This window comes from Chelon labrosus, assembly GCF_963514085.1.
Source record: "Chelon labrosus genome assembly, chromosome: 8".
Taxonomy (NCBI): domain Eukaryota; kingdom Metazoa; phylum Chordata; class Actinopteri; order Mugiliformes; family Mugilidae; genus Chelon; species Chelon labrosus.
In genome coordinates this window covers 1,309,789-1,446,787 of record NC_140358.1, presented here as the reverse complement: position 1 = coordinate 1,446,787, position 136,999 = coordinate 1,309,789, and the positions used below count along the sequence as shown (strand labels likewise).

Genomic DNA, 136,999 nt, shown 5'->3' with positions numbered 1-136,999 from the left:
TTGTGAGGAATCAAAGAACACAAGAACATGGTAGACATGCTGTCTTTTTCCCATATTGAACTATGAACATTTCTCAGCTGTAATAACAAGTTTTGAGTCTCTTGGGCTACATTGCATTCAATGTACAGTATATAAAACAAGTGTTTATACTGCATATTATCATATTTTCTCATAACAATAGTGGGTATAAACAGGCATTATCTTGTATTTATTTTGAACTGAATTGAACTGAATTCAGTTCAGCTCATATAGAGGGACCCATCTTCCTGAGGCCAGCCAGGTAGAGACAGAAAAAGAGGGAGAAGAGAGCAGCAGGAGGAACGGATAAACGTAAGTCTGTCATAGATACATGCATCTGACGTAGACATACATGTATAATCTCATCGTGATACAAATACAACTGATGCATGTTACATTACAGTTTGATGATGAATATAAATAAAGCTGCTATATTCAATGATTGAATATAAGCAGTATCATAGGCGTGCTGGAGAATTGTTCATTCAGGTGGGAAAGGATAACTGCAGGCCATGAAGACTGGGCAGGTTGATGGAAACAGGACCACAGATGAATAGTATGGAGCTCCACAGGTCAGACCCATACAGCTCCAGGCCAGAGACACTCCAACAAGAGACACTCCATCCTCCAAGAAGATGGAGGAGGAGGGGACGGGAGGGAAATCTTATTTTGCCATTTCTCTTTAAATTAGGTTGGAAACTGTGCTACATTTATATGATTATATGATCAATCTAAAGATTAGGGGCAAGAGGTTGTGAGTGACTATAAAAAATTAATGTTAAACTTGCCCTGATACTATCTGGTTTGACTCGTTGACATGCTACAGATACTGTAGGCCAAGTGCTGCGCAAATTATAATTAACTTTAATTTATAAATGTATACAATATGAGTACAAGGCTACCAAATGGTGTAACCATCTTGGGGTTCCATGGCAGAAATGTTGAATGCTCTACTGAATGTAGTTTTGTCTCTGGGAACCCTGCCAAACCATCATGAATAACTAAAAATGTAACCAGGTCCAGGATAATACACACTTCCAGATGTAGCTGCTGGCACTAGAATAAAACTCTAATTTTAGATGAAAGAAATTCTCCATTTTAAATTAATTAGTCTGTGTTCACCTCTCATATCCAACCTATTTTCCTGTAGCCGCATGTACTAGATCCTGCTTTTAATTATTTATTCATTTTCATTTTTGTTAAATATTTCAAAATAAGTATTATGTTTCATTGTGTCTACTTTATCAAGCCTTAGAAAAAAAACTACTATCGTCCCCAGCTGTATTTAAAGCATGACATTCGATGGGGTGATATGTGATTGTGAAAAATCAATAGTAACATGAAAACTGATCTGTCTGTTGGTTTCTTGGTACACTGGTTGCCCACAACTGCATACCTTATTCCCACCTGTGGTGCTCCGGAGCTCCATAGTGCCCTGTTGGTCCTGGCCCCCAATGCTCCCGTAATCTCTGGCCTCATACACAGGTGTATATAAGTGTGATGCCAATGCCAGTACAAATTTCAAAACTAGTTTCACTTCTTTCCACTGAAAAAGACTGGTTCCAGCGACAAATACACAGGATTTTATTTTTTAACCTTAAAACTAAATTAATGATTAATTTATGCCTTCAACGAGTAATGTGAAGTCAATCAAGAATCGAGAAGTTAATAAAAGAAGTTCTTTGGTAGGGTTTTTTTTTTTTTTTTTTTTTTTTCAAAATTAAGGATTTACTCCTTAAGACCTAGGCTATAATTTGGCTATGAAAAACAATTCCCCAAATGAAGTCACAACACACAACACAGGACCACTCTACACCTCTACTGCTCCGCCTGTCCGCAGACTCAGATTCACCATTAACCTCCCAACAACATCAGGTGAAGAGAGAGCCTGGAAGGATTAAGCCCGAGACAGTTCCAGGTCCGGATGGCATCAGTGCCAGGCTCATCTACCTCCTGGAAGGAGCTCTCTCTCACTGTCATACTGAGGGACAAGGTGGTGCACACAGGAGTGGACCACCACCTCACATCCTGGATATTGGACTACCTGACCAATAGAGGACAGTATGTGAGAACACGGGACTATGTGTCTGAGGTGGTCGTCTGCAGCAGGTGCAACAGTTCCCCTCAGGGAACTGTCCTGGCTCCCTTCCTCTTCTCCCTCTACACTGCTGATTTTAGTCACCTGTCATCTGCAGAAATTTTCGTAAAATTCTCTCAGTCTGGGTTGGGGGAGCTGTGGAGTAGTGGTTAGAGGTGCAGCAAATTGCTGCCCGGGCGCGGCCATTAGAGGCTGCAGCACACTGCTCCGACTGTAAACACTACTGTGTGTGAACGACTGGATGGGTCAAAATGCAGGGAGATCATTTCCCCTTGTGGGATCAATACAGTATCCACAAAAAAAAAAAAAAACAACAAAAAAAAAAAACAAGGAGCTGGTGGTGGATTTACACAGGGACAAAAACACACTACACACATTGGTGAACATCCAGGGAATGGACATAGATATAGAGGACTCTTATAAGTACCTGGGTGTTAACTTGAACAAAAAACTGGACTAGACTGACCACACTAGGGCACTTTATAAAAAAGGCTAGCAGACTCTACCTTATAAGGACACCGAGGTCCTTCACAGTGCAGGGAGTACTCCTGAGGTCCTTTTACAATTCTGTGGTGGCATCAGCCATTCTCTATAGAGTGGTCTGCTGATCTCAGCAGCAGACAAAAAGAGACTGAGCAGACTGGTGAAGAAGGCTGGCTCTGTTCTGGGCTGTCCTCTTGAGTCTGTGGAGGAGGATGGAAGCAGAGCTGTCATCCCTGATGGAAAATTAATCCCATCACCGCCATGGCTCTATAACAGCACTGGGCAGTGCCTTCAGGAGCTGACTGCTTCACCCGCACTGTGTGAAGAAGTGTTACCGGAGGTTCTTCGATCCGGCTGCTGTGAGGCTGTACAACCAAGCCTGCTCTCAGTAGACAACATACATATAACTACTGTTGTATATAATTTGTTATTTTTTGTATTTATTTAATGTTAGCTTTTCATTCCCTTGTGTGCACTGTCCTTAAAATTACAGTGCCTGGCCAAAAAAAAGTTGCCACCTGGATTTAACTAGCCTCCTATTGGATAATTACTGCATGATTATCTTTCAGCTGGCAACACTTTATTCAACCCCAACTGATGCAATGGGTAAATTCTCATTTCTTAAACAACCATGTCTAAAGAGACATCCCGTGGTCGTGGAAAAGATGTTAGTCTGTTTGAGAAGGGTCAAATCATTGGCATGCATCAAGCAGAGAAAACATCTAAGGAGATTGCAGATACTACTAAAATTGGGTTAAGAACTGTCCAACACATTATTAAAAACTGGAAGGATAGTGGAGAACTATTGTCTTCAAGGAAGAAACAATAGAACAGTAGAACTCTATGTTTAATAGTGAAAGTAAGAGCATTTCCACACGTACAATGTGAAGGAAACTCAAGAGATTGGGACTGAACAGCTGTGTAGCCTTAAGAAAACCACTAATCAATGAGGCTAAATGGAAAAAAGGCTTCAATTTGCTAGGGAGCATAAAGATTGGACTCTGGAGCAATGGAAGAAGGGCATGTGGTCTGATGAGTCCAGATTTACCCTGTTCCAGAGTGATGGGGGCATCAGGGTAAGAAGAGAGGCAGATGTAGTGATGCACCCATCATGCCTAGTGCCTACTGTACAAGCCTGTGGGGGCAGTGCTATGATCTGGGGTTGCTGCTGTTGGTCAGGTCTAGGTTCAGCAACTTTATGTGCCCAAAGAATAAGGTCATCTGACTACCTGAACATCTTATATATATCATATTCTTCCCTGATGGCATTGGCATATTCCAAGATGACAATGCCAGGATTCATCGGTAGCATGAGACATCATTTTCACACATGGACTGGCAACCACAGAATCCAGACCCCATTGAGAATCTTTGGGATTTCCTGGAGAAGGCTTTGCGCAGTGGTCAGACTCTCCCATCATTAATACAAGATCTTGGTGAAAAACTAATGCAACACTTAATAGAAATAAATCTTGTGATATTGCAAAGGCTTATTGAAACCCACAGCGAATGTGTGCTGTAATCAAAGCTAAAGGCAGTCCAACAAAATATTAGAGTGTGTGACCTTTGGTGGCGACTTTTTTTTTGGTCAGGCAGTGTATATGCTGCTGTAACTCTGCAGACTTTGGTCACTATAGGCTAAAATTAAGGATTATCTTATTTTATGTAATTTCTAAACGTGTCCCCATTATCAGGGCAGAGAGACATTTGAAAAACATATTACCTTAAACACTATTTTTATTTCCTCCTCTTTGAAACTGAAAATTAAAGGAAATAGCAGCCTTATTATAATGAGTCAGTCAGTTGGATGTTTCCCAAATGCAGCAGATCTGACGCCACAACAAGCATAACAATGCAGCACCAATTTTAGTCAGACAGTATTAGTACCAGGAAGACTCTTTGATGAATTCTCCACACTGGCAACCTTTGAAAAATGACATACAGCATGGTGCTGGTGCAGGGACCTCGAGTATGGAAAGGGTTACTTTGCAGCACTGCAGTGAGTGAATAAGCATCCTTTAAAATACAATATAAGCTGGATACAAATATACTGTAGCTCCTGCACAGATGCAGTATGTATATGTGAAGCTTGTGTTTCATCCCTGTCTACCCCTCTCTCTCTCACAGAGGGTGATCAGTCTGACAGACGGAGGCTAATTCACCCAGGTGATAAGGCGTGTCATTGGCTCTTTGTGCTCTGCGACCGTCGCTACTGTGCTTAATTTGACCTGCTGCATGTCGCCGAGTGCACTCCTGGTCAATATTAGCTCTGCAGCCGCTGACTCAAAAGGACATGTTTGTTCACCCTGTACCTCCCCCGCTCCATCACAAAAAACAAACACACTTCCAGCACACACTCACATCCAAGCACACACACAGGGTGATGATAGCTCAGATAGTAGTATGGAACAGTCAGTCACCGCAGCCCAGGGCCAACAGCAAAAAAAACAGTAACAGCAGATGTTTGATAAAGGAAATGTACCCTGTGTGTTGGAGCTGGGGTGTCATATTTTCTTATGTAATTATTTTGTTCATACTTTTTACTTTGCCAAGAACTAAACACGTGTTACTGCATCCTTTCTCAGATCTGAAATCCTGTAAAACAGCATACACACACCAAGTAGGACAAGGGTAAACAAACAACACATTTCAAGTTCTTCAGCATTAGTATTAATTATACTACAGAACAAGTAACATAATTCTCTCTCAGAGGAAATTTTCAATGGAAGTATTATTTTAATCCCAAACTGTATGATTAACTCTCAGAGGAGTTAGTTGTGAAATTCTTCTAATATAGGTTTGACAGTAACATTGAAGAAATGAATTCCAGGCAGGGCAGCTGTCTAAAAGTATAACAAATAAATAAATGTGCTCCTAAACTAATGGCAAAGTCATCATTTATATCATACTCTGCTGTGCAGTCTTTTTCTTTATTTTTATTATTTTCTATTAAAACTTCCACTAAATTTCATGTAAGAAATGTAGCGTACAAAACAAAAAAGAGTAATAAAGCCAGATACTTTTCAGATGTTGCAACTGACAACAGCTTTGCGCACTCTTCACTTGCTCTACTGGGTTGGTTAGCTTAAAACCAGCACTGGATTTTAACATGTTGAAACACTTATATTTTCATGCTCAAGAAGCAAGATTGATTTAATGATTTCAAAAGTATTATATGTAAGGTTGAATACACTGCAGTAATGGCTGCCGGTCTAACCCTTCCCACTGTCCCTTTACAATCTCATTGCAATGTAAAAAGACATTGTTTGTTTGTTGTTACACAGCTCTTGTGTGTGTTTAAGTGTCCAAATCCTATATGGGGATTTATGGTGGGCGGGCGGGGGCGAACTACGTGAGTGTTTCAGCTCATATCCTTTTTGTTTAGACTCTGCAGCTCTATGAGGGCAGCAAGGTAGCGGCTCACTGGGTTTAGATTGTTTGTCATTTGGCATTTCAAGTGGAACTAACAAGCCTATAAAATGGTAACGAGAGGAAGACAGGAGGAGGCTGAGGGTGAGGAGAGAGAGTCACTCAAGGGAGAGAGGAAGAGAGAGAGAGTGAGAGACGAAAGAGGAGGAGGAGAGGTGACGAGAGATAGATGGGTAGAGACAGGGTCTGAGAGAAAATGAGAGGTGTAGGTAAGAGATATAAGAAGAGACTGAGTGGGAGAAATCTCATGTGAAATTGTTTGTGAGATTTAGTAACAGTATCTGGTTATTTCATGCTTGCGTGGATTTGCAACCTCTACGCACACTGCTGTGGTTGTTTTGACTTTTTTCACCCAAGTATCAGTGACAGAATGGAGTTGCTGTGTTGAACCCAAAGCTGAGAAGATCAGTGGCGTTTCACTGTCAAACAAGTACGAGAGAAAGAAAAAAATAAGAGACTGCAGCCATGACATAGCTGTGTGGATCACAAGTTCAACCAAATACTAAATCCATCGTCATCAAGTATGAAACAAAATCAAATGCCACTGAGCAGTTGCTGGATGTTAACGAAGGTAAACTGTGTAATAAGTGGTCAAACTAAAAAGTGCAATACTCACAAATATCCAAAAAAGCTGAAACAGGGTGGAGCTTTTTTGGATATATGATGACCAAAACCCCACAGTGGCCAAGGAAGGAGGACAACCATACCGCCAATTAATGGTGTACCACACCTCGTTTTTCATTCACAGATCGGCATATTAGCCTCTACCTTTGGTGAGCTGCTCAACAACAACATAAAACAATGTCACCACTTTGTGGCACAAAAAGATCATCCTGTGTACAGACAGCAATGTCTGTTTCACGCGGCTAGCTTTCAGCAGCGCTAGCTCTCACAAATTTTCTTACAACTCTTCAATCATTTACATCACACACACATTGCACACAATGCAGCTTCCCTTAAAGGTAAAAGGCTCAGGCGATAACACAGAAGTACTTCCAGACAACAGACACGTGCAAGGTTGTTTATGGTTAAGGGCTGCTTTAGCCTTCCACAACCTCATTTCCAATGTGAATTCTCCTCCATGTTATTGTTGATCCATGTTTCTTTTTCAGGCGTGGCAGCAATGCGCTTCCATAAGAGAGAGCTCAATGCACTGCAACTTGAGAAAACACATGGGAAGAAAACATTTTCATCCTTTTGACAACAGGTGCACTGCAATACTTACAACACAACCGAAAAACAGAAACGTGCCACACACAACACCAGCAAACTCTCACAACACCTGCAAACACACAAACGTAGTGAAAAAGCACAAACAACAACAGAATCGTTCCCAGGATCCTATGAAGTGATGAACTGCCTGGGACAAGACAGACTTGTTGTTCAAACCTTTATAACTTTTGGAGTTGTTGATGAGAAACACAAGTTGTTTTTGTGCTTATTATTATAATTTTAAATACTCAATTCTTAATAAGCATTTTGCTTAATGTCTTGTCTATTCTCAGGCAGTTGATTGCCACCTAGGGTCCTGGGAACAATTCCGTTGTCGTTTGCATTTCTTACAGTGCTATATTTGCAGGTGTTGTGAGTTTTTGCAGCATGTTTTTGTGTTTGCTGTTTACGGTTGTGTTGTGAGTATCTGAAGTGCAGCTGTTGTCAAATGGATAAAGATGTTTTCTTAATTTGCTTGTGTTTTGTCTAGTTGCTGTATGTTCTAGTTGCTCTCTCGGCCACCGTATTAATACCTTATGGATCAATTAAGAAAAAAAAACATTATTTTTCACCATTTCTCAGTGTTTGTACTGCAATTCATTTTTTAATTTTTATATTTGTAATGTGATCAATGGACTGCAGTGGATTTTCTGCTGCAAAATCAAAAGTGGCCACTGGAACAAATTGCCAGAGATGAGTAGGGGTGCTGTGCCACTGAGTCTGAGACTGGACTGAGAGAGGGCATTTAGAGCCACTAAGAGAAAAAAAATGTGTTTTAAATTGTAATTTATGCCAAAACATGCCAGTTATGTCTCAGAATAATAATACTGACCTGGAGGGTGGGATATGTCCCCTTTAAGATTTTGATGGGATGGAGATGGTGGATAATAACAGAAGAATACAGTAACTGTATGGTGGGTGCTTGCCTTTATGGAACATGTGTCATAACCATCTCTAATATCACCAACATATTAAATCCAAAGCATCCAGTCCATTTCCAGATCATCACATCCAAAGCGTTAGGAGTGAGACAAGGGGTCTTGGGACCTTCAGAGACCACACCCCTTCACAGATGTTTTATTACAACATGAAAATAAATACTCTAACTCCACACTACACTCACCACTCAGATGTTAATTAGGCTTGCTTTACCATCTGTTTGCCTACCAGGAAATGGAGTAAGACTGTAATGTCTGTGAGCAGGCTCAAAATGATGAATTTTACCTTCTCAACATTGCATTTTTTTCTCCTCATAATGACGACTTTATCCTTATAAGCCCACACTGTAAACATAGCTTAGACACTGCACAAATGCAAATAAAGTGGAGAGGAATGCATTTTTGTAATGTCTCAATATCCAGTATTGGTTGAGAACAAGACACATGAAGGTAAAAAGTTTACTTTGTTTAGTGTTTAGTATGTCAAAAGAGTTCCCTTTACTTACTTCTTACTTTAATTAGCAGTACTGTTGTCTACAGTCTTGTTGCTGTCTACAGTTCCAGTTATTTTAAATGATGACAATAAAGATCTATTCTATTCTTTTCTATTCTGTTCCATTGCTCTGTTGACAATATCTACAATTTCTAATGCCTTGGCAGTTGATCTGAGGAAAAAAGCCAAAAGCAAATGACAATGTCAAACAGCATGCATCACACGGATAAAAAATACAGACAAAACACAGAAAAGTTACAAGCAGCCTCTACAGCAGTTTCGGACGATATGTCAAGCCGTGTACACACAGACACAATTAGAACCTGTCTACCCACTGAGCAATTTTGAGTTATGGCCCACTTGCTGTTTGTGTCTCTGACCTGAGGTGACTGAACTAAAAGAAATTTCAAAGCATATAGGCACTACAATACCAAGCTGTCTCATACTGTGTATCAAGAAGAAGTCATTATTGTACTTAATGCATTCAGAGCGCAAGGTGTTAGCTTAACGTGCCATGATCATCTGTGGTTTCTGGTTGTGATCTATATAACAAATCATGTTGTCTACAGATCACTCCACAAAACACTTGGTCTCACAACTGTGGAATTCAGGTAAGGATGGACTACATTACTACAAGAAGTTCTTTGTTTTTACCCAAGAGTTGTGAAGTTTTGCAGTGAACAATATTGTGGCGCTGAGTGTTAGTGGTTCCATCCCTGAAAGACACTGAACCCCCAGTTGCTCCCAGTGCCATGCACTGGTGTGTGAATATGTGAGCGAATAGGTAGCTGTGTCTGTGACACAAGAAGATATTGTGGGTAGAATGGGTAGATGTGTCTGTGACGGTAAAGCGCTTTGAGCACCGATAGGTAGAAAGGTGCTATATAAAAACACGGACGTTTGAGATAGGATCTAGAGACTTTATGCCAGGTCTGAACACGTGTATTGATCACATGGGATCGGATAGCCCAGACTGGATCTTGATGCAAGGTCTGAGCAGAACCTCCTGAGCTAAGGATCAGAGTGGAGGAATAATGGGAGGCCATCCTAACTGACCGTGGAAGAAGTCATTTATCCAAAGGGTGCTTGAAATAGCAGAATTTTAACTCAATGGTTACATAACTTGTCTTTTACAGAGGTGAATTGTTACTGATTCAGATTTTCCCCATCAGCCTTCTTGAGTGACAGGGGCAATACAAACCTGGTATTTCAATGCAATGATCCAATCCAGTTAACTGGTTGAAAATACTGTGTCCACATCTGACATTTTAAATGCATCACCAAATGTGTTCCGAGGTGCAACCATACTTTTGCACTCTGTATGCAAATAAACATTGACGTCACTGCTGTATCAAAACTGTGAACAGCTAGCTGGTTGTTGTATGTTTGGGTAATGACATGAAGACTTGGGGAGGTGAGATACATTTTGGAACAAGCTGTGAAGTTTCTCATAGATTTGATTTTCTTTTCTTTTTTCAGGTGAACATTTATAATAGTGGTTGAGCGCTTTCTTTTGAATGAATGAGGCAAAACTGTACTTATACAAGAGAACTCCTGCTGAGTAAGCAGTTTTTAATGTGACCCAGGACAATTGTATGTTCACTCTTCCAAAGGAATGCCATCAAATGTGTCCCAGATGTAGACTGCATAAAAATATGGACAGTACATCCCCACTTCCTTGCACTGGTCAAACTGACACTAGTATCCTGGGGATATTTGTGCCACCATCTTGCGAGTTTGAGGCCAGAATTTGTGCTGTTCCATCATCCATCTTTATTCAGGCTATACTTCCAGGCCACTTCCAAATGTGGTCTGACATTGGATCACTCACCTATACTTGGTGGTCACTTGTGATCACATTACTCAAATAACTAGATCAACAAGTCAGTCAGATCATCACATGGTTAACATATAAATAATTTCGCTACTGTTCACTACAGCATTATATTAACCTACCTTAAATGACAGAAATCATCCTTGAAAAAATCTAATTTGGCCAGTCACCAGGGGGAGCTCTATTTGCCTTGGCCTTCAATGACAGGCAGAAGCATTCAAGATGTCAAATGACTTTTAAGTGTTTAAAGGAACAATGTAGCCTTCATGATGTACACATGAGAAATAAAGTCCAGCTGGCCAAAAATAAAAGGAAGCTGACATTGCCTCATTTAAAATGACTTAATTAAAAGCTGAACCTGCAATTTTTAAAAACTGCAAACTAATGGTCTGTAGACAAGTACTTAAGTTAATTCATTTATTCAGCTTCCTCTGGTGACTCTGTTTCAAGGGTACAATAAACCAATATAACAAGGATTATTAGCAGGGTTATCCCTGCTACATTTACACTGTTTTCATATATTTCATATTTAAAACTTTATATTGAGAATATAATATACTGTATATATTTTTATATGGACTATAAGTACAGTATGGTCTGGTGTCAAGAACTTTATTATTGTATCTTCACTTGAAATTTTACCTTTATTTGATCGATGTTTCAGTCAATTACAAACAATGGAGAAGATCAAATAGGGAAACCAGGAATATGCAACATTAATTGCAGAACACAAATCAAAATACCAAAGTTGTGTGAACTGTTCTGCTCTGTTGCTCAGGCACAGGAGTACTTTGACCCAATGTCAACATGCTAACTGCTCTCGAAAACAATGCTAAAATGCATGCTTAGTCTACTTTGACCAACAGACTAAACAAAGGAGAGCTGAGGCTGATGGGAATCATTAATTTCGTCATAAACAAAAGTATTGGACAAATTTAAAAGGTGCGTGGTCCTAAGGAAAACATGAACATGTGCACCAAACTTAATGGAAATCAGTAGGATCCATCCTCTGGAAACCACGACTATTATTGCAAAGTATCATCTAATCACTGTTTCAGACTAGCCTGGCTGACGCGACTGCACATCTCAATGAGATGCTGGTCTGGAAACTACGTGTTTATTTTCTCGTATTTGAGGCGTGGTTTTACAAATGCCTAGAGCCGTTTATTGGGCGCTACGAATGTCTATCAAATGCGCCTGGTAATTCCCATGCTGCCTTGCGCGCGATTCATAGCCAAAGCCTGTTGGTAGCAGAGCAAACACATCCTTCTTGGCAATGAAGTCTTTCAACGCCAAACGTTGCTCTTTTTTTAAAATAAACTTGCGTTCTAAGCTACTTAAAACACTGTCTAAGGCTGCATTGAACGGTAACGTTAGGTCCGCTGCCATGTTGGATTAACACACTACAAGCTTCGGTGTCGCGCATAGACGTCGTCATCGTCTTGCTGCCCCCCCCGTTCTGTGATTGGTTCCCTATCTCAGGCGCAAATATGGGCGATGGTTTCCAGACTGCTTTTGCAGCGAGAATGAAATCGCGCGCAAAGCAGTATGGGAACACCCAGGCTAGTTTCAGACCATTTCAGTCAGACATTTATGATGTTTGTTTGTGTTTTTTATTCAGACATGCCAAGACAGGGACATGCAACACAAGAGACTTCTGCATGGTCAGCCTTGGACCATCTTAATATTTTTAGCTTGTTTAAAGTCCATTCCAAAATGATTTCTCTTTCTGAATGACTTCTGGGATAAGACACTTCCGTCCAAGTCTGATGTTGTGATTCTTCTGCATGCTATAAAATAAAATGTCTTATACTTGGGGCTGTGGCTCAGTAGGTAGAACAGGTTGTCCACGAACCAGAGGGTTAGCGGTTCGATCCCCGGAATGTGCCACATGCCGAAGTGTCCTTGAGCAAGACACTGAACCCCCAGTTGCTCCCAGTGCGTGGCACTGGTGTGTGAATGTGTGAGCGAATGGGTAGATGTGTCTGTGACTGTAAAGCGCTTTGAGTACCAATAGGTAGAAAAGCACTATATAAAAGCAAGACCATTTACCATTTACCGGAATGCCTTAATCTTGTATGCACCAATCTATAAATGTGAATGCACTCATTCTGATTTGAGGTGAAAGCGAAATGGAAAGGCTGCTCTTTTCATATGTAAGACAACATGAAGCCTTTGACTAGAACTACACCAATAGCGTTGCTAACAGTTTATATGTCACAAATAATGTGACATAGAATACAGTAGTGATGCAATGTTGTGGAGCTGTCAGTTAAGCTATGGATGGTTACACTGTTGTGTGTAAAATTACTTTAAATGACTATGACTGTCGCACGCACTATTACATCTGGCTAGTTGTATATACAGACCTTACAGGCAGCAGATCTCCAAGGTGGGGCCAGATGTGATCACAAGGAGATTTACGATGCCTCGGCAGAGCCTCTATTGTCATGTCACAATGGTTATTTGTTGTAATGTCGCAGAGTTGATCACCATATGCCTATCCCTGGAGAGGGAAGGCTCTTCACTGATTAGCTGAACAGCTTGTAGCCCAACAGGCCATGAGGTTGAATGACCTCTGGGGGTGAACACGGAGGCATGTAATTTGCTTGATGGGGCAAAGTTGGAACACTGTGTGTGTGTGTGTGTGTCTATGCACATATCACACTAAAAAGGTTTCTCAAATTACAGTTGTTTGTTAGTGAAGCTGAAATGATGTCAATACACGAACAGAGGCAATGTACTGGCCTAACTTGCTTTGCTGTCTGTGGTGCTCACTGATCCCATGCTTATGATTCTGTGCAAATCAAAACCAGATAGTTTGGTTCAAATTCTATTATCTTGTTCCTCCTGCTGTCAGTGAGACTAATCTGTGCAGATGCTTTTAAATAAGACCTCGGTGCCATCTCAGCTGCTTCCATCACCAATTATAGGAATTGCTTGTGAGGAAATTTAAGCACACACGATGGCAGTGCAGTGTGCATGTGTCTTCATGTGTGTTGGGTATATGTAAGAGTGTGCCTCTGTGAAACGGCTATTTACGGTTGGCCTGCCATAAAAGTGTCTCCTCCAGCTCCTCTCTCCTCCATTTACACAATCATCCAGTCCAGCAGTGCACCTAACTGCTTGCACCGCAGCACAGCCACAGCGCTCCACACCTGCTCTGCACCAAATCACAGGCACTGTCTACACCTGCAGCTCTGACACCAGTGGAGAACAAAAAGCACAAAGCTGCAAGCTGTGAGCTACTAAAGTCTTTCAAAACATCTTAAAATGAATTTAAATGTACAAATGAAATTACACAGACTGTGCGTCTGTGTAATTTAGAGACTACTTCTCCAAAATTGACTGTTGCATATTCTAAATAATACAGTATTTTCTATGTGCTAGCTTATAGAATAGTGAACATACATTGTATTGTTCACACATAGATTTGCAGTATGTATAACAATACCTGCTGTTGAATAATTGCACGTGAATTTCTACTGCAGAACTAGTTTTCGTTGTTACTCTCAAGCTGAATGAAGATGAATTAGTAAAGAAAGGAAATTTATGTGGTTGAATTTCATTTCTATGGGTCTTAGCCTCCTGGAGGTGGATGGTTCTGACTCCTCGCTGCCGGTCAAACCCTGATCTGATATGATGACCATAAAAAAACGTCACAAGGAATATTTAAAATGCATTTCATATATATGATAAATGGAGGGGGCACTTTATCCTGTTGTAGCTGGCGTCAGAAACTTCGGCAATGATCCTGAAGGAAGATAAAGTCAAGTGATATGGTCTGTGAAACTTATAGCAGTAAAATGTTAATACAGTCAATTTAAAATGTTTTCACTTTGTGGAATTTTGCATTCATCATTGTTTATTACTTACATTTCATTTGATGGGGACATTGTCATTTAACGTAGTTCCAGTACAGAGGATAAAAACTGTGCTGCAGCCTACACCGTGGCAAGTTAGGTTTACACATTTACAGTGTAATGAAAATATACAGCTTCCACTGGTGGCGTGCACACTAGACATGGCCATGGACAACAGAGCTGTCTCCCACCCATAGTTCAAGTTAGACTGTCAGCATTCAGTTAGCTATTTAGTGTCATTATTAGTCATCATTATCCGCTTCACTTCACACTGTCATGCTTTATCCTCCTCCTTTTTCTTTCTTTCTTTCACTCCCAAAGTGATAACACCTCTTCATTTTGAATTGGGTACTGTTGCCAAACTTAACTGTTCTAAAGAGCCCTGCACTTGTCATTTAACGACACTGAGTGTGCAGAATTGTGTAAGGCGAGGGCCCCATTGAAACACACCACAGCCTGGGGCCCCAAGCAGTTGCCTGTTCACATGCAGCACCTCTTGAGTGTCTGTTACAATTACTAAATCCAGACACAATGATAGAAGTGTGTCTGGCTTATCAGACAGAAGTGTGTCTGTCTGGCCTATCTGTCACAGTAACACGATGGAAGTATGGCTGTGGACAGCTTGTTGGATGCTGTGGAAAAGAGGAGCCACGAGACATTCCTGTTCTTAACTGCTTCACTGTAAAACCTGGTAGGTAATCATGTCTCAACCCTTGAATCTGAGATTTACAATCAACTAATTCCCATTCCTCACCGTCTCACAGTTATCAACGTGTTCCAACTTGGAGCTTTTATGAAGCTGCACCTTTTCTTCCTTCCTCATATTTTGCTTTTGAGACCCACTTTTATTAATTGGAATTCAAATCCAAGACTCGCCAACATTCAACTTGACATACTTGGCATCTTAGAAAACCCTGGAACATTCTTGTCCTTTTTAGATGTCATACCAAGATGGCAGTATTTGGCATGGTGGGTGCATAAAAGGTGCAGTAATCATTATATATGGAGAATCATATGTCAGGATCAGACTTCTGGCTGCAACCTTCAGCTTGAAGATTGTTCACTTACAAATATGTTTAGTGAATTATTTGCCTTTTAACTTCACAAGAACTTCACAAGAGACCTGCAGGTATTAACAATGTAGCAGCATTTTCCTGCTGCAGGCAGTGAGAGTCAGTCTTTTATGGCTCTATTGTGGTCTTACAGTATGTGCAAATGAAATGAAGGTATCGCTACAGTGGTTTAAAAGGTGGACCCCCCACCCCCACCCCCCCCAGCCCTCAAAATGATCCTACTTTGTAATCCACTGCTTTACACAGAAAAACACGCTGAGGCTCACAAAGCTGTGTGTGAGGGAGAGTAGCCTATTATTGTGATATTGCATAATCCCCCCAAATGTGTGTCCGTTTATAGTTTCTGCCTCACTCTTGTTACCCTATGTAATAGAAATCATTCTAAATTTCTACATTGTACTGTGGGCTTTTTCAGTGTACTTTTTAATGATATTGCCACGGAGATTTATAATATGTCTCAGTACTCACTGAAAAAGTGAACTAAATAATTTGTTAAATGATGTACATTTAAAACACGATTACAATACACACAGATACATGAAGTTTAAGATTATACAAAATAACACAAAAGAAAGGCATTGCAAGAGATCAAGCTTGGTCTGATTAAATCCAGGTGACTTACTATTCTAACACTGAAAAGCTGGTTACATTGTCTATATATTTAGGCTTGTCCTGCTGAATGACAAAATGTTGTCCAATGAGTTTGGATGCACATGTCTTAATATGAGAATGCAAAATGACTATTGCATTTGAGTTGCTTCTATTGGCTGTGAAATCATGAAGACACTTATGTGTGCCACTTCAACTTGCAATTATGCATACAAGTCAGAACTAAAGCACCACATGTTGTTAACCTAATTTAATTTTTAATTTATTTATTTTTTAAGGTTCTTTGGGGCTCTACACACAGGAAAAAGCACAGACATCACTCAAACCTGAGCCGCTGTATTGAGGCCCACCAGCTATATTTGACACCCCTCTAGTATACTTTGGCATGTATTTTGATCTTCATTGTTATCTTCTTCTCTTGTATGGTCTACCTTTTCTCCCCCTTGTTGACTGTACTGCAGCTTTAAAATAATAACTTTATGTTGGAACATTATACTTATTAAATCACAGCCAGTTAATATATATTAATATATGTTGCATTATTACAGCTGCATATGTCCAGTTTACTTGCATGTAACTCAAGCCTCCTCCCAGAAATGTGACGGATATACGTATGTTTTCTAGTAATTTAAGTATTTTGCAAATTACAAATACGTTGCTATGAACGCTGAAGTTCACGCCACAAAATAAATAGTTTTCTGTTGAAATGTCTGGTCTTGTAGTACATTACTATTTGTAGTTACTGCAGCATTATTAAACATAAATGTAACAGTCGCATTTAGGTTGACCACATGGTGGTCAAATTCACAGTGGCTGGAGATGCAAGCTGTGTTTACATTTAACTAAAAGCACCACATTACCATACCAGTCTGAATGGAAACATATATATATATTTTCTGGAGAGTTAGGAGCTTTATATGCCCACAATCTACCCAAACCATCTCCACTAGTGGAGTTGTGATTCAGCAAATACATTTATCCATATGAGGTGATTATGAAAACAGTTTGCTGAAAATAGTTTCTAAAAGAAAATAATATCTAGAAAACATTGCCCTCTAACCAAAAAATACTGAAAGCAAAACCTATATCATCCCCAGCGTAGCATTGATTGTGTGTTGCATGATCCGTCTTGTATATAGAAACTATTGTTTTTCTCCTTCTGATGCATAAGAAGGAGCCTGCTACTAACCTGCTATCCCTTGAGAAAATCACTTTAACCTTTGTGTTTAATGGTAAAATGCAATTAATACCAATATAAACTATAAATATTTAAACTAATGTTGTTCTTGCATGCAGATTCCCAAATCCACTTGGAATAACATTAAATTTTTTAAGGGGGGTTTTTGGGGGTCACAAAACAACAGATGTAACGAAAGAGGTAACTTACAATTTGACTACTCCATTATAATGAAGGGCTGTGCATAAAGGGCTATTTTCATCCGACTGTCCCTAAAGGATGGTGATTATGATGAAGAAAATCTAACAGGGAGGAGGAGGGAGATGAGGAGGAGGGCTATCACCATTTAATAACCCCAGCCTACCCTGACTGTCAGCGTCATGATCGCAGAATGCACCGGGACCCCTTCACTAACGGATCCCTGTCGTGATGACTGTCTGGGGGCAGAGCTGCAGCCCGGTGACGCCTGACATTTCGTCCTTCCAGTAGTCAATATCTCAGACCAGCGCCGTGTCAAAGCTGGAGCTTGGCACAAATAAACATACTCTCACTGCTAGAGGCTGCCTGCCCTGCGCGTACTTCCCTCCGACACATTATTCCGAGCCTTCTCCTTCCTTCCATCTGGGGACTGGAAACTTGAGGGACTTTACCGTCGCAAGCACATAACAAAAGGTGGACACACGGATAGTGTCGGCGCGGTGAATGTAGTGGCGGGCTGGGGAGTCTTTCTGCGGGGCGCACAGCGGACCAGCCGAGGACGCACCAAGTCCCGTCCCACATCCCCGTTTTACTCCCCGCCGAGTGTCCCGAACACGGCAAACATGATTCTCTTCGGGATTTCGCTTGCTCTTTTCTTCTCAGGTACGTTCACTTGTGTGCTTTCCGTAAGAAAAGAGGGAAATATTTACTGAAACAGCTGAACAGAAGAGCACAGTCTTTGTCTAGATGATTTCTGACTCGCAAGTTAGACGGAGACGGGGATGGAGAGTGGAAAGTCTCACTTCATTAGCAGCCTCACTGTTTACATCTGCGTAAAGAGATATTTCTGCCTCTTTTTTATTTTCTACTTTCATTATTCTTAGGAGCAGCTTTTTGGTCAATTTCACGGTTTTGGTGCCTTCGGGATGAATTTTCCCTCCCGACTTTTCAGCAAAGTAAAAATGTGTTCTAAGGATGTTACTGACTTTATCCTCAATAATATTTTTATTTATTTATTTATTTTGACCTTAAAACTCATTTTGACTTGGTTCAGTGCCCCTAGCTCTGTGCTCTAAGCAAGACAACTAAGCTCTAGGTTATTTTGCATCAAAAAACGCCACTAGGCTACGCTCTTCATCTCCAAGACCTGAATTAAAACTTTACATGATGAATGAACCAGAAAGTAATGATATCGCAACTGACATGTATCAAATCTGCAGTAAGACATGACAGCTGCATTTTATCGTTCAGATCCCAGCAGTACAGCATAAACTATATCACAGCAGTATGACGATATAGCTCGATGATATAGATCCTCTGATTCATAATCATTTTGCATATAAAACATTTTAATTTTCAATTTTTAAACCACTTACTAGTTTTAGGAATATTGTGATTAAATAATCCCCCATTTGTAGTGACACAGGTTATACGAACTGAAATATTTAAGGTTTAAGAAATGTACATTTTAAGCGGCAGTATATTCATGATAATTATAAAATAGGCACACAGAAAAGGAACAGTAGAATGTGGTTCAAGAGGAATGTAAATAAGTTACTCTAATGGGATGAAATATCAAAAGTTAAAAAACAGATTTGAGTTCTGCACCCCAAAGCTCTAATTTTATCCCATCAGTTTGCTTTAATGATTAAGGTACATTTAAGCATTTCACCCTCCTGCGATCAAAGATTGCGGAATTAAATTATTGATTCATGTTCTTGCACACACTAAGTGAAAATCGAGGAACTGTGTATTAACATCAACAGATAATTTTCTCATTGTGCCTGCAGTTTTATACACCTTTACTGATCTCTACAGCATTTTTTCTTTTTGATAGTTATGGCAAATAAATGAGCTTTTGGGTTAATACAGAGCGACTCCAGACTTTGTTTAGGATCTAAAATTAACCTTTGTAATATTTGCATATATTTTCCTTTTGTTTCCTTATTCAGTTCTAGTTTTGACCCTGACATTCGTGAATATTTTTGATGTCACAAAGACACAGAACCTGTGTCATATGGGGTTGTCTAAAAAATAATCTTGATCTCACAAACAGCTGAATTTTGACACACGCAGAAACACTTCCTGAACAGTTCAAAATCATTTTTCAGTATTTGTGGTTTTCGCTCACTAATCCTTGGATTATTTATTGATAACCAGTTTGTTATAATTAACTTGCTGCTGGATGTGAATGTGACACAGTCATGAAAATTACCTTGTTAAATTTATTCTTTTTCTCTGTGTGTCGCTGCCTGCGCGCTAAAATCTAGTAAATAAACACAAAACAAGAAGAAAAAATGTCCATACTGCTTATCTCACCATAGTGGGTTTTTGTCAAGCATTAGACAACGATTTTATGATATAATGGTATAGAGGTCTGAGTCCAGCCTGTGCCATTTCCTGCAAGCATGTGCAAAAAATCCAGGACAAGTGTAGATGATGGGTTGAACATGGATTTAAATGGGAGGCTCAAGACAAGGTCAGAATGTCCATGGTTCTGCTACATTGTAACATAGCCTACACTACATTACAGAAGCATGAAAAAAAATTGTTAAATACTAGTTTGTGTAAATAGTGAATATAAAGGAAACATTGAAGGGACCAGGTTAGGAGGCAAATATCCTTTCTTGTCATTTACAATAAATGCGTTATGCACATCCTTTTAAGGCCAGCAGATTGGATAAGAGCAGTTGTTCTTAAATGCTGAATATATGTGAGTATAAGACAACAGAAGAGATTTGTATTGACAAAACAAAATTTGTGAGATTCAGAGGGTGTCAGAGATCACTTTCCGACAATGTCTCGGCAGGACACGCCCATGTTTGACAGCCACATGGTTTTCACATGGTATTACTTTAGGATGAGACAAAAGCAGGCAGCGCAACCTTGGAAATCTAAACTTCAATTTAGATTTTATATGCCCAAACTGCATCGATAAATGAAATTAAATCGAAAAGGTTGATATGCTTAAGTAATCATGAAGTACTAATCTTCTCACACTGCATCAGTTGCATCTATGTTGCTACTGATTATTATATATATATATATATATATATATTTTTTTTTTTTCAGTTTTAAAAAATATGTTTGTGTAAGGTAATAGTAACTGTTGCGTAGTTTCCAACTTTTTTTTGTCTGACAAACCCTCACAGCACTACGAGATAGACTCCCTACTCAGTCATGTTTGGATGAGATGACAGTATTTCACTGGAATGGTTGTGGCTAATTTGAACTGAACAAGATTCCAGCCATTAGTTGATTTTTGTCTCTTTGTTTCAATATAACTGCTAATGTATTTCATTGTGCATACGCATAGCACATTGAAATACTATTGTTTTGTTAACTTACTTTTTGCGGGTACAGTACATGATCAAATCACAGTTTCTACATTTTCCATTTTTAAAATGCCTGAGCTTCACCAGTCATTCCAGGTACCAACACTAATGAAATTTCCCTGAAGTCGCTTATATGTGAGCATGGTCCGTCTGCAGCAGGACCCTGCTGTGTTTATTAGCTGTGTTAATGATTGTCCAGCTTGTAGTGATGTTGTAATGTTGAGTGGCAGACTAATATATCGCCCTGTCTCTCCGCCTCAGGTTCAATCCTCCCCCTTCTTTCCTTCCCTCAAAGCTTTCAGGTTGTGTCTGATTTTTCTCTTTTTTTCAATATCAATCTAAATTCCCCCTCGGATTCGGCTGCGCGTCAGAATAAATTGTTCAAGTCGTTCAATGAGGAAGTGCAGTCAACCGACGCCGGTGTGCAAACACATTTGGAGCGGCGATGGTTGACGTCTTATCGGTGCACAGACAGGTGTGCATGTTTGTGTGTATTTTTAGGGGTGGGAGGGTGTGTGACAGAGCTCATTTTTACATAGACACCACTAGTGGTTTTTGGAAGACCTATACTGATATTGATACTTTAGGAATGGGAGCTGTCAAAAGAAATCTGTAGTGTATAGTATCTGGATCATTTTAAAGAATGTTCCTTGTCTTGGTTCCTTGTAAAGGCCCTAAAATATTTTTTTCTCTCTGAGCTATTTTCACTTTTATTTTCACTATTAGGGAAGGTTTGAGTGACATTAGACTGTGTTTTACCTGCTATTTTTGAGCTATATATTATTTTATGACTCTAATTAATAATAAAGAAAACTGGGTCTTGGTGCAGATTTAAAACAAGTCTATTCCACACTTTGTCACACAGACAGTATGTATATTCTGTTTAGTACTGTGTATTCTTCATTGTTGCAACATTCCATCAAATTGAATATTACATGTTTGTGCATCATGTACACATATTTTCCAGCAAACATCAAATGCATGTGTCCTCAGTGAGGCAATGAATCTATTATTGATTCGTTAAATTGACATAAATGTTATCTACTACTACTTTGATAACCAAACTGTAGTTTTATTTATTTTTCTACTCAAAATACTAAAGCTTTGCACATTTTCAAACGCTTTTCTTTGTTACACATAACACCGATGAGAAAATCTTTGGAAAGAAGAAACAGCCCTAGGCTGTGCACGATGAGTCAGTTAGTCAAGGTTAAGATTAATACAATAGTGCGAATGTTAATTATGTTGTCTGCTTTCCACTGTAACCCTCATATATATATATATATATATATATATATATATATATATATGTATATATATGAATGATAACTGCCTCAGACATTAAATAACAGTGCTGTACAATTTTAGTTATTGCTCTGTAATGCTCTGTATCTTAAGGAGGTTAAGATACGCTGCTGCTTTTTCTTGTACAGTTGTTCCGAAGAGGCTCTCAAAGCCCAGTTTTCAAGTTTGGTTTTAGAGTACTTTTGACGTTTCTTGAATTATTGAATTTTCACCTTTCTGTCACATTTTAATTAAAAATGTGTCAGTGTAGATCAGAATGTAGAAGAGGTTAGCTTTCTGGCTTTATATATCATTAAAGGTCACAGCATGTATGAACTTTAGACTTAAGTTCGTAAACTCCCACACAGCTGCACGTTACACATTTATGGCATTACGGCATCCATGATAGAGTAAACTAACCTTTATGTCAATAATTAATGGAACTTCCTTTCAATTAAAAGGAAAATGTTTCCAAACTAATGTAATGATACATATACATGTAACGTAATGGTTGTTCGTAACATTAGACATTACCTCATCTAAACAGAGCACCCTCACGTAGAGTGCATAAAACACACAAGCCCACATACACTCATGTGCCAGGGGTTTTTCAGTGTAGGCTATAGACTCACTGACTAACGTCTCACTATGCTAACACACTACTGATGATTCCAAATCACTGCAGGGTTGTGTGCTCTGAATAACAGGAGTTCTTCCGGTAGGTAGAGAGCGAGAGAGAGAATGCCTTATCTTTATTGATCTCCAGTGACAGACGATGACGTCTATGAAGAGCAATGAGGCCAGAGAAATGAGCATCATAAACCTGCTTTGATGATAAGTGTAAAAAAGCTGTGGCTGGAGCAGGAAGGAGAGGTGATCATCCTAGGTCTGAGGAGAGAGACGGAGGTGGAGGGGAAAGAGGAAGAGGATTAGAAGTGTGCGAGGTGAATGAACCTGGTGAAAGAAGTGAGGGAATCTATCTTCTTCCTCTGTTGCATTTAATGAAAAATGAGCAACTTACCTGGTCTCCAACCACCTGGTTTCATCTGATCTGGGTGCAGAGGTGTGTGTCTGTGTGTGTGTGTGTGTGTGTGTGTGTGATGTGTGCATGCATGACTGTGTGTGTGTTCTTCTCAAAGGGAATGGTGTATGCAAGGGGGTAGTTTGGAGGTCTTCTGTGTGTTTTGTTGATAACTGGGATTTGGAAGTCAAACACAGGGACGGCAGATGGTGTGTTGGCTTCTGCTTACTTGGCTGTGTGTGTATCAAGTGTGTGAACAAGCGGTAGATTGAGTGCTGTATTTGTATGTACACATATGTGTGTGTCCTTACCCAAACTCAGTGTCAGACACGAGTCAGTGCTCCCTGAAGGTACCACTGCTCTCTGTGGTCAGAGCCTGGGCTGATCCCAGGTCAGCTATGGCCTGACCTCAGACCCATCTGCTATCATGATGACAGATGTGTCAGATACTAGCTTCATATCTGTGGCTGGACTCACAACTCCCAGTTAGTCCCTCTGACAGGAAGATCTCTGCCAGCCATTTAGTTTGGTTTTTCAAATTCTATATGTGATGGGAAACACTATGATCAGCTTCAGCATCTTCCTTGTGATGTTATGAATGATTTAAAGGTAATTAAGCCCAAAGTAATGCATATGACTTGTCGGTTTGATTTGGTTGGGCGCATGTGAAGACAGTTGTCATTCTCAATCACAAACCAAAAAAAGAAAACACACCAAGACCCTTGAGAAGAGGTTGTCTCGGTCTGGTCCACTCTGGTTTGGTTCCATATGAACTCTGGAGTAGGAATGTGATCTTATCTCAACCCAGTCCAGCTATCACGTGTACTCTACAAGCCGTTAGCTCTCTTGTTCTGAAGAGACAAAGTCACCTTATTATTCTGCTGGTATATATTGATTGACCAGATAATTATCACGGTTATGAGCAAATGTCAACTCTGCTGTTGCTTCATGTTAAATTTAATGGCAATTGCATGTTTATCTCCCAGATGCATGCAGTGGTCCAGAATATAGGCCATTTATCCTTTATTACTTTCGTGCTTCCACCCCAGACACTTCTGACCAGTAAGCAGAGGGAACATTGTTATGTCATTTGTAGTGGCCCTTTTTCGTTGGACTAGTTGCATTTTAGTTGCTAGGATGTTTCATTATGTGAAAAGAAACCAAACCTAGGGTCCAAACACAAACACATCCACTGACCCTGATGGTATTAAGCTATATTAAGCTGTATTTAGCTGTATTATTGTTGAATTAATCTCTATTATTTTCTCATGTTGTCATCATACCATTGCATAACATGGCATTAATGAGGTTTGTTTCCAGGCACTGCTTATCCCAGTATCTCCCATGTGTCAGAAGATATTTGATTCTTTATCAACTTTTTGTGTGTTGTCTTGAATCTCTGAGCATTGCTGGGCATTGGCAAAACTGGCATCCTGTCATGTTTCTGCAATATGGGTTTGAATGTGTGAACTGATTTAATGTCTCACTTCAAGTCTGACATTGTAACCTCAAAACATTTATCCTGTAGGCCTCAAGTGGTTCATGCTTTCCTAGACTTTTTCTTGTGAAACCCACAACCCTCAACAATTCCACTATTCCTAAACAATAGTACTGCAAGCAATAGGTTCTTTAGTACACAGCAACACAGCAGGACGTCTTTCGCAGAGTGTAAAGAAAAATGGGACCCATTCATTACTGTCTGGGACCTTTACAACCATTCAGGCATTATCCATTTTTTGCTCTTTGATCATAATTACACTAATTACAGCTCCACTATTACCTCCTTTCTTCATAATCAAGGAAGTGACGGAAAATAATTTCTGAGTGTGAAATGGGATTAGAAATGTGCAGGTGACACACTGACTTCTGTACAAATTATTCTGGTTAATTTAGAACAGGGAGAGTGCTGTGTTGCAGTCATAAACTGCTAGAGCAGGGAATCAAAGCTCAGCTCATGTTACTGATTTTCAGCAAACTGCTCCACATGCTGTTGCTCCTACAATTTTTATTATTAGATTGGTTGACCCACACTGGCACTGCAAAACTAATTTTACCAATATGATGAGTTTCTTTGACTGCTAAAAGGTCACTCAGACTCCAATTATTGGCTCTCTGTTAAAGCACTCTGTAAGGAAGAACAGAGTAGTGAGCCGAAGTCCACTTAGTGAGTCCAACTTTGTCAGTGTTTCAAATAATCAGGTTCAAATGACAGAAAGCTAAAGTAATGTATTTACAAAGGAATTCCTGACCTTGTGAACAATGCATTAGTTGCTTTCGGATGGTCGAGCAAAGTTGGTAAGGGGACCTTGAATTAATCCCCGACTACTTACCCCTAACTGTTCAATCTCCTCATTGAATGTACCCTGCTTTGCAACCTTCAACAAATAGTCTTTTAAATAACAGAGCTTGGTTTTGGTTCAGACACCTCTGCTAGGGTAACCTAATCCTGAAAAGTACTGAAATTGAAGTTTTATTTATTTGAAGTGTATCTACTGCTTCATTCAGAGTCACAGCTCAGTCACTGGCAAAAGGAGTTTAGTGAATCCCATTGATTCTGGAGCTGACTTGCAAACACACCGTGCCACTGTTTTACATGAGGTTAACACAGCGATGCAAGTAAGCAAACCAAAGACTGGTGGGTATTTTAGTGAGGACTCCTGCTGCTTTGACATATGCCTCCCCTTCACTGTTCTGCAAGGTCTTGATGGTCTGTAACATTTCCTCATAGCGTCATGACATTGGCACAACTGTGATGACCCATGGAGTTGGGCACAGAGCAAACAGGCTCATCAAATCTCCACATTCAAATAGAGACTTGAGCAAGGCCATTCTTTTTGTGGAACCACTAATGGTTCCTCTCACATGAATTCCAGTACACCAGTACTTCTCTTGTCACTTCTTGCAACCCTAAATCCAATGTAAGGACAAGTGTTCTTTAGCCTAGCCCATACAACCTTGACTTGCTTCTATTTTAAAAGCATGACAGCAAAAGTATGACACTCCAGGTTGTCATCTGCAAATTGTATATTGTTTGTATGAGAAGAGAACAGATTTATTTGTGTTTCTGGTAATTTTGTGTGTTACAGTTCCAATTGTCTTTCCTTTTCAGCCAATTATTTTCCGTCCACACCCTTTCCATACTCCGCTGCCAAAACCCCCCAGTCCAGTTAGTTGCCACTCTTGCTGGGAGTCCCTCACTGCTGAAAAAGGAGCTCCAGATTCCAGAGGATGCTTTGTTATTTTCCTTATATTTTCTATTGCTTTTCTCCAGTTTCTCCAATTGGGAAAGCCCTTTCCCAATTGGAAGAGGCTCTCCCGCTTTTGACACCAACATGCTCTTGACAGCTGACACAACACACAATGCTGTCAGTGTCTGCAGTGTATTCTAGCCACTGCCACTCTTTGAACCAGGTGGCTCTGCAGGAGGGAGTGCAACTCTCCTTGTTGAATTTTCAAACAGGATATGCATAATTCTCTTGAAGTCTGAGGGATACTGCCCATGCCTTCAGAGTAACCACATGAGGCATGGAAGGAAGACTAGTAGAGAGTGGGGCTAATCACTCCTTCCCATGTTGCTGATGGCCTACTGGCACAGATATGGCAGCAACAGTGTTGCTTATGCAAATAACAAGTGGCCTACATCATTTACAGTGCTGTAGAATGTTGTGTGAAACTTTAATGTATTACTATCTGCTGCTGATTCTAAACTATCAACAGTGCTGTCTATTCTATATGCACGTTACATTATGAGTTGTGGCATTTCTCTCACTCACTGAAAGTGCAAACATTAAGATATTGTTTATTTATTGCACTTACGCAGTAAAACAGTGCAAACTGCACAGTAATCTTGCTGCACTGTTTGCAGCAGGGAAAGAAAAATCTCCTGTAATAAAGGTAAATAAAGACAGTGGTCATTACTGAGAAAATACCTAACTTAACTCCACATGGCTGCTTTGCATACATCATCATATGGCACATACCAGTACCCATGATGGAATTATACATAGCTTCCTCATATTCAATAATCTGTTGATTGCTTTCTATATTGATTCATTTTTGATTTAGTTTACAGCAACGTGGGTAACATATTTTAAAAGGCTCTTCTTTCTAATGAACAGACAACACTTCTTGCCTTTTCTAGCAAACTTGATAAAACTTATAGTTATTGCTGAACTGAACCATCCTTTAGTTATGCTGCAAATGTAATTTCTTATCTAATTTCTTCTCTATTACTAAAATGATTCTGTGTTATGAGTTGATATATGAATCAGAAATCAAAACTCCATTTGTGCAGAGGACATCAGCTGAGTACGTGGTCACAAGTGGCCCACGACACCTCCAAATGTCAGACCACATTTGGAGATGTCGTGGGCCAAATGAGTCTTCAGTGCATCCAGTGTTTGGTATAAGTGTAGGTTTTGTGTGCACCTGTACTTGGGTGTGCTGAACTGGCCACTTCAATCATATTACTCGGGTCAGATGTTAATATGGCCTGAACAGGGCCTCAGACACTTTAGTAAAACTGACTGCAGCTGAAATAATGCATGTAATCCTCCAATGTCGGTTTGTGCACATTCAAAAAATACCTAGGAACCCTTTGCAAGCACTAGTTTCTCGTAGGACCGGTCGGAGTGGTAAGCAAAAACACAAGTAATTTCTTTATATAAGGGGTTAAACCCTGCTAACCAGGTCAATGTGAATATGCATCAAAGGATCTTTGTCATAATGGCTCAGTCACTTCCTTGAGCTTCCTCACTTCATTTAGTTATATATATAAAAAAAAATGTGTTGTTGTAAAGGGAAGTGGCATTTGGTCTCTGCAGAGGTAGAAGCTGTGATATGATGAGTGTATACTTTGGGATATGATTTTTAATGAATTTGACAGATCAAATATTTAATTATTTCCAAAATGAAATAGAAAGTTGGCTGCTCTGGAAGTGAAGCAACGTGTCACCAATAAATGGACAGATTGATATTTGGTGGTGTAACTTTATCAGCATAGTACAGTAAAATGATAAAGATGATAAAATAAAATTTTGTAGGATTTAATTCAGTTTTATTTATATAGGGTCAATAACAATACAGATTGTCTCAAGACAATCGAACCCCAGAGCAAGCATGTAGGCAACAGTAGCAAGGAAAAGCGCCTTTTTTTTTTATTTACAAGGTTTTACTTTGAGCAGAACCCAGCTCATATGGAGGGACCCATCTGCTTAAGGTCAGCCGGGTACAGACAGAAAAGGAGAGAGAAGAGGAGGAGAAGAGAAAAAAACACATCTGTCATAGCTACATCTGCATACATGTAGAATCTGGTGTTGACTAAGGGCTGGACACACTGATACATAGTGGTAGGAGCAGAACTGGAGTCCCTGACATCAGTGGCAGAGGCAAGGACCAAACTCCTGTCCATCATGAACAATGTCCACCACCCTCTACACAACATCATAGTCAGGCAGAGAAACTCGTTCAGTGACAGGCTGCTGTCTCTATCCTGCTCCACGGACTGGTTGAGGAGGTTGTTTGCCCTTCAGGCCATAAGACTGTACAACGACTCTCAGTAAGGAACCAACTGGACTGTGATTATTATTATTATTATTATTATTATTATTATTATTATTGATAACAATAATAATAATAATAATAATAACTATTATTATTACACTGTCTGGCCCAAAAAAAAAAAAAGGTCACACTCAAATATTTCATTGGACCACCTTTAGCTTTTACAGCACGCATTCTCTGTGGCATTGTTTTGATAAGCTTCTGCAATGTCACAGAGTTATTTCCATTCAGTGTTGCATGAATTTCTCACCAAGATCTTGTATTGATGATGGGAGAGTCTGACCACTGCACAAACCCTTCTCCAGCACATCCCAAAGATTCTCAGTTAGCCTCACTGATTAGTCAGTTCCAATCCCTTGAGTTCCCTTGAGTTTCATTGTACTTGTGGAAATACTCTTACTTTCACTATTAAACATAGCCCTGAGTTCTACTGTTGTTTTTCTTCAATTTGATTTCACCAAATGTTTAAGTGATCGCCGATCATGATTAATCAGAATTTTTTTCCAATCACATTTCTTCCTCAAAGATGATGGTTCCCCACTATCCTTCCAGTTTTTAATAATGCGTTGGACAGTTCTTAACCCAATTTTAGTAGTTTCTACAATCTCCTTAGATGTTTTCTCTGATTGATGCATGCCAGTGATTTGACCCTTCTCAAACAGACTAACATCTTTTCCATGACTATGGGATGTGTCTATCGACATGGTTGTTTAAGAAATGAGAAGCTACTCATTGCATCAGCTGGGGTTAAATAACATCCATATCTGTTTTTTATGGGATGAAGCTATTGGACACTGAATTTTCTTCAGGATAAATAAAGTATCCAGACTGGCAGATTGCAATTCACACCCCTGACCACTTGGTAGCGAGTGACGTTATTAATCGGCTCTTTTCTCTAATTGCAGTTTGCATTCCAAACATCGTGGAACTTAAGTTAGTGCACGATTTCCTGGTACACCGGAAGGCAAATTTTATTAAAAAAAAAAACAAAAAAAACTACCTGATGGTAGCCTTGATAAAAGCGGGGTTTTGTGCAAATAGTGCAAAAAAAAAAAAAAGTTTATACCACCGAAGCACTTCAATCCTACGGTGCCATCTAAGAGCTGTTAGCGCTAGCAGTCCCGGTCCAAGTAGGTACAAGACGTGTCGGCAGCCCAAACCTTTTTTTTTCTTTCTTTTTTTTTAACCATTTAAAATCAATACTGTCCTACAGACTTTAGGTCTGTTCAATTTTGGCCAGGGATATTTTCTTTCTTTTTCTACTGTTTTGAATTGAAATTGAATCAAGATTAATTAATTACAAAGCCTCTAATTAATTAGATTCATTTTTTTAATTGAGGCCCATCCCTAATTTTAGTTAAATCGTTTAATTTCATTGTTCATATGTAGCTACTGGTTTTTGTCACTGTGGGGAAAAAGTTAGCCTACATACAGTATATTCATCTGCTTGATGTGTGTATCCACGGTGTGGATTCTCTGTCCAGCTTGTTTGGACTGAATATTAATTAAAAATGAATGAAAATTAAATGCTAATGAATATGTCATTATTATTTTAAAAAATTACAGGTGACAGGTAAAAATATTTTTCATATTTTTATGACCCCGTCAGTCAAAATGACAGACAACAAAGAAGTCTAGCGCAACCTCTGCTATCTATCTAGCTATGATGAGGACCAGGACCACAGTTAACATGCTATGCAGTAGTACCAGAGAATTGCATGAGAAGTAATAGAGTAATAGAGAAGAAATTAGATAAGAAATTACAATTGCAGCATAACTAAGGGATGGTTCAGTCCAGCCTTAACTATAAGTTTTATCAAAAAGGAAAGTCTTAAGTCTGACCTTAAAAGTAGAGAGCGTGTCTGCCTCCCGAACCCAGGATTGTGACCTTAATATTTATGCCAAGCATTGCTATCTCCATACATCTTTATTTTCCTACGAACACTGTGGTAAAAACTGACTTGTCTTTTAAATGTAATATTTTTTCTTGGATGTTCGGTTGAAGTTTGGGTATTTATTGACAGCTATCCTTTGATTTTTCATTCAGCTGTGGTTGTCATCGATTCTCATTCTAACCAGCCACTTACTCCTCTCTTTGTTCCAAACAAACCCTAAATGTGAAACACATCACTTCCACTTCTCATCACAGTGGTGGGAATACTTTCACCCACAGAAACAAAACACACTCTCACCCTCCCAGTTTCCCTGCCACAGTCTGTGGGCTGATTATGAGGAAGATTGCACTGCAAGAAAGAGCTCAGCTGATAAGCACATGATGACAACCAGTATACAGTATAATCTGAGCAGGTAAAACAGTGAGACTGTACTGGCAATAATAGAAATGGAATCATGTTGTGGATTCAATGGACTCTGGCCTTGCTTTGTACTAATCTAGCGTCTTTTGTGGGTGCCACACAATGTAAAACTGAGTGTAAAGGTCAGGAGCAGCTCCAGTTTATTCACTGTAATTATATTAACATCATAGAATTACACACTAATGATCTGTTGATGAGGGACGGACTAGTGCTTGAGCTTCAACCTTCAACCTTCATTCATCATTCCTTCTATCAGACTGCTCAGAAAATCACAGCAACAGTTGGGAAAATTGATTTTCAAAATTAGAAAAATACAGGGCACTTCTGTGCAATTGACAAATTTGTTGTGTCTTTAAGAATTTGAGGTTGAATGACTTCAGATTTTTAAAATTCGACTAATATGTGGTGAGTTAATTAGTCGCAGATGACGTCATTAATAAAAACACAGTAGAAAGTAATGCTTTGCAACAATGAAAGCTATATTCTTGACCTGAATACATATTGTTGCATCTCACATAAGCTACTAAGGCTTTTCTCTCAACTCTACCGTTAACTTCTACCGGCAAACTCTCAACTCTACCATAACTTCCATCTGTCGCATAATGCATTCACTGACATCAAGGACAAAAATAACACACTTAACAACCACAGCAACAATGTCAATTAATAGAATACAACAGAACCGAACATTAACACATGAGCTTATCAGTACTGTCCGCTGCAGATATGTTTAGCCTATATAAATGAGCACTGTCAATAGCATTTAATTGTACTCCACATCATGTGGTAAGATGGCACAGTGCGGCCGGGTTAGAAAAAATGCGGTATTTCTCTGAAGACTTTTCGATGTACCGCAGATAAAGGTCTGGTCTTTGATAATGAAATTCACCATCAAATTGTTGATGTGCAGCCTCCTTCTCTCTTTTATCACAAGGCGTTTAGTGAAGTTGTTATATGTAAATATTTGGAATAAACCACTATATTTGAACATCAGCCAAGCCTGCCTCTTGTCTTCAGTAATATGGGGCTTTACATTTGTCTTTCCATCCAGCAGATGTGCAGTTTGAATAGAACACCTTGCCTGGACTGCCACACTAAATTTTACATTGGTTTTTACAGACACATAAACCACTCACATGCATTTCCTTCACCCGTTGCCGTGTTGTATACGCAGTCAGTGCCTGTTTAAGCCACCTCGTTCATGATGTAACTGAGCGTTTGACAAACACTCCAATGGCAACAATGTTGCTGGCAACACTGACACAGTTGTAGCTTTTGTTGCTCATAGTGTGATTGCATCATCACACTGTAAGTGTTTTTACAGTGTACTTTATAACACTGCTAAGACATTTCCACAAGTAATTTACTTTCTGTGTGGATTTAATTTTATGTGGAAATGACTTTGGGCTGTATCTGTGCCAATACGTGGATCGCAACAAACCAGTAGATCTTGTGCCATTCAAAAAAAAGTTTTAGATTATAGCTTCATTGGACAAAGACCTCTTGCTGGGGGGATTCGCAGCCGAGTGTGAAGCAGCTGGGATGGAGATCAGCACCTCCAAGTCTGAGGCAATGGTCCCCAGTCGGAAAAGGGTGGAGGAGGTCCTGCCTCAAGTGGAGGAGTTCAAGTATCTCGGGGTCTTGTTCACGAGTACGGATAGGATGGAGCGGGAGATTGACAAGCAGATTGGAGCGGCATCTGTAGTGATGCGGGCGCTTAACCTGTCTGTCTTGGTAAAGAGAGCGTTAAACCGAAAGGCAAAGGTCTCAATTTACCGATCTACGTTCCAACCCTCACCTATGGTCATGAACTCTGAGTAATGACCGAAAGAATGAGATCACAAATACAAGCGGCCAAAATTAGTTTCCTTCGCAGGGTGGCCGGGCTCAGCCGTAGAGACGTGCTGCTTCTCCACGTGGAGACGAGTTAGTTGAGGTGGCTAGGGCATCTGGTAAGGATGCCTCCCGGATGCCCGGGAGAGGTGTTCTGCGCATGTCCCACCGGAAGGAGGCCCCAGGGATGGACACGCCTGGCCTGGGAACAGCTGGGGATTCCTCCGGAGGAGCTAGTGGAAGTGGCTGGGGAGAGGGTTGTCTGGACTTCCCTGCTGAGGCTGCTGCCCCCGCGTCCCGGTCCCGGATAAGCGTGAAAAGACGAAGACGAAGATACCTATACCTACTATGGCATTTGACACTTGGCTGACGTACAATACAATAATGGATTGGCCAGTCTGAGATCTCTGCAGTCAAACCTGTGAGCTGCTGCAAAACTCTAGCACACTCTAGCACTCCAGTACTCTAACTACTAGCTGAGTAGTTAGCCTTCCAATTCATATTGACTAAAGAAGAGCTGTTTTTTATAATGTAGGTAGATCATTTTGACTTGGTCATTGTAAAAGCAGTCTGCAAGCCAAAAACATGGATCATTTGCTGAGAAACGCGACCTGCTGGATTGACCAAATGTTAAACAAATGAGCTTAGTGGAAATGAGGTATTTCTAGAAACAGCCGATCAGACTCTTCTGTGCGTTGTTGTGCAGCAGATGGCATCCTGGATGTCCTTTCAATAGGAACACAGTCATAAACTCTACTAGCACTGATGGAAGTGCTGCTGACCACCTGCAGACACAGTTCGGCAACAAAAGGTTTTCCCTGACAGAGAGGTTTTGGAAATTCTTCAAAACTGAAGCATGTACATTGACTTCTAACTCACTACTAAATACTTACAGTAATTATGTATTTCGTGTTCTGTTCCACTCATGATACATTAGTGAAGAGCTTTCCGTTTCTGACCGAACATTTTTGACAGAAAAATCTGGCATTTTACATAATGTGGCTTGGAGTTCCTGAGGTGAATTAGACACTCACATGGGATTGGTGTGTGGTTGGTGGAAGGGGAGGGGTGCCATCCCAGAAAGTGGAGTTGTAAAACAATAAAGTTAGTTGTTGCACTCATTGACACGTTACACTGTGGTGGCTGGTACAATTTGTGAAACATGCAAAGCAGGTAGAATTCAAGGCAGTGTAGGGGTAATTTGCATCTTACTTCACCAGAGATGGAGAAGTTGGAGAATTCACTGAAATTTGAACTTTTGGTATTTGTAATGCTAATTAATGTGCCCACTTAGTGTGGTCTTGTTTACTCCATTTGTCTGTTAAATAAAGCTTAAGTATTTAAACAATAGTTACCAAAGTACAATTTTTTCCACTTAAGCCCAAGGCTACTTTCATAAAACATCCACCTGAAAATGCACTTCCAAATTCAGTCAGTAACAGTTAAAGTTGAAAGAAAATGAATGCCAGTACTGCCTTTATTCACCTGGTGGTCTGCATAGTGGGCAGTCACTGACCATGTTTACATAGTCATAAGTATCCCGTTTTTGTGTTTGTCCATGTAAACACCATATCCCGAATTCAGAAATACAATATATATACAATCAACATGGCGGCAGCAAGAACTTCTCACTTTTGGAGCGACAAAGAGACTGAATTTTACCTTAAAATAATGAAAGAACTCAACATAACTACGTGTTTAGATGGCAGAAAACACAGAAATGCAGACATATTCAAGTCTGTTGCGGAAAAGCTACGTGACGCTGGTTTTCCACCTCGCACTGTTGAACAAGTTAGGTCACGTTGGAAAACACTGAAAAAGACGTAAAACACGCATGTGCAGATAGGATGCAGCGATCAGAAAACGGGTTTTTGGTATTTATCATGTATACGGGGATATGAATAACCGGGTTTCTCTGTGTTCCATGTAAACACCATATCCTGGATATGCTCAAAGCCGAGATAAGCCTCAAAACCGGGATACTAAAGACCATGTAAATGCAGTCATTCATTCATTCATTCATCTTCTGTAACCGCTTACACCTGTGAAGGGTCGCGGGGTCTGCTGGAGCCTATCCCAGCTGTCATCGGGCTAAAGGCGGGGTACACCCTGGACAGGTCGCCAGTCTATCACAGGGCTAACACAGAGAGACAGACAACCATTCACACTCACACTCACACCTACGGCCAATTTAGAATCACCAATTAACCTAATGAGCATGTCTTTGGATGGTGGGAGGAAGCTGGAGTACCTGGAGAGAACCCACGCAGGTACAGGGAGAACATGCAAACTCCACACAGAAAGGCCCAATCGGCCCATGGCTTCGAACCTTCTCGCTGTGAGGCATCAGTGCTAACCACCTCGCCACTGTGCCGCCCAGACTCATTTATTTTGTAATATTTCCAAGAGATTTTCAGTTTTGGTACTATTTGAAATTGAGAACTAACCTCCTAATGCATTTGTTTTATGTTTTATTCTATTTTTTACTTTTATAACAGGAGGTGGTTTTTAGTTTTTTCAGTCTGTTCAAAATAAATGAAAGAAAAAAGCTAGTCTTATACATGTGTGAGTTTTTCTTTTTTCCCGTTGTACCGAACACGTACCGAACCGTGACCCCCACACCGAGGCACCGAACCATGACTGGTGTGTACCGTTGCACCCCTAGTTGTTACAAATAATGAATGAATTAAAAGCTGTTACTGACTCATAAATTGCACTTACAAGCTATTTCCCTTTTCTCAACATTTATTGTATACACATTGTAAGAGGGTGCTATTGATCTTGATTGATCATCTATGTCTGTTTTGTACGCTCCTATTCTCTGGTGTACAGACTCCAGGCTACATTATTTGCTACCAGCATAACACAATAGATTCTCTTTAGTAGGAGCTGGTACTGACTCGTACCTTAACCTTACAAGCTATTTCCCCAGAGAGTCCAACTGTATCTCACAGTCTTACTGAGTAGTCAGAACCCTCTTCTCTATGACAACAGAGCACATGAAAAAGACCTTGAGGTACTGACCTTAAATCAATGTTTTTTCCTAAAACAACTGCTCTCATGTTTAAAAATAAACTTATACGATCTTGGTTAAAATATTAAAATCAATGACGTTTACGAGCTTAACAACAGCATTTGGTTTCAATCACTGCATTGTGTACAGGGTGCCTAATTTTCACACGTGTTGTTCACCAAATCTACAAATATGTATATAATGTACAATTACAAATGTAATATTAAATTAGAACCTGCAAACAGACCTTGCACGTAAGTTAGAACCTGTATTTGGCCACATAATGGAACTATTGCAGTAAGAGAAGTGTGATCCAGGTCATGATAGAATTTCTAATTTTGGACGTCTTTAGATCTAGACAGTCAGTGCAGACATTTGTATATTGTACATGGCGTCCTCTTAAATCTCTTGCACTTTCCTCAGTTTACTTTAACATGAGGCTGAGAAAAGGGCAGCAGACAGCCTCTGTTTTTGATGTGGTATTAGGCTGTCTGCAGCTTTGAAACAGAGCCATAGTGGTTTGCTTTTGCTGGATTCACTTGTCTGTATAGTGGAGTAAAGCTGTTTTGATTATTGTCATGGTAACAAAAATATAAAAGGATAATCTATTTTCTGTGACCAGTTTCCATAACTAGTTTGAGTCTTGTCACTTATGAGCTTCAAATGAACGCTTTTATATTTCATTATATTTTTTTGCGAGGGACTGTTTGTGTGTTAATCAGTGAGCTTTAGAAGAGAAATCATTTTTGTTACTTTAGCACAGAGGGATGCGAGCCCTTGTTTCTAGTCTTTATAATAAGCTAAGCTAATGGCTGCTGGCTGCTGGCTGTAGCTTTTCTCAACATTTATTACACATATTGATCTTGGTTTGTACACTATTCTTCTTTGGTGTACAGGCTCCAGACTACAATATTTGCCACTTGCATAACCCACCAGATTCTCTTTAGCCTAGTTGTACAACGTTTTGAGGCCAGGTCAACACCTTGTGCTGTTTTTCATGTTTTTTGAGTTGTTCCTGAACCGTTTTTGTGTCTGTGTCAGGCTGCATCCTGGTGGGGATAGCTGCTGCCATCAAGGAGAGTCATTGCTATGGGTTGGGGGTGCCTGGTCTGGTCTAGGTGGATGGTACATGTCTAAATAACATCCACACAAATGGGAGAATATAGAGTTTTTTTTTTACAGTTACTATTTTTCTTTGTGGTTGAGGTGTGGTTGAGGTACCTGTTCATGGATTAAAGATTCATCATTCTTTTGTAAGTGTGTTGTCATTTGTTTTGTTTATCTTTTTGAGACATGAGTTCTTTTTTTTTTTTTTTTTCCAGTACAACTAGTTTCCGAGTCTTCAGAGGTGGATATATTATACAGCTGGATCTTGAGCTGTAGTAATCTGAGGTAATGTGTTGTTTCTATATTTTGTAAAACAACACCTTACTTCTTCATGCGTCCTTCATTCCAGCTGCCATCAGGCTGTACAACACCAGCCTGAGCCAACAATAACCCACATGTTAGACTTGGCTTTGTTGTGGTTTTTACTGTAATTTTTGCACAAATAAAACAGTATTTTTGCACTGCCTTATTTTGCACGAACCACTACCTCACCATCTTATACAGCAATTATTTAAGTATTTACGAAGTTTTTTCCACCACCATGCTACAGAATGTCTTTATATTTCTATTTATCTCTATATATTTTTCATAATGTTGTTATTTTTTGTATATAATTTTCAAATTTGCATTGTGTTTTTTTGGTAATTCCCCTGTCGAAGTCGTTATTGTTTTTGTATATATATTTTGGCAAATTCCGCACTACTGTGACAAGGTAATTTCCCATACATGGCATTATTAAACATGTCTCATGTCTTATGTCTTAAGGTCCTGGTTCCAAATAGAAAATAGAACCATAAGCTGCGAACAGGTGATGTTACACCATCTATTATTAGATAGTTTATAGTTTTGACATGGTAGAAGAAAACACTGAGCCTCGATTTAGCTGGTATGCCAAGTAAAGATAAAGGAAAGAAGAGAAAGAAAAGTGGGGGAATCATGTTTTTTTTTTTTCAACCTTAAGAACTTCAATCCATGCTGTTTATCTGTTGGTTCAGTTTGACTGTGTCTGTGTACAGTGATCTACATGTCCATTTACTGGAGTTTCAAAATTCAAACCACTGACTAAAAGGTATTTGCAACTTAGTGCTGAAATGACCGTTGATCTCACACATAAAAATAAGACAATGTGACTCTTTGAGCTCAGGATTACTAGAGCTGCAAATAAATATCTTGGACAAAGTCTCTGCTGGGTTGTGTTTGTGCTAGAAATGTGACTGGCAGACAACCTGAACAACATGCGCTTTGAAAGGGAAATTGCTGTTTCCTGCGCAGGGCAGATGGAAATGGATGAATGTATAAGTGTGATTATGTGAAGCTAGCAGGAGACAGGACAGCCTCTGGTCAGAGAGCTGCTCAGGATCAAGGCGGCTGGGCTGAGAGGTTAGTCTGATGTGGGGACAAAGTGAGCTATGGCAGAGTGTCGGGATGCAGTGCTCCACCAAAGCTGTTTGTTCAACTTACAATGTTTTATGTATGTGGTTAGTCTCTCATCAGCACACTCAGTATTCAATTTACATACTGTCTACTGATCCAGCACTGAATGTTAAGCTGTTCATGCTCTCCCAGCCACTTCATTCTGACACGGAGATGTGTGTGGGAAAGTGTGCATGTGCGAATGTGTGCCTTAGACAGATTGCTTTGCCCACTCTGTCCCCCCTTCCCTGTGGTTGTGCAGTATTGTGTTCTGGTAATAATGATGGGTTCTGTGCCTCCCAGTCTCCCTCCCAGCAGGACACACACATAAAAGGGTCCTTCTCGGGGCAGCCATGCATGCGCGTGTCTGTGTTGTTTTTTGCGATTGTAAGACTGTGTGTTTATATGTGTGTATACGTGCACTTCTTTGTGTGATTCTAAGAACATCATTTTTGGCAGTGCATGCTGATTGTGCTTCATACTGTGCGCGTGTCCAACCTATCAAGGTTCACACTGTTGCGCTCGCTCTCTGGTCTCTACTTCTATCTCTCTCGCCCTCTCCTGTGCTCCCACCTCTCCCTTTTCCATGTATCGTTCCGTTCCCCTATTTCTCCTTCCTCTATGACATTTCTGCTGTCCTCAGACAGCTTCTCTGCACTTCCCCTGTGCGTATCTGCTATTGGATTTTACCAGGGGAGCCTCTTCTTTTTTTGCTAGTGCAAATCGAAGCAGTCTCACTTCAGACTCACTTTAACAGTTTGTCTTGGAGAAACTTTGGGTTCCACACAATCCAATGCCGTCTTTAAATAATACATAAATGAAATCTGGCTCAGAACATGTCATCCATGTCTGCCAGCTGTGAATATCCTGCCTGAAGAACATCTATGCAGGCTGCTGCACAAAGGAAAGAAAACTGGGAAGAGGTGGACAGTTGGGAATAGGAAGTTTTTCTATGAAACTTAGATGAGAGTTAATGGGTTAGTTATACCAATACTTTCAGATCTATTCCCATGTTACTGCAAAAAGAAAGTATACCTGTACATAAGGTAAAGTACCTGACAGTACATAAGGAACTGCTGATGAGATAGGAAAAAAAAGGGGGGAGGGACAAAGGAAGGAGAGGAGGAGGTCATAATACTCACTTGCCAAATAAATATGGACATGTCGGTAATTTGTCTTATTTGTTTTAAGTCCTGATCTCAACGGTTTCAGCCAATCACTGCAAGTTTGTTCATTAAACATTTTGTCATCTATAGCAATAGTGATTTTTTTACCTAATCAGTTTCAGTTTTTAACTGAATGTGGCTATCAGCAGATCCAGTGATACAGAAATCTATGGGATGTCAGACTAAAAATGGCCATGGGGCAACAGTTATTGGTTTCATCCAAAGTACTGGACTTTAGTGTGGGGGCAGGCTGCATCCTTGGCTCCTCACAATGTCCTTAAAAGGACAGAAATCATAAAAGGGTTTGAATTAAAACAGAAAACGCCCCAAGCCACAGAAACACATAAAAAGGACAAAGAAGAACAACTGTAGATTGTTGGTCAGTTGCACCAGGAGGTCAGTATGGGTTATCTGTTCTTCATCCTGTTTTTCACTTTGCTTTGTGATTCATGTGGGAATGATCTGTGCTCCTCTTGCTCAGCATCACAAACTTGAGGTGTGAAACAGTAAAATGATTCTAACAGACTTGATGTAGTGAACAATCTATTCAAACAAAAATATCTTGACTGTAAACCTCTCAGGACCTGTTTTGTTTGTTTTTGTTTGTTTTTTGTTTTTTTTTGCTGGGCCCATGTTTAATCACCCATAGAAATGAGTCAGATTTTTCCACCTCATGCTTTGAAAAATTCTTGAAGATGTTCTTCATGCCAAACCTACAATCAGTGTGTGGTGAAGTACAAAGCACAGGTAAATTTTGTTGCCATTGTCACGGAAAATCAATGTTTTTTTTTTGTTTTTTTCTATGCAGTGCAGCCTCTTGAATCTTGTGGCCCATTTCTTTTCAGCATAAATTGGCATGTTGTCAACCATGTCAAACTGCACTTCAGGAAGGGTTCTCAAATCCTGAGGTTGTTTTCTATACACATGGACTGGTTCAACAAAGCCAAGAGGAATTATGTATTATCAAACGATTCCATTATTTCCTTACTCCGTTTTTGTTATGCTTTATCAGACACAAATGGTGACTTTCGTATTTGTTAGTACCTCCAACACATTGGTTATTCACTGGCTGAGGTGGCACACCACTGCAACTCCAAGTCCCAGTTGCTTTATTGTAACACTCTAACAGCTCAATTGTAGTGCCTTGGTGAATCAGGAAGTCATAGAGTGAACATTATCTTCTGTCCTCCCTAAATTGTTGAGCACATACAAATGACAGTGTTTCTAAAAATGTCAATCTCCATTCCAGCTTCTCAGTATGGACACACTTGGCAATTTCACATTTGAGTTTTAAACATACCACCTAGCGCATTCCCCTGTCATTGGCCAATAGTTCACCATTTATTAGAGGTCCATGCAACAAGTTGCAGGATCCCTATTGATTTTGTTGCGATTTTTATTCTTCGCCTTCGCCTTTGCCTTAATGTTCTGTTTCCCTAAAAGTGTCTGCCCAGAACAAACTGTAAGGGCAAAAGGCATCAAACCTGGTAACTTGGTAGAAGTCCTAGCATGTAACTTTGCCAAGGTGTCAATACACATGCCTACAGCTAGGTGGTGCTGTAATAAGCCAATTTATGTTTTAACTCATATCTCAAGAACCGTGTGCCCTAGAAACACCCTCTCCCTCTGATTCCTTATATAGCCCTGGTTCTAAAGGACTAGGCCACGCCCATTTCCGCCTGCCATTTTTTCCGGGATTTTGAAAAAATTGCACCTCAAAGTAATATCAACGCCTCCTAGCCCATTTATCCAATTCTCGCCGAAGTATATACTCAAACTTAATCAAACTTCAGATCATTGATAATAATGTGATTCTGTACAAGCACCCCAACTTTTGTGAACCTTGGTCCGTAGGGGGCGCTACAAAAGCAACATTTCAATATCTCAAAAACTGCAATAGCTAACTTCATGAAATTTGGCATACACAGTCTGTAACATACTGTGTAGACGCCCATCAAGTTGCGTTACATTATGTCTACAGGGGGCGCTACAAGTGACACAGAAACATTTCATATGACTTTAAGGCCTATAACTTTTGAAGTATTTACCCAATCTTTATGACACTTAGCAACCGTCTTTATAATATGCTTGCGTACAATCATGCTGTGAAATCCGGGCTGCAAGGGGCGCTACAACCACTACAAGTTTATATCTCACAAACCACCACAGTAAACTGCTTGAAATTTGACAACAATAATCTGTGAATGACTCCTTACAAGCCCACCAAGTTTCGTGCAATACGGTCTATATGGGACGCTACTGGTGACTCATGCCTCGGTGTCCCACTCTGGGACGACTATGCCACGGCATGGACCCCTTTATGATCGCTTGCAATCATTTAGCTATTATTTGTTATTTTTAATTAGATTACAGTCCAAATATGATTTTTTTAACAATAAACATGCTCTAAAAACATACGTTAAGTTTCAAAATGTGATAAAACCACCATGAACATAAATTGGTATGTAAAGGGTTGTCTAGTCTGTGAGCAACGGCTGTGTTGTGTGATGCCTAAAAGTAGAACTGATATCGTCATTACTTTTGATTGATTATGGACCAATTAATGTCCTAGCATTGTTCAGGTGATGAAAGCATACGATATTGGTTACAATCAAAAACATTCCAATGGGTGCAGCATAACAACACACAACGGTGGTCTTGTATCCAAAATATACATGTGAAGAAGCCATAAGATCCAACTGTGTTGCATGTAAAAGGTCCCTTGATTAATACAAAAACAACTAAGGTATATATACAGTAATTGAGATATGACGCTTCTCCCAGTACTTGGTCCAGTATTCTTTCCCGACCTACTAAATTGATTGCCATTCTTCAATTATCAGGTGGTGACAAACTTTAAAAAACAAAAGTATTGGTCAGACACAAGGTTTGCTTCTGGGTCACTGATACACATTGTTCAATGTTTTTACCAGGTGGCTTTTTACCTGGTAGCTCTCTAGGTTTCTGTCCAAAGTTTAACCAGATTTCAGATAGTTTGCAAAGGTCAGAATATTATCAATTGGCTCATCAAAATACGCAGTAGGTGGTGCCAATATTTTTGTTTGCGCCATTAAACTACTATGAAAGAAGAAGGCACAACTAAATGAGCAGTGCTTCTCAAAGACAAGATAAGATTATTAATGGCTGCAGTTTTAGGATGCTATGTCACTGAATCCCGTCAAAGGACTCTTCTGATGTCTTGGATCCTTCAAATTCGACTAAGGACCAAGACTTTTGTTCAGATCGTTTGTAAGGATGTCTGTGTTTATCCCCTGTGTTCTTAAACTACCCACAATCATAGTAACATTTATAAGGGCACTGATGCAATTTCCAGTGATGCACACCTGCACATTTGCCAGACAGCTCCGAACACTATCAAGCAGTCTCCTAAGGAACAAACTTGTTGTTAAAACTTGATATTTCATATGCATCATCATTCGATTTCTGTGTTTTCCAGTGCGCTTAATCACATTCTACTCCTATCACTATGTCAGCTTCATAGTATAGGAGGATACAATTTCTCACAATGTATAGCTTGTGGTATACTGTCCATGCCACCAAAGCAATGCAGACATTTGTTGTAAGGTCTCAAAAACAATTAAACTAAAAAAATACCTCCATTTGAACACTAAAGCCCCTAATCAAATCCTTCAGTGAATGTAAATAATTATTTTGTTATAAGTGTTGACAGACTGGTAGTACTTTCAATGACCTTGTTGTGGTGTTTCTTTGTCAGAACAGGTTTGTATGTGCACAGGTTCACAGATTCCTTTGTGACTAATTGCACAATTTGAATTTGCATACAATCAGGTAGTGCTCATCATCTCAGGAACAGTCGAAGTATTATGTTAAAGTGTTCAACACAGTGAGACTGAGCAGACCAATCAGACAATGTTCCAGTTCCACTTTGAAGACACTCTAAAGGTTAAAATGAGAAATTAGTTTTCACCGTTAACAGCAGCATAGACATTTTCTTGTAGAAGATTGTACAGAATGATATGCGCCGTTATTGTGTGTAGGCACACTGACACAAACACACACAGGGCCAGAAAGAAAATCTTTTGGACTGCACTTGTGCAAATGACAAATAATGACATCTCTTATGCCTCTCTTAGATGTGTCGCCATCTTCAGCACCCATCTTTCCCTATCCTGTCCCACCCACTGACTGTGTTGAAGCTCATCGGGTGTGCTCCACTGATCCCCGGTGTGAGGCGCTGTACCGTGGCTTGGAGCTGTGTGCGTCTGATGCAGCCATGTCCCCCCTGGGGGAGCAGGCAGCATCCGAGTGTCTGGAGAGACAGGACGCACTGCTGGCCAAACATCCCTCTCTGTTGGCTTGTAAGTGTCAACGTGGCTTCCGCAAGGAGGAGCAGTGTCTGCGCATATACTGGAGTATTCGCCTGCTGCCAGGTCAGTCGGGCTTCTGCAGAGGAAGGGCATTCTTGTAAGCCTATGTGTTCGGTGCATATCTAAAGCACGGTTTCCATCCAGCATTTTAAGAGACACCTTGTATTTAATTAGAAAAGTTGAATCCATCCATCATACTAAAATGCTTAATTTGAAAATACTTCAGAAGTGCAGATATATTTTTACCATCATTATTCAGGTTATCAATTTCAATAAGGTTAACCCCTTAACGTCTGAATAGATTTTTCAATTATATAAAGAAATGAATTATTTGTGTTTTTGCTTACCACTCCTACGAGAATTTTTTGAATGTGCACAAACCGACATTGGAGTATTACATGCGTTATATCGGCTGCAGTCTGAGCGGAAACAGTGCGTCGCGAATTCGCGACACTCGGCGTTAAGGGGTTAAAGGTGCGTAAAAAATATGTACACCTTGGTATGAGTGGCATAGCAATGATTATTAGATCAATTCAGTTCAGTTCAATTAAATTCCGTTTATATAGTCTTAAAAATAAAAAATGCGTCTAGTCACATCGCAGAATGCAGAGCCTGAGAATCCAAGGGCAACCAACCATGAGCAGAAACCATCTCAAAGGGGGGACCACTCTAGTTATAAAATATAAGGGAGTTGTTAAGGTAGTTTGGACATAATCCTCCAACATCCTCCAAACCTTTATTTCTTTAGGACAGTCAGTTTACTGGTTTATTTCCTCTGGCTTTGTAAAAAACAAATATAGCTTGTTTGCTAACAATATTGGAATAAGGACAATAAGGAAAGCATGTATAATATGAAAAGTATCAGTCCTAGCACAAAATTCTGTGAAACTTTCAGTAACCTGTGTGTAGGTGAAAAAATTGTTCACGTGGACAAATGATCTGATGAATAAAGTACATTGGTGTCAAAACCGAAACAAGTACAAACTATATTTGCCAACCTGTCCAACCACTGTAGGGTTAGTGGTTTGATCCCCAGAACATGCTGCATGCTGAAATGTTCTTGAGCAAGACATTGAACCCAGTCGCTTGGTGTGTGAACGTGTGCATACTTGTGTGAGTGAATGAGTAGATGTGTCACTGTTAAGTGCTTTGAGTACCAATAGATAAAAAAGCACTATATAAAAACAGGAACATTTACCATGTGAATTTGGGACTATTTTCAGCTGTGGATGAATTCACTTTTCTTGCTCTAATGAGTATTTGTTGCAGTAGAGTAAATACAGGTCTGAGTCAAAATGATTATGATTAACGAAGGAGCATATTGTCCTTGCCATTAGTATGTCTCATTGATGTATTTTTTACCAGTTTTGGAGAAATATATTACACACACACAATACTGCTTATTAGAACATATTTATTGTTGGTTTTTGTTTTAGATTGCCAGGGTTAACCTTCAAACTCTTGAGGATACACTAGTTGTATTAGATATGGTATTGCAATATGCCAGTCTGGGCCTGCCAGCAGAAGTGATTTTATTGCTGCTATAAAAATGGAACATTTACCAACTAATCATATGTTTTGCTTGTACAATTAGAATCTACAAAGTGACTCATTGCTACAATTGTATATCTGAACTGTGTTGGAGAAGTATTGTATGTATTAATACATATACAATACACATACAGGTCAGTAGAGACAGGTGTTTTGACACACTACTGGTGTGGGTTGGTCATTTTCCACATATTCATGTGTACTTGCAATAAACACAGTTTTTAGTAACTACCTGGCCTTGACACTTTACATTTAGTCTGAATCTTCTATTTGCGTCATGCTCCCAAACTGTGCTCATATACAAGTGAAGTGCTGACAAAAAGACTACAATCTTCACACACACACACACACGCAAAAAGAAGTATATCCAGAGTGCTGGTGAGATGTGTGCATCAGTCAGTGAGCTAATACTAGCCAGCGGACTCCTCCTCCCCTGTGGCCTATTAGTCAGTGGAGCATTAGTGTAATTACACACTCTTCAGTTCCCAATGCTGCTAGGCTGCTCTAGCGTATCATTACCATAAATATATAGCCTGGAATAGGATTTACATACATAAACACTTTACATGCCATTACATTCTTGATTGAGTTTGTACTTTGGAGTGTGCTTAAATTATTTGCAGGACCAAGCAGCTGTCCACCAGCCAATCATGGAACTGCTAATGGGTGTCACAATTGGACAAAAGCTGCCTTTAATAACACGAGTCTGTGGTGACTTTGACTTTGGCCTTCTTTCATTTTCATCAAAACCTTTATTTTGTCCACATTGGTGAGGTTTAAATGACAAAAGGACATGTTTTTTGCTGATAATAGCTGTTTTTGTGATGTATATGGATAGAAAGCTCTCAGTCCAAATATGTTCTCTAGATATATTTTTTTAATAACCTTCTTGTCAGGTGGGCAACATACATGCTATGGGTAATAAAAGAAACATTAAAACATTCTAGTGAATAAAAAAATAAATAAAAATATTAACAAGAGATGTCAAAACGTGTTACTAATGCATTACTTATACATTAACGCACATTCCTTTAGACACTGTTATTTTTTTTTAATGCTCAGTTAAAGCATTCTGTTTATTGGATCACAGCAGAAACTGTAATTTGGGAATTATGGACATGATCAAAGCCACAGTGGAAAGCAAGCAGAATCTCAAGTTTGGTTGTAGTAAATTATTTTACACTGCAGAAGGTAGTAATATAACCCTGAAGAAGAAGAATAGTTGAAGAAAGCAAGCAGACATAAATGAGCAGACCAGCAACTTCAGCTTCAAAGTCCTGCCAAATGGTTCTCCCAAAAAGAACAAAGTTATCTGCATTTACTGTCAACATGAACCAGGTTATAAACTGAGAAGGGGGCTAAGATACTGATAGGAGTAATACAGACTTGAAAAATATTCATTACAGGTACATGTATTGGCAGCGTAAGTGAACCGCATCATATCATTGGCTGGACACCTGTCACTCACTGAGTTACATTGCAAAATGGTACATAAACAAATAACAATTTATTTGTTTAATTTATTTACAGTTCATGTTGGATTTTATTTTATGCGCTGCATAGATTTTCTTGTGCGCGGAGAACGTGCGAGCAGTGCGCGATTGCGCAAGCGCGCAGCTTAGAGGGAACATTGTTGCCAACCCTAATTACAACTGAAACATGAATAAAAACTGTGGTAGATCAAACAAAGACAACACAAAAGGGGTTTATGTCAGTGTGGGCTTTCTCCTACCTGTTCCCCATGCTGGTGGAGATGGTTAATAGTGAAGACAGCATTAAGCAAGGTAAAGAAAGGCTCAGTAATTTGTGAAGCTGCTTCGTAGCAATTCCTCATGGTGACTGAATGTATGAATTGTGGATGAATGAAAACAAATACAACTGTGGTGATTGCATGGCTGAAGTCTCCTCATCAGTAATGAGACAAAGTCAGCTTTCACAGAGCCACTTTGTATCACAAGATAAATGAAAAACATGCAAACGCATTTACTGTAGGGAATACATCTATCAACAGTAGCTGTGTTGCTATCAAACGTTGAAATTCAAAGCTGAACCATAAATCAAAATGTGCGCAATGTGTATCTATTTATTTACGCATGAGGTAGAGAGAGTGAGTCATTGGGGGTGGGGTTGAATACCACTGACAAAATGAAGGGAAGGTCATCAACAGAAGTAAAGAATGTAAAGTTTTGCAATGTGCACCCATTCGCCTTTACTTCAGGGATCTCTCTGCACAGTAGGAGATGCACTGGGAGGCTTTTATTCTCCTTTGTAACTTTTGTGAAGTAAATGTCAGTACAGTGAACAGTTTCATTTAGAGACACAGAATCATTTAGTGTGCACACAGAGCAGCATGGTGGTGAGGCCAGTTTAACTATGTTGGATGTGTCAATGATTTGTGACAGAAATGTGACAGAATTTTATGTCTGTGATTTGATAGTTAAAAGGGAACACGACTTCAGTTCATATACTTTATATGTCTTCATGTAAATATTACCTGTGAGCATAAACAAGACATAAATTACCTTTGTTTACACAACATAATTGGGAAAATAATTGGGAAATTCATTTTATATAAATGGAACTTCCTGGTGACAAGGACAGTGGACTGATATAAAATAAACACAGTAACAGGTGGATGGAAACACATGTAGAGCTGTGTTTAAACCTCTTGATTTATTAGAGCTTTGGTTCTTGAGCATTGTTTTGGTCTGATCTTTAACCAGCCACCTTGTTTCCAGTGCTAAGTTAAATCATAAATGCATAAATGTGTTCTTGTGGTGGTTCAGTATTAGACCCTAGGTGTTTTCCTTTAGTTTTGGCCAGAAGACTTTTAAAAAGTGGCGTCACATGTTATTTACATAAACACCCCGTGCAAACATGACACCATATCTTTACGGCAATAATTGCAATAAAGATAAGTTATACTGATTTGTGCATTTGAGTGGGCGTCATAAGTTTTCTTCATTTCCATTCCACAGATTACCCCAGTGTTTGTCTTGATTTGTTACTTCCTACCTACTCTTTGTCTTTATCATTTGTTTTCTCATATGTGTGTACTCCTTTTCACCAGGAGAGGACGAGCTGGAGATGTCCCCCTATGACGACACACTAGTGGATACCCGCATGGCTTCATTAGTGGCAGGTAAACACACTGATACACACACAGTAGTACTTGGTAACCAGTTTGTTGCTACCAACAATATGTTGGATGAAGACATTTATAGTCAACTTCTTCATACTGTAACCTGACAGACAGTATTTGATAGTTATGTGCATGACATCTAGATTCATAGTATACTGCTCAACATACATTCATACATCGAGTATCTTTGTGTTGTCTTATCTTCTTGTATTTGTATAGCATTATATCAGTGTTTTCTGCTTACATGTTTGTCATATTCATCTCCTTAGCGTCATCTTTCATGCAACTGGATGGTGAGAACCAGTGCCTGAAGGCGGCACAGGACTGCGGCCTGTACGAGAAGTGTGGCTCCTTGAGATCAGAGTATGTCCTGGCTTGCACAAAGCCAATGTCCGGTACTAACCGTTGCAATCAACACAAGTGCCATCGAGCCCTACGACGCTTCTTGGAGCGCGTGCCTGAGGAGTACAGCCTGGGTGTCCTGTTCTGCCCATGCACAAACACCCTATGTGGAGAGAGGAGAAGGAAAACCATTGTGCCCTCCTGTTCTTACCAGGAAATGGAGGGTTTGCAACCCAACTGCCTCCATCAGCAGAGCTTCTGCCGCCGTGATGATCTTTGCAGGTCAGATATGAAGGCCATACAAATGCATGGTGCTGATAATGTCAACTAAAACATTTTAAATCACTATTAAATTGTTTTATATGAAGCGCTTTCATTACTCTTTACTTAAATTAACATTGCTTGGATACTTTATTTTCATAGTTTCCAAATCCCTCAGTCTCCTTATACCACTGATGATGTACATGGATTTGTACATTGTAGCTATTTATTTGCAGTAAAAATACTGCTTCATTTGTCCTGCTGAGAAAGTTCCCTTGCGATACTGTCAGTCCAAGGAATAGAGTTCTTGTTACTGAATCACATTAGCAAATCATGATATACTTAAAATGGATGTTGTCTATTAGTCAAAGTGTCACACTTCCTCCTCACACCAGCTCAGAATAGTTTTTTCTCTGGCAGTTTTTTATTTATTTATTTATTTATTTTCATTTTTTTCTTGTCATCTGTGATGGCTTTTATTCTTGGCTGTTGCTTGTTGCTTTGTTTCTACAGTAAATATGTCAGGAGTTGCTATGAACTCTTTTTATGAATCCATATGAATTTATTTCCTCTGTGGCAGCAAAACACTATTAAATGGCCTTTACACACTCCCACATGTTAAATTAACACATACAGGCTGACTTACTCTGAAAGTGTCACTATGGGAATAAAGACACTTGTTATCCAAGCAACATTAAAACCATTAACAACACATAGTTCAACACTTTGTGTAGAAGACTGCATAGACAGGAAGAATACATTATTTTCATAGATTTACATGTGCCATGATGCTATAACTTGTGAGGTAAATCGTGTTTCAACTGACACAGAGAAATAAGTATCTTTGCATACTATTGGAAAGACTTACAACCAATCAGAGCAACATCTCAATTGTTGTCATTCCTTTAAATACCTTTTACAACAGAATGTAGATGTCTTAATTCTATGATGGTAGCTGTTTTGTTGGAAACAAAATCAACTTCACGGTGTTCAGATGACGTGTATGACTACGTCACTGTTACTTATATGTTCAACACCGCATAAAGCCCACCCACCGATTTGTTTGAACTGGCAGATTTTTGCCAGACTTAATGAATACCAAACAGAGCAACTCCAGACCAAAATTCACCCGGTTTACCCGCAATCCTTTTTAGGATTTTTGGGCTGACTTCCAGGCTAGATGTAACTCTAATTTGAGGCACTTAATTCCGTATTGTAATGTACCTGTATTATTAAGAAAACCAAAATGAAAACACAGAAGAACATAAATGGGTAACACTTAATATTAACTGCACACTATGAAGCATTTGTACAGCCGTAGTAAATACTTAATTCATCAATATAAAGCATTACTCCTACTTAAGTAGGCTTTAGTAAGTAGTTTATAAATGTTGTTAAAAGGGGCATCTCTATAACGAGTTTAATAATTGTATTTTCTACTTTGCTAGTGATCAGTTAATCATTTATTTATAATTAATTTATACATGTGCTAATAGTGTGTGTTAATGAAAAGTGTGTTCATACATGGTTTATACATGTATTCTTGTTAACTAATGGTTAATTAAGGTAGTTGTAAAACGTTTATAGATTGTTAGTAAACTATCTGTGACCTTAATATAAAGTGAGGACTATGCCTCACAAATCGTTTATAAAGGAGATTTAATACAAAACAGAAATATTTTTTTCACCTGTACACTTGATATAAAATGAAGAATGAAACATGTGCAATCTTTTAAAATAAACATTTCTGTAGACCTCCAGTAAACAGTACACCTCTACAATGTGATATAAACGTTATTGCTGAATAATTCATGAGCTTCTTCAGATGAGTGGATAAACTAATTTTCACAAATCATTTATAATAACTAATTAATAAAAAACTTGTAATATGATTACTTGGAGTCGATTTGACAGAGCTGGTTTGAGGTCTGACCAGGGTCTGACTGCCACTACTGGCGCTCCATCTTTTATGGACTGATCAATGGACCACGGAAAGTTCCCACTTTCGTCATCCGTGTGAGTCTAAGGAATGCCGCAGCTTTGTGTTTATAAAATGAAGAACTCCTACCGAACACCAGCATAGAAATTCTGTTGACTGGTATGAGTAAGTATTTTAACTTTGTTTACTGGTGCACTTTACAGATGATAGGAGGCAAGCCAGTCGCTAGCATGAGGTAATTCTACAATAGCTGAAGCCTGGCTTCAATGAGCAGGTGACATTTGTAATGACATATTTGTCTCTCTCTGTGTAAGGTACAGGGACAGGATGAGAGTTTGTTAGAAGATAAATGGCTAATGGAATGTTCTCAGATCATTCAATAAAAAGTAACAAAATAATATTCACACACAACTTAATAATAAACAATGCAATGATGTAAAGAAGTGCATATATTTAATGGCTTCATTTAACTATACATTACATGTAACAAACTTTAAGTTTGTGGAATGTGTTATACTGTAGATTGAAACTGTGTGAGTGAAAGTATAATAAATAAGTCAAGAAATAATAAAAACCACATTGTAACTCAAATTCTATCTTTCTGAATTACAGCTCAAAATCTACAGCTGTTGCTGGCCTGATCTTTGGTGCTTCAGCAGAGGAAGGACTATGTCAGCTGTTTTCAACAGAGTGGACCAGATTTTCACACAAGAAGCTGAAGTGCTTGTCTCTAACGTTTGCAAGTCAGTATAGTGGCAGTTGAATTATGACGCTGGGAAATATTTTATCATTATTGTTTTATAAAGACTTTATTTGTTGTATTTTGGCACTTCTGTGATCCAGTGTTGATGCTGGCCTTTTTTTTTAATTCAGCAATTTTTAGATTTTACAGAAATAAATAAATTTACTTTTATATCAGATTGTAGAGGTTTAGTGCAATCCAGCTGCAGTTATATTCTCTGGGAGTCTACAGAAAGAAATATTTTATGAGATTTTATCATATTTTATATCAAGTGTACAGTTGAAATAAATGTTAATAATCACGCCGTTGTGTTCGTCTCGTTTTTCTGTTGAGAAGATAACTGAGCCTTTAAATCTCCTTTGTAATTGTTTTAGAAGGCATAAATAGTCCTCACTTTAAATTAGCTCACCCAAATAGTTCACTAACTAAATGTTTTATAATGACATTATCAAGCATTATTAAGAATACACATTTATAAACCATTTATTAACACACTATTAGCATGTGTACTGTATGTGTAAATAATAACATGATGTTATTGATCTTATGAATGATCCTATGAACCACTGACAACTCCTTAATAACTAGTTCGTAAATAATTTAATATTTAATCTATAAGTGGTAAGTTGATTATTAGTGTAAAAATGCCAATTTTAAAGACATTATAGGGATTCTTATGAATTATGAATAAAGTATTTATAACTGCATTTATAAACTGCTTACTATTGTCTGTTAATGAAGGAATCATGTTTTATAAATGATGAATTAAGTATTTACTAATAATTTACTAATGCTTCATAGTGTGAAGTTAATATACAGTGTGTTAGTTCTTTAATCAAAATTTAAAAAAATAATAATTGGACTTAAAACCCTACATACAGACCCATATTTGTATGTAAATTTCTAAACAAACACACCCTGATTTACACACCCACCCAAACTTCCTGGCCAGTGTTTGATGTTGAGTTGTTTTTTTGTGTTGTTGCCAGGTCCAGACTGGCTGATTTCCTTAATAACTGCCAGCCATCTCATCTGACGACCAGTGGCTGTCTGAAAGACTCAGCAGGCCTCTGCCTCCGAGCCTACGCTGGACTTATAGGTACAGAACACAAGGTGAAGGGGGAAGGAGAAGGTGGGAGAGCGTTGAAAAGGGGAAAGATGAGCAGGTTGAATTACATAAAATGCATTTACCTATACCAATATCTAACTTCCAGGAGAGGAATTCTGTAGAGTCTAAATGGTGTTTTGAAAAAAATCTATAATAAATTTCCCCAGTATTTGGTAGGAGAAGAGGCTTTATCCATAGAACATACCAGTTGACCAAATTCATTGGAATGTTTTTAGGATTGTAAAGAAAGGAAACGGAAAACGCTGTGTGTGTAATATTGCATAAAATTATAACAGTAAGCATGTAAAAGAGTGGTAACCAGTCAAAAAGTTGAGATTCTAGAGAATGCAAAGACTATGGATAATAATGTAACTGATGCTAGATCTTTCTGTATGAGCTCAAAGCTCAAATAAAAAAAAAGGGTAGAGCTGTCTCTGTTGCAGTACGGCAGAAAACCCATGTTGTGACAAAGCACATGGTATGGCAAAACCAAACATGCTGAAAGCTTCAGCATACCATAGTGTACAATACCTTACTATTAGCAATACTTGCTGATCCGTTTGAGAGCCATGGGGGCTGGAGCCTTTAATAGCTGACATTGGATGAAAGGACAGGGCATCACTTCATCACAGATGAAGGTTTCACTATTAAGTGAAATAACTAGCCTTCTCGTTAAATTAAGTCTCTCCTGACATACTGTCATCTACCAATCAATAAAGGTAATGAAGTATATACCTTGATAGTAACATATCGAGTCAACTGCTGTGTAAATGCGTTTTAGCTGGGTAAAAAATATACATAATACTCATACGCCCTCCTATGGTTCTTGTCATTTTTGTTATAGAAAACTCAGGATGGGTTGACAACAGTTCTTCTAAAAACCTATTTATTATAAGTTTAAAGGTTAAACTAAAATATTTCTGGATGGAGACTGGATGTCAACCTTGAATGAAACACTGAAACCTGGGTGGAACAGTGGCGTGGTGTTTAGCATTGATGCCTCACAGTAAGAAGGTTTCAGGTTCAAATCCATGGGTTCTCTTCAGGTTCTCTGGCTTCCTCCCACCATCCAAACACATGCTCATTAGGTTAACTGGTGATTCTAAAATGGCCGTAGGTGTGCATGTGAGTGTGAATGGTTGTCTGTCTCTATGCGTTAGCCCTGCAATAGACTGGTGACCTGTCCAGGGAGTACCCCGCCTGATGACAGCTGGGGTAGGCTACAGCATCCCCCACGGCCCTTCACAGGACAAGCAGTTACAGAAGATGAATGAATGAATGAACCACTACTTCTGCCTAATCCTGTTCAGAACATTTCGTTTTTATTAAGGATGACCACACAAGTACATGGAACCTGTAAATTTACCATTTAGTGTAATAGACTGGACAGCTGGGATAGGCTCCAGCAGACACCACGACCCTTTATAGGAACAAGCCGTTACAGAAGATGAATGAATGAATGAATGAATGAATGTATTGGACTGATTCAAACTGTTGTATCCATTCATATTAGTGATAAACTTGTAGTTTCAGTTGGACTTGTTTCTGGAAGACAAGAGTCGAGAAAGGCGCATATAAATAAAATGTATTATTATTATAAGAGAAAAGAACTGAAATCAAAGGACAAAGAAGCTTGAACCCACATATGACGACTGACAATGAACCACTGACCAAGACACAATTCCAAGATTTGAAATCAGAGCTAAAATTGCAAACACTAATCTCAGAATAAAAGTACAGGATTCAGAGAGTGGATTGAAGGAAGTACAGATGAACATGGTGTGGAAAGGGTGAAAGAGTGTAAAGGAGGGGATCAGCCAGAGGAGAAGGAACGGTAAAAAAGCGACAAGGTATGACAACTGACAGCAGATGTGGATAGAGGTGTTGAGTGTTTTTTTTTTTTTTTTTTTTTTTCACTGTGACAGTGACAGATGACTTTTCTATAAGGCTCAAAGCTTTTTTTAAGGCTAGACCCTTTAGGTTAGCAGACCTGCCTGTACAAAACTACATGCATGCAGTGTGTTGTTTTCCGAAAAAACAAAACAAAAATCATATTTGTGCATTAAACATTTGCTCTGGAAAGATGTGATAAATGTCACTATGTTTAGATAGTATGGATGTAAGATGAAACCATTGGCTCCTTTTCATGCCTGTTGAAATATGCAACAGCAAATTAAAATATAATGGTAAGTTTTTCTATTATTAATTATTTGTTATTATACGGAACCATTAAAAGACTGCAAACTAAGGGACAAAAACTAGACAAACAGAAGAATCCGAAATTTGTTGCAAACTTTCATTTAACAGAAATCTCTATGTGCAAATTGAATATGCGACACAATATGTGTGTGTGGGTGTGTGCGTGCGTGTGTGGGTGTGCATGTGTGTGTGTTGAAATTATCAAATGATCAACATTGGTCCTATGCTTGTGTGCGTTAAATATGGACCTGGTGTCAGGGCATGGTAACTTAAGCTTTGCATAATGACTAGATGCAAGGGGAACAGTTCACTTTCTTGCTAGCTCTCTGAATATAACACATTTGATCTATTATGGACATTGTCATGAATAGTGTTTGACATCAAACTGCCATTAGCAGTTTGTCTCCTGTTTTAACACATACTGATCTATGCTAATTGCATCCCAGCTGCACCTCTGAATGTGACATACAGATGTGACATGGACATTGATTTTCACATTTAACATCTAATCAGAAAGAAAGCAAAATTTGTGTTTTCTTCTACACTTTATGTGTTATGGTGTTTGCTACCTTAGCTCAGTTCAGACACTTATTCATCTTATTTCCAAAATCTGGGCTTCTGGATTTGATTTGAATTGGCAAGATGGCAAATAGCAATAACTCACTCTTTTCCAATAGTAAGGCAATGGTTTATCTATTTTTGCAGAACAAGAACAGATCCTTTGTGTTTTTTGTCAAGAAGCACTCTCCAGCTCAACTGCTCATTGTAAAATACTGTGTAAAAGCCAGTGTAAAAGAGTCTTCAAGTATTTAGAACATGATTTTAAACAATTCAAAAAAAATAAAAAATCATGTACAACCTTTGACCAAAGATAAGACTCTGTCACAAACATTTGACCTGTCTGATCCACAGGTACCATCATGACTCCAAATTACATCAGCAACAGCTCTGCAGATGTGTCGCTGTGGTGCAACTGTGAGGGTAGTGGCAACCAGTGGCAGGAGTGTCAGAGACTGCGACGCCTCTTCACCCACAACACCTGCCTGCGTGAGTGTAAAAATTTGTTTCATGAACAGCAGTAATTTACCATTTTATATATGTTTGCAGTCTCTGCATTTTAGCACAAATTCACCTGAAATGGCCTTAAGGTAAATCTTGCATTATATAGGGCCTTATGCTGATTAAACAAAGTATAGCTGAGAAAAAATCTGGTGAAGATGTTTAAACCTGCACAGTTATATTAAAAAGAGCAAACAAACAGACACAAACTTAGGGATGAGGGAGCATTCCATTAGAAGACAGAGAGGAAGAATAGAGAGGTCAGCAGGGCCGTGTATACAGTAGATCAGACTGGCAATGTGCCATTGAGTAGGTTCACATTACCAAGGCTCTTTTTTGGGAAAACCATCCTATGTACTGCATAGACAGTAACTGTGTTCCAATTAACAAATCTTTCCTGCTGTGTAATTGTTTACACCAACAAGAAATCCAAAAAAGCTTCACCCTTGTCTTTGGACACAGTTTGAATAGCATTATTTTCAAGAACACAGAGAAGACTACTTTAACAATGTCTTCTCATGACTGAGACTCTTTTGCCTGAGTGTAAAACAAGTCACTTGTGTTACTTGACCATTAAATGAATTCACCATCAACATCTGTCAGTAGCACAGCTCACTGTCAGTTATCATACAAAAATCAATAGCCTCCTGTAACCTGTATTATATAAGAAGGGGTTGTAGTGAGGTTTGATAGATAGATAGACAGACAGATATTAACCTCTCAGTTAGTTTACACGGAAACTCGATAAGATACAGAAATAAGAAATAAGACAACAGAAACTAAATATGTTTAGTTGTCTTAAAAGTATAGTTAACATTTCTGGGAAATGATTGTGATAATTATTGATTTTTTGTTTTTTTTAATCTAACTAATCTCTACTGGATTTTTAAATGGAATGAGGAGGTTCAGCTTCGCCATTCCTTGTATTTTTAAAAACTGGAACAATGAAAAATTGTTTTGTGAAAAGTGTCCAATAGTAGCCTGACGAGCCAGACCCACATTAAATGTGGGGTCTGGGCACTCTCCATAGACAGGGCTCAACTGGAGGGGTGGGATAAACGGTTGTCTTTCAAACTCCCTCTCCACGCAATAGGATAGAGCTACAACCAATCAGAGCAACGAAGAAGGCGACGTAGTCAGAGCGACGGAAAAGAGAGTTCCTTTCTCAGAGAAAAGCTTAACTTCAAGTCTTTCAGAGTGGCGGCCAAAGCCGATTCAAAAGAAAGTTGTTCGCTAGCAGCAGCCATGGCTCTGGTAGTTCTAGCAGGATGGGGAATTCACACGTAATTCACGGAACTTATGGTCGCAGGTCAGTCGTCATCATGTTAAGCCCGCCCACCGACTCGTGATTGGCCCGGTACATCTTGTTTTTTTCTAAATCTCAAGTCAACGGAGAGTAACTAGACTGCCCCTGGAAGCAAATGTAGTTTGCTGCCGCTTGGGGCGCGTCTAGATTCTAGTCTAGTCCAGTAGTCCTTTTCATTGCTATGAACTTCCTGAAAGTAGTCCAAACCTGTCTCCAAAGCATGTGTAGGTGAATGGAAAGAAAAGCGAAAACCTGCAACAGTTACAAGTTCATTTATAGGGTAGTAAATTTGCATAGAGAAAAGAAGATAAAGGTGCATCTGAAATCGGGGTGTGGTAGCCCATTCATCTGCTTAAATATAGCTCAGCTAAATAAATGTAAACACTTCACAACATTCATGTATTTGATTTAAAGTTATTTTTTAACCAGTAGAGAGAAAAGCTGCAGAGACAGTACTGATTCGTCTACATCAGGACATATTTCACCTGGTGCTCGCTCCGTTTATGCGGCAAGGAACCATATTTGGTAACTTCAGCACACGTTTTAAATTGCGTCCCTGTGCCTTTCATGTGGTTTTCACCCAGCCAATCAGCAAAGATCAAGGTAACATTCTCAGGTCAAATCAGGGTCAAATGTGGTCTGTAAGGTCCACCTCTGCATAACCGCTTTATTAGGTACCACAAAGACGTGACCCAGTGTTGTCTTATGTGATAATGTGAATGTTGACAAGTGTTCTAATGGTCTAAAAACATGTTTACATTTATTTACCACTTAAGGGCAAGGAACCATATATGGTAAATTCATTGACCTTGATTTTCTACATGAAACTGAAACATTTTGAAAAAGGTAAAAAAGTCTTCTTATGCCCTACAATAACACACAAGTGTTGAAATTTAGAATGTCCAAGCATTTCAGTGAGTGCCCTATAAAGCGTTAAGGCTGTGAAACACCTAGCCAATGCTAGGCCAGTGTCCGGCCGTCTGCGCTAGTCCGTTGACAGTGGCTTTTCAGTCAGTGAACTAGCAAACAGTGAACCAAGAGAGAAATGGGGGACAACAGAAAAGTTGTGTGCACAAATATTTTCACAATGACATGACAATCTGGAATGACCTGAACTGCTGTTGTCAAATTTGCTTGGTTGCCACTGTGCAGTACTTAATACTTCTTGTTCTGAAAAGACAGTAAATAATCATTTGTCTCATATTTATTTAAAGACACTGTGGCAACATTTTATAGTAACTGCACACTATGAAGCATACGTAAAGCATTAGTAAATACTTAATTCTTCATTTAAAATGCATGAGTTCTATAACTGCATAAAAGCAGTTATAAATGCTTTACTCCTGATTTGTAAGTATCTCTATAACATGTACACTTTACTAATGGTCTGTTTATCATTTCTAAATTCAAGTATTTACAAACTAGAGTTATCAGTAGTTCATAACATCATTTAGAAAATGTAAGTAAATGAATAATAAGCTATTTAAATGTACATTCACACATCTTATTATTTACGCATGTACTAATAGTTACTAAATGTGTTAATAAATTATTTATAAACGTGTATTTTTACTGTAATACATGATTATTCGCGTAGTTATGAAACATTTACTGATTGTTAGTATGCCTTATAAAGCATTTGCAAATGAGATTTAAAGGCTCAGTTATCTACTCAACAGAAAAACAAGACAATCAACCCAGAGTGATACAAAACAAATAGTCATTTCAACTGTACACTTGATATAAAATGATGAAAGAATTATCTGCAGTCTCATAAAATAACATTTTCTGTTGATGTCCAGAGAACATACCTGCAGTATGGAAAGTGTAAAAGATTGCTGAATAGAAATTTGCCAGTGTCAACACTGGATCACTGAAGTGCCAAAACACAACAAATAACGTCTTTATAAAACAATAATGATAACATATTTCAGAATTGTCATAATTCAACTCCCGCTATACTGACTTGCAAACATTAGAGACAAGCACTTCAGCTTCTTGAGTGAAAATCTGGTCCACTCTGTTGAAAACAGCTGACATAGCCCTTCCTCTGCTGAAGCACCAAAGATCAGGCCAGCAACAGCTGTAGATTTTGAGCTGTAATCCAGAAAGATAGAATTAGTGTTACTATATGGTTTGTATTATTTCCGCATATCATTTGACTCACACACTGTTTCAATCTACAGTATGACACATTTCACAGACTTAAAGTTTGTTACACGTAATGTATAGTTAAACTAAGTCCTTAAATATATGCTCTTCATTGCATAATTTAATTGTTTATCATATAGTTGTGTGTGAATATTATTTTATTACTCTTTACTGAATGATCTGAGAACATTCCATTAGCTTTATTATTGTCTAACAAACTCTCATCCTATCCCTGTACCTTACACAGAGAAAGCCAAATATGTCATTACAAATGTCACCTGCTCATTGACACCTACAGTCAGTGGTTGACAATCAGGCACGCAGTTGCAGCATTCCTCTGTCTCACTTTGATGACGTCTGCAAGCACGAAATTTCCTTGGTCCATTGATTACATATGAAAGAGGGAGCGCCAGTAGTGGCACTCAGATCTCAAACGAGCTGAACAACACCATCCAAAGTTATTATTTTGATTTTATGAAATTGCATGTTTCTTCGTTTTATATCAAGTCTACAGTCGAAGTAAATATTTCTGGATTGTGTCACTCTGGGTTGTGTTTGTCATGTTTTTTTTGTTGTTGTTGAGACGATAACCAAGCATCTCATTTGTAAATGCTTTATAAGGCATACTAACAACCAGTGAATGTTTTATAACTACCTGAATTACTCATGAATTACAGGTAGAATGATGATAAGAATGTTTATTAACCATTGATTAACACTATTTTCTCATTTACTTACACTTTTTTGTTTATGAATTAGGAATACATTTTTATAAATGCATAACTCCATTTATAAACTGCTTACTAATGTCTATTAATGTAGAGTAATGCTTTACAAATGAGGAATTCAGATTTTTACTTTACTAATGCTTCATAGTGTACAGTTATTATAAAGTGTTACCAACATTTCCTAAGAACATGTGTACTCTGCATGCTATTTCAGATGCGTTTTACCTCAAAGTGCTTGAATACATAGATTTTTGTGACTGTATATAGACAGTCATGTTTAATAGACTTATGACAAATATAACTAAATTGTTTTAATGTGTTTTTGATGTATCTGAGGATCAGAATTATTAAAAAAGCATTAATGTATCACCATCAAAGTTACAGCAAGGCACAGCTCAAATTAAAACATTACTTTGACACTGTCTCTGCTGAATCTATTTGGGTGGCTGCCTCCTGCAGTGATGCTCACAGTGAAAACTCTACCTCTTTATATGTCAGCTACATGCTACAGCCTTAGCATTCAGAAAAGTCTTCATGCGTGGATGTTCATCATGAGGCTTTTTGCATGGCTGGATAAGAACAGAGAGAGGAACTTGAGGGTAAAGCCCTCCAGCTGTCACTCAATCACTGCAGTTGTCAATAAGGGTGTCGATACACACTGAGTCTGTATGTCCAAACACTGAGTCTAGATCGATGCGTCAATGCATTTCCCATAAAGCTTGGTGATTTATCAAGATGCCGACAGCTCTAACAATAAAACTGCCAAACAGATATGTTGGTCCACGCCCACTCAGACGCAGCATCGCAGGCCAGCCAAGTGCACACACTCATACACAAACAGAGGCAGTTATGTGGCTGTGTCTCCATGCAGGTAACTCTATCAGTTGGATGGGAAGCCCTGGCTCCCTGCCTGCAGACATCACACAACCTCCTGCTCCTAGACCCTCCCCGCTGGTTCAGAAGGACGAGCTGCTGAGCAACAATCACCTGCCTGAGACCAACAACATTGTGAGTACACTTGAGCTCAACATGCACACTGCCTTCACATTTTAAATTACAATTCAGACTTTGAATCTAAGGCCTTTTTCATCACCTTAGTTTGAGCCCATCAAATCACTGTCACACTGTCTTTTGTTTATCTGTTATTGTTGTTTTTTATCTCTATTGCTTTTTACCATCTCTTTTACTGCATTTGACTTTTGTAGATTTATAATTTTGAGCCAGCTAGTTTAGCTAGTTTAGCTCATTCACTGAAGTAAAGGCAATGATTTACAATATTAAAACCACTGACAGGTTAAATAAATAACCACCAAATTGACCATCTTGTGACAATTCAATGTTCTGCTGGGAAACTTTTGAATCTGACATTCATGTGGATGTTACTTAGACATGTAGCACCCACCTAGACCAGACCAGACCAGGCATCCCCACTCCATAGCAATGACACTCCTTGATGGCAGCAGCCCTCCCCAGCAGGATGCAGCCTGACACAGGCACACACACAAAAATGGTTTAGGAACAACTAAAAAAACATGAAAAACAGCACAAGGTGTTGACCTGGCCTCCAAATTCCCTAGATCCCAAACTGATCAAGTATCTGTGGGGTGCACTGGAACAAGCCTGATCCAGGACCCAAAGGCCCCCACTAACAACATTCTGTTACCAGACACCACAGGACACCCTCAGAAGGACCATGTTCATTGTCTGATGAGTCACAACTGTCTTGGAGAAGAGACCTACACAATATTAAGAAGGTGGTCATAATGTTATGCCTGATTGGTGTAGATAATAAATAAACCTCAACAAGAATTACTAATAATTACAAAAGAGTTACAATCACAAATTACAAAAAATAACTAATGAAATTATTTAACACAGTATACTGTCTGCAATTAAAACAGTATTGGTGTTATGTGATGATGCTGATCACCGGTTTCTTTATTTACCTTTGTTACCAGAGACTTTTTTGTCACTGCTTCAAACAGCACAGCTGTGAAATTATGGTGTATGTGGAAGTTGTCAGGGTTCATTTGTAACTTAGCTTCGTTCAGGTCTCTAAAGTGACTAAAGTCATGGCAGAGATCATTTATATGCGTTAATAATATAATGCGTGTGCTTTCAGTGAGTGAGTGGGACTTCACAGCTTGTTCCAAAACATGTATAATGTCCCAATGTCATGATGTATACACAACAAACAGCTATTCATAGTTCTGATACAGTGGTAGAGATTCATTGGGGACAGCAGACATTACATTATTATCTGCACCCCAAATGATGTTAGTGTTTATTTGCATGCATTTAAATTTATATTTATAGATTATTATTTACACATGTACTAATAGCTACTGAGTGTGTTACTAAATGGTTTATATTCTTCCTTTAATTCATGATTAATTCAGGTATTTATTAGCCATTTAGTGGTTTCTGAGCTCATCTAAAGTGAGGACCATCTTTGTTTTGTAAAGCCTGCTTTAGATTTTGAGCTGTAATTCATAAAAGATAGTTCTGGTGTTAGTATATAGTTTTTCTGTTTCATATCACTCTGGATTGTGTTTTTCTTGTTTTTCTGTTGAGAAGATTAGCCTTTAAATCTCCTTTATAAATGTTTTACAAGGCATAGTCCTCACTTTAGATGAGCTCACACAAATAGTTCATTAACAATTAATAAATGTTTTATAACTACCTTAATAAATCACAAATACAGTTAGAATACAGGTTTATAAGCCATCTATTAACACACGTAGTAACTCTTAGTACATGTGTAAATAATACGATGTATGACTGTACATTTAAATAAATGAATATTTAATTTGAAAATACAATTATCAAACACATTGTAAAGGTACTTATGACGGCCAAAGTCCTCAGGAGAAGGTGAAACCTCTTGACAACCGTAGTTGAACACAATGCTGAATCAGCATTTGATTTGAAGATCAGAAGAGTAGCTTGTGGGCAAGAGTTATCAAAGAACTTCAGTGAGCCTTCAACTATTCTACAGAGTGGGAATGAATTGCCAGGAGTAGTGATATTAAGACTGCTGAAATCCATAGGATGAGACAGACTTCATCAGTTCATGTTGAGTTATTCAGAATTGCAATCAGATGTTACATATTCACCTGTGTATGTTCACAGTGCAGAAGTCTAATCATTTAGTTAAAAGACTATGTTTTGGATATAATTAAGTATACTTGAAATAACTAAATTGATATAATTTCATTATTCACTACGTTGTATACATTTATTGAGCACTTTATTGGGAACACCTGTACACCTGCTTATTGGTGCAATTTTCCAATCAGTGTGACAACTATGCTGGTAATTAAAAGCCAGCAGATTAAAGTCAGGAACTTCATTTGCCAAAACCAAGTCTTACATCCGCTGATGGCGTAGCAACATGAGATATGTTTTCTGGGCACATTGTGGGCCCATTTATTCAAATCAGTCTTGGTTTGAATGCCACAATCTCAGTGTTTTTGCTGACCATGGTGACTTACGGTTAAGTTTACCATCATCTAATGGCTACTTCCAACATGATAATGCACCATGCCACAACTAATTCATTTCACGCTGGTTTTATGACAGGGAGTTCAGTGTATTTCAGTGGCTTCCCCACTGAACAAATCCAGAGCACCTTTGTGATGTGCAGCTGAGAAATCTGCAGAAAGGGTGTGATGCAATCATGTCAACATGAAGCACAAACGTACAGGAAGGTTTCCAACATTTCATCAAAAACTGAAGCTGTTTGAGAGCAAAGGGAGACCTGACCCAGTACTGGCGTTCTGTTTCTGATAATGTGCTTGGCAAACATTGGCAAATGTATAGCCAGATGCATTATCCCAGTGCCTATCAAAGTTAAAGTGTTTTTTTTGTTTTTTTTTATGCCAGTCATAATATTGTATTGCGATAACATCCACTGACTCAGTGAAAGCATTGTTTACAAGTACAAAACCTGACATTTCCAAGAGTATAAACCATTTAAGGATACCAGTAACACAGCTGAAAAGGTTATTTACTTAGTAATAAGATAAATAGATCTTAGAGACAGAAAAAAAACAGATATTTAATAATAATAATAGTAATAATAATAATAACACTATATATACAATCACAGTCCAGTTGGTTCCTCACAGGGACGTGTTGTAGAGTCGTATGGCCTGAAGGACAAATGAGCTGTCGGTGGAGCAGGACAGAGACAGCAGCCTGTCACTGAACGAGCTTCTCTGCCTGACTGTAGCTACTTACCTTTTCTGTTGCCTATAGGTGCATCACACACTTACTGTACATTATTTTCACTGCAGGTCTCAAACAAACATAATACATCCAAGGTTTTAGTTATTTTCAGTAAAAATGGGTTTGAATATTAAGGGGTTTATAGTATAGCTGTCCAGATTTTTGATCAGCTATCTAGAGGTGACGAAAGACAAAACTTGTAATGCTCCAATAATGTCTCCTAAAGTCTACAAATCATTCATTTCAGAAACTTAGGAAGCTGTTTTGAAGGAGCTTTACAGTAAGGTGGTGCAACACAGTCCACAATACCTACTGTATATATTTAAGTGAAAAGTCAAGTCCGCCATTAAACAACGTATTATCCTGCTGTCTGGACCTCAACTACGCTCAAACTGTCCTGAGTGTGTCTTTATAATTTCTCTCCCCCTGCCAGTCAAGCTTCACAGTATGTGGCACAGACAAATCTTGGCCCTGAAGTGATTTCAGTCCTGTTGGATATTGTCTGATTGTGCCAGCCCAGTAATGCAGACAGCAACGCACACACAGAAACATCTCAAATGTGGTGAGGACACATATGTTTTGAGAGTCACAGCTTCTGGCTGCTCTTGTCTAGCTCTAACCATTAAACATGGTCCAATCCAATCGCGGTCCTGGCTACTCTAACCTTGGACAGACCACAATCTGCTGTGGCTCCCCGGCTCCGAGCATGCCTCGCTGCCAGACATAATCTGGGCCGGCAGACAAGAGGGGATTCCAACTCTTTCTCTCTTCCTCGGTTGGCCTCCTCCGCTTGCTCACTCCCTCTTTCTCTCTGTGTCTGTCTGTGTCTCTTTCCCAGTGAGAGGATTAGATGAGGTGTTGGTTGGAAGCAGTACATCAGTCAGGCTTCATTAGTATGAATTTATTCACGCCCATATGTCTCCCCCCAATTTCTCTTTCTTTCCCCAAGTCTTCCTCTTCCTTCCTCCCTTTCTTCTGTCCTTTCCTCAATTCCTCTATTTGCCTTTGTATTCATTCACTTATTCACTTTTCTCTTTCAGTTCTCAGCTCATTCCATCTTGCATCCAAGCAAGATGGAATGAGCCAGCCCTCCCTAATCCATACCTGCTCCACATCTCCTCATCCGTCTGTCACTCAGCTGTTCGTTGTGTCTCTCTGAGGAGATTTCGCTTGTTCCTCTAAAGTGATTTTTCCAGAATTTGAAAGGTTTCACTTCAAATGCTGAGTATCTGCTTCAGCAGTTGGAAAAACAAAAGTCAAATTTAGAAATACTAAAGACCAAGCCTAAAGTAAGGTGGGGGTTTTGTGTCATTTTGACTTTTTACAATAGGGGCTTTTTACATTGGTAGACAAATCTGTTTGGACATCGTTATAGAAACAGAAAATTTTTTTTGTTAATGTTTTAATCAACACAGTTTAAATCAGAATGGAAAACGTTGATTGATTATTGATTGTGAATGAATCTTAACAGTAGGGATAAACTGGTCAATGTAGGTGAGCCACATTAAGAAAAAGCGTAAAGAAAACATTCCCAAATTCAGTCAGTCACGGCTACTGTAAGGCCAACACAAACAACTTACAGAGATAGTGTATAACTTTGAAATACAGCTTGTCTCCTTACCTTCATCAAGATTCAAATATAGTTTCTTCATCACTGTCAGTGTTTCTGATTATAGTTATAGACATAAAGTCAGGATTGGCGCCTGCAATTCAAGATGCTGTGTTCATCATCATCATCATTATCATCATCATCATAACTAATAATTAAGATTTTATTAGATTATTAGATTACTAGATTTTATATTGAAAGTTTTGACTTTTTTTTTTTTTTTTTTACAACTTTATCCAGCAACTAGGAAAACCCCATGGATACATGGATATTCACGTGCCAGATCACGAAATTAATGTCCAAAAAAGAAAGGTTCCGATGCCAATGACACTGAGTTGACACTGGGAGATTGAGGTCAGGGAGGCCCAGTGTAAAGCACCATACAAACCCCACAAACCGTTGAGGGAGAGTCAGCGATAATAGGATGCTCTGACCAAATACTGAGAGAATGACAGGGGTTAGCTGTTTGTTATATACTGTGCTGTACAGATGGAAAATATCATCACAAAACTTCCCAAGCTTGGGACAGACCCAAAAAAAAGATGAGCGAGGGTCCCCTCACCTGATTTGCATTTATTACAAGTAGTGGAAATGGAGGGATATGCAATCGATGAATAACTTTAAATTGAATGAGTTGGAGTCTGGCATTTATTGAGCATGATTTAATCCTCTCCAATCCTTTTGACCACAGCTCAACTGAAATCTCCTCCCCAATGTCTTTACTTCATGCTTCTTTGATATGTAGGGAGGAGGTAGCCAGTGAGAAAAGATCAACAAATCGTGAGATCAATTGTTTACAGGTGGGATTTCTGAACATAAGGCCGTAAAAAGCATGTTGCTTGGGCATTGTTTAAAAATTTGGTATAAACTGTCGAACAAAGTTTGAAACCAGACAAAATTAAATCTTCCATCTAAAGATTTTCTTTGATATCTGCAAGTTTGTTTAAGTTGTGCAAAAGATGCAAACTTTTTACAATTATATAAATCTTTGACTATGGACAGGCCCCTCTCTGACCACTGTACAAAGACAGTATCTTCCAGGCTTCAGACATATAGGTGAGTATATAGACAGCCCTTGAAGAGCCAGCACACCCTTGATATGCCTTAGAAGTGAGAGTGTGGTGTAAGATAAAATCATCCTCTGGGGAAAGGTTCCAAAGGACCCATACTCTTCCATTACACGACCAGTAATAATGACGGAAGACAGGAAGACCCAGAGCATCTTCAATTGTGGCTTTCTGCAGATACACCTTAGAAATATGAGGGGGTTTATCAGTCCACATTAAAGTAAATTAAATTATCACAACCTATTAAAGAGAGAGGGAGATGTTTCCATTTATCCGTCATAGCTTTGAGCTTATCAATCATATACGGGTAATTAAGCTTAAACAGAAGCTTTGGGTTTTTGGTAATGTTGACTTCCAAATACAGCTGTTGTCATACATCTTCTGATGCAAAGCTAGGGCACATAATCAGTGATGTTACGCGAGGTCATTGGGTGTTTCGGGTCTTTCGAACATCAGACATTCTCACTCAGGTGACCCAGCTGAGGTCGATCAGACCTAAAGGCTTTCTCTGCCACCTCTGTACTGTTATAAATGGCCCTCCTCCTCCTCTCCCCTGTGATGCCGAGTGCAGAGTAAGTTTTGCAGAAAGACTATCCTGCAAAGCCTCTGCATCCGACCTCCACTGGCAAGCACCTCGCCTTCCAGCCTTTCCTATGGCAGTCGCTGACAAGGCTGTCATACTTCCCCCTCTTCTGCTCATGGCCCTCCTCCATGTGCTCTTCCCATGGCACTGTGAGCTCCAGCATGACGATGGTCTTCGTTATCTCTGACACCAGGACAATGTCAGGTCTGAGAGTGGTCTCAGCGAAATGCTGTGGGAACTTGAGTTGGCTGCCCAAATCCACTGACAGCTGCCAGTCCTATGCAGTGTGAAGAAGCCCTGATGTTGCTCTAGGTGTTGTTCTTGGCTTCTCCCCAGCTCTGATGAAGTAGGTGGCTTTCTTCATGGATTTGGACCTGCGGCAGCCGGTGATTGAACTACAGATGCTCTCTGCGATGGTCTTGAGCACCTGATCATGTCGCCATCGGTACCGGCCTTCCCCCAGAGCTTTTGGGCAGCAACTCAAGATATGCCCAAGTGTCCCCTTCTTTTGGCAGAGAGGGCACAATGGTGTATCGGCCAAGCCCCAGCAGTGCAGGATGGATGGACTAGGAACGACATCATAGACAGCTTGAACTAGGAATTTCATGCGGTGTGACTCTGATTGCCATAGGTCACCCCACGTGATCTTTCTTTCCACAACTTGTTTGCATCTTGTCCAGAGATAGTAAACCCTGGATAGTTGTCCAAAATAGTCTATTAGATTGAGGAGGGGATTTAGGGATTTCTTCTGCCAGGGTCAGGATCACATTATCTGCATACAAACCAATGGTGCATTTGGAAGAGCCACATTCTATTCTGACAACTTGAGGGTTAGTTCAAATAGCAATGTCCAGAGGCTCGAGGGCCAAGACAAAGAGCATTGGAGAGAGACAGCAACCCTGTCTAGTTCCACGGTGCAGTAAAAGCAGAAGATCTGTCATAACTGGTCAAAATGTAGGATTTGGGACAGGTGTAGAGCATTATCAAGTACGCCAAATTCTGCAAGTGCCGCAAACATAAATTTCCACTCAGTTTGGTCAAAGGTCTGCTGTGCATCCAGACAGATAACAACAGAGTGGGGGAGACTGGTATTGTATTCACCAAACATCAGGTATTGGAAAAGGAAATTCTGTCAGGAATGACGCCTGTTTGATCAGAATGATTTAATGTTCCAGTGTATTTATTTAATCTGTTTGTCAGAGCTTTTGCAATCAGTTTTTGTTCACTATTTAATAAACTTAATGGCCAATATGATGCAACATCTTTTTTCAAGAGAAGTCAGACATTGGCCTCATATAACGAGTCAGGAAAAATACTGTCCTTCACAGAGCTATTTACCATACGGAGTAAGAGGGGAGTAACTATGTCTACATGGACTTTATAAAATTCTATTCTGAACCCATCAGGGCCGCATGCCTTACCTTTAGAAAAAGAACATATGGCGTTTTTTATTTCTTCTAAGAAATCGAAATCCAAGTCAAGCCTTGCAGCTTCATTAAGACTTATATCCAAAAAATCAAGAAAGTCAGGTATCTCGGCATCAGTGGCTTTGGACTTCGAAGCAAATAGCTGACTGTAATAGTTGAAGAATCTTTCATTGATCATCTTAGGGTCAGTTAGAAACTAACCAGATGGAGAGGAAATCTTATGAATTGCTCTATCAGCTTGAACACCCTTCAGCTGCCTTGAAAGCAATATATCGTCTTTTTTGCCTAGCTCAAAATGCATTGGTCTGAGCTTACGAATGTAGTTCCCCACCTGTTCACCAAGGATGTGGTTATATTCATACTTTACTTTCAAAACAGCATTGAGCGCATCTGGACTTTTTGAGATATAAGTGTTTTCTAACATAGCTCATTCTCAATATCAGATAAACGTCTTAACCTGACTAAATGTCTTACGAGATGATTGGTATGAGATGGCATGACCCCTAAGACTCCCATAGAGTTGCGTCAGAAACCTCCTTATTATCAGTAAAAAGTCAGAAATCTTTGAGGATATAAATTCACAAAAACAGTCTGAGAGCAGAGAAGGATTGGATTTCCAATTGTACTGAGGTCATTTAAGATTGAAATTAATTTTCATCAAAGAAACTGTGATCAGAGACCACTATACTATGGCATATTGTGTCAGTTACATTCGATATTAACCTGGAGCCCACCAGAAAATAGTCTAGTCTAGAGAAACTGCCATGTACAGGAGAAAAAAAAAGAGTACTGTCTCTCTGAGTGGTGCTGGAGTCTCCATATAGCCATCAAATCTAAAGAACTAACGAGATTGTTGAGGACTGAAACAGACTTTAATGATGGAGGTGGTTTGGTGACAGTCTGCCCAAACTAGGGTCAAAGAACAATTGAAAACCCCACCAATAATTATCTTTCAATTGCTATATTCAGCGACAAGATTAAAGATTTTACAAAAAAAAGAAAAAAAAAATCTGGGCTGTCAAAGTTAGGACCACATATATTTAAAAGAGCTAAGGGGACAGAATTAATCAAGCCAGTTACAAGAACATATCTCCCACCTCGATCAGTAATCATGTATTTGAAAATAAATGGACCAGTCTTGTGGATAAGAACGGCAAAACCTCTCATCTTAGATGAGAAGGTAGATTGGTACACTTGGGAAACCCACAACAATCTCAGGGCGTATTCACACCAGGAAGGTCCGTTAGTTCACTTGCTTTGGTCCGGACCAATTTTTTTTTTCTTTTTTTTTTTTTAGTGCGGTTCGCTTTCACACTGTGATTAATTGCAACCGGACCAGAATTTATAAACAAAAACACATGTGCTAAGGTCGTTCAGCCATTGGCTGGTAAACGTATAGGCGGGGTAAAGAAGGAAGCCAAATGTCCCACGTAAATAGGCTACAATGGAGACTTTGCGTACTGTAGGTCTACTTGTTATTATGCTAGCAATATGGTTTATAAACTGAGCGCTGGAATCCCCTCTCTCTCATTTGTTTACTAAAAATCTTATATACTTCTGCATTTTTATGTGTTTTCTCCAGCATTTGAGATATCTGGACATCTGCCCAGATATCTAGGAGGCAGCGTGTCTCCTCAGAGCTCGGTTAAGCCACGGCTCATCTCTACCTAACCTACCTGCGTTTGTTTGCTTCACGTGTCTCTCTCTGTTGTGTGTGTCACTGGGCTATCCTACATTTCCCATAACTAGTGCAGTGCCCGTCAGAAGTATGTATTCCTATAGTGGGAGCTGAAGAAGATTTTTCAGTTGTGACCATTGTCGTGACCCATGTCTCCTCCCCACAAAGACACCTGCCCAGTTTCAAATCAGCGTGCCACAGACAGACAGACAGACAGACAGACACAAACTCACCAAATAAGTTAAAAGAAATTCTTGATTTATAGATAGATGATCAAATCACTCATGTTTTGTCTGTAAACTGTAAAATAACGTTGAGTCTCCGTTGCCATGGTTACCATCTAGCGTTTGAGCCAGCGCAATAATTTAGAACTGTCATCAGGCAACTGGAAATATTAGAGCGGAGAAAATCTATTTTACCGATATATTTTACATTTCTTATCCAAACAACGTCAAACTTAGCAGTGCACATCTTCGTGCCCGTAGCGAGACACCTGCCCAGTTTCAAATCAATCGGGCCAACGGTTCGCGACATATGCGTGCCACAGACAGACAGACACACAGACGCTTCTTGATAGATGCGCGAAAACTACGGGAGCTCGTCAAATCCAAAAAGGTAGATTTTTGCAACTTGGGTCGGATCGAGGTCGGGCTGCTTTCACACCATAAAGGAACCGCACCAGGGTTCGGTAGGAACCGCTCCGAGACCACCTCCTCAGCTGGGTCTCGGTCCGCTTGTTTGGTCCGCACCAGAGTTCGAGTGATTGTATTCACACCAGTCAAAAAGGTCCGAACCAAGCAAGGAAACGAACTTGAGTTCGTTTTAATCGAACTAAACAAGGCAGGTGTGAATACACCCTCAATTGCCTCTGTTCTGCTGGCTGAATGTGGGTCTCCTGCAAGAAAATAATTTCGAATGACAAAGACTTTAAGTGTGCAAACACTTTACCTGTCTTTTAAGACCTCTACAATTCTAGAACGTAAAAGTAACAGGACTAGTTCCTAACACTGACGGCTGATAGTCCTGCATTTAAAACAAAAGTAGTGAAAAATAAAGTCTGGCGTATGTCAAACAGCAGAATATGCAGTATTGTAAACAAAGACAAAAACAGAAACCGCAACAAAGAACAGGGTGGAAAAACCCACATGCTACTATGGAGGCTGCTGGGCAACAGGGCCACCTGAGCTATTAACTGTACCAATGGCACCGTGTGTGCCTCCAACAGAAATGGTAGCAAACAGTTATTAACTACACCTAAATACTACTACAGACAAGCTAACAGATTTAGCTTAAGTAAGGACCCATAGCAACTCATCTTAGAATCCTACAGCAGAATGGTGTCAAAGGACACTTTAAATTCACAAATTAGGATTTGTCTACTAAGGAGTTGGCAAACCGTTCAGCGTCAGCTGCTGTCTCAAAGATGGTGACTTTATTGTTGAACTCCACGTGAAGCTTGGCTGGAAAACGCAGGGAGCACTTGGCTCCAGCAACCAAAAGTCTCTTCCTCACACTGCTGTATGGATATTCGTGGATTATACAACAGAAGTATCGATCCAGCGGCAGTCTTTCAGTGGCCGTGACGGCCGTTGTGAACCATGGCAATGTTGGCAACGTTTGCAAGTGGTTTGGGTCTCAGATCAGGTGCTCTATCAATTTTAGAATGGTTCTTGAAGCTATCTTTGCCACGTATCACCGGAATTAACTGAGAAACAAATTCAGTCTGCCGACAATATTCTTGTCCCTCTTTAATCCCCACAATTCTAATGTTGAGCCTCCGGGAGCAACCCTCTGGCAGTGACCCTCCGGGAGCAACCCTCCAAGTCCTTGACTTTAGCTTTGATGAGACCGTTAGCCACCTGTAGCTCTTTGCAAATAAACTCCAAGGTGGTGATGCAGTGGTCGGCTGATGAGAAAGCCTCGTGCATGTGTCGAAGTGTCCCTCCAATGACTTCAACTGGTCCATGAGTTTATGTGACAAAATGTCAGGGTGTAGTAATTAAATAAACTCCATTTATCATCATGAAAAAATGATATATATATTTTTTCTATAAACTCACCTGAACGCATTTTGTAGTGAGTGTTGTGAGTCTAATCAGACATACCCCAGTCCAATCAGACTCACAACACTGGGCTGTGAAGTGGTTTTTGCAAAGTAGCCCTAATATGTATTGCTTAAGGATGTTACTGAAGGGATCCTACTGAAATATTAAGCATTTTTCTTTGCAGGGGAGGATCTCATCTGTAGCTTTTTTGACAGGCAACTTGCGATAGCAGTACAGTTACAGATAACAGTATGGATGTCATCTTCAACAGTCAGAAACTATAAGCTGCTGAGAGGGAAAAAACATGGATGTATGCTGGTCCTAAAAAGAACCCAAGTCTATTTTCTTCCCTTCAATTATCTTCAAAGAAATATTAAGATTGTACTTCAGGCTTTTTTTGTCCCTCGCCAAAAAGTTATAGGAGCAGCAGATTAAAGGAAAGGTGACAAAACTCAACAAAAGATAGTGACTAAGAATAATTGATCCAGCTGGGTAAAAGTTAAAGCTTAGATGCAATGAGTTCTTTCAGCTGGTCAGCCTTAAGAGCTCACCTTGATGCATTGTCAGCCGCTGGGCACATATCCTCATTCCAATTTGTTTCACTATTATTTTATAGAATTATTTTCATGTTTCTTTGAAAAGAACCTACCAATGATCCATTCTTCACCCTGAAGCATGTAACCCTGTTTATAGCTTATTTGGCTGTCACAATAAGTTAAAATGAGTTGCTCAAAGCCAGTCAAAAAATGGTAACTCCAAGCAGGTATCAAAGGCAGTACACGACACATTTAACAAGATACACAAAAGATAATGCTGCGAAACATTCTAAAGTGAAGCATTAACCAAAAACCCTTCACATGACATTTGAAAAAACTTCCACCTACATGCCACATAAGAAATTACACAGCATTTTTATTGAAGTTGGTCTTGAACAAGAATCTGTAAACTTTATTGCATATTTGTTTGGAGGCTTTTTAGAAACTAAAAAGTAATTAGACCTCAACCCATCGGACAGAACACTATTGTATTTAATAAATAAAATACATTAATCATTTTGATTGATTGGTTTTGTGCTGCACATTTCACTGCAAACAGTAGGGGACACTGAAAGTTGAGTTCCTTGCTGAGAAGATGTGTGCAGCATTCAGCTCTTCATTTAACAGCTCACTGTGTCTGCTTCCTCTTGTTCCATTACGTCCTGCAGTATTTTAAAGTGATCTGCTGTCGAAGAGTTACAAGAATGACTGTTGTCTTGTTCTGTAGACCCATTTTAAATGAACAGTAGCATTAAGTGCAAAGCTTTCTGCCAAACATGTTGCATTTGCTGTGACTACTTCCTAATAACAGATAGATAGATAGATAGATAGATAGATAGATAGATAGATAGATAGATAGATAGATAGATAGATAGATCATGCATGCTTTTCTAATTTCTATTTCAGTGTTTCCAGTTACATGCTTTGAAGCTGTGGGAAATGTTTAGTTTACATATAGCACTCTGTAAATCTGTCTGATCACATCTGATTACAATTTAGCATGGTACATATATATCCAGATTTGCATTCATAGAGATCATTTTAGCTGTAATGTAAAACAACATTTTTGTTTTTTTGTTATAATGCAACAGCTCAGTAACCGTGACGAATATTGCTTAACAGACATTCCTTTAAAGGAAAATGTACTTTTATATTTCCTCCTGAAAAACATCATCAGTCAGTAGCAACTCCACTGCAAAACCCAAAATTAACATTCATATGTCTGTAAATAAGATACACTTAAGAGAAAATGCAGAACAGTAACTTTTACTTTCTAAATAACAGACTTATAACAATGTGTCAGTGACACTGATGTTATTAGGATAAGAACTGAGCACAATGCAGACACAAAACAGGTGTGTAGGGGTGTGTAGTTGACATCAAAATGCAGTTAGCAGTATGTCTGAGAACACATAGGCTCTCATGATCTCATTTCAAGATGGTCTCTAGTTAAAGTGGTTTAGTTTGTCAGGGGCTCATGAATGAGTGTCCTTCATGAAATCAAGTGTAACATTGTTTTATTTATTTATTTATTTTTTTAAAGATCTAAGCTAACAAATGCAACAGCACTTTCCACTCACACTGTTTTCTCCCTGACAGGAGGTGGAAAGTGAGGAAGAACTGACACAGACAGAGGAGGAGGAGGGTGATGAAGGCGACCAATTTGATGTCATCCAGCTATACTCAGAGAGGGCCACTGTTTCCAACCTGGGCTCTTCTGGCAGTGGGGGGGCTGCATATCTCACCACAGGCCCTGCTAAACCCATACTACTGCTCCTTCTGCTCCTATCTGCCTCCCTCAGCTGGGGGTAGAACAGAGAATTGGGATTACACACACACATGCACACACTCACATACAATGGAACTGCCAACAATCCTGGACTGATTGCTGTACAATTATAAGAAATATAGTGAAGAAATGGACTTCACATTTTGTCAGTAGCATCCCCTTCAATTCCAGTCTTCTGTACTTGCTTCCCTCCTTATTTGAAAATGGCTCTCTGTTCAGTAAGGTCTGATTGGAGCTACACTGGGGTGTTGCAGTCCTGGGAGTACAGGAGACCCAATTGTGGTATTTTCACATGCAGCCGTTTGCCAGTAAGCATAGTGTAGCTGTTTCTTTCATCAGTCTAGAAAAAAACAAAACAAACATGTTAGCTTAAGTGGCTTTTTTCATTGTTAGCAAATAAATATTTGCAGTGAGTGTAGCTATAATTATCAGTTGGAGATTACAATTTTGGACTGCTACAATATCTCCTAGTAGGCAAAAAGAAGTCCACCACCTATATGCTTCTACTGATCAACACAATTATAACACATTAAGATTAAAACTAGATGAAATTAAATATAAAGGTACAGTTTACAAAGTGGTAAAGCAAAATACATTTGCATCACAATAAAAATAGCTAACATTTCCCAGAGCTGCAAACTTTCACATATCAACCTTGAGGCTGGCACAGTTGACACTTTTCACACACGTTCACCTCACATGTCAATTTTCAACCCATAATGTCACACTATTAAAAAAGAACACTGACAATGCTCAGACAGAGCTGGCAATGCAGTACAGCAGCAGTACAGAATTATCAAGGGGCGAAAGTGAGAAATATACAAAAATCTATTATACTGTAATTTGTTCTTTTCCATGCTGCCCAGAGTAATCTCGGTCAGCAGCTCTTTTGCAACAGCACAGCGCCTCTCCTCCCGTGCTGTCCACATGCATGCAGGATTAAGAGTGAGTTTGAGGACATTCTACATCTGTTACTCTGAAACTTTCTGTGATTAGCCTGCAATCAGAAAATACATAGCATTTTTTTCTAATTATTATTTCCTGTTATGATCCTCTCAATTATTTACTGTTTTTGTGACAAGCTGCGTGGCTGTTTCCTGACTTAATCTATGGTGAAGTATTGTAAAAACGAAGGGAATTTGTTTGTGTCAAATTTGCTCCCAAACTTTAAAACATAACAGGTAATGGTGGCCTACCCTCCAGATTCTCCTGTGTTCCATTTTTCAATAAATGGATACAAATCATCCTAATCCACATTTTGGCTACAAAATTACACCATGGATTTACTGCAATGCAGGAAAATGGTCTCACAATCTAGCCTGTAACGTCTAGAAGTAGGCTGCTCAACCATACCCTATTTATTCGTCACTGAATATAATTATTGACCTGTCTCTAAGCTCTTGACAAATACCAAATATTCACTCTCAACTACATTTAAAGATTTGCCCTGCATTTCTATTTATCTGGTGCTTAAAAGACTAAACATAGTTTGAATAATCTCACTGCTCCTAATTTATAGCAACACATATTGAATTCACTTAATAAGTATACCTTTAGCATACCATGCTTTGTTCTGCTAACTTATTAGCATAGTGTGTTGGGATTCATTTTAGGACAGAAATGTTTTACTGATAGCAACAGACCAACACATCTACCATGGTGGAGCTGAATTATATGTCATTTTAAACATTGTTTTGATTTATTTATCAATAAAACAATAGCTTCAAGCATTCTCCAAAGTTCTTAATTTGTCCTACAAAATGAAAACGAAAAAACAAAGGGAATGTAAAATGTGAGGCAATAAGGACATTACAGACAAAAGCTACTTTTATAAAGCAGATTGTTATTTATGACTTATCTGAAATGAATGCTGAAATGAAAAACAAACAAAACAGCAGCATCCAAACATACTCTGCTACTACTGTATCTCCTGGTAGCAGCCACACTGTATTCACTTCCACACACATCCTCTTCTTTTTGTCAGCGTTAATCAAATATATTCATTCGTTCATTCATCTTCTGTAACCGCTTATTCCTGTTAAGGGTCGCGGGGTCTGCTGAGCCTATCCCAGCTGTCATCGGGCGAGAGGTGGGGTACACTCTGGACAGGTCGCCAGTGTATCGCAGGGCTAATCAAATATACATATATATGAATTGATGCACATATAATTCAGAAATGCCTGCAGTCGTTTAATGGATGGTGATTTGTACCACTGGTTGTAACTTACCTGTATATGGGTTATTCAAACATTGAATGAAGGGGAAAGGGGCGTTGATATATGACATGAGTCAAACTTTATCACAATGATGTATGGTGCGATACCTGTCTCCCTGCTGCTGCAGACATGTTGAATAACAAATTGCACAATTTTCACTTATTGTTTGATGAACACCAAGTGTGTCTTGTGTGCACACTTACATGAATAGGGCAGACAGATTGCAAAGAAAACTGGGCAAAGCTTTTTGTTATAATTTGAGTCTTGTGCTTCCTTGTTCCCACCCACATCAGCACTGCCTCACAAGCTGCGCAGAAGTCCATGCACAAACATTTGCACACAAACTGCCTGTCACGTATTGAGCCGATGCAGCTGTTTCTTGCTTTATTGCTCTATCCTTGTCCCTATCTACCTCCCCGGTGACTCAGGACCAGGACCCAAGCTGCCACAGGCACCGATATGAATAAAGCCGTCATAATAAAAACAACACACCAGAAACAATATGAGCTCTAAAACGGCAGAACAAATCAAATAGCTCCCCAGCAGTTGACCAAACACAATACTTCTAACACAAACAAAATGAAGAATGTGAAAAAGATAGAGATTTATGGAGGAAAATTTAAAAGAAAAAGTCCCTGTGTGGTCTTTGTGTGTTTGATGTTTTACGTGTGGGGGGGTATATGTGTGTTGGGAGTGGGGAGTGTGGTAGGGTATCAGGCAGTGATAGAAATAGTGTGCTGTACCGAGAGCAGAGAGGACCCTGGAGCACAAACATAGCAGAGACAATCGCCGGCTCTTGATTTTCTATGTCTTATAAATCTTTTGCTGACATTAATTTTTTCCTATTTCTGGGGATTGTGTAAAATTAACTTGCATCTGCAGGGGCGCCAGTGATGGTAGAGGGCAAGGGAGGGATGTAGCCAGGGAATGAGAGAAAGGGAAAGAATAAAGGAAAAGGGGGAAGGCAAGAATTAAAAACAGAAAAGAGGTGGAAAAAATGTTATAGCAAGATAAATAGAGAAGAGAGTGGAATACAAGACGAAATTAGGAAAGAGAAGAAAAACAGAGAACAATGACACCGTAATAAAAAAAACAATGCCAGAAATGAATATGGGAAGAGAAAAGAAAGATAATGAAGGAAACAGATGAGGACAGTCATAAATAATGATGAATAAGAGAGTGAAGAAAAGAAAGAAGATTACACAGCTCGAAAGAAAAAGCTACAAGAAGAAAGAAAGAAAGAAAGAAGAAGAATGAAAAAAATAGGCGAGGGAAGAGAGGAGAAGAAGAATAGTAGGAGGAAAATGGTAGAGGCAAAAAGGGAGAGGAAGGGTAAAAAGAAAAAGCTACAAGGAGGAAGAGGACGTTTGCTTTGTGAGGCTACGGGAAAACAAACTACAAAAGGAATGAGAGGATGAGGGCAGACATAGTGAAAAAGGTGACAGGTATGCAACGTACTTTAACCTTTTTTTCTTTTCTCAGGCACAGCAGTTAGGTACAACAAACACACATGCACAGTCTCAAAAGCCTTTCGATCTGAACACACCCCTCAGACAAAGCGCATGTCAATCACTGAAACCGTGCTAAGACACAGAGTGAAGCTCTGTTGGCTTACCTGATCTTTAAACACTGAGAGGGCTGCACAGTAAATACCTATGTTATTTGACGAGGAGTTTATGCAAGTATTAACTGGGAGTCATAAACATCAACTAGTAATCCACTGAAGGATTCTGATTAAAATGAAAAAAAAACATCCATTGTAGTGACAGCAAATGTCTCCATGAGGTATTTCATTAAACTTTACAGGGAATCATTCCAGAGGTGCATTTCATGGTAGCTTTAAAGAGACTCATGTCACTGAAATGTGCCGTACACAAGAAGAAACCATCCATGCATGTTTTTATTAGGTGGAAGTGATCGCACTCTAAGATCTCACAGCCCAGTGATAGGAAAGCCTAGACTTCCACGTCTAACTTCATACTTAAATCCTCCCAAATGTCTCAGAGCACCTCCCAAATGTCTCACACACTGTTCAAATAACAAAGCAATTAAGTAAATATACAGTTAACAATAATATATTAACACTAAGAAATGATGATATAAAAAAGACAAAAAAATGGTCGTATAGATATACATGAAGAGATTTGTTGTTTTGGTGGTCAAACTCCTTCTGAAGTGAGTGATGACCTGTACATTTCCATTGGTGACATGTGTCACCCACCAATCCCTGCTGAACTGAGCTTGATGTTTCACTGTTGGGAGTGATGGACTCAGAGCCTATACACCAAATCCCTTCATAGCGCATATCATGAATTATCACTTTTTTCATTTCCTTGTGGTTTAGGTTCCTGGCTAACGTTAGAGGTGGATCAAACAGTCTTAGAATACCCTGGCTGTAGCTTTCTTTGGAAATTGACAAAAGTGAGCATATGGTGTAAATTAGCTCAAAAGACAATGAACAGAGTCTCCCTCCTCCTCTGTATTAGATTAAATAGCCAGGTCACTCCCCAACACCAACACCTCCTACCACCCAATCGTGGGGGTTAATTGAGATCAGCAGGGGAGGGCAGGCGTCTGATTGACGTGGCCGGTGGGGGCCAGAGCGACGGCCTTTTACCAGGCTCCTTGTTCATTTTAATTGCTGTCTTGGCTGTTTGTCATGAGAGCCGACACCCAGTGGCAGGACGACAAGAGGGATGGACAGAAGGAGAAAGAGAGACAGTGGAGGGAGTGGACACCGGTGATTTACATTAATATGTACCGAAATAAACAAGCAGAGAAGCCATGCATTAAATCAACTCACAGAGAGAGAGAGAGAGAGAGAGAGAGAGGGATACGGAAAAAGCCTCCAGGGTGAGAGGAATAGAGATGTGCCTGTGTGTGCTTGGAAAGAAGAACTCTTTTTATTGTTCTAATACAGAGCAGTAGATTTACATGCATAGAAGTGCACGCACATACACACACCATGTCAGATTTGAGCATCTAGTGTGTCTGCTTTCTCTCTCCAGTATTTTAGTATTCTAATCCATCATTGGTCTGACACGAGGATGCTGTCTCTCTCCTGTCTCTCTATTCGTGCTACTGCACATACACAGCATTCAAACGGAAGATAAAGGCAAAGCGGGGAGAAAAACAAACTCCACAGCAGGGAGAGCTTTATCCAGAGAGATAAAGCAGTGGAATAAAGCAGTGACAGAGAGATACAGAAGAAGTGGAAGACATGCAAAGAGGAAGGAGAAAAGAAGGAGAAGGGGGTCAAAATGGAAGTGGGAAAACAGGATAGGAGAGGAAAATGAAAGCAGAGAGAGTGGTGTGGTGGTTAGAAAGAGCAAGGGAAAGAGAAAGAGATGTGCGTGTCGCAGTGTGTTGCGGCTGAAGCCTGAACCTCCCTGCTCCATTTCACACTCTGTAGGTCCTCACGCATCGGCGCTCAAAGACACACACACATTGTCACGCACATAGACATACACAAGCTCTGTCCTTCTGTTTTGGCTCCCAATTCACACACACATCTGCAACCATTTGTCAGTCATGCACACAGATAAACAAAGATGTACAAACACACAGCCACATTTGCTAAACTGAAATTCCTGCAGCTTTTGCCTTTGAGTCTCATTGCTTTCAATCAATAGTATTACACTCAGTTCAAGAGGAAGGGAACCCCTTTAAAACGTGTACAATTTTTTAGAGTAAGGTCATGCGGTGATTGTTTCTGCTACAGTGTATCAGTGACTAACCATCATTAATCTGGTAGAAAAGTGTAGATGCAAGTGGGGTTGAATCAAAAAGCTATTAACAAGATATTTTATATATTACAGTAGAAAATGCTGAACTGATGCCACACAAAAAGTAAGGGAAAATCAAGGTGGCTTTGGTTTTATTTGTCCAAGTTTCAGATATTTGTCTAACTCTGAGTACAAACCCTGTAATGTTTGGTAAACTGAAGAGAATCTAGTTTTCTGTTTTATAGATATCCAGTCCTTAACACATAAGCTGTAGCTATCTGGGGATACACTGGTCTGTTTAATAAGTGAGTTACATGAACGCCTTGTTTTTAGTCAAACTGTGATTTTTGCGCACTTGATTACAGTTAATTCTTTCGCCCTGCTTTTACTCTTTATGCCAAGCTTGGCTAAACACTTCTGGATCGACTCACTGGGACACTTAAACACATGAAAGAAATGCAAGTCGACATCCTTGCAGAAAGACCACGTAAACTTTTTCTTTTCTTGAGGAGTGACCGTTTCAGAATAAAGTAACATTTATGGGAAAATGTCAAATTCTAATACATCCAAATAGTAATTATGAGTCGTATAAACTAACTCTAAAATGTACTTATATTATTCTTATATTAGATCTTGAGTGTGTTTTATTTCTTCACTTTCCTTTTGTACTTTGGTGTTCACTTTGAACCAACAATACCTATGACCCAAATGTACACTTTTATCTGTTAAATGTCAATGACTTATTGTTTAAGAGTTCATTAGCATTATTCATTTGTCTTTACTGTATATGTTTTATTTCGTATAATTCCCACACCCATATGAGAATGTTTATGTTGCTGAATGAGTATTCAGTTGTATTACTGGAAAATGTAATGGGACCTCATAGCCCTTTCTCAGTGGACTCTTTGATAACTGTTACCCTGCCTCACAATTGAATTGATGTTTCATTTGTTTCTGCAAAATGTTTTTGTCTTTTTAGCTGAATGCTTGCTTTTTTTCAGTTGACACGGATGCACAAACTCATCACTATCTTCAATGCGTTGCCATGGTTATCCTGGTCTTACCTAGGTTGCTGCACCCTGGGTGATCCCAAAAGTTAAATGGAGCTGAATGATCTTCAGAAGTCTAATTCTTTTCAGTACACCAACACCTGGTGAGGGCTAGGCAGCCATTTTGATGCTTTTTTCCCTGCTTGACTGACTGACTGAGCCCCTCGTTCCTCCTCCTTCCTCCTCCCCCACCTCTTATCCCGGCAGGTGCCTGGCTGAATGGTACATCATCGCCATGGAGATTGAGGCGATGACACTCATGCACACACAAACACAGACACAGAAATGAGCGAGCAGCTGCGCAGTCTGACTCAATAAAAAGTTGCCCCTTCAAAGGGAAGATAGCTACACAGATTGAGCTATCACTCGAAGGGAACTATGTGTGAAAATGAGCGGACCTTTCTTTCACTTTCACTCTGTCAGCTTTAAACCTTTCCTTTGGGTAATTCCGAACTAAAGCCTGGATTCCAGAGATGTGCAGGTAGAGATAAATGTACTCCATTTGCGGAACACTGACCAAGGCTGAAAACACCTCTGTCCAACCTCCACCCAAACCTTACTTCCTGTCTAAAGCATGTCAGTGTACCTTGCCAAAGTGAGGGATGCACATCGTCACAGGGCTTTCCCCACTGTCTGCCATTGTAGTGTGTCATCCAGCCTTATGCTCTTTGGGTCCTGTGCTTTCTGCCTGTTTGGACTGTTGGCAACTGTTTCATACATGACCTCCAAGAGGGCTCTCCTGTGGACAAATAAGAAAAGAGTAAGTAAGTAGAAGTAAACAGTGGCTCCAGTCAATATAGATCAGTGATTGATTGGTTTAAACTGTGTTGGTGAAATATTGTGTATCTCCAGGGGGCATATATGTGGCCCTGCATAAAATATTTATATTTCTGACCATTGGTGACATTTTACCGTGCTGAATGTGCCCCCGAGGGGATATAAAATGTTCCATGCCTCCCTGTGTTCACCTGTGAATAATAAAATAAATGTAAAAACTGACATTTCGGTTTGACTTGTACTGTGTCTGTTCTTCTCTAATGAATTATTATATATTTTGCAAATCTACAGTACAAACAATATTGTTTGTATTTAGGCTCCTGAGACACAGGATCCGATTGCAGTACAACACCTTTGGGATGAGGAGAAGAGATTAACTACATGAAAGCGCAGCTGATAATGTGATACAACCATGTCGACCTGGAGCACAATCTCAAAGGAAAAAGAATTCTTACAGAGTTGTGTAGACTTTGCAGTTTGTGGATTTGCAGACCTTTTACATGCCTCCCAAAAAGAACGAGATAACCCAAAAAAGCATTTATTTGTAAGTCACCTGAAATATGGGCATCATATTGAAGACCAGAATAAAGACAAAAAAAAAAAAAAAAACCTAAGAGACATATTACGAAAATAACATTCTCGATCCCGTTTTCGTTTTGAGTCACTCAACTTGTCTATTTTAGTTCAGCGTCAGCATTGTTCATATCGGCGCCAATCTCATTTCCAGCACCAGCAGGCAGCTGTTTCAAAGAAAAGCTTTAACAAGACACTGTACACTACCTGCTCAGCACCAAACAGCAGACAGACACAGTTAGAGATAAGTTGGCGGTCATAATTGAGCATATAGCAGCTAAAGAGGCAGATAAACACCAAACATTTATTCTGTAAATAATGTGAAGAAACTATTTGAAACAACTTAATTTTATGATTTATCAAGCTAAAAAATCATTGTTTCTATTATCAAATATTAGGCAAGTCGTAATCTTGATGATTGTAGAAGAAGAGATAACATAATTTCATCAGAAGTTGTTGGAACTCAAACAGACTAATGGAAACTGTTTTGCTGATTTTCTTCGTTGAGCAAAAACATTTCTTTTTAGAGTGTGTAACCCACAGGAAAATTAGTTTGACAGCTACAGGAACTGTTGCTTTCAACATGTGAAGCAACACAGTGCATACAGATTACGGTGACCGATGAGGAGAAAACATTTCTATGCATTTGTGAAATTCTGCATTGATCAAGTCTCTGAACAACAGTGATATTCACACTTACTGCTGAGGGCGTTTTCTCTAACATATGGCCACAATAATAAGCATGCACATACATAATGATGCACTACATGCAGGGATTGCTGTAATTTGAATCAGCTTTACAGGCAGATTGATTTTCCTTCAGGCAGTAGTTTTAAGTACAGGACAGATTGCAGCTCACACAAATGGCCTGATACAGCAACATCCAACCTCAGTGACAATACCTTCATTTCTACATTCAGCTCACTAAAAAGCCTGCATCTGAGAAAGTATGACTGCTGAGATCATTTCAAAGCTGTGAACTATTTGTCTTGTGACTTCTCAATACCAGCTAAGAATTTGCATGTTAATATTGGCCGGATATAGTAAATAAATCAAGTTTTTAGAAAATGTAAAATTGGATATGTGTTAACTCCTGTCTCCTCTCCATCTCGTCATCTTGCTTGCCATGGGAATTACTCCTGTCAAACTGTGATGAGAATGAGTCCAAGGGTGTTTTTAATAGAGCCTGTCAGTGTGGGACTGATGAAAACACACTGATATCTAAAAACTCATTTGATGTTGGCACAGAGAAAAACAAGCAAACACATACACATGCAAATGCTAGCAGAAATTAGGTAGTATTGCTATACTTGCAAGGATCTTTCTCTGGCAACATTCACTTGCTAAATCCTAAACTTCCATCAGTTTAAAAGGGAAAGTGTGTCACTTCTGAAAGAAGAAGTAAAACAATTGTTTGATTTCAAAAGTTGAACTCACAGGCAATTGAATGCAACCTTGTTCAATATAGTATACCTTAGTTGGTCACAGAAGACCTCTCTCTACTATTATCCACTAATTGTCACTTTAGTAAGTGGAAAATGTAAATGTATTGTGCAGCATTGAAAACTTCCCTTCAAGGTAGACGCGAAACAAAGAGCCCACAGATGCAGGAAATGCAGGAAATGCAACACAATTCAATGGGTTTGTGTCTATTTGACCGATAGAAGCCAGGATGCGTCTGTGTTTGAATGACAGAGGCAACCATTTGGTTGGTAGGAACTGTAGACCTGTCTGTGTTTGATTGATAGAAGCTGGGGGCGTGTCTATGTTTGAATGGCAGAAGCCAAGGTGTGTCAAACACAGACACACCTTGGCTTCTGCCTAGGTGTGTCTGTGTTTGACTGACGGAAGCTGGGGACATTGTCTGTGTTTGATTGATAGAAGCTGGGGGCGTGTCTGTGGTTGATTGATAGAAGCTGGGGGCGTGTCTATGTTTGAATGGCAGAAGCCAAGGTGTGTCAAACACAGACACACCTTTGCTTCCGCCTAGGTGTGTCTGTGTCTGTGTCTGTGTCTGTGTTTGACTGACAGAAGCTGGGGACATTGTCTGTGTTTGATTGATATAAGCTGGGGGCGTGTCTGTGTTTGATTGATAGAAGCTGGGGGCGTGTCTGTATTTGATTGATAGGAGCTGGGGGCCTGTCTGTGGTTGATTGATAGAAGCTGGGGGCGTGTCTATGTTTGAATGGCAGAAGCCAAGGTGTGTCAAACACAGACACACCTTGGCTTCTACCTAGGTGTGTCTGTGTCTGTGTCTGTGTTTGACTGACAGAAGCTGGGGACGTTGTCTGTGTTTGGTTGATTGGAGCCTGGCGTGTGTCTCTATTTGATTGATAGCAGCTGGGGGTGTCTCCAAATTTGAAAGAAAGAAACAGTAGGTCTGTCCTTGTTTTATTAATATAAGGTGTGGGCATGTCTGTGTTTGATCAATAGAAGCTGGCAGCATACCTGTGTTTAATTGAAGGAATCTATGGCTTGTCTGTGTTTGACTTATAGAATCCAGGGTTCATCTGTGTTTGACTGATAGAAGTTCTGCCCATGTCTGTGTTTGATTGATTGTTACCAGGTTGTGTCTGAGTTAGATGGATAGAAGCTGGGGGCGTGTCTGTGTTTGAATGATAGGAAAAAAAGGTGTGTCTGTGTTGAATTAATAAATGCTGTGGGCATGTCTGTGTTTGATTAATAGAAGCTGGAAACTTGTCTGTGTTTGATTGCTAGAAATTCTAGGCCTGTCCGTATTTGATTGACATAACCTGCTGGCTTGTCTGTGTTTGATTAATAAACGGTGGGGGCATGTCCAAATTTGATTGATAGACACTCACAGCTTATCATCAAATAAAGACATGCCTACAGTTTCTATGTGTTTGACTGATAGAAGCCAGGTGGTGTCTGTGTTTGACTGATAGATACTGAGGGCATGTCCAAATTTGATTTATAGAAGCTGGGGGCATGTTTGTATTTGACTTGTTAAAATATGGGGGCTTGTCTGTGTTGATTGATAAAAGCTGGGGGCGTGTCTGTGTTGATTGATAAAAGCTGGGGGCGTGTCTGTGTTGATTGATAGAAGCTGGGGGCGTGTTTCTTTTTGATTCATAGAACCCAATATGTGTCTGTGTTTGACTGATAGCAGCTGAAGGGGTGTGTCAGTATCTGCATTTGACTGACAGCATCTGGCAGACAGCCATTATGCACTGTATGGCACAAAACACAGCTGCATTCACATATGCAGTGCTTAGTGGGCTAGCTTCACCCTGTCATTGAATCTCAACTCTCGCTGGAGGGTGGTTTTTGCACCACTCATGCTGTGCTAGCGCTGACCCCATAGGCCATCTGCTAGTTCTGTGTACTGAGGGAGTCTAGTGATGAGCGGAAGTCTTCATGGTGCCCTTTGTCACAATTGAGGGAACTGGAGCAAGATGGCTCCGATGCCACAAGTTCTTTTTTGTCCCCTTACGCAGCTATCTGATAGCCATATGCCCACCAAGACACTAACACATTTTTTCAGGACTTGCCAGGCATAATCATAAAGGCAGAATATCTTAAAGGCACTACTATGTCAGCAAAACAGTCTGCACCTTAAGATGGGATGTCTACAACCAAAAGCCTCCTACTAGATTATTTATCTGGGTGTGCACCTGGAGACCAGCACTAAAATATCTAAGCACAGTTAAGTGACAGCATTTTCTCTGATGCGGTTACTGTCTCTGTGGTTTGAGGTTGATTGCCTGCACCTTAATGCTGTACAACAGTTAAAATACAATCTGACTGTCCCTGCATTGTAAAAACAATTTTATACTAGATGATCGCAAGCAATCATTAAGGGGTTCATGCCATGGCAAAGTCATCCCTGAGCAGGACGCAGAGGCATAAGTCACCAGTAGCGCCCCCTATAGACCGTATTGCACAAAACTTTGTGGGCTTGTAAGGAGTCATCCACAGATTATTGCATAAGTCACCAGTAGTGATCCTGCAACTCGTTGCATGGGCCCCTAATAAATTAATATGGAATTGAAATGAGTTGAACTGGTAGAGGATTCCAGGTTTTCCTCGAAGAAAAACACAGGACTTGTAAAGCAAAATATATGCTATAGGCAAAATAAAAATAACATTAAGGGGAGTGTAAATAAGAAATTATACTGTAAACATCTCTTTATCCCCAGAATGCCACTTATATGTATATGGTGCAAATTATGCTCATCCTCAAAAGAGTACAGTTTGTACTTTCCGGATGAAGAGAAGTCATCCGCCTTTATTTTCCATTTTCTCTGTTTAGCAGCGATCCTCTTACAACTACAGCACCAAAGTAACTACATGATCTCACCAAAAGATATATTTTTCTTAAAGTGCCATTGCAAATCTGCACATCTTTCTGCACTAGGAGACTGGATCCCAACTTTGGCTGATAGGGTTTTGTTTGTACAGGCAAGGAAAAGAGACGATAGGATTGGTCATTGCCACACCAGCTATTAATGTATTCCGACTAATCCCATGCTGTTTGCAACTCTGCTGCAGTTACGCTATGCACCTCGGGCCTCAATAATTACCACAAATCATTCGCCACACCCTGTGCTCTTGTGCTGTGAGCCATTGATTCACAACGATAGAGCCCCAGGTGTTTTGAAGAGAAAATATAAAAGCTTTAATAAAGTGGGTTTTGGTTGAATCGCTTTTGTGTAGCAATTTGTGATGAAAAGTAAAAAAGTGAGCGTTTATCTGTCAGGGGTTATTAACTCAACTTTCAGCCCTAAACGGCGAACAAGCTTCTGAACTTCAAGCTGATAATTTGTCATTCTAAAACATGGGCAGTCCTCACATGGATAGAAGTATCTCAACAAACACACGCACACACACACAGACAAATAACTTCCTATGAGGTCCATTCTGACGCCCATTAAATAATCAGGCGGGTTTCTTCCCTACTGGCAAAAATCAGAACCAATTGGCTGCTCCTCAGTAAACTGCTGTGTGTGTACGTGTGTGTGTGTGTTTATGAACACAGGCAAGAGTCTTTATGCTGTATGAAAATGTGTAGGTGTGCTCTCACAAATCCAGATGTCTAATGTTGTTTGTGTGTCTGTGTGCTGCATCTCCTCCAGCGCTGCCATTCATTCTCTGAGGAGCAGCTCCAGAATTAGCGCTAAGTATTTTCAGCCTCCATGGCTCATCTCTCACCAATGACCCTGTTTGAATTCAGGCCTCGGCTCCTCTTTACCGCCAAATCCACCTCCATCCCTTTGATCTCATACCCCCCACAACACACACACACGTAACACACATAGGCAGAATAGGCTGCTGGAAATGGAACTCTGGCCAAGTGGAAAACCAGAAAGAACAGTGTGGATATGTAGATGTGGATATGTCTTGGGAATAAGCTCAACACATAACAATATGGTATAGCCTTATTACTTACTGTCTCTCAGTGTTGATTGTGGACACTGAAGGAATATGACACTCTTTGAGTCATTAAGGTTTTGCTCATAGTAATCATTTTTTTCTTATGGCAGATAAACTATAGTTAAATTATAAATAGTCACTATAACGCTTTGCTAGTTCATAAAAGGGCTCATTTTTATTGCAGGATTATAACAATTTTTCATCTCCTCTATGAAGCTGATGCTCAACAATAATGGGGTGTGTTTGATTCAAAATGCCACAGCAAGAGCATTGACAGGAATTAGCAAGAGAGATCATATTACTCCAGTTTTGGCTCCCTTTGAAAAATGGAGCTAGGCCTTTAAAGGACTTTTATGGGGTATTCTAGATTTTAAAGACCTCATTGTACCATATCATTCCAACACATCACTTTGATTTCAAAGTGCAGGCCTACTTGTGGTTCCTAGAATTTCAAAAAGTAGAATGGGAGGTAGAGCCTTCAGCTCTCAGGCTCCTCTCCTGTGGAACCAGCTCCCACTTTGGGTTCAGGAGGAAGACACCCTCTCTACTTTTAAGGTTCGGCTTAAGATTTTCCTTTTTGATGAAGCTTATAGTTAGGGCTGGACTGAACCATCCTTTGATTATGCTGCAATAGGCCTAGGCCGCTGGGGGGCGGTGCACTAAGCACACATCCTATACTCTCTTCTCTCTCGCACTGAGCTCCTATGCTGTCATTTCTTTTCTCTAGTGCCAAACATACAGTTCTGTGCTACTACTGTATAGCATGTTAACTGCTCTCTGTTTATGACCTGTGGAGCTCCATACTACATCTGTTGTTGTAGTTTCATCAACCTGTCCAGTCTTCAAGGCCTACTCCCAGTCTTCGGTTTCTACTCCTACCTGAATGAACAATTCTCCAACCTGCCTATGATACCTCTTATATTCTCAAACTGTCATGTAACATCATCAGCTATATCTTGTATTTATATCTTCATCAGATTCTACATGTAAGCTTTAGTCAGATGTGTGTATCTCTTTCTTTTTCTGTCTCTACGTGGCCAGCCTTAGGCAAATGAGTTTCTTCATATGAGCTGGGTTCTGTTAAAAGGGAGTTTAAAGGGAGTTTTTCTTTGCCACCGTCATGCTTGCGGGGTATTCAGACTGGAGTTTGTAAAGTGTCTTGAGAAAATATGTATTGTTATTGACGCTATATAAATAAAATTGAATTGAATTCTATTAATGGGCACACTGCAATAGAGCTAGATGTTGTTAATGTTTGTAAATCAGGATGAGTGGAATCATCCAGTATATACACTGCCTGGCCAAAAAAAAAGTCGCCACCTGGATTTAACTAAGCAAATAGATACAAGCCTCCTATTGGATAATTACTGCATGGGTGATTATCTTTCAGCTGGCAACAAGTTATTTAACCACAACTAATGGAACAAAAACCTGACTGATTGTGATCGGCGATCACTTAAACATTTGGTGAAATCAAATCGAAGAAAAACAACAGTAGGGCTATGTTTAAAAGTGAAAGTAAGAGCATTTCCACACGTACAATGCGAAGGGTACTCAAGGGATTGGGACTGAACAGCTGTGTAGCCTTAAGAAAACCACTAATCAGTGAGGCTAACGTTACGTGCCCAAAGAATGAGGTCAGCTGACCACCTGAATATACTGAATGACCAGGGGACTCATGTACAAAGACTTACCTACTGAAACGTGGCGCACACTCAGATCCAGAATCACATTTCCTTTGTACATCCCAATCAACGTGGAATTGAGCGCACACGTTGTACCTGATCCCTCCCTGTGCACGCCCCATTTAAATATGCAAATTATAATTAAATTGACCCTGCACCTGAGATCCCCCTCTCTGCACGATCAGAAAATTAAAATATAAGAATGAGTAAGACGGAAAAAAAAAGAAGAACTTCACAGGAAGTGAATTGGAAATGCTACTCACTGGAGTGGAGGTGCGCAAAAATGTACGCTTTGGCACGCTGTCATGATTATTCCAGCAATGGATTTTTTCTTCCTTGATGGCACAGGCATATTCCAAGATGACAATGCCAGGATTCATCGGGCTCAAATTCTGAAAGAGTGGTTCAGGGAGCATAAGACATCATTTTCACACATGGATTGGCCACCACAGAGTCTAGACCTTAACCCCATTGAGAATCTTTGGGATGTCCTGGAGAGTTTCCTATTTAAACCTCGAACTTCCGACCAGTCCCTTAGAACTGAAGAAGCTACTCAGATGAGTAGTAGGAGTTTTGAGTCTTCTCAAAACTCTACAAGTCTAGTTGACTTTGTTTTTTTTTTTAACTCTTTTTGGATAGCTATACTAGCAAAACATGTCAGTGTCCAAATATATATCTATAAGTCTACATTTGATAGTTTGGAGTACAATTTATCTACCATTCTAAGCAGGCCTTAAACAAGGCTGTTGTTCGAGTCATATTCAGCTTTTGTGTCAAAGCCCATTTCCCTTTTGAAATGTGTTAAGAATCATGTGTACCTTTTTGTGGTGGGGTGAGGGCTTATAGGAGACGAGGGTTCTCCACTGAACCATCATTTATATCATGTCAGCTGTTAATGAAGGTCTTTGGCATTTGTAATTGAAAGTATACTCAAGGGTCGTACAAAATAGTCGATTAGTTGACCAGTCGACTTTAGTGCTGTGTAGGAGGTCGAATAGTCGCGGATCACGTGGCAATAACATTATTGAGTACGTGGAATTACTTCACTTAAGATGAAGCCCATACTACCTTAACATGCAGAATATGTAAGATGGTCCTGAAATACAACAAATGTACAACTGCAATGCACACTCATCTGAAAACGCTAGCAGAGGAATGGTCCAAATCCTCTCAGTGACAGTCAATTAACAACTTTACCTGCTGTAACAGAGAGAAGGAGGCAACAAAACAACAATTTGATGGTGAATTTCATTGTCTGAAGTTTTTAGACCTTTAGCTGATATATGAAAAGGTTTCTGAGATATACTGTTTTTTTTCCCCCAGTTACATTATATTATCTTACACCATGTTGTGAAGTACTATTAAATGCTATTGACTGTGCAGATTAATAGGCTGTATATCTGCAGACCTGGTAGACCCAAACGAGTAGTGAGGGTCTGCTGGGAACGCCTGGCGGAAGAACCTGTCAAGATGGTCTTCAACTCCCACCTCCGGCAGAGCTTCAACCGTGTCCCGGGGGTGGTGGGGGACATTGAGTCCGAATGGGCCATGTTCCGCTCCGCCATTGTGGAGGCGGCTGTTGCGAGTTTTGGCCGCATGGTCGCTGGTGCTGGTCGTGGCGGTAATCCTCGAACCCGCTGGTGGACACCGGAGGTGATCCGTCAGGCTGAAGAAGGAGGCCTACAGGGCATGGCTGGTCTGTGGGTCTCATGAAGCAGCTGACCGGTACCGGATGGCTTGGCGGTCCGCAGCGAGGGCAGTCACTGAGGCAAAAACTGGAGACGGCTTATGACCATGTCCCCAGAGGCATCCTGTGGGGGGTGCTACACTTAGGCAAAGACTGGTCCACCCTAAAGACAAAACACCCAGGCAAAAACAGAGTAATGTGTTGTACGCTGTTCAGTGCAGTGAGGAGTGTACAGACTTATACATTGGGGAAACACAACAACCCATCCATAAACGCATGTACCAACACAGAGTAGAACCGCCCCTCTGGGGCCTGGGAAAGATGCTCAGCAGGATGCCTTGATGAGCTCTTCAACCTCCTTCACACTTGGCTCTGTTGACTTGAACTCTGATGTTGGTGGGGCAGGGCTGATGAGAGATTTGTTGGGTCCCTGGTCTCCCTTAGCGGATCGCTTTCTCCCTTGGCAGATCGCTCATGGTGTCCTGGAGGAAGTGATTCACTTCCCCTGCTGAGCACTCGAGCCGGCACTTGTCCCCAAGGAGCTGTTTAGCAAAGCGGAAGGGATTGGCTATGAAAGCCGCTCGCTTCCTGGTTCTCTCTGTTTCCCGCCTTCTGTGCCACTCTGCTCTGCTGAGGGTTATCAGCTTCTTCCACAGGATCTTATGCAGTTCTTCTAAAGGTTGCTTCTCCTCCTCAATAGCTCTCTTGAAATGTTTCTCAATATCGGTGGAAAAAAGAATCGGGATCCGGCTCATTGAACTGGCCACCAAAGATGACTCAAGAATCATGAATCTAGACGTCTATTTAACCGGCTCAGTTGAGTCCTACCACATTTGATTGATATAAAATCAATAAACGGCACCATTCAAAAGTCTAAGTCTAAGTCTATCTTCCATCTCACTTTGCAGAGAAACAAAACATACTTGAACACTAGCAAGCAACGCAAACTAAGGCACTCAGCCACTCACTCACAATACACAGAGAAACAAAACTTAACCGACTCATAACCGCTGCTCGTGGATCCCTGTTTAACCGAGACTTGTGAATCCCTGCTGAACTGAGACTTGTGAATCCCTGCTGAACCAAGAGTCATGAATCCCTGCTGAACCGAGAGTCAGCAGCCACTCACTCACTCGGCAGAGAAACGAAACTTGACCGACTCATAACCGAGACCCGTGAATCCCTGCTGAACCGAGACTCGTGAATTCCTGCTTTTTAGACCATAAGAAAATAAAATGTTCTTTCCTAGTGGTGAACCTGTCCTTGAGCTTTAGGTTTAGGCTTATGTAAGCTACTTGATATGAGGGTTAGGGGACTAAAATGTATAAAATACCTTGGCTCCTTTTAATAAACCAGGGTTGGTTAAAAACAGTGGAAAATTTTTTAAAAGTAATAAACGGGGACAATGAAAGGATAATACCTCTCTGTAGGTTTGTCAGAAATAAATAATTAAGCAATAAATAAATAAATAAACTCACAGGGTTAGGCACGATAAAAACCAGCATGCATGATATAAGCTAAAAAGTTAAAAACACACCAAATCAACATGCATTTAAAACAAGTAATAAAACATTCAATGAAAAATATATAAAAAATGCATAAAAGTTCATGTATCCCACAGAGAGGAATATATGCTAAGGGGAGGGTTAGAGTTAAGGTTAGGGTTCATGATCACAGTGAACTGATAAATGGCAATAACAGGTAACTGTAATAATCCGTGTTTACTATGCTTTATTATGTCTCGAGTGAATAAACTGGAAACACTTTCTTTCGCAATTGGGCCATTTTGGGTCAAGTGACTCAAGTGACTCGCACAAGCCGGCTCATATCAGTGAGTGACTCAGACTGATCCGAATCCCTCGGCAGCAGTGAGTAGTTTTAGTGCTGAATGAGCAACACCCCATTGTAATCCACATTAGAAACATTAGCCTTACTTGCCTTCATGAAAAAAAATTGTTGGAAATTGTATTAAAAACATGCTAAATAAACAAAACATTACACTTGAAAGAACGTTGGATTCTGTACCTGATATAAAGTGGTCGCTACACAAACGAAATATGTTTCTTGAGGGATCTTACCGCTCCGTTTTCTTGTGCCTGCTTCTTGCGTGTTTTGTTGCAGTAATTCACATTGGCCGTCTTGTGGGATCTTTGGGAGTCCTATAAAATGATTTCCCCTTTGCTTGTCCCCGATTATTCTGGCATCCTGGGGCACAACAGCTGTCGACCATTTTTGGATGTAACTGGTACAAGGACAAGTTAGTTAGTTGCTCGCAGTTGTTGCTACCGGAGCTCTATATGTGGTAATGTGGCCACGTTAACTCCACTAGTATGTTAATACCATTACCAATACTATTCTTTCGGGCACTTACATTTAAGTATCCCATGATGTATGTCAGGGGGGTCAAACTCATTTTAGTTCAGGAGCCACATACAGCCCAATTTGATCTCAAGCGGGCCGGACCAGTAACATTATAATACCCTAGAAATTACGACAACTCCAAATGTTTCCCTTTGTTTTAGTGCAAAGAAGAACAAGAACTACATTTAATTAGCTATCCTTTTACAAAACATTTTATGAACAACCTCAAATTTTGTTATAGTGCAATTCTATTGCTGTCTGACGTTTAGTTCTGGATGTTGTGTTCTGTTCCCTACTCTTACTAAAACAGTGGACAAATTAGCGGTTACTTTTGTAGCACTCCTATTTTACAGAAGGGTGGGTAAACAGCCTCAAAACTATTCTTAGTCATCACTCTTTGCATGGGAGGTGAACAGATGACGGTTCTACTAAAGTATTAAATTTGGGATGTGTGTATAAAAGCAGTTAGAATGTATGACTCTTTCTAGGGTGCAGAGAGACCTGATTATCTTCATATACAGCTTTGCTGCCCATGAGAGCTCAGCCTCACATACATTAACAAAACCACTGTGGCCACCATAGTTTTCCACTCGTTCCCAGGAAATACATTACCACAACGGTACTTCTAGAAGCACACATAACATTTATTTTTGACCAGGTTTTGAATTTAATATCAAAACAAAAAAATGTATTTGGAAAAGATTCTTAGTTAATTAGTGTATGGCACCAAACCATTGGCGCGTATGTTGGAGTTCATTTGAATCCAGTTCTCAGTGTCTTAACAGTACTGGTTGCAGGGATGCAGAGTGCTGTTAGATATAGTTTGGCAAAACCCTCCATCAGCAGTGTCCCGTCACTGTGGTGAAGAAACACGTCCTCAGGTTCTGTCCATGTTCATAAGCATCCAGTAGGTTCTCAGCGGCTTGGTGCAGTAAGTATTTCCCAAGTAGAATACCCGACGGAAAAAGGCTCCCACTGAGCGTCCAGTCTCTCCAGCAAACAAAAACAATAAGTCGTGCAGGGAGATACGTAACCAAATCACACTAACTTAAGCAGATATAGCTTATTGAACTAAGTTTTAGCAGCGACTTTCTTTCTCGCTCCATCTCTTTCTTCTCAGCCCCACCCACCTGGTTACCCAGCAGGTTAACTTGAACATCACTATTTGGCTAATCAATCAGATTGACACCTGTCCATACCATTAACGCCACAAGAAAATGGTGCATTGGGAACCATGTTGAACATAGGACATTCCAGATACTTCATGTACTTCCCAAATACTGGTAGTCTTCTATGTAATTTCCGCATTTTGCACTTTGCAAATTCATGCCGTGGGTCAGATTACATCCTCTGGCGGGCCGGTTGTTTGACACCCTTGATGTATGTTAAGGTTGGTTTTGAGCTCTGTGTTATTTTATCATCATTTATATGAGAATCCAATGACATACATATAAATCTGTGTCTTGGGTTAAAAACAGGTTAAGTTAGATAAGTGAGTTTATAAGCACATTTCATGGAGTTTAAGGAGGTTAAAGGAGTAGTTTGAGACTTTAAATGAAACTGTTGTCATATCTGATGTTACTTGCCATATTGATCTTTAAGGGGTGTGACAGTGATTAAGCGCTTAACATGAGTTATTAGAGAATGAATTCTGGAGCAAGAGAATTGGATATCGTATGAAGAGTAACATATTTATTTTAACTAACATCAAAAGTGATTCATTAACATACATAGGTGGTTAGAATCTCATGTAGGATTTTCTTATTTACATCTTTTTGCTTTGAATATAAATATAGGAAAATAATAGGACAACATTCTAGTATGAGGCCCCATGTGTTAGTCATCATAGATCTGAAATGATTAGATCAACCTGCCTGGTTTGTTTGTCTGCTTTACTTTTTCACACTCCTTTTCACTGCCATCATCTACCTAAGCAAAAGTGATTCTCCAGGGCCCTGATGGACAAATGCAGAGAGAAGGATGAGCAAGCGGAGGCTGAGTAGTAGGCAGAGGAAACAAAGTAAAGCTTTTAATCTGTAAATGGAGAAGGGTAATGGTCATTTAAGCATTAAGATATCCCCTCTGTCCGCCTGCTCTGTTTGCATCTCCTTAATGCTCCTTAAACATTTATGAAGGCTGATAACAAAGAAAGAGCGTAGCTACGCAGAGTAATCAAATCACTGCTGGTTATAGCTCTACTCGGAACAGGGGGGATGGGGAGAGGAGGACAGTAAGAGAGAGGGAGGAGAGACAGAGGAAGGACTGGGGAGAGAACAGAGCGTGAGTGATGGAAAAAGAGATAGATAGAGGAGAAGACAAAGAAAAACATGTTAGCTCTTAAAATAGTCATCTTGCAATGTGTAAAAAAAACTGCAGCGTGTTACTGTCACATCAAATGATCCACGTTGTATATTACATTTTCCTTAAACACATCTCTCTGCCTCTCTGAAGGCTTCCTTGCACAACAACAACTATTCATTTTACAGTGTGTTTGCTGAAATTCATGACTTGCTACTTTTATAACTCAGAATAGTGGTATTTCCCAAACTGAGGTTTTGAGATAGCTATTAAGTTAGATAATACCCTGTGGTAAGTTTTATACTGTTAAGCCTCGTGGGAAGTTTTTTAATATGATAGTGCCAAAGCAGCGTGTTCAATCATGTGTCATGCAGGACTGAGGGTTTCTGTATTTACCTAAGCCCAGTTCAAGGTTAGATCTTACATCTTACGCCTGTTTTACAAAATCATTCATAATACCGCACCTCCACCTCTGAGAAGATTTGTCCAGCCCTGTGCTGAAAGAATGGGTAAAACTGCTATGTCCACTATAAGGGGGAACTGTAGCGTGCCCTTTTGAGGCACAGCATTTGCACAATCAGCCTTCTCCCTTTTTAAGTGATAATGCATTTTGTACATGGTCCCTGTAAGAAATAAACTAAAAACTAAACTAAATGATGGGAAGTTTCTTTATTATTATATTTACCTTTTAAATGTAGTACACAGATCAACCACCCCCGCTACTACTAACTTATTATATTTTATTATCGAACAATGTTTTTAATGGCTTGCTTGTTTCATCTGATTTACCAAAGACTTTGCAACTGAGAAGAAATGATGACTTCATAATGAAAAAAAGAAAATACTGTATATCTGCATTATACAATAAAAACATTGGTCTTCCTCATCTTAGCTGCTATGATGCCGGTCAGGAGATTCCATGTTGTGCAGAGCCAGGTTATTGGTCAGTAGCTGAATGGAATCCTTTCCTTTCTAATAGTCATAATATTAAATTGTAACATTAAAACATGGATGTTGATGTAACCAGTGGAAAACTACCAGTTTCGTCTCAACACATTCAGTTTCAAACTGGTAATTATCGTAACTCCCAAATTATGTGAATGTGGCATGACAACTGCAGCCTCAAGTGAGCAAAGTGCATCCACAGAACAGGAAATTGCTGTCAAGTTGAAGAAAAATTATTTCAGTGACCTACCTTCTCGAAGGAATATGAGGTTTTTGTAAATCACTGGAAACAATGGGTTTTGTCTTTTATGTCCCATTTGCACTTTGCATCAACATGCAAAGTCCAGATTGTGCATTGTGTGCATTTGATCAAAACCAAAATCAAAACAGTACCTCGAAAGCCTTTTGCATATGTTATTGATGCCTGTCCAGTATTTTTATTTAGAGTATTCCACCCAACCTCAGGGTCTGCTGGCCCAAGACAGACGAGGGTGGAGGCGATTCATCAATGGCCTATGTTCCAAAAGGAATACAAAGGCCTAAGTAACCCAACCTCACACAGCTATGATGCAATGTGTGCACACCCATGTCTGGGACTATGGCTGTCACTTGTCCAATATATATCGCCTTGCAAGTCATTTTGACTTTGTATGTGTTAGAACTGGTTCAGACCAGGGCAATGGATAAGTCAGAGGGGTGAGATGCATTAAGCTGTTAATTAACATGTGTGGCTAGTGATATCTGTCAGTGTCAGTGTCTTACCAGGGGCGGCTGTGGCTCAGTAGGTAGACCGGGTTGTCCACGAACAACTCGGAATGTGCCACATGCCAAAGTGTCCTTGAGCAAGACACTGAAACCCCAGTTGCTCCCAGTGCATGGCACTGGTGTGAATGTGTGTGTGCTTGTATGAGCAAATGGGTAGATGTGTCTGTAACTGTAAAGTGCTTTGAGTACCAATAGGCGGAAAAGCGCTATATAAAAACAAGGCCATTTACTATTAATTATTATATGATTGTGTGTTCACGTGTGTTCTTACATGCATGACTATGCATAAGTATTTAGCCTCGAGGGATTATTGTAGTGTATTTTATTGAGCTCTGTCAGGGCCCTGGTCATCATCTGTCTGTCACTGGTATGCTGTAAAATTATTTACTGACACCTAAACACAGGCTTTCCATACAAATCTACTTCTAAAACATAAATTCATTGTTTTTGCAGCAAGCAGAACTGAACCTAAATGCTGTTATGACATGATACCAGTGTGTTTTCCGCCCTCTGGCTGTGTGCTCATCCTTGATAGATTTTAAAATGGAATCCCTTTCTTTCTGGAACTGGTTAAAAATTTGCTATGAATGATCAGTTCAGCATGACGAATGTTTAATCACCCACATACCCTGGGATATTAATCCCCTATGAATACAATGGCTGACAGTGTAGGCTACTCTACATTTAGGAAAAAATCCACCTTATCAGACAATTACTTTTTTGCAAATGGCTCTATAGAATGGAACTGCAGCTGCACAACAACAGTATCTCACTTTTTTAGCCTAGTTGTTACATGTTTATGATTTGGTGATGTCAATACTGAGAGATATATGTGTCCCAAGTATATCAGAATAGATGCCTCCATCTGATGAATCTGTGTCATGATCTTGGTTTGGAACCAATTCTTAATTTATGTCTTCTCCTGCTGGTTCTTCCTCTTTTGCCATCTCCACTTTCTCCACTCCTCTTCTCTGCCTCTGCGTGACCCGTAATGTATTTGAGTTCATGCTCATTCTCCGTAGATGTGGCAAAGACAGCACAACCAAGTAACAGCGACTGGCGCAGGAAAGATAAAAATGAATTTCTGCCCAAAAGCAGGTTGCAGATAATAGCAAAAGCACACATCCTCATTTACGATCTGTGCGGCCTATAGGTTGGCAGCAGCACAGTCAGTCATCCAGGTGGCTGGCAAAGAGGTGGGGAGAGGATGCAGTTAGGGAGTGGGTTACTTGGGGTTAAATGGAGCCAATCACAGACAGAAAAACAGCATTACACACCACATTAGGCATCATCTCACCGCTCTCTCTCGTCGTTTCTCCCCTTTCTCTCTCTCCCCCATCTCTCTCTGTCTCCAGGTGTGCAGCCAGCTGATAGTGTCGCCTCTATTTGCACATTCACTTGAAATTCTCCAGAACTAATAGATTCTACCAGATTCAACTAACTCAATACTGCTGATCTGCAGCCTATTACAGCCTACCAGCCAACTAGCCAATCATTCAACCAACCAGCCAACCAAAGAACTGAACTGCAAATATATGGATATGAGCTCTGCATCTCGAGTGTAATCTATAAAGTCAATCCTTTATTATTGTTTTACGATAAGCTGAGGCAATGCAGAAAGCATAATAACATCTCCTGGGTGACTGCCTGCTGCACAGCAATATACTCCATCCCAACAAAATGTATTAATCTTATATATTGCTGTGGTCAGATAAACATGGACTTTACCTGCACAATGCAGAAGCAAAGAAAAATATTTTGTGAACAGCAGCATGCACTTCCTGTACTGTTCCTGGAACAAATTTATGACTTTTTTAAATGAACTCAGTTGGCTTCTGTGCACAGGTGCTTCTTGGAAATGTGCCGGCTGCCTGACAAAATGCCAGTTCAGTCACAGATCCACAGCTGTAGTTGTAAATTAAAGAGTTCATAAATCCAAGCCGTGAACTTCAAAGAAAACACAAATAATAACAACAGTGAGGTGTTAATAATCAATATATTATGTGATATACTTCTGGCAGTGCAAAATCTAAAGCTGAAACAAGTAGAAAATAAATAAAGGCCAGATGAGAGATATAATCCCTCCACCGTGTTCCGAGATCTCCTTCCGGTGGGACATGCCCGAAACACTTCTCCCGGGAGGCATCGGGGAGGCATCCTTACCAGATGCCCGAGCCACCTCACCTGACTCCTCTCGACGTGGAGGAGCAGCGGTTCTACTCTGAGCTCCTCCCATATGTCCGAGCTCCTTACCCTATCTCTAAGGCTGAGCCCGGCCACCCTACGAAAGAAACTCATTTTGGCCGCTTGTATTCGCGACCTTCGATCATTATGCAAAGTTCATGACCATAGGTGAGGACTGGAACATAGATCGACCAGTAAATTGAGAGCTTTGCCTTTCGGCTTAGCTCTCTCCTTACTACAACAGACCGGTTATGCATACGCATCACTGCAGATGTCGCTCCGATCCGCCTGTCGATCTCCTGCTCCATCCTACCCTCACTCATGAACAAGACCCCGAGATACTTGTACTCCTCCACTTGAGGCAGGACCTCCTTCCCGACCCGGAGTGGGCAATCCACCCTTTTCCGACTGAGGAACATGGCCTCAGACTTGGAGGTGCTGATTGTAGAGATAAGTCCTGCTAGGTGACTGTAGAATGTTAGGGTTGTCATGGCAACAATAAAGAGAGCAACGTTTCCCGGACCGAACAGCTGGTGTGTCTCTGATAGGCTCCTGCCTTCTTACGTCTTGACTTAGCAATAACGCTACGACATGGTGTGACATGCATTACATTGCCTGGCGGAGCACTGCGGATATGGCGGGTTACATGATGAGATGGGGAGAGACAGACTGGTCGTGGGTCTGAGAGACAAATGTCTATCAGAGAGATTACTGCTGGATCCTGAACTGACACTACAGAAAGCTGTCACTTTAGTTAAACAGAGTGAACAGGTGAAAAAGCAAAACGAACTGCTAAAAGCTAACTCCAAAGGAGACCTGATGAACACACAGCTGGACAGCATGCACGCACAGCAGTGCAGTGGTGCAAAAACAAAACAGGCTCAACCACGGTCCAAACCAGTGTTCAGTAAAGCACAGAACAGACCATGCAGAAGGTGTGGGGACACAAGAGGACACAGCCTAGACCAATGTCCAGTAAAGGATGCAACATGCAACCAGTGAAGAAAAAAAGGGCATTATGCTCGAGTCTGTAGGTCAAAAAAGTTACATGAGGTGAATATGGCCACAATGTCACACACACAGGATATTGATGAAGAATATGGAGTTTCTTTCCTGGGCTCAATGTCAACAGAGACAGGGGACAGTGCTGGTCACTGGATGACTGAGGTAAAAATGGATGACCACGAAGCATACCCAAAAAACTGTACGACGAGGGCCAGTACGATCAGCTATCAAAAGCTACACTGGTTCTAAAAGGGCCAGGAGGAAACCCTCTAAAAGTGATGGGCAAGTTCAAAGCCACTCTCAAAAAGAGAAATAAAACCAAGAAAGAGACTGTGTATGTTGTGGATGGGCTGAGGACACCGCTGCTAAGCCAAGCAGCCACCACAGAGCTGCAGCTGGACAACATCAGCCTGGACACAAGCGAGGTGGTGAAGCAGGAATTCCCAAAGCTCTTCTCTGGACTCGGAAAAATGGGGGGTGAGTACACCATCGTACTCAAGAAAGATGCAAAGCCTTTTGCAGTCTCAACGCCTAGGCAAGTCTCACTTCCCTTCCTTCCCAAAGTCAAAAAGGAGCTAAATCGCATGGAGCAGCAAGGTGTCATCTCAAAAGTGGAGCAGCCCACAGCATGGTGTGCGCCCATGGTGGTCGTTCCTAAATGCTTCCCTCGGTGGAGAACACTCTTGGACAGCTCACCGGAGCCAAAGTCTTCTCAAAACAAGATGCCAACTCAGGATTTTGACAAATTCCACTCTCTAAGGAATCTTCTCTGCTAACCACGTTCATCACTCCGTTCGGACGGTACTGCTATAATCGTCCATGTTTTGGCATCTCATCAGCACCAGAACATTTTCAGAAACGCATGCAACAGATCCTAGAGGGCATAGATGGCGTTGTGTGTCACATGGATGACATGCTCATCTGGGGAGCCAGTCAGGCAGAACACGATGAGAGGCTGCGGAAAACACTCTCACGGCTGCAGAGTGCAGGAGTGACATTGAACGACAAATGTGAGTTTTCGAAAAACAAGATAAAGTTTCTGGGGCAGATCATCGAGTCAGCAGGGGTCAGTCCGGACCCAGACAAGGTGAGCGCTGTCAAATCCATGAAGGAGCCCAGAAATGTCAATGAGGTGAGATGCTTTCTGGGGATGACTAATCATCTTGGTAAATTCATGCCTCACCTAGCTGAGAAAACTCACCCACTCAGAGAGCTGATCAAGAAATCAAACATGTGGACTTGGGGGCCACAACAGCAGCAGGCTTTTGACAGCATAAAGGAGGACCTGACTACTCCTCCAGGTCTAGCTCTGTATAACCCAAATATTGACACGCTTGTCTCAGCAGATGCCTCATCATATGGCATGGGTGCTGTTCTCCTCCAGCGGCAAGACAGCACAGCAAAGTGGAAACCAGTGGCATATGCATCAAGGGCACTCAGCAGCACTGAACAGAGGTATGCTCAGATTGAGAAGGAGGCTCTTGCTTCCACATGGGCCTGTGAGAGGTTTGCAGAGTTCCTCATCGGGAAAAACTTTCACATAGAGACAGACCACAAGCCTCTCATCCCACTGCTGGACTCAAAAAGCCTTGATGAGTTGCCACCACGCATCCAGCGTCTACGCATGCCCCTCATGAGATTATCCTACACTATATCTCATGTGCCAGGAAAAGAGATAGCAACTGCAGATGTGTTGTCCAGAGCACCTGAAAACAGCACGCCTGCAGGACTGTCAGAAGAGGAGACTGACTTGTACGCCGACTCCATCATTGCTAGTCTACCAGCAACAGAGAAAAGGCTAAAAGAAATACAGACACAACAAGACAATGGCAATATACTGAGACAGATAAAGCAGTATTGTGCTGAAGGATGGCCAGACAAGTTCTCAATAGGCCAGGTGCTCCAGGCATATCTGCCATTTCAAGGAGAAATGACAGTTCAAAGTGGCTTGCTTCTCTACGGTAGCAGACTTGTCATCCCGCCATTGCTCGGCATAACCAAATGCAGGGAGAGAGCCAAGAGATCAGTATGGTGGCCTGGACTCAACAAAGAACTGACAAAACTGATAGAGAGTTGTGATGCATACGCCAGAGAGAGAACAACCCTGAGAGAAACAATGTTGCCCACTGAGTTCCCGCAAAGGCCGTGGTCTACAGTAAGAGCAGACCTGTTTCAAGTGAAACACAGACCGTATTTAGTCATAGTGGATTATTATTCTCGCTTCTTTGAAGTAGCAAAATTAACTTTCACAACATCAGAGGCTGTGATTGAACACTTCAAGTCTATCTTTGCTCGTCATGGCATACCAGAAGTGGTGGGCACAGACAATGGCCCACAGTTTGCTTCAGAAAAATTTCAGAAGTTTGCACAGGATTGGAGCTTCAGCTATGTCACCTCCAGTCCACACTTCCCACAAAGCAATGGAGAGGCAAAGTGGGCTGTGAGGACGATTAAAAATCTCCTCAAGAAATCCAGTGACCCCTATCTGGCCCTGATGGCCTATCGTTCTGCTCCTCTGGCCAATGGATACAGTCCCACAGAGCTACTCATGGGGAGGAAGATCCGCACAACAATTCCTGTCCTTCCCTCCCAGCTCAACCCATCATGTACAGATAGGGAGGACTTGAAAAGAAAGGAGCAAAGCTACAGACAGAAACAGCAGCAGAACTACAACCGTCGCCACGCAGCACGTGACATGCCGGAACTGCAGCCCGGCGACCATGTGTGGGTCAAGGACATGCAACAGAGAGGAACCGTGGTGTCCACTGCAGGAACACCCAGATCCTACATCGTGGAGACTTCAAGAGCAGTGATGGGAATAACGGCATTAAAATAAACGGCATTACTAACGGTATTTTTTTCAGTAACGAGTAATCTAACTAATTACTATTTCCTCCGTTACAACGCCGTTACCATTACTGTCAGGTGAATGTGGTGCGTTACTTGCGCTGTCAGCCAGCCACAAGAGCTGCGTAGGTGTTTTTTTTTCCCTCTGGGTGGGGTGGGGTGGGGTGGGGGCGGTAGCCGCATAAGTGATGATGATTGGCTAAGGTAGGGTAAGATGGTAAGCCAATCAGCGGCAGGGCAGTGTTCAGTTGGCCGGGTGTTGTTTACACATAAACGCGCGCATAGCAGTATCACACAAGCGATCAGAGATAGCCTGCAGCAATGGAGAGTTCGGAGCATTCAGAGGTAAAGTTGCTGTTTTCAAGGTGGAAGTATAGGCACTACTTTAACCTCATTGAGCTAAAAGGTAAGAATGTACACGTGAAGTATACATTACGCTAAAAAAAAAAAACTAATTCTTAGACGTATTTAGACTTTTTTTTTTAAGTAATAGTTACTTTCCCTGGTAATTAGTTACTTTTATAGTGGAGTAATTCAGTTACTAACTCAGTTACTTTTTGGGAGAAGTAACTAATAACTATAACTAATTACTTTTTAAAAGTAACGTGCCCAACACTGTTCAAGAGGCAGCCTGCGGAGGAACCGATTCCATCGCTTGCAGACTCCTGTGGCGTCTGCCACACCCACCGAGATCCCTGACCTGTCATTGGAAAATACCACTCCAGCGGCAGATCCTGCTTGATCTACTGACACATCCGTCACCCCTGAGAGGTGTGACTTAAGTCACAAACACACTCTAGAGACGCTATCCTGTCAGAGTCAGGACTGCTCCAGTTCGCTTGAACTATGAGAAAATGTGAACAGCAGCGTTGAACGGGCCCTCGCACCCCACGCCCGTCGGCGACCGGCAAGGACGGGGTCACTGCAGTTCTCAGGGGATACAGAGGAGTAACAATGCACCGTGGCACGATAGCTAACAGTTCTCCAATGAGAGGCAAAGTCTTCTTGCTTCAAGGATTTATTTTGTCACTCCGAATTGAAGTTTACTGTAAAACTGAAATACATACAAGAAAAGATGATTAAATATTAAATTAAGAATATATCTTAGGTATCTCTAAGTGTCTCTTCCCATTGCGCAAAGACACGTTCAAATAACGTCTTTTCAACGTCGTTTTTGCACGTCGAAGTTTGGTCCTCTGAAGGTGCAGACTGTGACGCCAGGCGACGTCTTTTCCCGACGTCGAGTGAAAGTCTGTTACTGACGTCCACAGTACCTCCATATAGGAGCCAGTGTTGTAGTCCAAATGTGGTCTTCTGGATGTCGTTTCTACGTTAAATTTATCCAGACCGGATTGGTTGCACAAACTACGGTCCAGAGACCCTTAAATAAACCAGTAGGAAAAATACGAAAATGTAAAATAACAAAATATCATGTACAATAAATAAATAATAAATATTTTATTTAATCTCAAATCAACAATCAACAATGAATATGAATATAAATTATTAATCATTCATATTGATTAATCATGTTGATAACAACAAGTTTGATATTTATCTTAAATAAAATAAAAAAAAATACATTTGTCAATTTCCTGCACCTGTCTTAGACGTCCATATGACCTCCGGAAAAGTTATCTCGTCTGACGATCAAATGTTGAACGGCATATTGACGTCTAAATGGGGTCATCGTTAGACGTCGAAATAGCGGACCTAGTTTGCACGTCGTGTAGACGTTCAGAATTGGTCATGGACCTATACCTTATACAAACAGCGGTTACAGTAACACACATAACTATGCATTTATAATACTCACAGACATATGTTCTCTTAACTCTTGAACGATCGGCAAGGCTGAACTTTAGCTGCAAAACGACTTCTTCTCTTGAACTACTAAAATCGCAAACGCCACACTGCCACCCTCAGGTGGAGACATGCATGCCAGAAGCGGCAGCACAGATAGTCTCGGCTCTTTTGACTGTATTCTCTCTGTGGCATCAACAAACAGTTGTATAATTATTCTCTCTGTGGCATCAAAGTATGTTAAAACAGCTACACCCATCATTACACGTTTAACCAACACACACACACACTGAAAGCCAGCCACCAGAGAGAAATACTTTGGCTCCATCTGCTGGACAAAGTAGCAAACTACGTGCACTGATGATAGAAACAGTGAGAGGGTGAAAAATTTTACTTTCACTACCATCACAGGCCAGAGTTTAACGAAAACTCACAATTTTCACAGGGAGTGATCACGAAGCTCATAAGTCTGTCCTGACAAAATGTTAAGAGAATCTAAACATCCTGACAGTAACAGCAGCTCATACAACAGACACCTGCCAAAATCAGACATTTCCTGTTCACAATAGGTGGCGCTACAGTAATTGCATGAATATTGTCATATGGATGTGTTCAGTTAGGGACCAGTAACAATACTGTAAAGTTTGATGCACTTTGGACTGAATTAAAGCACGTTTAATGCAACTTCCTGTTTCATGGCGCGTCATGAAAACTTTTCCAGGAGACCCACGCCACTTCGACGAAAAGTCAATAAACCCCCATCAGGATCGTTGGCCTGGCTTTCGACAACCTATTTCTCCAATTTTGAAGTCAATCTGATAAGGTTAATGCCTGATTTACAAACTCTACCAACACCATTTTTTGTCCAACTTTCACTGTTTTAATCAAAATAGCAGACTTCCTGTTGGGTTTAGAATATGGCTCCAATTGACTTTTTTGTGCCTCCTGGGATGTTACATATATGTAACATATTTCCAGATTTTTAGACGCAACGGGCTTCAGGGGCTGGTCCGTAGATGGTCCGTAGATGCCGCTACTAATCTTTCTGCAAATTTTCAGGACTTTGCGTGCATGTTTAGACATGTGTAAAATTTTCTAAAGATCCTGAAAAATAATAATAATAAGAAGAAACAGTACGAAAACAATAGGGTCCTTGCAACTCCGTTGCATGGCCCCGTTGGGCCCCTGCACTTTGTTGCTCGGGCCCTAATAATAATTGTTTAATATCAGAGAAGACGATTATTTAACTTAGTATTTGTTATTTATTATCTGATGTTTACAGCAGTGATTTTTATGATACTGGTTTAGAAGAGAGTTTAGAGAAGAATCGAAGTGAAAAGATTTTAGAGTTTGCTTGAATTTAGATGAATTTTCAGTTATGAATGTATATATTTATATACTATTGGTTTATTGTTACAACTAGAAAAGTTGTGTTTATTGGATAGTTTCCTCATGTCTAGTCAGACGTTTTTCTGGTCTCTCTTGGAAACTAACTGGAAAAGGGAGATGTAGAGATAAGTCCTGCTAGGTGACTGTAGAATGTTAGGGTTGTCATGGCAACAATAAAGAGAGCAACGTTTCTGCAACGTTTCCTGCCTCCATACATCTTGACTTAGCTACATAACGCTACAACACTGATCTTCATCCCAGCCACTTCACACTCGGCTGTGGACCGCCCCAGCAAGGGGAGGTCGTTGTTCGATGAATCTAGGAGGACCACGTCATCCACAAAAAGCAGGGACAAGATCCTCCGATCACCCACATTGTTCCTACTGGATCTGAGGTTCAACCATCGACCAGACCCTCTTTTCCAGCACCCTGGCATAGACCTTGCAAGTGAGGCTGACGAGTGTGATCCTCCTAGAGCTGGAACACACCCTCTGGTCCCCTTTTTTAAAGATGGGGACCACCAGCCCAGTCTGCCACTCCAGTTGCAGAGGCGTGTCAGCCAGGACAGCCCTACAACATCCAGAGCCTTGAGATACCCAGGACGGATCTCATCTGCTCCTGGAGATCCACCGCCCCGGAGCTGTTACACTGCAATTTCTGCCCCAGAGTTTGGACGGTCCAACCCCAGGCCCTCTAGCTCTGTTTCTTCTATGGAATACGTGTTGGTGGGATTGAGGAGCTCCTCAAAGTATTCCTTCCACTGCCTGACGATATCCCCAATTGATATCAGCAGCTCCCGGCTCACACTGTTTTCAGAGTTGACGTCTAACCCCCCGTGGTGCCGGACAGTTTGCCAGAACCTCTTTGGAGCTGATCAATAGTCTTCTTCCATAGCCTCACCTAACTTCTCCCACACCTGAGTTTTTGCCTCAGTGACTGCCCTCGCCCTCGTATGGGTCAGCTGCTTCAGGAGACCCACAGACCAGCCATGCCCTGTTGGCCTCCTTCTACAGCCTGATGGCTCCCCTCACCTCCGCTGTCTACCAGCAGGTTAGGGGATTACTGCCACGACCAGCACCAGCGACTTTGCAGCTGCAACCTACAACAGCCGCCTCCACAATGGCAGAGCAGAACATGGCCCATTCGGACTCAATGTCCCCCACCGCCCCCGGGATGCGGCTCTGCTGGAGGTGGGAGACAGGTTCTTCCACCAGGCATTCTCAGCAGACCCTCACTAGTCACCAGTGTTGTTTTTGGCAGCCATTTTAGATTTAGTCTTAGTCTTTTGGACGAAAATGCTTAATAGTTTTAGTTACATTTTTGTCATTTCTATATGTGATGGTTTTAGTCTAGTTTTAGTCAATTTTAGTTAAAAGGAAAAAAATAATTTTCACCAATAATTACAATAATAAAGGAATGGTTTTAGACAGACAAGTTTTCCACCCAACAGCAAATACTTTCTGATCTACTATAAGGATTATGCATTACACACAGATAAAATGGTAACAGTGGAATCGATGTTCATTACTCCAAAAAAGCCAAGAACAAAAACATTCTTAGTTAGCAGCGCAACCAAGCTAGTTTTAGCCTGAAGTTAGCGCATTTTGCGCCAGGAGTTATGTGTTACAATGACCAAGTCAAAGCGATCTACCCGTATATATGTATATATATATGTGTGTGTGTGTATATATATATATATGGATATATATGTGTGTGTGTGTGTGTGTATATATATATATAGTCATATTAATTGTCATATTAATTGGTGCTACAGTGTTAAAAGCTCTATCTATCTTTGTTTTTATTTTTATTAAGAAAAATTGGTGCACTGCACCTTTACAAAAGTAGCGCTGTCTCTTTAAGAAAGACGGTAGTCTTGAGTTGTTGTTGTTGGAGTTGTGCATGGCTGTGGATGTGTGCCGCTGAACTGAGGGCATGTTGCAAATATAAAGTAAAATTAAATAAAGATGAACGTTTGTCTTGCCGTTTGTTTTGGAGTTGCAACAGATAAATGATTTAGACTAACATCTAAAAAAAAATTTCAGTGGCACGCGATCTACTCGACGTAATGAGCACCCCTGCCATAGATCATCTCATCGTTTCTGACCACCAAAGCCCTTGCCGCTGCCACTAAGGTCCATCATTTAGTGTGACTGTGACGGCAGGCGTGTTGTGCAGAATGTGCACAGATGCTGGCGTGATGCCATGTGGTGGCCGTGATCAAACAAGGATAGGATGCAGCACCACTGCAAAAACTCTGAATGTGCAGTTGCAAAAAACCATCAAGCACTACGACGAAACTGGCTCACATGAGGACCGCCCCAGGAAAGGAAGACCAAGTCACTTCTGCTGCTGAGGATAAGTTAACAGTTAACAGCACCTCAGATGACAGCCCAGATCAAAGCCACACAGAGTTCTAGCAGCAGACACATCTCTACATCAACTGTTCAGAGGAGACTGCACCAATCATGACTTTATGGTCAAATAACTACTACAAAACCACTACTAAGGAAAAGCAACAAGCAGAAGAGATTTGTATGGGCCAAGAAACACAGGGAATAGACATTAGACCAGTGGAAATCTCTGCTTTGGTCTGAGTACAAATTTGAGATTTTTGGTTTCAAACGGCGTGTCTTTGTGCAACGCAGAAAAGGTGAACGGATGGTCTCTACATGCATGGTTCCAACCGTGAAGCATGGAGGAGTTGGTGTTGGGGTGCTTTGCTGGTGACACTGCTGGGATTTATTCAAAATTGAAGGCACAGCATGGCTACCACAGCATCCTGCAGCGACATGCTATCCCATCCAGTTTGCGTTTAGTTGGACCATCATTTATTTTTCAACAGGACAATGACCCCAAACACACCTCCAGGCTGTGTAAGGGCTATTTGACCAAGAAGGAGAGTGATGGAGTGCTGCGCCAGATGACCTGGCCCTCACAGTCACCTGACCTAAACCCAATCGAGATGGTTTGGGATGAGATGGACCGCAGAGTGAAGGCAAAAGGGCCAACAAGTGCTCAGCATAGGGCTGGGCGATATGGCTGAAAAATGTATCACGATATAAGTGTTTCATATCAGTCGATATCGATAATTATTGATTCGTTTTTTTCACCTATTCTACCCAGACTTCTCACCCGTGCTGAGTGGGAGCATGTCCTTCACTAAATGATACGCCACTGCATCCATTATTTCTTCATATCGCTTTGATGTTTTGTCATATGGCACTGCTGCCGTGTATCTCTTGATCAGAGGTTGCGCTAGACTTTTTCGTTGTCTGTCATTTTGACTGACAGGGTCATAAAAATCCTGTCATAACCCATTTTTACCCATCACTTTAATTTTTTAAAAATGATAACAATAACAATATTGAACAATATTCAGTAGCTGTGGAAAAAAAGATTCGGCTCATATAACCATCAAAGATGACTCAAGAATCATCAATCTAGACGTCTATTTAAACGGCTCAGTTGAGTCCTTGCACGTTTGATTGATATATAATCAATAAACGGCACCATTCAAACATCTTACATCTCACTCGGCAGAGAAACAAAACGTACCACCCAACTTGACCACTAGCAAACTAAGGCACTCAGCCACTCACTCACTTACGCACAATACGCAGAGAAACAAAACTTAACCGACTGATAACCGACTCTTACACTGCTAATCAAGAGAGACGAGAGCCAATTAATATGCTCACTCGCCACCAAGTTTGCAGACAACATCGGTCTGACTCTTGTCTGACTTAAAATAACCAAAATATTGCCTAACTGGTGACGTGACCTTTCCTTTTTTATCTACAATTTCCTCTCGCGCTGTCGCTCTCATATACTCCTTTCACTACACGCCATTCTTTTTTTTGTTGTTGTTGTTGATGCCACCAACCTGGCTTAGCTGGGCCGTGATAGGTCGAGAGGCCCTTCCTCTGCCTACATGCCCCAGAATGACTTGCAGTTCTGGCTCGGGGTTTTCTTCCTATTTTTCTCTAATGGAGTTCAAGTGAAGTTATCGAACATTCTATCGACCGTATTTTCTATTGATATTAATCACGCGTCTATCGCGATAGATAACGTTATCGTTTTATCAACCAGCCCTAGCTCAGCATCTCTGGGAACTCCTTCAAGACTGTTGAAAAACCATTTCAGGTGACTAACTCCTGAAGCTCAATGAGAGAATGCCAAGAGTGTGCAAAGCAGTAATCAAAGCAAAGGGTGGCTATTTTGAAGAATCTAAAATATGAATCATATTTAGAGTTATTTCACACTTTTTTTGTTTACTACATACAGTAATTCATAGTGGTGTTGATTCATAGTTTTGATGCCTTCATTGAGAATCTACAATGTAAATAATCATGAAAATAAAACCATTAAATGAGAAGGTGTGTCCAAACTTTTGACTGGTAGTGTATGTCACTATGCTTCAAACAGAAAGCTTGTTGGATGGTTAATTTGTCTGAAAAATCTTTTTGCTGTTTAAATGTTTTATTTATTTATTTATTTTTTTTGTGACTGATAATTTTGGAAACTATGAGTATCCAACATAAAAACTTGGGTTTGGGTTTCTCCAATTTGTTACAAGAAACATTTGAACATTTCAACCCATGTATGTTTTGAGATGTTTAGAGTTTAGATGTGGATCACAGGTTCAACACTTTCAGTGCAATGAACAGCCTGCACTTTACATTGGAACTACGTGCATTCACACAAAATGATAATTGCAGATTGCCCATTTCCGCTGACCATTTTTTCCGCCATTTTGAAAAAATTGCACCTCAAAGCAAAATCAACTCCTCCTAGCCCATTGATCCAATTCTCACCAAACTGGGCATGTATCATTTATGGACGAAGATATTTTTATGGCGTGCAACACTACAGTATAACGCAAAAGCTAATATTTTGTGAAGTATATACCCAAATTTAATCAAACTTCATATCATTGATAATATGATTCTGTACAAGCACCCCTACTTTTGTGATCCTTGGTCTCCAGAGGGCGCTACATAAGCAACATTTCAATATCTTCAAAACTGCAATAGCTAACTTCATGAAATCTGGCATACACAGTTTTTAAAATACTGTGTAGACGCCCATCAAGTTACGTGACATTACGTCTACAGGAGACGCTACAGGTGACACGCAAATATTTCATATGACTTTAAGGCCTATAACTTTTGAAGTATTCACCCAATCCTCATGAAACGTAGCAACCATTATAATATGCTTGCGTACAATCATGCCAAGTTTCGTGAAATTCGAGATGTAGGGGGAGACTACATGTTTATATCTCACAAACCACTACAGTAAACTGAAATTTGACAGTGATAATCTGTGGATGACTCCTTACAAGCCCACCATGTTTAGTTCAATACGGCCTGTAGGGGGTGCTACTGGTGACTTATGCCTATGCCTTGCCTACGCCTTGACTACGCCACAGCATGGACCCCTTTACGATCGCTTGCGATCATCTAGTTTGATTTTGGGATTCCTTCACTCTCCATACCCCGAGCCCTACTGGTAAGCCACAGCACTGATCGGTCCCTGTTTGGTTAATTCAGTTTTCCCCCTGTGTGTCTGATATTGTTTTTTTGTTTTTTTTTAAACCAAGCAAAAACAAAATAAAGACTTGGTTTTAACTGATATTTGTAATAAAAACATTTTTAACTATTTTTGGAACACGTCTCCAGCTCCCTTAATACCACTTACCTGTGTGCCTTGGATTTGGGATTGTTAGAACTATTTCCTTGGGCGCAGTTTCCAAGGTGGTGTTGTCGGTGTGGTTGAAAATTGGCAATAGAGCGTAAATTCATTTAAAAGTTACCTCTCTCTCCCGTGTTGCCACATAAAGATGGACAGTTGCGGCTATATTTGTCATGTAAAGATGGACAGATGCGGGCCATGGTATCTAGTGCAACCACAAAGCAGCACATTGCCCTCATGTCTATGCTCACAGTGCAATAGTGTAACTTATTCAGCCTGTTCCTGGTCCTTTTGCCAAGCCCTTTCTTCTCTGTCTGGCGGACGCTGAATTCACTTCTGTGAGCATAATGGCCAGAACTAGACATGTCGTCACTCTCTTCACAGAAACCACAGACTAGGTCTTCTCACTTGATAATGCTCCCCTTGATTCATCTGAGCATATCTTAATATATACACTATATTACCAAAAGTATTCGCTCACCTGCCTTTACTCATTCTATGAACTGAAGTGCCATCCCATTCCTAACTCATAGAATTCAATATGATGTCGGTCCACCTTTTGCAGCTATTACAGCTTCAACTCTTCTGGGAAGACTGTCCACAAGGTTGAGGAGAGTGTTTATAGGAATTTTTGACCATTCTTCCAAAAGCGCATTGGTGAGGTCACACACTGATGTTGGTCGAGAAGGCCTGGCTCTCAGTCTCCGCTCTAATTCATCCCAAAGGTGTTCTATCGGGTTCAGGTCAGGACTCTGTGCAGGCCAGTCAAGTTCATCCACACCAGACTCTGTCATCCACGTCTTTATGGACCTTGCTTTGTGCACTGGTGCACAGTCATGTTGGAAGAGGAAGGGGCCCGCTCCAAACTGTTCCCACAAGGTTGGGAGCATGGAATTGTCCAAAATGTTTTGGTATCCTGAAGCATTCAATGTTCCTTTCACTGGAACTAAGGGGCCAAGCCCAGCTCCTGAAAAACAACCCCATACCATAATTCCTCCTCCACCAAATTTCACAGTTGGCACAATGCAATCTGAAATGTACCGTTCTCCTGGCAACCTCCAAACCCAGACTCGTCCATCAGATTGCCAGATGGAAAAGCGTGATTCATCACTCCAGAGAACGCGTCTCCACTGCTCTAGAGGCCAGTGGCGGCGTGCTTTACACCATTGCATCCGACGCCTTGCATTGCACTTGGTGATGTGTGGCTTGGCTGCAGCTGCTCGGCCATGGAAACCCATTCCATGAAGCTCTCTGCGTACTGTACTTGGGCTAATCTGAAGGTCACATGAAGTTTGTAGCTCTGTAGCAATTGACTGTGCAGAAAGTCGGCGACCTCTTTGCACTATGCGCTTCAGCATCCGCTGACCCCTCTCCTTCACTTTACGTGGCCTACCACTTCGTGGCTGAGTTGCTGTTTTTCCCAAACGCTTCCATTTTGTTATAATAGAGCTGACAGTTGACTGTGGAATATTTAGGAGCGAGGAAATTTCACGACTGGATTTGTTGCACAAGTGGCATCCTATGACAGTTCCACGCTGGAATTCACTGAGCTCCTGAGAGCGGCCCATTCTTTCACAAATGTCTTGTTTCACAGTCTGCATGCCTGAGTGCTTGAATTTATACACCTGGGGCCAGGCCAAGTGATTAGAACACCTGATTCTGATCATTTGAATGGGTGAGCGAATACTTTTGGTAATATAGTGTACATGAAGGCAAGGACCTGTAGATAGTCACATCAGCATGGCTTTATTATAGTTTTGTGTGCTTCTAAACCATGCATTTATTTTGTTCATAGCATTAAAGAACACACGTTGTAGGAGCTGTTTGTAAAGTTAGTCTTAGTTGTAAATTTAATTTGCTAATTATGGACAAATGGCCAATACACATGTGTTAGGGTAACTTATATTGTATGTAATTTTAATTAAAGACTGAGTAGAGTACAAACAAAATCCATTAATAATTTAAAGTGTTTATGTGCAAAGCACATTGAAATGTACTGTTGAAAGGATCACTACAAGTCATTGCTTTACTGTTGCATAGATAGATTTGCACCAGATTGTAATGGTTAATGATCAGGCACATGGAAGCTGCAGCTGTAGCTTAGCACTAATTAGCAAATATTGGTGTGAAATCACATTGGTGACATCGTCAACATCTTAGACATTTCAGTATATCTGATTAAAATAAGCACTGTCACTGTAAACATGTAAGTATGCTGACATTAGCAATTAACTGAAAGCACTGCTATGTTTAAATATGTCAAGCCCCCAGGAGAACAACTTAAAGACTGGTCTTCTTAAGGTTTTGAGTTACAAAAACTTTCTGCCATTGGATGTTAGAAAACCTGAACAGTTTATCCAGTCCAGTCATTTGAGATGTTAAGTGTGGCATTAAACATTTCTTGTATGGTAGCTTTGCATTGTATTTAATTCAGTGCATACTTTCATTACATACTTTCACTGCTGATCACCTGGGACTTGTGGAACACATCCTGTTATAGATGGATCCTATAAAGATGTCTTTGACCACAGTAGTACTTGTTCACAGTATGCAACCCTCAGTCTATCAAGCCACTGAGAAATGTTGATATAATTGCACAAAAGAATGAAAGGAACTCTAGCCTGCTCTAAATAGGATAAGGTAAGTACCAAGCTTCTAGAAAAATGAAAGTCAACAGACACTTCCATTATGCAACCCAACTTCAGAATCAATACAGACAACTTCGGTGGAAGAAGGTCATGCCTGTCCTCCATGCTTTCCAAGAGTAAGTAATGACCAAACAGTGGAATACTGGCTGGTCAGTAAGCGCCATTGTGAGGAAATCCAGAAGCTGATCTAAGGTGGCAAAGTTAAACCTTCAAGCCCTAGAACATTTGCAAAGGCTGGAAGGTTAAGACAGAAAGAAGACAATAAAGAGAAATTATCAACGGATGAAAGAGAGATGACACTGAATAAAGAAGAGCAGGCAAAGGAAGAAAGAGGGAGGCACAGGTACAAAGGAGCATAGAAAAGGAGGAGGAAGAAGTAGAGAGAGAAGACAGAGAGGTAATGAGGGGGACAGCAGAGAAAAGAGCGACTACAACGCTCATTAAAGAAGAGAAGAGCTCCATTAACCAGCAAACCGTCCGTGTGTGTGTGTGTCTCTGTGTGTGTGTGTTTGGGTGCGTGTGTGCATGTGTTTATGAATCTGTGTGTGTGTTTGTGCACTCCAGTGGCTGCAGGGCTCTGTTGTCTGTAGCTCATAAGTATAATGATAGCACATAAAGGAACTTCACAGAATTACACACACACACACACACACACCACCGCACCCACCCACACACACACACACACACAGCATGTCCAGACTGCAGTGGCTCCTAGCTTCTACTTACAGTGGGGAAAATAAGTATTTGATACACCGCCGATTTTGCAAGTTTCCCCCCTTATAAAGAATGGAGAGGTCTGTAATTTTCATCATAGGTACACTTCAACTGTGAGAGACAGAATCTAAAATAAAAATCCAGAAAATCACATTGTATGATTTTTAAATAATTAATTTGTATTTTATTGCATGAAATAAGTATTTGATCACCTACCAACCAGCATGGATTCTGGCTCTCACAGACCTGTTAGTTTGTCTTTAAGAAGCCCTCCTATCCTCCACTCATTACCTGTATTAATTGCACCAGTTTGAACTCGTTATCTGTATAAAAGACACCTGTCCACACACACCATCAATCAGACTCCAACCTTTCCACCATGGACAAGACCATAGAGCTGTCTAAGGACACCAGAGACAAAATTGTAGACCTGCACAAGGCTGGGATAGGCTACAGGACAATAGGACAGCAGCTTGGTGAAATGCAACAACTGTTGGCGCAATTATTAGAAAATGGAAGGGACTCAAGATGACTGTCAGTCTCCCTCGGACTGGGGCTCCATGCAAGATCTCGCCTCGTGGAGTGTCAATGATCATGAGAAAGGTAAGGGATCAGCCCAGAACTACAAAGGAGGACCTGGTCTATGACCTGAAGAGAGCTGGGACCACAGTGTCAATGGTTACCATTAATAACACACTACGCTGTCATGGATTAAAATCCTGCAGCACATGCAAGGTCCCCCTGCTCAAGCCAGCACATGTCCAGGCCCGTCTGAAGTTTGCCATTGGCCATCTGAATGATCCAGAGGAGGCATAGGTCATGTGGTCAGATGAGACCAAAAGTGAACTTTTTGGTATAAACTCCACTCGCTGTGTTTGGAGGAAGAAGAAGGATGAGTACAATCCCATGAACACCATCCCAACTGTGAACCATGGGGGTAAAAACATAATGCTTTGGGGGTACTTTTCTGCAAAGGGACCAGGACGAGTGCACTGTATTGAGGAGAGGATGGATGGGGCCATGTATTGCGAGATTTTGGGCAACAACCTCCTTCCCTCAGTAAGAGCATTGAAGATGGGTCGTGGCTGGGTCTTCCAGCATGACAATGACCTGAAACACACAGCCATGGCAACTAAGGAGTGGCTCTGTAAGAAGCATTTCAATGTCCTGGAGTGGCCTAGTCAGTCTCTAGAATTAAACCCAATAGAAAATCTTTGGAGGGAGATGAAACTCCGTGTTGCCTAACTACAGCCTCGAAACCTGAAAGATCTGGAGGAGATCTGTAAGGAGGAGTGGGCCAAAATCCCTGCTGCAGTGTGTGCAAACCTGGTGAAGAACTATAGGAAACGTTTGATCTCTGTAATTGGATCTGTACTAAATATTAAGTTCTGTTTTTCTAGTGTATCAAATACTTATTTCATGCAATATAATGCAAATTCATTATTTAAAAATCATACAATCTGATTTTCTGGATTTTTGTTTTAGATTCTGTCTCTGTGTACCTATGATGAAAATTACAGACCTCTCCATTCTTTATAAGGGGGGAAACTTGCTAAATCTGAGGTGTATCAAATACTTACTTTCCCCACTGTACATATTGATACAGAATACAACAAAAAACTAGTCCCTGGAAGCTGGTCATAAATGAACAGAGCCTGATACTCACTCACTCACCCCCCCCCCCCCCCCCCCCCCCCCCACACACACACACACACCCACGCCCACACCCACACGTGTGCACACAAACAAGTTACAAGTATTATTATTCCCAAAAATTAATGAGCTGAATTGTAACTATAATGTGGATATGGCTTCACATCCTGAGAAGAATCCATAAAGCAAATCCTTTATTATGGTTTTATGAAGAACTGAAGCATTGCAGAAAACTTAATAACACTGTTTGGCTGACTGACTCCCTACGTGCCTGACGTCTAGCTTCTTCACAGAAAAAAAAGTGATTGAACTGAACTACTTACATTCAGTCTGAAAATATTTCCCCCCCAAAACAAGTGGACAAATTTCAAAGTGGAAATGCAGCTGTGACAGAACCTTTAATTTCTGCCAGTGCATGAAGGCTTAAAACAGATAAAGCCTTTCATATTTATTCATTCATGTAACTGCTTATCCTCTGGAGGGTCATGAGGGGCTGGAGTATATCCCAGCTGTCATTGGGTGAGAGGCAGGGTACACCCTGGACAGGTCACCAGTCTATTGCAGGACTAACACAGAGAGACAGACAATCACATTCACAGCTAAGGCCAAATTAGAATTACCAGTGAATCTAACAAGCATGTCTTTGGGTGGTGGGAGGAAGCCGGTGTGCTCATCATGGTTTCATTGTTGGTGAATATAACCCACTGTGGGCACTATTGGTGTCAATACTGGAATTATTTAATATTATTTTAGCTCAAGAATATGCTTAGGTTCTCTAGTAGTTCAAAATGCTTGCCTCAAAGAAGCCACCCAACATTTGCTTGACTGTGGGTCAATTGGGTTGTTAGGAGTTAATGGCACAGATTTTTTATTTTTTTTTAAATTCTACTGGCAGTTAAAACACATTTAACAGTAAAAAAAAAAAAAAAAACAACAACAACACATTGACTGTCTCTGTCCTGCTCCACTGACAGGTTGATGCGTTTGTTTGTCCTTCAGGCCATGTATATTTGTTTTACGCTGCATTATATATATATGTATATATATATTAGGGGTGGAACTCGATTGAAACAATTAATCCAATTAATTAGAGGCTTTGTAATTAATTAACCTCGATTAATCACATTTCCATCAAATAACAATATTTGCCAAAAGCAACATTTTTCAATTTAAATGGATTTTAGTGGACGACTAAATCAATTAATTGACTATCTATCGGCTGTGACTCAGTAGGTAGAGCGGGTTGTCCACGAACCAGAGGGTTAGTGGTTCGATCCCTGGAATGTGCCACATGCAGAAGTGTTCTTGAGCAACACACTGAACCCCCAGTTGCTCCCAGTGCATGGCATGGTGTGTGAATGTGTGAGCGAATGGGTAGATGAAGATGTGCACTTTGAGTACCAGTAGGTAGAAAAGTGCTATATAAAATAAGAATATGGATATGGAAAAAAGATAATTACTGAAAAACAACTTTAAGGAAGTGTGTTTTTAAACTTTTTCAGCCCTGATGCACTGAAGGTACATCAGAGAGGACCTAAACCTTTTCCACTGATGTCAAAGAGCAGGGAATTACAATAGTCCAGTTTATTCGACTCTAGTCATACTGACTTGAGCATTTTCACTATCTTGACTGATCCATGTAATTCATCCTCAGGGGAACATGAATTTGTATAGAAAATTAAATGGAAATTCTTGCAGTTGAATGGTTGTTAACATACTATGCTTAGGTAGACTAAATTAGCCTTCTGCCTTAACATTAACATGCCCAGAATCATGTTGTGTTGGTGTGGGCATAGTTCTACAGGCAGTAGAATTTGAATGCAATGTAGGAAATCACCAAAAGATACCACCATACCACATTGGGCATTATTTTGCTGACAATTTACATATGCTACACATTCTACAAAGTAACATACTATAAATGTCCACTGGTAATTTTGCTCCAAAAAGTAAGCTATATAAGAAATACAGTACATAGCCTGACCTCACAGAATATGGTGTAACACCTGGAATGTCTGTGGCTAATCTATCATGGACCTATAGGAAAGTGACCCAAAGAAACGCATCATCAGTCCGCTTTGATCATGCACCAGCCCACACCCCAGTTGTTGGGGATTTTGAATAATGTGAAAGATACACTGACTGTGAGATCTCGTCATTCATCATAAGGTGATGTTTTGTTTGTTGTTCGTTCTCGTGTCTTGTTTCCTGTTTTATTGTGAAAACTTACCTCTCCTCTTGTTTCAGACCACTTCACTTCCTGCCTGTGTTTTCCCGCCAGTTTTGATTGTCTGCCCCGCCCTCACTGGTTGCACCTGTTCCTCATTATCAGTGTATATAGTGTGTGTTACTCCTCCTCTCTGTGCCAGTTCGGTTTGTACCTCTGTGTCTCACGTTCCAGCAATCCTCGTACCTCTCGTAATCTGTCTTCTCGTTTTTTTGGATTTTTGCCTGTTACTGACATCTGCCCTTGCCTTTTCCTTTGGATTTGTTTGCCTTTATGGACTGCCTTTCATGTACTGAACCCCTTTTCTGGAAGTAAACTGTGTTTAATGGAAACCCAAAACTGTTTGTTTGAGTCGTGCTTTTGAGTCCTGATTTTGTGAAGCCCCAGTCTTAACAGTACGAACTGGCCAACCATTTACTCAGCCAACTCAAAAAGTTTACACTCGTCCATTCGAACCCAGGAGGAACGGATTTCTCGTCATAAGCAAGAACTCTCTGCGGTCTGCAGGGGAGTGAGGGAACTCAGCCAGGTCCAAGAGGGGTTCTGGGCCTCCATGGGAAATCAAGTGAACCAGTTGAGTAATCAGTTCCAACAGTTGATGAATCGTCTGGATTTTCTTGTGTCTTGCATTGTGTCCCTGTCACGGCTCCCGTTCATAGTCCAGATCCGGCTTCCGCTCCTGTCCCTGCTCTACACCTCGCCAAACCCGAGCGTTTTTCTGGAGATTCTGGGAACTGTCGGGCCTTCCTGGTCCAGTGTGGACTTTGAGCTGCAGGCACCTGCGTTTCCCACAGAGCGTTCCAAGGTGGCATTCATCATAACCCATCTCTCCGGCAGAGCTGAGGCCTGGGCAACAGCTGAGTGGGCTCGTGACTCTCCAGTTTGTCAGAGTACGAGAAAAAAGTTCCAAAGACTGAGCAAGATTTTTGACCTCACTACCCCTGGCCGTGAGGCAGCACGTGCGTTGGTGGGCCTACAACAAGGCAAGCAGTGTGTCCTTGATTATGCCATAGAGTTCCGCACCCTGGCGGCTGACAGTGACTGGGGTGCTTCTGCTCAGCTTGACAACTTTCTTCATGGTCTGGCTGACCCTATTAAGGACCAACTGGTTCCCCTAGAGGTTCCTTCCGATTTGGATGCTGCTATCGCTCTGGCAATTCGGATAGACACCCGTCTAATGGAGAGAGAGAGAGAGAAGGACCGAATAAGATCTGCAGTTCCTCCATCTGCCCGGTGGGGGCAGTCTCAGGGAAAACTTCCTTCTTGGCGGTCTCCAACTTCTTCTCTTGCAGCCAACTCGTCAGCACCCCATGTTGCTCAGGAGGAGTCCATGCAGCTGGGAAGAGCCAGACTCACTCCAGAGGAGAGACGGGGTCACCTATGGGAGGGCCGATGCATCTACTGCTCACAGCTGGGTCATTTCCTGTCCTCCTGTCCAGTAAAAGACAGGGCTCACCAGTGAGGAAGAAGGCACTGGTGAGCCGAACCACCTCCTCTAAATATACCTCTCGCCCTCTCACTCAAGCTGTACTCGCCACCCCTTCTCAGACTTTTTGCATCCTTTGTTGGTGGATTCTGGGGCAGATGAGAGTTTTATGGATTGGAGATTAGCCAGGAGGCTGGGCCTGGACCCTATTTCTCTGCCCAAAACACTGGAGGCTAACTCTTTGGATGGACGACTGCTGTGCAAGGTCACTCATCGCACTCAACCTGTTCAGCTCACCATTGCTGGTAATCACACAGAACTTCTGAGTTTCCACCTTTTTGACTCTTCTTTACATCCTCTAATCCTGGGTTTACCATGGCTTACTAAACACAATCCTCACATTAACTGGGCCACTGGAGAGATTATGGGCTGGGGTGAAGGATGTTTGGTAACCAGCTGTCCCACAGTTTCCACTCTGAAGTCGCCTCAAGTCTCCTTACCGGTCACTACCGAGGTCTCTATGTCTGATTCTTTTCCTGAGTGTCGTCCCTCTTCAGTGACTCCAGATGAGAGGTTTCCAGACCTGTCCGCTGTCCCCTCCTGTTATCTCGACCTCAAGGAGGTTTTCAATAAAGCTCGGGCTACTTCTCTAGCCCCACACCGGCCATACGACTGCTGCATAGACCTTCTGCCCAGAACGGCTCCCCCCAGAGGTCGGCTTTACTCATTGTCAGCTCCTGAAAGAGAGGCCATGCAGAAATACATTGACTCCTCCCTTGCTGCCGGCATCATCCGACCATCATCCTCTCCAGCTGGAGCTGGGTTTTTCTTTGTGGATAAGAAGGATAAGACTCTTCACCCTTGCATCGACTATAGAGCCCTAAACAACATCACCGTCAAGAACAGGTACCCTCTCCCACTTATTTTTTCTGCCTTTGAACTGTTAAAAGATGCAAAGATCTTTACTAAGCTAGATCTTAGGAATGCATATCACTTGGTGAGGATTAGGGAGGGGGATGAGTGGAAGACAGCATTTAACACCCCCAGTGGCCATTATGAGTACCTGGTCATGCCTTTTGGTCTCACAAATGCTCCAGCAGTCTTTCAGGCCTTGGTTAATGATGTTCTTCGGGATATGTTGAATCACTTTGTCTTTGTGTACCTGGACGATATTCTCATGTTCTCTCCGGATGAGGTCTCCCATGTCCAGCATATTCGTCAGGTTCTGCAGCACCTCTTCAACCACAAGCTCTTTGTCAAGGCGGAGAAATGCGAGTTTCATGCTTCTACAGTCTCATTCCTGGGCTTTGTTGTCTCTGCCAACACCATTCAGATGGACCTCTCCAAGGTTAGTGCTGTGGCCGAGTGGCCCACACCCACCAGCCACAAGTTGGTGCAGCGCTTTTTAGGCTTTGCAAATTTCTACAGACGTTTCATCCGTAACTTTAGTTCTGTCGCTGCTCCTCTACATGCTTTAACCTCCCCCCTTGTCAAGTTTCAGTGGACACCCCAGGCAGATCTGGCTTTTTTCAAGCTTCGGGAGAGTTTCACCACAGCCCCCATCCTCTCTCTCCCTGACCCACGCCTGCAGTTTGTAGTAGAGGTGGATGCCTCTGAAGTGGGCATTGGGGTTATGCTCTCTCAGCGCTCTCCAGTGGACAACAAGCTCAATCCCTGTGCTTTCCTCTCTAGGAAGCTTTCCTCTGCTGAGAGGAACTACGATGTGAGCAACAGAGAACTACTGGCTGTTAAAGAGGCATTGGAGGAGTGGCGTCATTGGTTGGAAGGAGCGGAGCATCCATTTCTGGTTTGGACTGACCACAAAAATCTGGAATACATCCGGACAGCCAAGTGACTCAATGCCAGACAAGCCAGGTGGGCACTTTCCTTTAACCGCTTTGATTTTACTCTGTCTTATTGGCCAGGCTCCAAGAACACCAAACCAGATGCTTTGTCTCGTTTGTTTGACCCCAACTCATCCCCTAAGTCTCCATCGAGCATCCTGCCTTCTTCCTGTGTGGTTGGAGCTGTGACGTGGACCATGCCCGGAGTGGCTAATCGGGAGGACCGGGACAATTCCCGGTGGGCCGGTCTGACTTTTGGGCCGCGAGGGCCGGTGTTCAATTATTATTTTTATCTATTTATTTGTTTTTTTTTGCAGACACAGCCTGACGTAACACGTCCGTGCACACCACACACTTCCAGTGGTGTTTGGAGCCTGGCTCCAGCCCCAGAAGTGCAAGGGAGTTTGCAAAATGGAAAATAAAAAGAGCAAGGGTGGAGCAGAAAAAGCGAGAATTAAAAAGAGAAAAGCACTGGAGACAGATGCAGCCAAATGTGCAAAAATCGGCAGCTTTTTCGATAAAACGTGCTCACGGTCTGAAACAACCAATGAAGATGATGAAACGGATAAGACAAGATGTTGAACAAAAGGCAACTTTACCTGCACCGTTCAAGTTAATTAATTAGCCTATCAAGTCAATGAATTGCGTGGCGTTGTAACATATAGCCTGTCTAACCTAACGTTACATAATTTAAATAATAGTATGATGCGACGCCACATAACTGGCCACAAACTTTGTCTTGTAGCCCCTCAGATGCAAGATGCATCACCAAGCACCAGCCATGAGCCCACAGGTCCGGAGTGTGCAGGTAGGATTGCTCATTAGTGAATATTATTAGAATTAATATAATGAAGAGTATGGTGTAGACCTGCTCTATATGATAAATGCCCTGAGATAATTGATGATAGATGATTCAGCACTACAATAATGAAACTGGAATTTCTGACTTGAAAAGAGATTTGTGTTGAGTTATGACCATTTTTATGATTTCAAATTTAATATTTAATATTTAATTCTTTTTTTTTATTTGTTGAAAAGAATGTTGTGTTGCAAAGAATAATGGTGGAGATGTGCACTCATGTTGAAATAAATCCACACTGAAGCAACCATGACTTTCACTGAATTGGAATTATTTTAAAAAACATCCACGGAATTACAAGGCTTTAGAGAACAGTGCGCTATTGTAGGCTTAAGATGTAAAGTTATAATTACATTATTTTAATATAATAGGTCTTGATTAAAGTGGGCCGATCTGAGGCATGAAACTCCAGGGCTGAAAATGAGTCCCACTCCGGCTCTGACGTGGACTGTTGAGAGGAAGGTCAGAGAGGCTAATGCTAATATCCAGAGGCCAGATGGGTGTCCCCCAAATCAGCTGTTTGTTCCTGTTTCTCTCCACTCCCAGGTCATCCACTGGGCCCACACCTCCCGATTCTCCTGCCATCCTGGTGTTCGTCAGACTATCTTTGTCATCAAACAGCGCTTCTGGTGGCCGTCTATGGAGAAGGAGGTGGGGGAATATGTGGCAGCTTGCCCAGTTTGTGCCCAATGCAAGTTTTCCCGTTGTTCTCCTTCGGGTCTCCTACACCCACTTCCTGTCCCTCATCGTCCTTGGTCGGACATATCCTTGGACTTTGTCACAGGTTTACCTCCCTCTGAAGGTAACACCACAATTCTCACTGTAGTTGACCGATTCTCTAAAATGGTTCATTTCATTCCCCTGCCCAAGCTGCCCTCTGCGAAGAAGATGGCGGAGATTATGCTGTCTCATGTGTTTTCGCCTGCATGGTTTCCCCAGGGATGTGGTGTCTGATCGAGGTCCCCAGTTTGTGTCCCAGTTTTGGAAGGTGTTTTGTTCCCTGCTTGGAGCCACAGTCAGTCTCTCTTCTGGGTATCATCCTCAATCGAACGGTCAGACGGAGCAACTCAACCAGGAGTTAGAAATTAGTCTTCGCTGCCTCGTGTCCCAGAATCCTGCCACTTGGAGCAAACATCTCATTTGGATTGAGCATGCACACAACACCTTACCTTGTTCATCCTCTGGTCTCTCCCCCTTCCAGTGTGCCTACGACTACCAGCCACCATTGTTCCCGGAGTTGGAGGCAGAGGTTAGTGTTCCCTCAGCACATTCCCTTATCCGCCGTTGTCGGCGGGTGTGGAGGGCGGCCCGTCAGATGTTGCTATGTAGTGCTGCACGGTCCAAAAGGATGGCAGAACGCCGGCGGATTGCTGAGGGTGTGGTTGTCGACGCAGAACCTTCCAGTACATGTCGAGTCCCGCAAGCTGGCTCCTCGGTTCGTGGGCCCATTCCCTGTTTCCAAGGTGATCAATCCTGTGGCCGTCCGTCTTCAACTGCCCCACTCCATGAGGGTCCATCCCACGTTCCATGTAGCTCACCTCAAACCTGCTAAGGAGAGCTCTTTAGTCCCTGCCTCCAGACCCCCACCACTCCCCCGGTTCATCAGTGGAGGTCCTGTGTATTCTCTCAAAAAGCTTCTGGCAGTTCGACGTCGGGGTATCAGTATCTGGTTGACTGGAAGGGTTATGGACCTGAGGAGAGATCATGGGTTTCCTCCAGCAATATTGTAGACCCCGACCTCATTAAAGACTTTCGATATCGTCATCCTAATCGGCCTGGGACGTCCGGTGCCGTACCTAGAAGGGGGGTACTGTGACATCTCGTCATTCATCATAAGATCATGTTTTGTTGTTGTTCGTTCTTGTGTCTTGTTTCCTGTTTTATTGTGAAAACTTACCTCTCCTCTTGTTTCAGACCACTTCACTTCCTGCCTGTGTTTTCCCGCCAGTTTTGATTGTCTGCCCCGCCCTCATTGGTTGCACCTGTTCCTCATTATCAGTACCCCTCTTGTGTGTGTATATAGTGTGTTACTCCTCCTCTCTGTGCCAGTTCGTTTTGTACCTCCGTGTCTCATGTTCCAGCAATCCTCGTACCTCTCGTAATCTGTCTTCTTGGTTTTTTGGATTTTTGCCTGTTACTGACATCTGCCCTTGCCTTTTCCTTTGGACTTGTTTGCCTTTATAGACTGCCTTTCGTGTACTGAACCACTTTTCTGGAAGTAAACTGTGTTTATTGGAAACCCAAAACTGTTTGAGTCGTGCTTTTGAGTCCTGATTTTGTGAAGCCCCAGTCTTAACACTGACTGGCCGAAAAAAAAAAAAAGTCACCACCTGGATTTCACTAAGCAAATGGGTATGAGCCTGCTATTGGATAATTACTGCATGGGTGATTATGTTTCAGCTGGCAACAAGTTATTTAACCCCAACTGACACAATGACTAGCTTCTCATTTCTTAAACAACCATGTCAAAAGACACATCTCGTGGTCATGGAAAAGATGTTTGAGAAGGGTCAAATCATTGGTGCGCATCAGGCAGAGAAAACATCTAAGATTGTAGAAACTACTAAAATTGGTTAAGAACTGTCCAACGCATTATTAAAAACTGGAAGGATAGTGGGGAACAATGAAGAAATGTGGTTGGAAAAAAATTTTGATCGTGATCTGTGATCACTTAAACGTTTAGTGAAATCAAATTGAAGAAAAACAACAGTAGAACTCAGGACTATGTTTATTAGTGAGAGTAAGAGCATTTCCACACTTACAATGTGAGGGGAACTCAAGGGATTGGGACTGAACAGATGTGTTGGCTTAAGAAAACCACTAATCAGTGAGGCTAACTGAAAAAAAAGGCTTCAATTTACTAGGGAGCATAAAGATTGGACTCTGGAGCAATGGAAGAAGGTCATGTGGTCTGATGAGTCCAGATTCACCCTGTTCCAGAGTGATGGGGCATCAGGGTAAGAAGAGAGGCAGATGAAGTGACACACCCATTATGCCTAGAGCCTACTGTACAAACCTGTGGGGGCAGTGCTATGATCTGGGGTTGCTGCAGTTGGTCAGGTCTAGGTTCAGCAACATGTGCCCAAAGAATGAGGTCAGCTGACTACCTGAATATACTGAATGACCAAGTTATTCCATCAATGGATTTTTTTCGCCCCTGATGGCACGGGCATATTCCAAGATGACAATGCCGGGATTCATCAGGCTCATATTGTGAAAGAGTGGTTCAGGGAGCATGAGACATCATTTTCACACATGGATTGGCCACCACAGAGTCCAGACCTTAACCCCACAGAGAAGCTTTGGGATGTGCTGGAGAAGGTTTTGTGCAGTGATCAGACTCTCCCATCATCAATACAGGATCTTGGTGAAAAATGAATGCAACACTGGATGGAAATAAATCTGGTGATATTGCAGAAGCTTATCGAAACAGCGAACGTGTGCTGTAATCAAAGCTAAAGGTGAAATATTAGAGTGCGACCAATTTTTTTTTTTTTTGGTGGCGACTTTTATTTTGGCCAGGCAGTATATATCTATTAACTATGCAGTTTAGTTCAATTACATGCTTTGTCATTGCATTGAACTGTGCAAAGATAAACAAAAGAAAACATAAGATACCCATTCACACAGCCACCAACATTCACAATCATAAAAACACCAGGGCAATAAATTGTGTATTATTTAAAAATAATAAACTACAATGTTGTTTAAAATACAAGTTTGCACTTAATTATTAATGGGCAGCATTCCCAACTCCTATATCTCCTCCCAGAGGGCAGGAGGGCAAAAAGTTTGTGTCGTACTGGCCGTACTGTCCTTTTAAAATGTACCTGGCTCCTGGCTCTGCTGAAACACCTGGAGCTGGCAAAGTCCAGAGAAGGCAAAGGACATCGGATGGTCTCAGTAGTTCTTATTACCCTCTGAAGTGCTAGCATACCACACAGTGATGCAGTATACCAGCACACTTTCGATGGTGGAATGGTAGAAAGTCACCAGCAGACTTTCCCACAGGTTATTGTTGCAGAGCAGTCTTAAAAAGTGTAATCTCTGCTAGGATTTCTTCACTACTTCTTTGTCCAAGACCACAAAGATGGGAGATGGTAAAACCAAAAGCAAGACAACAGCTCAGGAACATGGGGAACTGAACAGGATAAAAGGGAAAGGTAGGACTATACAGTATATATACACGGGCAGAGGGTAAATCAGAGGTTGTCTGTCTCTCTGTGTTAGCCCTGAGATAGACTGGCGACATGTCCAGGGTGTACCCCCGCCTCTCACCCGATGACAGCTGGGATAGGCTCCAGCAGACCCCCTTAACAGGAATAAGCGGGTACAGAAGATGAATGAATGAATGAATGAATGGATGAGTGAGAACCCGCATAGACAAACAATGGATCATCTGTGTCTTTAGTGAACCGTGTTGAAAGAAGAGTACTGATTTTGGACAGGTTGATATTTGTAAAAAAGACTATGCGGCTACTGCTTTTAATGTATCTACTTTTATTTCCTGTGCTTTTGTAACTATTTCTGAACAAGAGCCTGTGTGCAAGAATCTCACTAGAGATTCTAAATTTAAAACTCCTGCAAAATACAGTGGGATTCACTTTCTGCTGATGTGCTTATTCACTGTCACTGTGTGACTGTGCTGGGTTATGTTAAAAGTGACCACAATTGATTAGCCTAGTTTACCACAAATACTTAAAGGGAAATTGCTTGTCTAGCTTTAATAAGGGGGATACAACACAACTTTCAACACTTCCAAAGGATCCTAAAAACAGTGTTACAGTACTGGGCTCTAATAGCACTTGAGCTCTAAAAGTTGTGAGTAACATTAAACAAATGGCTAATATAATCTTTAGGAAGGGTTGGTCTTTTCATCTCACATACTGTAACCTAGATCCCTACATATGCAGCCTGCACTCTTATCTCTTGCTTCCACATGTCCATGTACAAATTAATACTGCTTTTACTCAAGTGCACTGTAATGTAGTAAATTAGGGAACCCATTAGAGAACAGGCTGACACATGTTGGACTATAATGGAAAAGATTACTCACCAGCACTCACATTTTGCTTATGATGTGCTTATGATAGATTACAATGTTTAAGTGTAACGCAGTGACACAGTGTAGGCTGTTGTCATGTTAGAAATATGGTGTTGTCATATAACATGATATAAAATATTTTCAATCCACTCCCTAGTATTTGTGAACAAAAATGTTATTTCCTTCACAATCCAAAACCACATGTTTTACAAAGAATCTTTAACATGGGAAGACCTCCTTTACATGTCATTTATCTTACAAGGTCAGAGTGAAATTCACCTTTGTGGGGAAAAAGGAGGAAACTGAAAATGTGTTTTACCAATCTGATGGAAAGATGGTAACATCGTCCACATGTACAGTCAATGTTAGAGTATGATTTGAGAACCACCACAACAATCAAACAAACTCAAACATTTCTGTCCTGGTTGATTTAACAACACCTGTAGTTGCTGGAAATAACTAAATGTGGTAGAATACTTAATATGAAGCTGCAGAAATTTGCAGCAGCAATCTTGCAACAATATTGCAGTCAGGTATAGGCATACCAGCTTCTTGGTTCTCATTCTGCAAATAGTGACTTAATAGACATTTATTAATCCTAAAAGAAAATTTGTAATTTGCAGTGTGTCCTGTTGTTGTCCCTGACAAAGTCTAGTGTACATGTTGCCAGTGGGAGCTGTATATTTTCATTATGCTGTAAATGTAAAACCCCAGCAATGCATCTCAAGTTTTATACTCTGTATTGGAACTATGTTAAATTAAACTGTCCCTATCAAATGAGAAAAAAATCACAATGGTGAAAGCTATGCTTGAAGGAGTATACTCAAAAATTAGTTTGTGAAAACGTGAAAAAAATATATAATTGTTCTTCCTTGTGGCATGTTGTGCCATGTTTCTTTTTTGGTCATCATATCAGTCCAGGAGTCCACTTTGCGATCAGTCGGAAGCATTCCTCTCCAGGGGGCTAAGAACCATTCCATCTCCTGTCTATTATGACTAGGATGATGATACAGCATCAACACAGGCAGATAAAGGAACCTTTCAAAGGGCTGATCCTGATGTCAGTAAGTTTAAAGAAAATAAAAATAAAAGAAGTTTACGTCACAATTTTTTTGTCTGTGCCAGATTATTTATTTATATGTAAATGCAAATATTTAGGTACTACAATGGCATAAATAGTCATACAACTATAAAATGTGGCACAACAGGAAACAGGGGGGGAAAAAAAGATTCTGGGGCTTGCTGCTTAACATCCCCTTAACATTACAAAAAAACACGAAAAAAAGTACTGTTAGCCTGACAAATTCTCATGAAAATTTATATTTTTCAGCACTTTATCGTGAATATCATGTACATAGAAAACTTCCCTAATTCATAAGCTTCCATTTGAGCCCAAGATAGCCTCTCTATCTGAAAGATTGCCAAAGATTGCACTCCAATGTGGCGGTGTTTAACCTGCTGCATTTGGTTGCCACTCCCTGGTAACAGCACCCTATGTAGCATGGAAGTGCCTTCTTTGAACAGGAACAGTTCTTCTGGCAGACTTTGTTCATCAACACAGGCCAGGCTGGCTTTGTAGATGGGACAGGAACTACTTTTCCATTTTCCAAAGACCATCCAACTTCTGTGCATTAAAAGTATTTGTTTTGTTACTTCAGTATTCCATTTTCATGTTCACTACAGATAGCAATAGCAGCAATAAACATAAATATATTGTTAGGCCATTGACTGGAAATTCAGTTTTCTCGATTTGGGACAGAGAAGACATTTGGCCACAGCAAGTGCCATCATGGGCAGCACAGTGGTGTGGTGGTTAGCACTGATGCCTCACAGCAAGAAGGTTCTGGGTTCGAGTCCGTAGTGCATGTGAATGATTTTCTGTCTCTCTGTGTTAGCCCTGCGATAAACTGGCGAGTACCCTAGTGGGTGTACCCAGTGACAGGTGGGATAAGCTCCAGCTCCCCCATAACCCTTCACAGGACAAGCGGTTACAGAAGATGAATCATGTGTCACATCACCTCCAATCATGCCTTCTTTGAGTGCTATCTGTGTACCTAAACTGGCAGTCTGTTACAACTGGACTGGGCTGCACGTTATGGCTATGGTTATGGATATAATGCATTTTAAATGGCTACATTTGTCATATTATATGAAATATCACAGTTGTCATAATTTACTATTGAAAAACAGATGCCTCTGAGCTCAACCAACAGAAGAAAATGCAGAGTCATGGGCTTGTTTATGGACCTAATTTGTTGTGTAGTCTATGCAGTCAGTGAAGTAAATGCTGGCTATTACAGAGTTCAGAAACGTTCGACACCTAGATTTTACATTAATATTGCATTTTTCTGGGACAGTGATTACACATAGGTCACTGTTTGTGATAAGAGATTGGGCCTGGGGTCTTTTGACACTCACTTTCAAAGTTCCAGTCAAAATACTTCAATGGCCATTGATTGTTTTGGCCAAAAAAAAAAAAGGACAAAAGTAAGGACTAAAAGTAATTAAGTGTGTCAAAAACCAATAGCAACGGCAGAAAAATCCACTGTTCCAAATCCCCTTAATAGTATTGACAGTTCTACAGTGTGCACAAAAACACGTGATATTTTGCTACTAGATACTATTCCATCCATTGTGTTGTTAGCATATTGCTAGTCGTTGTGAGTAGTGTGCTACCGTAAACAGTGATGGATAAAAAAGTTTCTCTGAATCGCAATTCTGAATATGAATGTCTACCATCCTGTGTATATTTAATTTTACATGCAGTATGCATTATTTAATCGTAACGTCACTGATTCCTTTGATGCCATTCCTTTCTCATGACAGAGTTTTTATTCCCCACAGGAGAGCATCTGGTGTGTTATCTCCGAGTCTTAAATCACAAGGCAGGATGAAGGGATCATTGTGTCAGGGGGCTTAGAGCAGACAACACATTCTGGCATCTATCATTGTTTGCTTGCTGAGATGCAAGTCGTCCCTTCAGGATGTGCTCTCTGGTTTTGTTATTGGACTCTATTGTGCCCCTATTCTGCAAAATGTTCCATAATCAGCAAGTTGGATTTCAGCATGAATGCAAGCACCATGGAGAATATTTGGGGAGGTCTTGACTCTGTTTTACTATAAGGAATTCACTAAGGTGAATTGAGGTTTCAGGCTCTAGGTTCTGTGCAACACCTTAAAAATATCAAGAAATAAAATAATTTCTTGATATTTAATTTTACATATCCGGAATAACAAAAGGAGTTATATTATGTTGTACAATTATTGCTAGATAAGGACATCTATTCCTTTTAGATGATAATCAACAATAACTGCATGATGAACATAGTTATGTTTGTGCTCAGCAGGTAGAGCAGGTTGTCCGCAACCAGAGGGTTAGCGGTTTGATCCCCGGAATGTGCCACATGCTGAAGTGTCCTTGAGCAAGACACTGAACCCCCAGTTGCTCCCACTGTGTGACACTGGTGTGTGAATGTGTGAGTGCTTGTGCGAGTGAAAGTGTAGATGTGTCTGTGACTGCAAAGCGCTTTGAGTACCAATAGGTAGAAAAGCGCTATATAAAGTAAGGCCATTTACCATTTACTTAGTCATGGTGTCAAGAAAAAGGCATCAGTGCTAATGACAGAAGGTAATAGCTGTGCATTGCAAGTAAGCATTGGACAAACTGGAATTTGGTGCTTGGTGTCATGATTTTGTGATTAGTTTTCTCTTTCCTGTTTTAGTCCTTGATTTCCTGATTTGTGTTACTCCCGGTTTCTCCTTGTACTCTGTCTTGATTTGTGTCACCTGTGTCTCGCCATCCCTCTGTCCACTGTGTGTATATATAGCCCTGCCTTCCCCTTTGTTCTGTGTGATGTCGTACTCATCACTCGTCGTGTTGTACTTGTCATGTGTCATATCGGTCTTGTCAAGTTTTACTCCATAGAGTTCTTTTTGTCAAGATTTCCTGCCTCGTCTGCAGCGCCTTCAATTTTGTCTTTGTCAATTTTTCGCCAACTCCTGCCTCTTTGTCCTGCATTTGGGTCCTACCACCAATACCCGCAAACCCCTTTTTGACACTTGGCACAGGTGCCCGAAATGTGCGTGTGATTGTGTAAACCAATGGGTAGATGTGTCACTGTGACTGTAAAGCGCTTTGAATACCAATAGTAGAAATATGCTATATAAAAACAAGGCATTTCATGGATCAGCAGCAGTTGAGGTTCATCCTCCAGGGACCAGGAATGACCAGCTAATTCCACGACCAATTAAACATTTGTTGAGATATTGGTGGATTGACCAACTGACATTGCCATGATGTACCACCAAAAAAAACACAAAAGCAAAAATCCCCTATATGGAAAGCCTATCAAACAGAAAGCTGGGAAATATGAATGAAAAGAAATAAGAAAAAAGTAAAAAGCAGAGAGGAAGTTTGCAGAGGGAATAAAGAAAAAAATCTAGGACAAATGGATGAAACATGAACAGAAAGGAAAATGAGATCGAGAAAAATAATGCATTAAGAGGCCGTGAAAAGATAAAAGCAATTTTATATATAAGTAGATCTACGGGGTAGACAGACAGTGTGTGTGCTTGTGTGTGTGTAAAGAGGTGTGTGTCAAACAGAGTGGAAGATGGGATGAGTAAATGAGTTTGAGTGGATAGGAAGCAGGGCCTTAGCTAAGTCAGCTGGCATCTACTGTAAATCCCTTCAACCTGTAAATAATTCATAAACACATCTTTCCATGCTGATGATCGCGTTTATTTTATCACTCGCGTCAGCTGCCGATTGTCTATTTGACTCCTGAACTTAGAGTAGCACAAATACACTTTTGTTCATGACACATCTTCCTCTTCCCTGCATACGGTCCTACCCTCTTTGTCAGACCTGTCTCTTTTTATTGCTCTCACTTTATTGCTATTGCCTTATTGATCTATATTCCACTGTCTTCTTTTTTCTTTTGTGCACATCTTCTTGAATTTATGTCATTTGGACTCAACAAGACTCAACCTGACTGCACAAATGCTTGAATGAAATGAATATGAACATGTACCAGATTTGGGTGGACCAGGATGAATGAACTTAAAAGGATTTGTCTGGCCACACTGGACTAATTTGACTGAAATGGGTTGATTTAGCCATGGAAATTTTAACTTATTCAGACACAGACAAACCAAACACAATGTGTTAAGACAACAGTATATCAATGTTTTTTCAGTTCATCAGAACTGAGCTAAAGCATTAACATAAATCCCTCCTTACCTCAGCTTCTGTGTTTCTCTTCCACAAGGGAGCATAGAAGGATGGATGATGGAAGGATAAATGTGTCTGTGCCTCAACTGAGTTATTGATTATTTGAATGTGACATATTAATGAACAGACTGATCTGGAATTCATGTCATGTACACAGATAAATGAACCATTTGATGTATCAATTTTACTGTTGAGTCTATAAACCCTACAGATGAAAAACCCCTAGAAGAGAACAATAAATGAATGAAGCTGTTATATAGTACACAGTAGTTTCTATGTATTTTGTTTTCCAATTTAGATCTAGTGTCTTGAATTTTGGTCTGATCTAGATTATGATTCAGACTTTTTGTCTCACAGTGTGGAAAGATTACATCTAAAAGTGTTCTTCCAGGGGTGCAGCCAGGGGTCGCGTTAACCAAATATTTTCCGTCATTTACCGTTTTTTTTTAAATGTGACGGAAAAATCTGAAGGCCATCTGTCACAGATTGCAATTCACACCCCTGACCACTTGGTGGCGAGTGACATTATTAATTGGCTCTTGTTTCTCATCGCAGTTTGTGTTCTAAACATCGCGGAACTTTTATCAGTGCACGATTTCCTGGTACACCGATTATACTGATGCACACGTCAGAGCTCGGCTAACCATAGACATATATACAATATATATATGTCTATGGTTAGCCGATATATACATATGTATATATGTCTATGTCTATGCGGCTAACGGCTACCAAAATGGAGGAATCGGACGAAAGCACGTTGCTAGGACTGATGAGTTTTTGTGCAAACTGTGCAAAATAAAAGAGTTTGCATACCACCGAAGCGCTTCAACCCTACGTCTAAGAGCTGTTAGCACTAGCAGATGTGTCAGCAGCCCAAACTTCTTTTTTTTCCTACCATTTAAAGTCAATACTGTCAATACTCAAAAAGTACTTAAAGTTAATGACATTGTAATGAAAATTAAATGCTATTGAATTGCATTATTATCATTTTTAAAAATTTAAGTGACGGGTAAAAACAGATTATGACGGAATTTTTATGACCCTCAGTCAAAATGACAGACAAAGAAAAAGTCTAGCGCAACCTCTGCTTGCAGCATACACTTTCTCAAGAAATTCATGGCAATTGATTAAACAGTTACTGCACTGCAACATTTTGTTTGCACACGCAAAATATCAATATAAAAAAGTTAAGGATTCATCCAACTCACTAAGGTTCATCCTCTGAGGAATATCAACTGCAGAAAATTTGAGAAAGAGAAAGCTCTGTTCAGACAGAGTTTTAAGAGGATAATGTCAACTGAATCTACTGGTGAGTGTCACATGTACCACTACAGAACAGAGGGATATGGGCACAACAATGGTAGCCTCAAAGTGATTGCAAGATACAAAAATTAAAAATGTGCTATGACTAAAACTGACTAACTTTCACCAAAACCTTCAACATTTTCTTCAAAATACTAAAACTAAATTAACATCAGGTTCCACAACATACACTGCTAGACAGGAGTTGAACAGGTTCCTATTTTTTAAAGTCGACTGGTATGTGATGAAAGTCAAGTTGAAACCGACTGGAACCTGATGATGTCATTAATAAAACAGTAGAAAGTTGTGCTTTTCAACAAATCTATATTGA

General features: G+C 40.6%; 1 protein-coding gene across 1 annotated transcript; it reads left to right on the top strand.

The window, feature by feature from the left end:
• Positions 1 to 18,048: 18,048 nt before the first annotated feature.
• Positions 18,049 to 75,402, top strand: gfra3 (GDNF family receptor alpha 3; the record flags this gene model as incomplete). Its single annotated transcript, XM_084549896.1, has 8 exons — positions 18,049 to 18,088; positions 43,590 to 43,886; positions 48,445 to 48,516; positions 48,786 to 49,140; positions 52,790 to 52,899; positions 56,020 to 56,154; positions 61,223 to 61,359; positions 75,126 to 75,402. The coding sequence occupies 8 exons, from the start codon at positions 18,049 to 18,051 to the stop codon at positions 75,336 to 75,338; spliced, it is 1,359 nt and encodes a 452-aa protein (XP_084406022.1). The 3' UTR covers positions 75,339 to 75,402.
• Between the last annotated feature and the right edge of the window lie 61,597 nt (positions 75,403 to 136,999).